The following is a 144,179-nucleotide window of genomic DNA, read 5'->3' as shown; positions in this document are numbered from 1 at the left end:
TGAGGATTAATATTTGCGCAGAGCTGAAACCCAAATCCTTATGTAACCGGGCACAGCGCTGGCGAGGGCACAAAGTGGAACTTCTTATTCATTAGCTAAATATTAGTACGGCGGCAAAGGGGCAGCTGAGGCTAAACTCTGCGCTGGTTGTTATGGCAGTCACCCAAGCAGTCAGGTCAACTTCTTTCAGGCACAGAACAATCACAGACTATAGATTACTCTTACATGATTTGTGTTTCATGAGCTGGCACCATTAAGGGTAGTGTAAAAAAAAAAAAAAGGTATAATAAATCAGACCTAATAGGTCTAAATACAGGACGGTGCAAAAATTTTAGAAAGATATGGAAAAATGCTGCAGAGTAAGAATTCTTCCAAAAATAGAAGTGTTAAAAGTTTATTTTTTATCAATTAGCAAACTGCAAAGTGAATGAACAAAAGAGAAATATAAAATCAAATTTACACCATCAATTCTTCTAGGCACATTTGTACAAAGTCTGGAATTTTGTAGGATTATAGTCTGAAGAATCAGTAACCAATTGACGTATACCAAACAGGTGATAATGATCATTTTCATAGAAACAGGAGTGTAGGATGCTTACAACTTGGTTAGGAACAGCCAAACTCTACCACAAAGGTGAGGTTGTGGAAGACAGTTATCAAGAAACGGGTCAAACACCACAGCTGACTGAGCACCTCGAGACAACAGAAGGTAGTTATACTGCATCAGCTAGGTCTCTCCAAGGCACAGACTTCAAAGCAAACTGGGGGCATCAAGATGTGCTGTTCAAACTCTTTTGAAAAAGCACCAAGAAAGGGGCAACGGAGAGGACCATAGACGCAGTGATCGGCCAAAGAAACTTAGTGCAGCAAATGAAAGACACATCATGCTTTCTTCCCTTCAATATTGGAAGATGTCCAGCAGTGCCATCAGCTCAGAACTGGCAGCAACCAGTGGGAACCAGCTACACTCATCTACTGTTCGGAGAAGTGGGTCCAGAAATGGTCACCATGGATGAATTACAGCCAAAAAAGCCATACCCTCAACTTGGACACAAGGTCAAGAGTCTCAACCATGCACGAAAAGTAGGAAACGATCTGCAGCTCAATGGCGGGAGACTCTCTGGACTGATGTGTCAAAATATGAAATATTTGACTGTAACAGAAGGCAGTTTGAAGTTGAAAAGCTAGACCACGGCACAATAATGAGGGGTCTACAGGAACAGTGAAGCACAGTGGAGGGTCCTGCATGTTTTGAACTGTATTTATGGAAATGGATTTTGGGATTTTGCCAAGATTAATGGTATTTGATGAAAATACAGGCAGATAATTATCCATCATGTCATACCATAAGGGAGGCATTTGATTGGCTCCAAGTTAATTCTGCAATGATAAATCAATCCCAAACACAAAGGTAACGTCATGGAGATCTATCTACAGAGTAGAGAAGAATGAGGAGTCATGAAAGTGATGATCCGGCCCCCGCAGAGCCCTGATCTCACATCATCTGGGATTCCATGGAGACAAAGATGTACACCAGCGACATCTACAGAAGATCTGTGGTTAGTTCTCCAAGATATTTGGGACATCTTCCTTGCTGACCTCCTTCAAAAATGGATAAAGGCAAAGGACAGTCAGGTCACATCTAATCTTGATGTGATTTACCGTAGATTTATTTTTTGTTCATTCACTTTACATTTCGGTAATTGATAAAAACAAACAATTAACATTTCTATTTGTGAAATGGTTCTTACATTAAACCTTTTCTTCCACGCCTGCTTAAAACTTTTGCACAGCCCTGTATATCATATTATCCCCTGACAGCATTAGTCAGATAGAAAAAAAGACTGGCATTATGTGTGACCCCCACCCCATTCAGAAATAAGACACTGCTAGGGGGCAGCTTGTTCCCCTCTCCCCATCCAACCACGCTTTAATTCTTCCAATCCATAATTTAATCCCAAATCTGGAGCCAAATTAAATTTAGAACTTGGATCTTTCCAGACCGACCTGTCCAGCTACGGAAGATTAAGATAATTTCTTCCATTATACTAAAAACTGCTAAATTGTGTCATCCTGGAGGAAACTGATTGAGGAAACTATTGCATGTAGAGCAGGGAGGTGGGAGCCAGAGTTCTCTACAGTTATGCGTTGGTGGCATTATAAAAAAAAAAAAGTCTTTCCAAGCTGTCAGTGTTCTATTAACACTTAAATTTTAGGCTCCATGAGACGTTCCTGGATGTGATTCAGTCCTTGGACTCCTGTGTAATAAATCATACAGAATCAAGTATGTAAGTTTCCAAAAGTAGAAAATCATGGCTGCTTTTTCACACACCTATTAATGGATTGGGTCTGGAATCGAAGAACAGCGCCATTGAAGCGTATAGGGTTGCCTGCAATACCACAAACAACCAGTGGACAGGTATGGCGCTGTCTTTGGAAGAAAGCAAATATAGAGATATAATACTGAAGGATTATGGATCCGAAGGTAATTGGGAGCTACAAATGTGATATACGTGAAGTAAAATAATGCCGTAGCAAAATAGACTGTAAACGCGCCCTCATGTTTCCGAACTCCTACCACTATATATATATATATATATATATATATATATATATATTTGTATAAATATATTATATATTCAAACAAATATTGTACAATATACATATATATATATATATATATATATATACTATATAATTGTCTAAGGGTCACTTCCGTCTGTCTGTCCTTCTGTCTGTCACGGATATTCACTGGTCGCGGCCTCTGTCTGTCATGGAATCCAAGTCCCTGATTGGTCTCTCCAGCTGCCTGTCATGGCTGCCGCGACCAATCAGCGACGGGCACAGTCCGATTAGTCCCTCCCTACTCCCCGCAGTCAGTGCCCGCTCCATACTCCCCTCCGGTCACCGCTCACACAGGGTTAATAAGTATATATATACACACTAGATGGTAGCCCGATGTATGTAGTTTATTTATGAAGATTTTAGAATAAAACATTGAATACACAGGATTCGGCCGGCCACGACCAATTAGCGAAGCGTGGTTCAAATGCCGCTGATTGTTCATGGCCAGCCTCGTAGTATATAGCACAGCCACGTAGTATATAACAGCCCACGTAGTATATTGCACAGCCACGCAGTATATTGCACAGCCCACGTAGTATATTTCCCAGCCCACGTAGTATATTGCACAGCCCACGTAGTATATTGCCCAGTCATGTAGTATATTGCACAGCCACGTAGTATATTGCCCAGCCACGTAGTATATTGCACAGCCACGTAGTATATTGCCCAGTCACGTAGTATATTGCCCAGACACGTAGTATATTGCCCAGCCACGTAGTATATTGCCCAGCCACGTAGTATATTGCCCAGTCACGTAGTATATTGCCCAGTCACGTAGTATATTGCCCAAACACGTAGTATATTGCCCAGTCACGTAGTATATTGCCCAGCTACGTAGTATATTGCCCAGTCACGTAGTATATTGCCCAGTCACGTAGTATATTGCCCAGTCACGTAGTATATTGCCCAGTCACGTAGTATATTGCCCAGACACGTAGTATATTGCAGTCACGTAGTATATTCCCCAGTCACGTAGTATATTCCCCAGTCACGTAGTATATTGCCCAGTCACGTAGTATATTGCCCAGTCACGTAGTATATTGCCCAGTCACGTAGTATATTGCCCAGACACGTAGTATATTGCCCAGTCACGTAGTATATTGCCCAGACACGTAGTATATTGCCCAGTCACGTAGTATATTGCCCAGACACGTAGTATATTCCCCAGACACGTAGTATATTGCCCAGACACGTAGTATATTGCCCAGTCACGTAGTATATTGCCCAGTCACGTAGTATATTCCCCAGTCACGTAGTATATTGCCCAGTCACGTAGTATATTGCCCAGTCACGTAGTATATTGCCCAGACACGTAGTATATTGCCCAGTCACGTAGTATATTGCCCAGACACGTAGTATATTGCCCAGTCACGTAGTATATTGCCCAGTCACGTAGTATATTCCCCAGTCACGTAGTATATTGCCCAGTCACGTAGTATATTGCCCAGTCACGTAGTATATTGCCCAGTCACGTAGTATATTGCCCAGACACGTAGTATATTGCCCAGTCACGTAGTATATTGCCCAGACACGTAGTATATTGCCCAGTCACGTAGTATATTGCCCAGTCACGTAGTATATTCCCCAGACACGTAGTATATTGCCCAGCCACGTAGTATATTGCCCAGTCACGTAGTATATTCCCCAGTCACGTAGTATATTGCCCAGTCACGTAGTATATTGCCCAGTCACGTAGTATATTGCCCAGTCACGTAGTATATTGCCCAGACACGTAGTATATTCCCCAGACACGTAGTATATTGCCCAGTCACGTAGTATATTCCCCAGACACGTAGTATATTGCCCAGTCACGTAGTATATTGCCCAGTCACGTAGTATATTGCCCAGACACGTAGTATATTCCCCAGACACGTAGTATATTGCCCAGTCACGTAGTATATTCCCCAGACACGTAGTATATTGCCCAGTCACGTAGTATATCCCCCAGTCACGTAGTATATCGCCCAGTCACGTAGTATATTGCCCAGTCACGTAGTATATTGCCCAGTCACGTAGTATATTCCCCAGACACGTAGTATATTGCCCAGCCACGTAGTATATTGCCCAGTCACGTAGTATATTCCCCAGTCACGTAGTATATTGCCCAGTCACGTAGTATATTGCCCAGTCACGTAGTATATTGCCCAGTCACGTAGTATATTGCCCAGACACGTAGTATATTGCCCAGTCACGTAGTATATTGCCCAGTCACGTAGTATATTCCCCAGTCACGTAGTATATTGCCCAGTCACGTAGTATATTGCCCAGTCACGTAGTATATTGCCCAGTCACGTAGTATATTGCCCAGACACGTAGTATATTGCCCAGTCACGTAGTATATTGCCCAGACACGTAGTATATTGCCCAGTCACGTAGTATATTGCCCAGTCACGTAGTATATTGCCCAGTCACGTAGTATATTCCCCAGACACGTAGTATATTGCCCAGACACGTAGTATATTGCCCAGTCACGTAGTATATTGCCCAGACACGTAGTATATTGCCCAGTCACGTAGTATATTGCCCAGCCACGTAGTATATTCCCCAGTCACGTAGTATATTGCCCAGACACGTAGTATATTGCAGTCACGAAGTATATTGCCCAGTCAAGTAGTATATTGCCCAGCCACATAGTATATTGCCCAGTGACGTAGTATATTGCCCAGACACGTAGTATATTGCCCAGTCACGTAGTATATTGCCCAGCCACATAGTATATTGCCCAGTGACGTAGTATATTGCCCAGACACGTAGTATATTGCAGTCACAAAGTATATTGCCCAGTCAAGTAGTATATTGCCCAGCCACATAGTATATTGCCCAGTGACGTAGTATATTGCGCAGCCACGTAATATATTGCGCAGCCACGTAGTATATTGCAGTCACGTAGTATATTGCGCAGCCACGTAGTATATTGCCCAGTCACGTAGTATATTGCGCAGCCACGTAGCATATTGCGCAGCCACGTAGTATATTGCCCAGTGACGTAGTATATTGCGCAGCCACGTAGTATATTGCCCAGTCACGTAGTATATTGCCCAGCCACGTAGTATATTGCACAGCCACGTAGTATATTGCCCAGTTATGTAGTATATTGCCCAGTGACGTAGTATATTGCCCAGTGACTTAGTATATTGCCCAGTGACATAGTATACAGCACAGAGCCACGTAGTATATTGCACAGCGACGTACAGTAGTATACAGCACAGAGCCACGTAGTATATTGCCCGGCTACGTAGTATATTACCCAGCCAGGTTTGTCACAGGTTGAAAAATTAAAAATAAACATATACTCACCTTTCCGAAGGCCCCTTGTAGTCCACGGCAGCTTCTGGTCCCAGGGTGGGTATGAGCGCAGGACCTGTGATGACGCCACAGTCACATGACCATGACGTCATGGCAGGTCCTTCTCCCATACCATCTTTGCCACCGGGACCTACAACGGAAGATGGCGGCTGGCGCGAGTCGCTCAGCGGACTACAGAGGGTGAGTATAGCAGGTTTTTTTTTATTATTATTATTATTATTTTTAACATTTATTTTTTTTACTATTGATGCCGCATAGGCAGCGTCAATAGTAAAAAGTTAGGGACACACAGGGTTAATAGCGGCGGTAACGGAGTGCGTTACCCGTGGCATAACACGGTCCGTTACCGCCGGCATTAACCCTGTGTTAGCGGTGACCGGAGGGGAGTATGCGGGCGACAGGCACCGACTGCGGGGAGTAAGGAGCGGCCATTTTCTTCCGGACTGTGCCCGTCGCTGATTGGTCGTGGTAGCCATGACAGGCAGCTGGCGAGACAAATCAGCGAATGAATAACCATGACAGAAAGACAGATGGAAGTGACCCTTAGACAATTATATAGTAGATAGATATATATATATCAAAGATGCAAAACATTCTTAGAGAAACTAAATGCAATATATGGACAATATCTGTGAACATTTTACCTATTATTCATCAAAATAGTATCAGTACTCAATAGTAACTAAATAAAAAGGGGAGAGAAAGGTGAACTCCCCTATCACTTATTATTGGTCAACATAAAAAAAGGTGATGTTCTGGGCGACATGTTGGTTACACATTTTGTCTCGTGGTCAAGAATAAATCGTGAGATGTAGACAAGAAAGCAAAGAATCAAGAACGTTTGATTCTAAAAATGGAAAGAATCTGTTACGAGTTTTGATTGCCGCATTGATGTAGTAATTGGTGACAAAGGAGCCCCGACCAAGCATTGAGTGCATTTACTGAACATACTTTTCAGTAGGCCAACAATTCAGATTTTAAAATCATTTAATAAAGTATTCTAATTTACTGAGATAATGACTTTTGGGTTTTCATTGGCTGCAAGCCATAATCATCAACATTAACAAAAATAAACACTTGAAATAGATCACTCTGTAATGACTCTATATATGAGTTTCACTTTTTGTATTGAAGAACTGAAATAAATTAACTTTTTGATGATATTCCAATTTTGTGAGAAGCACCTGTGTATATATAGTGGGTGTAGGTGTTGCAGTTGCACCCCGACCCCGAAGCCTAGGGGGGCTATAAGGTACTCTACATAAGACGACCAATACAATTATAATCCTGTGATACTTAGGGGCCCTGGTGTCTAGGGGGCCCATAGGCTCCTCTGGTGCATGAGAATTACCCTGTCTGATCACTAAGCACATGGTGTGTGCGGTCTTATTACAGATTGTGCATTGGTGCCCAGGCGTTTCTAATGGCCTTTACTGATGTTTTTTTATTTCCCGTATGTTATTTAATATTAACTAAATATATTAATACTTTTTTAATTGTTTTGCCCTCGGACCCTTATAGTGGGAGAGGAGTCTTCTGCTCATCAATTCTCCAGACAGAAGGAAGTAACTCTAGTGAGCTTTCTTTTTTTTTTTTTTTTTCAGCCGCTGCAGTGTCAGTTACCAGAATAAACAAAGCCAGTGAGGTAATAAAATGGAAGTGGAAGGTTTGGCACACAGACCGGCCCGCTGTATCTATAAAAAAAGAATTGAGTGTAATGAATAGACAGTGCTTCCTATGTATCAGGAAATCCTCTGTGCCGGCCGCTACTGTACCATGAACAAGCCCCTGTTCTTACGTTCATTCTTTATCTGGTACAATGCTACCTCCTATTCTGTTGGCTTGTGTTCCCATGTATGATCTGTGACCCCTGTATATGAGCCTCGCTATACAAAATCTGGAGTTATGTGATTTTTTATTTTTAAGCAGACCATAAAACTGGTGGATATGCTTAAATTAGGCTCAGTTCTCAATGTCTCCCCATGCCCGGAACCACTAACAAGGCTATATTAGGGGCCATGGAAGCAGGCACAACCTTTCTCTGGTGCCTTAGACAGTGTAAAAGCTTTCATATAAAAAGAAAATACACAATTATCATAGATATGAATGGCCCATGGTGGGTGGGCACTCGATTTCAGAGTATTTAGTGAGGGTGAGAGCTTTGGGTTACGTATCTGCCCATGGCAGTACCAAAGTGCCCAAATCTTAGTTCCTAGTTCCAGGCACTTTGATAAAATTTTATGAATCTTCATGCAAGTCAATTATTGGTAAGCAAAAAAAGAGTGACAATTGTTATGATGCGGTGGTCTAGGAGCAACATGGAACGAGCTCAGAAGGAAGTGGTAACTGTACTGACCACAGTCCCTAAGCTCAACACAACACTAGAAGTAGCCGTGGAATGCTCCTAACTCTCCCTAGGCATCTCGTCACAGCCTAAGAGCTAACTACCCCTAAAGACCGAAGCAGGAAAACTATCTTGCCTCAGAGAAAATCCCCAAAGGATAGATTAGCCCCCCACAAATAATGACTGAGTGGAGAGGAAAAAGACATACACAGAATGAAACCAGGATGAGCACAGGAGGCTAGTCTAGCTTGATAGATAGGACAGGATGGAATACTGTGCGGTCAGTATAAAACACTACAAAAATCCACGCAGAGTTTAGAAAAAAATCTCCACACCTGACTAAAGGTGTGGAGGGTAAATCTGCTTCCCAGAGCTTCCAGCAAGACAGAATTAATTCATACTGATAACGCTGGACAAACATAGAAAGCAATGAACGGATAAGTCCACATACTGTGAACAGAAAGCGCAAGCAAAAACTTAGCTTTGCTGAACTGGTCAGGATAACAGGGAAATCCAAAGAGATGTTAATCCAACCAGGAACCATTTACAAGTGGCACTGGCTGAAGGAACAGCCAGGCCTAAATAGCCGAGCAGAAGAGACGATAAGTGGAGGCAGCTGATGACAGCTAACTCCAAGGAGCAGCCATACCACTTGAAACCACAAGAGGGAGCCCAAGAGCAGAACTCACAAAAGTGCCACTTACAACCACCGGAGGGAGCCCAAGAGCGGAATTCACAACAGACAATACCTTTAAATTAATTAATTAGATGCCACCTTAGTTTGCTGGTTCCCAGAAAACCTCATGCACGTTTTCATGAATACAAGACTCTTGTCTTATGTCCCTAAAGTGACTGTCCTCCATTCAACATCCTATTTCTTTTTTTTTTTTAAGGTCTACACACTTCATAAAGTAATATTTTAATATAATTACCGTAAATAGCGCTCGCAGTATGATAGTGCTGCAGATCTCCTGCATAGCTTTGGTGTATTTTGGGTTCATATTAATGAAAGAAAGGGTTTGTGCAGCTTTATTCTCCTGCACTTGGGTAAACAATCGTGTCAGGGGATCACTACCAGAGGTAAATCCAGAAGCACATGAAGAAAAGGACAGCACCACAGCAATTGTGAAAAGACAGCTCCAAAGTTTATTCTGCCATCTGCAACGTTTCGGTCCGTGGACCTTTTTCAACCACGGACCGAAACGTTGCAGATGGCAGAATAAACTTTGTAGCTGTCTTTTCACAATTGCTGTGGTGCTGTCCTTTTCTTCATGTGCTTCTGGATTTACCTACTGGGATGGATCCCCTGGTGAGGACGTGCACTCTGCTGTCCATAGAGACATTGCCATTATAGGGTGCGGCTTTACTATTTATATTTGACACTACCAGAGGTAGTCTTCTGCATAACGTACCTGATAAACAATTAATTGGATCCACTGACCCTCTTTAAAGGGAACCTGTCCTGCATTCTGACAAGGTGGCTCTTTTAGTTCGGGTTCCTGGCACTGCTGAAAGAATAGTTTTTTTAAATTTGTCTCTCATACCGTGAAATTGCCACGGGGGCAGATCTTTCCCCCCAAATCCAGACTCTCCACGGCCGTCAATCATGGCCTCTGCGTGCCAGGCGCCGCCGCCTCCTTCCTTCATTAGCGTCCCTGGTGCATGCGCAGGTTTTTTTTTTTCGGGAATGCGCAGTTGCGCTGCCCTTCGAACTTACAGCGCAGGCGCCGGGGACAATAATGAAAGAAGAGGAGGCGGCGCCCGGCGCGCAGAGGCCACGATCGACGGCTGTGGAGAGTCTGGATTAGGGGGGAAAGACCTGCCCCCGTGGCGATTTCACGGTATGAGGGACAAATTTAAAAAACGATTCTTTCAGCAGTGCCAGGGACCCGAACTAAAAGAGCCACCTTGCACAAGGTGGCTCTTTTAGTTACAAAGGCCTGGGGGGGGGTGACAGATTCCCTTTAATCAACCAATCTTAGAGCAGCTGAGAGTCTGATCCTCCCCCTCCCCCAATGTAATATTGTTGAATGACAGCCTATACTTAAAGAGGAAGGATTCGATTCAATGAGAATTTAGTTGAATTTTCGGAGATTCGCTGAACAATTTGTGTGATTTGCCCTAAATCCTGCCGCCATTTTACTCCAATGCAGAAAGAATGCATAAGTCAGAGAAGGCTCACATGACAAAGGGCGCAATCCGTAGGTTACCCATAACGCCTTGCAGTTATCACATCAGATGCTATAGCACAGAAAATCAGGAAAAACTGTCATAGCCTGTATAAAAGCCAAGGTAGGGAATGAAGCAGCATTTTTGTTTTGAATCTGGATAGGAAGAGGATGCCATAGCTCAGCCATAGAGACAGATAGAAAAAGCCATAAACCATTGGAAAAATACTACAAAACAGTATTGTGTTTTACAACGGCAGCAATGAAGATAAATAGTGTAGTAGTCTGAGACTATGAGAATCAATAAATAGAGGGAGAGAGAGGAGAGCTGTGATTGATCACAAAGTGATCTAGTATAGCTGGCAGCTGTTCTGATGCATCTCAATTACACATTTTTTCCTTATTCTTAATGCAGAAGTAAGCCAACAATATTTCTTCAAGAAAAAAGAAAACAATTAAACTCAGTGTCTGCTAGAGAAAGTGTGCGTGTCACAGGCTTCTACGGAGTTTTTGCATTTCTTGTTCTGTCCTCTTTGGGCAATAAGGAATAATTGTGTTAAAAATACAAAAGATAGTAAGGCTGTGCTAACATTAAAAAGCATGAAAACGGGTTGGATACAGTCCTAGGTGACTTCAGAGTGTTACACGCGCAGGTTTGTAGGCAAATGGAAGCTTTTCAATATTTAATAAACAAGCCGTGGAAAAGTGATGCAATAGCTGTGCAGCAAAAAGTGGGGCAAAATGTCTACCAAAAACCACACTCTCAAAAAAAACACGTATGCAAGGTAGAATAAAAAGTCAGAGTTTCATCAGTGTTTTGCTCAGTGTCCATTTCTACCATCAGAGTTCCAGCAGTTTTTCTCAGATGATAAAAAAAAAATGTGATGGAGGTTTCTCCTATCAAATAGTCCTTAAACAACGAAGAGCACATAGATGTCATCCAAGTGATGTCCAATTTTTTCACGGATCCATATACACTTGCATTGGCGAGTTTTATCCGACACTTGGATCAATATCGGTCAAGTCTTCACACTTTTGTGAACAGCCCCATAGATTATCATAGGTGCGTGAGCGCCAGCCATGAAAAACAGGGAGAGTACTCATACGAGAAGAACTGACGTCTGAACGAACCCTTAGCATTTATTCACACACTGCATGTTTGCCGTGGATTTTCCTGCTACATTTCCAGCGTAAAATTCACCACCAGACCAACAGATGAGAGTTGAATAAATCTAACCTACTTGTTGCCGTAAAGCTCTGCTAAAAAAAATCCTCAATATGTCAGTTTATATGGAAAATTCATTGCAGATTTCACCCTTTTGAATAAAATCACATGTGGCTTTTGCTGCTGATAAGCTGTGAAAAAAATCTGCAGCAAACCTCTGTGTGAACAGACCCTTACACTTAGCGCCCATTGCTGGGGTTTAGGAGGGGACCGCTAATCAGTTCTGGTTTCATTGATATAGAAACATCTTTCTTTACCTGTACTGCCTTTATATACATGGATTAGGGAAAGTTTTCAAAATCACCTATTAGGCCATATCTATGGCCTAAAACTTTCCTAAAACTCAATGTAGACAAAACCGAACTCATCATCTTTCCTCCATCTCGCGTATCCCCCCTACCCGATCTATCTATTGTAGTAAACGGCATCACACTCTCTCCCGCACCTAAAATCCGCTGCCTCGGGGTAACTCGCGACTCTGCCCTGTCCATCAAACCGCACATCCAAACTCTTGCCACCTCCTGTCGCCTCCAACTCAAAAATATTGCCAGAATCCGTCCTTTCCTCAGCCCTCAATCTACTAAAACTCTAGTGCATGCCCTCATCATCTCCCGCCTCAACTACTGCAACATCCTCCTCTGTGGCCTCCCCGCTAACTCCCTTGCACCGCTCCAGTCCATCCTCAACTCTGCTGCTCGGCTAATCCACCTCTCTCCTCCCCTGCTTCCCCCCTCTGCAAATCCCTCCACTGGCTCCCAATTCCCCAACTAATCCAGTTCAAACTACTAAGGCTGCCGTCACACGCTCAGTATTTGGTCAGTATTTTACATCAGTATTTGTAAGCCAAAACCAGGAGTGGAACAAATAGAGGAAAAGTATAATAGAAACATATGCATCACTTCTGTATTTATCACCCAATCCTCCTGGTTTTGGCTTACAAATACTGATGTAAAATACTGACCAAATACTGATAGTGCGACGACAGCCTTATACTGATCTACAAAGCCATCCACAACCTGCCCCCTCCCTATATCTCTGAACTAATCTCCCAATATCTTCCCTCACATAATCTTCCATCCTCCTACTCTCCTCCACACTTATTTGTTCCTCACACAACCGCCTCCAAGATTTCTCCCGAATATCCCCCATCCTCTGGAATTCCATGCCTCAACACGTCCGACTATCGACCACCCTCAGATCCTTCAGACGGAACCTGAAAACCCATCTCTTCAGGAAAGCCTAAAGCCTGCAATAACCATTCTGCCGCCTCACCAACCACCCGAGCCGCTGCCGCCCCACCAACCACCCGAGCTGCCACATCGCCACCGCCAGAGCTGCCGCCTCACCAACCACCTGAGCTGCCGCCTCACCACCACCAGAGCTGCCGCCACACCACCACCAGAGCTGCCGCCACACCGTCCTCCTGTCTCTTCCCCATTATTCCATAGAATGTAAGTCCGCAAGGACAGGGTCCTCTCCCCTCTGGACCGGTCTGTCATTGTAAATTTGTTTACTGCTAACGATATCTATAACCCTGTATGCAACCCCTTTTCACATGTACAGCACCATGGAATTAATGGTGCTATATAATTAATAATACTGTAGTAATAATAATAACAACTAATGGTGATCACTCCTAACTGAGGGTTGAGGGTGTTAAAGAGTATTTATCATTCATAATCAGTAGTACACATGAAAATATGCAACTTTGCAATATGTCTTATCAGAGAAATCTGCCTGTTTCTCCTCCGGGACTCTGCCCGTCTCTCCTCTGGGGCTCTGACCGTCTCTCCTCCGGGGCTCTGCCCGTTTCTCCTCCGGGGCTCTGCCCGTTTCTGCTCCGGGGCTCTGCCCGTCTCTCCTCCGGGACTCTCTGCCCGTTTCTCCTCCGGGACTCTCTGCCCGTTTCTCCTCCGGGACTCTCTGCCCGTTTCTCCTCCGGGACTCTCTGCCTGTTTCTCCTCCGGGACTCTCTGCCTGTTTCTCCTCCAGGGCACTGCCTGATTCTCCTCCAGGACTGATCATTCATTCTAAATTAATGGGAAAACTTTGTATTCAATAAACAGATTTTTCCATTACGAACATAGAATATGACAGTTGGTGCTTATGATATTCTATGGAGGGAAGAGCTGTAGGACAGATACAGACATTTTGCTGAAAGTTCTCCTGATAGGACAGTTACACTTTAAGGGCTTGTTCACACTCGGACCAATGCTATTTTGTGGATTTGTGCACATCATTAATTTTTTTTCAGACTGAAGAAAAAAAAAATTGCAGCATGCACAATTTGCCTCTGATAATCAGATGGCACTCGCCCATTCATGTCTATGGGGTCCGTGGAAAACATCATACCGCACTCAGATGTCATCCGGGCGCTGTCCGATTTTCACAGACTGAATGGAGAATTTGGAGAAACTTTTCTTTTTTTTTCCCCACAGTCCGATAATTGGCGGATGATAAAAGAACAGTTGCGTGACCCTAGACTTAACGGCTCCATGGTTCTGTGCCACTATTAGCAATCAATAATCCATTTCTGATTAATTACGGTAGAACGAGGCTGCGAATTTTACAAGATGAGCTGTTAGTAGTCGCATCTCGGACATACGAGCCCCAAATCTAAGGATGGACAGCGCCACTCATACGCTGGTTGCATTGCACCTGCCTTGGATTTTATGGGCCCCAGACCTTGTGATAGAGCCATATTGTCACTGCCGGTGCCAGCCCTCGCTATGTGTAAGGGAGAAGATAGCTCGGCACTAGGATCTGGTGAGTATTTTTTTTTTTTTGGGAGGGATGGGAAGGTGGCATTATTACTTTTGAAGGAGGCATCATTTGCTTTAAGGGGGTATTTAAGGGCAATATTTGGATTAGCAGGGGGCATTATTACACTTGTAGGGGGTGCGATACTTGTCATGCCCTGGGCGCTGGCAGCCCACTCTACTGCTAATCTTATTTTTATGAAATCTTGGCGCGGTTTCATCTTATATCTCTCAGGGACCTGGAGCACCTTTCCTTCCAGCAGACCGTCAGCCCTAATGACATACGCTCTATATGGAGACGCTGTTCCAGCTGGCGGGGAATGTGGAATATTTGACACAAACTGTTCCAAAATAAGATAAATTCAACTTACTCCCATTTGTGAGCCAGAGAATGGGAGGGCTGCAGTCCGAGAACTGGGTCAGTGACTTAGGGTGAGTTTCCATTGACTCAAGCGGCAGCTTTCTGGTCTTGTACAAATCCCGTCTTTTCCTTCAGCCGCTCACGTTCACGGAGGAGGCTGAGGCAGAATGTATATTTTTATTAATGAGCCGCACGGTTTCCTCCCCCCAGTTCTATATCCAGTGTCAACACTGGTGACGTTCATGATGTATTTCTTGTCAGTTTTGGAATTTTCGGGACTGATGGACCAGCGCTGCCACCCGTTACGGAGAATGCGGTAATAACTGTAAATATATTACTACATGGCTAAATGTAGCAAATCGAGACTCGAAAACATTAGGAAAATGGACTATTCATTATTATCGCTCATTTTGACCTATTTAGGGACTGAGTGAGTAATGCTTGTTTCTACAATGTAACGTATGTATATGTAATGTAGCAGTGCTGAGCTTGTCATCTCACAGGATGTGTGGTGGTATCATGACGCAGGGGTACAACAAGTAATCATGGAGCACCACAGCAAAATCTGTAATAAAGCTCCATTAAAACCATGACCAAACTCAGCAGCAAGTTCAGAATGTGAAAAGAGCATGACTTTACTGCTCTCCCTCCTGCAAAGGAATAATGCACACAGTGATGTCACAGTACAGGGATGATAGACACAGTGATGTCACAGTACAGGGATAATACACACAGTGATGTCACAGTACAGGGATAATACACACCGTGATGTCACAGTACAGAGATAATACACAGTGATGTCACAGTACAGGGATAATACACACCGTGATGTCACAGTACAGAGATAATACACAGTGATGTCACAGTACAGGGATAATACACACAGTGATGTCACAGTACAGGGATAATACACACAGTGATGTCACAGTACAGGGATAATACACACAGTGATGTCACAGTACAGGGATAATACACACAGTGATGTCACAGTACAGGGATAATACACACAGTGATGTCACAGTACAGGGATAATACACACAGTGACGTCACAGTACAGGGATAATACACACAGTGACGTCACAGTACAGGGATAATACACACCGTGACGTCACAGTACAGGGATAATACACACAGTGACGTCACAGTACAGGGATAATACACACAGTGACGTCACAGTACAGGGATAATACACACAGTGATGTCACAGTACAGGGATAATACACAGTGATGTCACAGTACAGGGATAATACACAGTGATGTCACAGTACAGGGATAATACACAGTGATGTCACAGTACAGGGATAATACACACAGTGATGTCACAGTACAGGGATAATACACACCGTGATGTCACAGTACAGGGATAATACACACAGTGATGTCACAGTACAGGGATAATACACACAGTGATGTCACAGTACAGGGATAATACACAGTGACGTCACAGTACAGGGATAATACACACAGTGACGTCACAGTACAGGGATAATACACACAGTGACGTCACAGTACAGGGATAATACACACAGTGACGTCACAGTACAGGGATAATACACACAGTGACGTCACAGTACAGGGATAATACACAGTGACGTCACAGTACAGGGATAATACACAGTGACGTCACAGTACAGGGATAATACACACAGTGATGTCACAGTACAGGGATAATGCACACAGTGATGTCACAGTACAGGGATAATACACCCAGTGATGTCACAGTACAGGGATAATACACACAGTGATGTCACAGTACAGAGATAATACACACAGTGATGTCACAGTACAGGGATAATACACACAGTGATGTCACAGTACAGGGATGATACACACAGTGATGTCACAGTACAGGGATAATACACACAGTGATGTCACAGTACAGAGATAATACACAGTGATGTCACAGTACAGGGATAATACACACAGTGACGTCACAGTACAGGGATAATACACACCGTGACGTCACAGTACAGGGATAATACACACAGTGATGTCACAGTACAGGGATAATACACACAGTGACGTCACAGTACAGGGATAATACACACCGTGACGTCACAGTACAGGGATAATACACACAGTGATGTCACAGTACAGGGATAATACACACAGTGATGTCACAGTACAGGGATAATACACACAGTGATGTCACAGTACAGGGATAATACACAGTGATGTCACAGTACAGGGATAATACACAGTGATGTCACAGTACAGGGATAATACACAGTGATGTCACAGTACAGGGATAATACACACAGTGATGTCACAGTACAGGGATAATACACACCGTGATGTCACAGTACAGGGATAATACACACAGTGACGTCACAGTACAGGGATAATACACACAGTGATGTCACAGTACAGGGATAATACACAGTGACGTCACAGTACAGGGATAATACACACAGTGACGTCACAGTACAGGGATAATACACACAGTGACGTCACAGTACAGGGATAATACACACCGTGATGTCACAGTACAGGGATAATACACAGTGACGTCACAGTACAGGGATAATACACACAGTGACGTCACAGTACAGGGATAATACACACAGTGACGTCACAGTACAGGGATAATACACACAGTGACGTCACAGTACAGGGATAATACACAGTGACGTCACAGTACAGGGATAATACACAGTGACGTCACAGTACAGGGATAATACACACAGTGACGTCACAGTACAGGGATAATACACACAGTGATGTCACAGTACAGGGATAATGCACACAGTGATGTCACAGTACAGGGATAATACACCCAGTGATGTCACAGTACAGGGATAATACACACAGTGATGTCACAGTACAGAGATAATACACACAGTGATGTCACAGTACAGGGATAATACACACAGTGATGTCACAGTACAGGGATGATACACACAGTGATGTCACAGTACAGGGATAATACACACAGTGATGTCACAGTACAGAGATAATACACAGTGATGTCACAGTACAGGGATAATACACACAGTGATGTCACAGTACAGGGATAATACACACAGTGGTGTCACAGTACAGGGATAATACACACAGTGATGTCACAGTACAGGGATAATGCACACAGTGATGTCACAGTACAGGGATAATACACCCAGTGATGTCACAGTACAGGGATAATACACAGTGATGTCACAGTACAGGAATACTAAACACAGGGATATTAAATGTTCAACTAATCGCTGTAACCTGTGGACATTATGATTTTCTTTACAACCATTTTGTAATAGGACCTTGTAGTGGTCTTGGTTCAGTTCTGTAAATCCACATGGTGTCCTGCTAACATGGACCCTGAATGATAAGTTCTTACATATTTTGCAGATAGGGTTAACTCCATCGTGCAGAAGGCAGGACCAATATTTTGAGGTTTGTGGATAAAATTCCTCAGCTACTTTCCTTCAGATAAGGGATCCAACAACATTCTTCTAGTGAAGGGCTGGGATGTGGGAGCTTGTCCGGGTCCTCTTACACTGTGCCTACAGTAATTATGGTGAGAAACCGAGAAATGGCCGAGCACCGCTGTACAAGGACAATAAAGAGGACCTATGCCGTATTTACATCACTCAACTTTATAAATGTTTGTTGTCAAGTCTTCTTTCAGGGTCAGATAGGGTTAATGATGTCCACAACTGTAATGGGACTGCCTCAGACAGAGGTAGAGGTCATATATACGGAGCTCAGCATAAATGAGTACACCCCCTTTAAAAAGTAAGATTTGAATCACTATCAAAATGAACGGAAGATACATTTCCAAATTTTTGACAACGCTGAATTCCATTAATAGGTAGAACTACCAATAATAATTGTCGCATACCTATAAAATGGAGACACGACTAAAGTACGTGTAAATATTTATTAACATAATTAAAATCAGACAACGATGAGACAGATCTCTGAACAGAAAAATGGGCGGTGGGCGGGATCTAGTAAAATGCTTAAGTATAGTACATGATAATAATACACATAAAAGGGGGATATAGGGCCAGAATTTACAAGTACATTTCACAATAAAGATCACGTAAATACATAGTAATACTGGATAAACTGACCGATGCTTGGCGACAATGGCACCTATGTCCCTGCTGTAAACAAAGTGTATGTTTTATTATGCATACCCCTCCTCACATGTAAAGCGCCATGGAATAAATGGCGCTATAATAATAATAATAATAATATACAAAAGGTATGGAATATAAAACTTAGTTGCAGAAGGACACATAGAAACCAGGCTGGTTCTACAGTAAAGGAGTTAAAGTGACTAGTGCACATTATAAGAAATGAACGACGTCAGATTGTGGTAAAGGCTGCTTACCAGCTTAGACCGCCGTGCCCAACGCGCGTTTCGCCGCAGCTTTCACAAGGGACCCAAAACTGAAATCCAGGTTACATTTTTTAACCTATAACATGAAAGTAAGGTTTATAATATAACTTTAATTACAAAATGTTCAGATTTACCCAAATTTGTTGATGCAAAAATGAATAAACCCCACATAATTTTTAAGGACAGCAACAAGTCTTCTAAGGCCTGGAATGAACGCGATACATTACAATATTTATATTTTTCTATTCTTTTAGAATAAGCTCTTTTAGAGCGGATGCTGGATGGAGAGTGATGGCAACTTGTCTCTTCAGAATTCCACATACAGTGGGAAAAATAAGTATTTGATACACTGCTGATTTTGCAAGTTTTCCCACCTACAAATAATGGAGAGGTCTGTAATTTTTATAGTAGGTGCACTTCACCTCTGATAGACAGAAGCTTTAAAAAATTCCAGAAAATCACATTGTATGATTTTTACATAATTAAAATGCATTTTATTGCATGAAAGTAGTTGCTCACCTACCAACCAGCAAGAATTCTGTCTGTCACAGACCTGTTAGTTTTACTTTAACCCCTTAGTGACAGAGCCAATTTGGTACTTAATGATGAAGTCAATTTTTACAATTCTGGCCACTGTCACTTTATGAGGTTATAACTCTGGAACGCTTCAGTGGATCCCACTGATTCAGAGATTGTTTTTTCGTTACATATTGTACTTCATGTTAGTGGTAAAATGTCTTCGATATAACGTGTGTTCATTTATGAAAAAAATGGAAATTTGGCAAAAATTTTGAAAAATGTTTTAATTTTTGTACCCTGGGTATGTGCACACATCAGGATTTCTTGCAGAAAATTCCTGAAGAAAACCGGACATTTTCTGCAAGAAATCCGCATGCGTTTTTTCCCAGAGTTTCCGGCTGTGTGCACACGTTGCATTTTTTTCGCGATAAAAACGTATACATATGCATCCCATCAATTATAATGCATTCTGCAATTTTCCTGCACATGATGCCTTTCTTTTCCGCAAAAAAAAACGCATCGCGGTAAAAAACGCATCATGTTCATTAATTTTGCAGATTTTTCATGTTTTTTTCCGCTATTTAATGCATTGGGAAGCTCTGGAAAAAAACGCACAAAAAACGCATCAAAAACAAGAGAAATCGCTAAAAAAATGTAAGCTGATTTCTTGCAGAAAATGTCCGGTTTTCTTCAGGAATTTTCTGCAAGAAATCCTGACATGTGCACATACCCTCCAATGCATTAAATAGCGGGAAAAACGCAAAAAATCCGCAAATTAATGAACATGATGAGTTTTTTACTGCGATGCGTTTTTTTGCGTGAAAATACGCATCATGTGCACAAAAATTGCAGAATGCATTATAATTGATGGGATGCATATGTATGCGTTTTTTGTGTGTTTTTATAGCGAAAATGTGCACATAGCCTTAATCACAGAGTGGTGTCACACAAAATAGTTAATAAATAACATTTCCCACATGTCTACTTTACATCAGCACAATTTTGGAATCATATTTTTTTTTGTTAGGACATAAGGGTTAACAGTTTGCCAGCAATTTCTCATTTTTCCAACAAAATTTACACAACCATTTTTTATTTTTTTTTTTAGAGACCACGTCACATCTGAAGTGAGTTTGGGGGTCAATATAACAGAAAATACCCCAAAATGACCCCATTCTAAAAACTACACAACTCAAGGTGTGCAAAAACACATTTAAGAAGTTTATTAACCCTTCAGGTGCTTCACGAGAACTAAAGCAATATGGAATGAAAAAAATGAACATTTTACTTTTTTCACAAAAAGTTTACTTTGGAACCAATTTTTTTTTTATTTTGACAAGGGTATCAGGAGAAAATGGACAACAATATTTGTTGTTCAATTTATCCTGAGCACGCAGATACCCCGTATGTGGGGGAAAGCCACTGTTTGAGCAAAGTTTGACTTTTTGAATGCAAAATTGGCTGGAATCAATGGTGGCGCTATGTCGCGTTTGGAGACCCCTTGATGTACCTAAGCAGTTGGAACCCCCTCAATTCTAACTCCAACCCTATCCACAGCACACCCTTAACTACAACCCTAACCCTAGACCCAACCCTAACCTTAGCCCAACCCTAACCTTAGCCCAACCCTAACCTTAGCCCCAACCCTAACCTTAGCCCCAACCCTAACCTTAGCCCCAACCCTAACCTTAGCCCAACCCTAACCTTAGCCCCAACCCTAATCTTAGCCTCAACCCTAACCTTAGCCCCAACCCTAACCTTAGCCCCAACCCTAACCTTAGCCCCAACCCTAACCTTAGCCCCAACCCTAACTTTAGCCCCAACCCTAACCTTAGCCCCAACCCTAACTTTAGCCCCAACCCTAACCTTAGCCCCAACCCTAACCTTAGCCCAACCCTAACCTTAGCCCCAACCCTAACCTTAGCCCCAACCCTAACTTTAGCCCCAACCCTAACCTTAGCCCCAACCCTAACTTTAGCCCCAACCCTAACTTTAGCCCAATCCTAACTTTAGCCCAACCCTAAATGAAAAATGGAAATAAATAGGTAAAAACAATAAAATAATTTTTTTTTAAGGGGGTGACAAAAGGGCTGTTTGATTTAGTTTTTTTTTTTATTTTGATCAATGTGATAGGGTCTATCACAGTGATCAAAACGAACCAATAGGAAAAATTTCCTATTGTTGCCGGCTGGCAGATCTAGGCGGGCGCGCTGTGCATGAGCCCACCATTTTCTTCACAGAAAAAGACACCGGCGGCCAGGTGACAGGACCGAGGGATGCAGGAGGGTCCAGGGACACCGAAGGTAACGAGGAGGAATCGGGGGACCCCATTTCTCTCTCCTCTGATGTGTGATCACATCAGAGGGGAGAGAAATTAAATGGGAAATCAGACTTTTTATTTTTTTTCCCGTCCCAGTTATTCCGTTAATAATGGCGATCGCAACACTGGGATCGGTAAAAACTGACTTGAGTCATGTTCTCTGGGGTCTCGCTACCCCAGGGGGCGCTATACACTTATTTCTCAGCGCCACTAAAAAGCAGCACTGAGGATTAAGTACCCTTACTGCCGATGATAAAAGGCGTATTAGCGGTCGTTATGAGGTTAAGAAGCCCTCCTACTCTGCACTCATTACCTGTATTTGCACCTGAAGAAACACAAGATGACTGTCAGTCTCCATGCAAGATCTCGCCTTGTGGGGTAAGGATGATTCTGAGAAAGGTCAGGAATCAGCCCAGAACTACATGGGATTACCTGGTCAATTACAGGAAGAGAGCTGGAACCACAGTTTTAAAACATTACTGTTAATAACACATTAAAATCCTGCAGGGCATGCAAGGTCCCCCTGCTCATGCCTAGGCCCGTTTGAAGTTCAGCAATGACAATCTGGATGATCTAGAGGAGGCATGGGAGAAGGTCATGTGGTCAGATGAGCCCAAAATATAACTTTTTGGTATCAACTTCACTTGCCGTGGTTGGAGGAAGAAGGATGAGTACAACCCCAAGAACACCGTCCCAACCGAGAAGCATGGTGGGGGAAACATCATACTTTGGAGGTGATTTTCTGCAAAGGGGACAGGACAACTGCACCGTATTGAAGGAAGGATGGATGGGGTCATGTATTGCAAGATTTTGGCCAACAACCTCCTCCCCACAGTAAGAGCATTGAAGATGAGTCGTAGCTGGGTCTTCCAGCATGACAATGACCCGAAACACAGCCAGGGCAACTAAGGATGGCTCCGTAAGAAGCATTTCAAGGTCCTGTAGTGGCCTAGCCAGTCTCTGGACTTGAACCCAATAGAAAATCTTTGGAGTGAGCTGAAAGTCAATGTTGCCCAGTGACAGCCCCGAAACCTCAAAAATCTGGAGAACTGTATGGAGGAGTGGGCCAAAATCCCTGCTGCAGTGTGTGCAAACTTGGCCAATAGCTACAGAAAACATCTGACCTCTGTAAATGCAAACAAATGTTTCTGTACCAAATATTAAGTTGTTTTTCTATTGTAACAAATACTTATTTCATGTAATAAAATGCAATTTAATTATGAAAAAAATCATACAATGTGATTTTTTTTTTTTTTTTTTTTTTAGATTCTGCCTCTCACAGTTGAAGTGCACCTACGATACAAAATTACTGACCTCTCCAACCTTTGTGGGTGTGAAAACTTGCAAATTCGGCAGTGCATCAAATACTTATTTTCCCCACTGTAGGTGTTCGGTTGGGGTCAGATCAGGAGGCATTTGGACACTGAATCACTGTCACCCTGTTCTTCTTCAGAAATGCAACAAATGTGTGTTTTGGATCATTGTCATAATGGAAAAGTGCACTTCTACCAAGAGCATGGAGTAATGACATCAGCATCTTCTCTTTCAGTATTGAGAACATCTGTGATTTCATGATAAAATCAATGAAATGTAGCCCGGACTGGGCCCCACATAAGGACACTGCCACCACCATGCTTCACTGTGGGCACTATGCAGTTTTCTAAATTCATTTTTACAAGTTTTTTTAAAACTTGCCATTTGTTTCTAAAATTCTTTTTCTGATGCAGATTAATTTAATTATTAGATCAGGAATTTGATATATTTTTTGTTTTACCTCCTTTCACCTAGAACATGTTGGATTGTTAGAAGGTCTTTCTATTCCTGGTACATTTTACTTTGTAACATAGTACATGTACACACGTGACCTGTAATGAAGCTCACTCTGCCAACCATCTGTATTTTTTGTGTTTTCGCTTTGTTGTTCCTGGCTTGTTCTTTTGGTCTCTTGTCAGGGAGGTTAAGCTATTAAAGAAAAAAGTCCTGAAAAAATAACACATGTAAAGCAGCTGGTTCAATACAAGCAAACAAATCTATCAACGCTGACTTAATGAATGCAAGCAAAAAAAATGACAGTCTTAACGTGTGAGGTCCTCCAGGTCCCGAGGTCCTCAGTGTACGAACTGGACGCATGGATCTGAAAAGTACAGGGTGAAATGCTTGACTTTAGTACTGACTACAAGAACCTAATGCATAATGATATAGTCCAACATTTTAAGTTATGTCATCATATAATGGAGTCACGTGGTTTCTGCAGTGGTGCCACCATGTAAGATGTCCATGTGTCCTGATCGTCATACAATAGGGTCACCTGAGTTTCACAGTCGTGACCCCCATCTAAGCATCTAAGATGCTCATGTATCCTGATCATCGTGTAATGGGGTCATATGGCTTCTGCAGTGGTGACCCTAAATTTTCCATATGTCATGATACTCATGTAATGGGGTCATGTGGGTTCCACAGTGGTGACCCTAAGTTGTCCATATGTCCTGATCCTCATGTAATGGGGTCATGTGGGTTCCGCAGTGATGACCCCTAGTTGTCCATATGTCCTGATCCTCATGTAATGGGGTCATGTGGGTTCCGCAGTGGTGACCCTAAGTTGTCCATATGTCCTGATCCTCATGTAATGGGGTCATGTGGGTTCCGCAGTGGTGACCCTATCTAACATGTTCATGAGTCCTGATTATTCTGTAATAGCTTCATATGGGTTGTGCATGTAAGATATCCATATGTCCTGATCATCATACAATAGGATTATGTGGATTACACAGCCGTGACCCTAAGATGTCCATGTGTCCTGATCATCATACAATAGGATTATGTGGATTACACAGCCGTGACCCTAAAATGTCCATGTGTCCTGATCATCATACAATAGGATTATGTGGATTACACAGCCGTGACCCTAAGATGTCCATTGTGTCCTGATAGTCATACAGTCGAGTGATGTGGGATCTGCAATGATGACCCCATGTAAGATGTCTATGTGTCATGATCATCATACAATAGGGTTACATGTATGCCACAGTTGTGACCCCATCTGTCCTGATCATCATGTGCAGGGGGCACATGGGTTCCACAGTGATGACCCCACGTAAGATGTCCATACGGGGTCATTCTGGGTTCCATAGTCATCACACTATCCAAGATGTCGTTGTGTCCTGATCACGATACAATAGGGTCGCATACAAACCAGAGACAACACTTTAAGGGTATGTGCACGTTAAGTGTTTGCAGCAGACATTTCTACACCAAAACGTGTCTCTTAGAAAGAGAAAAAGGTGCGAAAAATACATGGGTTTTCCTGTGCGTTTTTGATGCGTTTTCCCCCCATGCATTAGAATGAGAGAAAAATGCTTCAATAACGCTGAAAGAATTGACACGGAAAAAGAGAAAATAAGCAGCATGTGTATGAGATTTCAGAAATCTCACTTTTCCAATACAGTAAAATGCAATTTTTTTTTATTTTTTTTGCAGGAAAACCGCTTGGACAAAAATCATCAAAATTGCTATTTGTGAACAAGCCCTTAGAAGGCAATTAGGTCAATAATAATAATAATGCATCAGCATTCTAAGTTACCTACAAAAGAGGAGAAACATTCAGCGCTTATGGTCCTTGTGTGTTTTTGCAAGTGTCATTATGTAATTTTCCAATTTCTCACACCATTTATCCATCATTACTCCGCACGGTGCCGAGATGGTACTTAGCACCTGGCGCTGGGCAGCAGCAGTGATGGGTAAATTTAGAATGTTGTTCTACATGCTCCGCAGCCAACATTAATAGAGCGTTTAATTGTGCTGTGTGACCATTTTGGACGGTTTCTGTGTTTGGAGTAAATGCTCAGCGAAGTGGACGGTTTTCTGGAGAGAGTCCAGAGGTTGGTGTGTAATCTTCTATCAGAGCTTAGGGCGAATCTGAATAGTTACACGCGTCTGATAATAGTTTACAGTATAATACGCTTTCTAGCTTGGCTTCTTCGAGCATCAAATGGGCATTTTATATCTGAATTTGGACCAAAGTTGGGTCTGGTCAACTAGTTAGATGATTTACAGTTGGGGAAGAGTTTATAGATGTCTGCAATGTCATTCACAGCCTGTAAATCTCATTTTATAATGACACACGCTGAGGAGCCATAACATGAATGGTGCCAGTACACGTAGCGGTGTTTACTGCTCCAAGGTCAAGAAACATGCGGCAGAATAACAGATGGAGTTAATGCTGGTTCTTACCATTTTATGCCATGTACTGATAAAGCATATGGAGGCCAATACACAAGAGCAGTGGTGTACCGCTAATAGTGGTAGGCCACTAGACTGCTATGGGGCCAGTGAGCCGGGGCAGCACAAGAACCGGGTCCTAGCGCACCCGTAATTGCAAGTTAAACTGTATCGGCAGCTGCGCTGAGATGTGTAGGTGCTTCAGAACGCTTGCTGCAGGGACCGAATGAGCAAAGAGGTATTGTTATTTTTTTAAATCAATAAGTACATTGTGGTGGCCATAATATTGTGTAGAGGACTATGAGGAGTGCATTATACTATATGGAGGACTATGAGGAGTACATTATACTATATGGAGGACTATGAGGAGTACATTATACTATATGGAGGACTATGGGGAGTGCATTATACTATATGGAGGACTATGAGGAGTACATTATACTATATGGAGGACTATGGGGAGTGCATCATACTATATGGAGGACTATGGGGAGTGCATCATAGTATATGGAGGACTATGGGGAGTGCATTATACTATATGGAGGACTATGGGGAGCGCATCATAGTATATGGAGGACTATGGGGAGTGCATTATACTATATGGAGGACTATGGGGAGTGCATTATACTGCATGGAGGACTATGGGGAGTGCATTATAATATATGGAGGACTATGGGGAGCGCATCATACTATATGGAGGACTATGGGGAGTGCATTATACTATATGGAGGACTATGGGGAGTGCATTATAGTATATGGAGGGCTATGGGGAGCACATCCTATATAGTAATCGCCAGTTGGGACTTCCGGCCGCTGTCCCCGAATCCCATAAGGCACCACGGCAGTGTCACTTGCGCCTGCAGATGCTGGCCGATGCTGCGGGGGTCTCCGGTGCCCAGTGGTGCTGCGTGGGTGTCCGACGCTGCCCGAGGCTCTGCTGACATTTTGCGACAGGCCAGAGCCCCGGCACTTCCACGGTTCCATGTGCGGTGGTCTCAGGGAATATGGCCGCCGCTGGGGGCGGCACATGTGCAGATGGTGATCTCGGGACCAAGATCTCGAGAGATGACATTTCAGCGCTGAGATCTCATCTCTTGAGATCTTGGTCCTGAAATCGCCATCTGCGCATGCGCCACCCATAATCCCGGAGACCACCGCACATGGAACCGTGGAAGTGCCGGGGCTCTGGCCTGTCACAAAATGTCGGCAGAGCCCTGGGCAGCGCCGGACACCCACGCAGCACTGCTGGGCACCGGACATACCCGCAGCACCGGCCACCAACCGCCGTAGACACCCGGCAGCACAACACCCCCGCAGCGCGCCATACATTGGAGGCCCCCTCATCCCTGCCGGCGCCCTGCAGCATCACCCCACTCCTGCCTCCTCCAGCAGCGACCCTGGTACCCCGCTTCACCGCAGCCACCACCCCCGGTAAGCAATAAGATGCAAGGATTATAAGAAGCACCACCATTTTATTAACAAAAAACAATGTTATTATTTTTCTCCTCAAAATTTGGGGTGCGTTTTATAATCCGGAGCGTCTTATAATCTGAAAAACACGGTATGTTGGAAAATGCAAATGGTGTGAAACATTTCTGCTGAGCATACACAGATGTTATTTTCACCGCACTCTCGATGCGATAGCATCGGGCCTATTTCTAGTTTTACTATATGGAGGACTATGGGGGACTGCATTATACTATATGGAGGACTATGGGGAGCACTTTATACTATATGGATGACTATGATGAGTGTATTATACTGTATGGAGGACTATGGGGAGCACATTATACTATATGGATGACTATGGGGAGCACATTATACTACATGGATGACTATGAGGAGTGTATTATACTGTATGGAGGACTATGGGGAGCACATTATACTATATTGAGGACTACAGGGTGTGCAAAATACTATATAGAGGACTATGGGGAGCACATTATACTTGTTGGCATCATACCTTATGGGTGCAATGAAAGGGGAATCTAGGGCTTCAGTAGGAAGAAAATTACTTTCTAAAGGCTTCAAAGTTGTAAGATATGCTCTTCAGTGACCCCCACCAAATATTTTTTTTATTTTGTTGAAAGGGGGGGGCAATTAGAACTTCAGCCTTTGGGCCCCATTATATCCATGTACGCCACTGAGTCTGGCATTTGATACTCCAGGTATAATGAATAGTCTTCTTGTGTAAGATACGCCTCTTAATGAACATGGCGCGTAGATGCAGTAGTAGAAAAAAAAATGGTCTGGAGTAATTTTCACTACTTTCGTAGTCTACATTATGATGAATTTGTCAGTTTGGGTTCTGCCTTGCTCCCTCCCGCTAAGCTGCGCCAACTTTTCAAAAAGTTAGCAGAGCTGGCATAAAAGCACCAAATGCAAAAAAAAAAAAAAAACCTTTTGCACGACTGATTTGCTCAAAAACTGGGAGATATTTTAAACAGTTTAACAAATGGTGATGGAAACTGTTGAATCGACCCTATGGCTTTAATGTTTTTCAACTGTGTTTGCCATAAAAGTATGACAATTAACAATTGTATGACAATTAACCAAAAATGTACAAACTAACGCTAAGTGTATGGACCACCCAACACTACTGCTGATGGAGTAAATAACACCAGTTACCGATATGGCATCTGTGAAGGGAGGGAAATATTCGGCAACAAGTGAACAATCTGAATTGCATGGAAATAAGCAAATCTTTCAAAGGAAAAATAACTTTCTGTATTGACAACTATTGGACTAATGATGAAAAAAAATTATTTTACTGCAGGAGATTCTGGATTGACGGATATCCTTAGACATATTACAAAGCTGGGTCAAAAGGTAGTTGGTCCAATAGTTGGTGAAGAAGGAAAGAGGCTAATAGGCGTGAATCTGGTAATATTAACAAGCCTGATTTTATTTCGTTAATATACACATTTCATACATTGTACACAAAAATGAGCAAACGTCAATTTGCTAATTCACTCAGTCAACTGAAATGGAAGATGTGGAATTGAGGAGAACGGATCCTTAAGAAAATGACATATCCTTTCCCCACCTTTACCTTCCTCAAGTCTCATATCATTACCTCTATGTCTGAACCAGTCGGCCCCCCATCTAAGACCAGACATACTCCTGATGGGAACCAGTATCTTCTAATCACAGATGTATTCCAATCAACCAGCAGATTTTGTTTTCTTTAGATGGACCCATTGACTTCCTTGACCTACAAGCCTACACTTCCCGGGCGAATCATGGGTTATTCGCCTAATATATTGCTTTTTTTTTTTTTTTTTTTTACATGTCTCATGATCATGTATGAAATAAAAGAAATGCAGCATTGTTGTATTGGAAGGCCGTGTTTTTTTTTTTAACAAACAAAAAACAATGATAACTCCTACATAGACAACATGTCAAGAATGGGCAGTGATGACACTTTTATAAATAGGATGAGTGATCGGAATTGGCCTTTTCTGTCCCTCTGAAAAACAGAATTTCTCAGGAAGACTGCGCTATAGAATAGCCCTTCCAGTGTGGATATACATATATATATATTATATATTATTAGTGTTTACAAAAACACACAGCAGCCACACTTCTTCATAAGCAAAGTTGGTGGTCTCTCTTCCCAGGACCCTTGCGCAGGGGAAGGGTCTGCACAACCATGCTTAGATCAGGCAAGTTTTCCGTCCTTTTGCTCTACGTGTTGACCCCCACTATGGAGCGACGCTCACACCCACGTATCAGACGAATAATTGTATTCTCTCCCGAATGCCCTGCCTACAGATGGGGCAGGAGGTGAGCGACGTGCTGCATTCTGCGCAGGAGCCATGCCCGCACTGGAACACCAGCTTGATGTGACTGTCGATGCAGATCGGGCAGGTCATCCTTTCCTCCATTTGGCGATATCGGTTTTGAAGCTCTTCCATCACCTTGCGTTGATCTGACGCTTCTAAGCTGGGAACACCGTCTACTTCTGTACTATCTACAAAGAAATACAGAAAAAAAAATAACACAATGATCCATTCCTAACAGCCAAAATCAAGTTTAGTTCTTGGGACCCTCAAAATTTTCCCCAAAGTGTTGTCTAAAGTGCTCAAACTCTTTGCACTACAAACTGCTATAAAAAGGGGGATAAAACTATAAAAGGGGCAGGTATGGGACCCTTGTTTCTTAGCCAAATAAGAGACCAGTTGCCAAGATGGCATCTTGTTCTGGAGGTCTCAGCGTATCCATTGGGAGGCAGTGACTGGTGTCATATGCAAGGGTCGACATGCATCCCCCAGGAGGCAGACGGAGTTCTGTTAGACCCGCTGAAGTGCCTTGTGGTCACAGCAGGATGCCTGCGAGTCACAGGGCAAAATAAAAGTAAGTCCCTAAGTCCATGCTAAAAAAAAAGGTGGTCGCCAAGGACGGGAGGGATTGGGACATGCTACTGCCCCATCTAATGTTCGCTATCTGCGAGGTACGCATGCGTCCACGGGTTTTCACCATTTGAGCTATTGTATGGCAGGCATCTGAGGGGACTGCTCGATGTAGCCAAGGAGACATGGGAACAGGAGCCCACTCCACGTAAGAGTGTCATTGAACATGTGGCAAGCAACAGTACGGCCCATAGTAAAGGAGCATTTGATGGATGCTCAAGCCACACAGAGCCGCGGGTATAATAAAAGAGCCACGGTCAGGACCTTTAAAGAGGGGGACCGGGTGTTGGTACTAGTGCTCACCCCAGAGAGCAAGCTTATGGCCAAGTGGCAAGGGCCATATGAGATACGAGGGAAAGTGGGAGAAGTGAATTATAGAGTGTACCAACCTGGGAAAATGAATCCCGAGCAACTATACTATGTCAACCTGCTAAAAGCCTGGAAGGACTGGGAATGTTTGGTCACGGAGGCAACTCCGGTCGTACTAACGGGGATCCCTCTGGCACTGGCCAAGGACACAGCAGGGGGTCAGGATAAAATAAATTATGCTCTCACCAAACAGCAGCGGCAGGAGCCACGGGCCCTGGTGCAGCAGAATACAGATGTATTCTCAGAGCTGCCAGGGCGGACCTCTATGATATGACATTGTCACTGAGCCCCGGGTAAGGGTACGGATGAAACAGTACCGAGTGCCAGAAGCTCAAAGGCAAGCCATCGCGGCAGAGGTGAAGCAAATGCTCCAGTTCGGAGTCATTGAGGAGTCTCAAAGTGAGTGGGCCAGCCCCACTGTCCTAATTCCAAAACCAGACGGGTCATTACTAGAGATGAGCGAATATACTCGTTACTCGAGATTTCCCGAGCATGCTCGGGTGTCCTCCGAGTATTTTTTAGTGCTCAGAGATTTAGTTTTCTTCGCCGCAGCTGAATGATTTACAGCTATTAGCCAGCTTAATTACATGTGGGGATTCCCTAGCAACCAGGCAACCCCCACATGTACTTATGCTGGCTAACAGATGTAAATCATTCAGCTGAGGCGATGAAACCGAAATCTCTGAGCACTAAAAAATACTCGGAGGACCCCCAAGCGTGCTCGGGAAAACTCGAGTAACAAGTATATTCGCTCATCACTAGTCATTACGCTTTTGTAATGACTTCAGAAAGTTAAATGAGGTGTCAAAATGTGACCTCTATCCCATGACACGGGTGGACGAGCTAATTTAGAGACTAGGGGAGGTGCAATACTTCACCACGCTGGATTACAAAAGGTTACTGGCAGGTCTCATTAACAGTCAGCAAAAGAAGAGACCGCTTTTATAACACCAGGAGGTCTCTATCAATATGTTGTCTTGCCTTTTGGGTTACATGTGGCTCCGGCCACATTCCAAAGGCTGATGGACAGTGTGTTAGCGAGTCATCGGGATTACGCGTCGGCCTATTTCGATGACAGTAATCTTTAGTAGACTGGGATACACACCTGTCCCAGGTACAAGCAGTGCTGGAGTCTCTCAGAATTGCGCAGTTAACAGCAAACCCAAAGAAATGCGCAATAGGACTCACGGATGCCCGATATTTAGGTTACCACCTGGTATAACAGCTCCTGGTGGATAGCCATGCGGGGAAAACGGTCTCGGCACCAGGTTGCTGAGGTTATCAAGCTCCAAGTAAACAAGATTGAGGCCAATCACACCTGGCCCAAGCCCTTAAGTACCAAGCAGGTGAGGGATTTCCTTGGCATCATTGGGTACTACCGCCGGTTTATACCCACTTTTGCTGGGAGAACAGCACCCCTAATGGACCTGTTAAAAGGTAAGATGGTGCTGGTCCGGTGGAATCCTCAAGCAGAAGAAGTATTCAAGTCCTTGAAGTCGGCGTTGTGTGGACAGCCGGTCTTCGGTTTACTAAATTAACAAATACTCCAAGGGAAAATAGCAACGTTTAACAACTAGAAAAAAAACCCCATAAAAAGATATATACTTTATTAAATAACCAAAAAATAGAAAAAGTAAGTATAAAAACCTACAAAAAGCCCCTATCAAATATATATAGTCCTAAAAAGCGAGGACAAAGATCCCCTACAGATAACCTTAATACACACTAGTAGAAAACAGATAGACTAATAAATGTGTAATGCAATCTGTGATATATTTAAAGCATCTACCAGGGTGACTGATATAGGTGAAAAATATCCCTACAAACTACACAGGATATAATAAATACCTACACGCTGATCCTGCCTAGATGCGGAGGTTGGCACCCTAAGAAACAACGAGAATGGCGCCCCCGCTCGTACGATGACTCACCCTGAACTCCTATCTACTCCCTATAAGGGATAGGAATAGAAACAGAAGGCCAGATGGCTGTAGTTAACTTGTATAGATATGTGATCAAAAAAATATACAGACCCTCCCCTCAAATGTGATGTGAGGTCAAGGGATAGAGCTATATATATATATCAAGCGCACATACTATATACAAAAAACCAAATAAATCTACCAGTGGTTATGATACACAATACATAGCAAATGCTACAATATCAGATATACATTGAATATTCAGGACTGATAGAAACAATACATATAAACCATATAGATACATAAAACCGCGCTACCACATACATCCAGATACATAGCACCCAGATATTTCCAACAGTGTGAACAATGCGGCTGATGCACAACACAGCAATGAAAAAAATGATATACTCATCTGCTGCACTAAATAGTCCACAACTGAAGATCAGTCCAGATGTAGTGGCCAGCCAAATGATAACCGCGCAGATAACATCTCCAAAACACCTCTCGACGCGTTTCCCCCAAACAGAACTGGGTTCATCAGGAGAGACCAGATATGTACATGGCAGTGATGAATTGAAAAGATAGGGCTGCAATAAATTACCTGTGGGTCCCGCTTTTAAACAACCACTCTCGCATGATGGTTTCCTGTTTCATGGTTTACCAAGATAGTAATACCACAAACAGTCAAGAAGGCCCCAAGCGCATGAGAACCTACATAGTGCCTCCATAAAAAAGGAGGACAGGGAGGTCCCCATATACCAGAGGACTAACTCACACGCTCTAGCCGCCGAATAAAGCGGAAGCTACGACAGGAGAACCGCCAGAAGCGGCGCATGCGCCGTGGGCTGAATAGTCAATGGAGCGGCAAAATACGCAAGCGTACAAGGTGAGGTAGAACACACCCCCATCTGACTCTGCGCACGCGCCGAAAGCCAATGGCTATAGAGACCGATAAGGAGCTAGTGCGCAGGTGCATACCATATGATAATGCTAACAAGCGGAGAACAAGTACGTACGCGCCGGCAAACATCAAGAGAGCAATGTGCGCAGGCGCAAAACCTCAATGAACGCTATAGCGCCACAATATAGCCCAGATACAGCCGCTACAATAAACAAGCGCACAAGCTAATATGCCATATATAGATAGCCAAGCTCAAATAATGTGGCTCACATACGACAGCATATAACTAATAAAGCCCACATAGAGACCCACCCAGGTACCACAGAAAAAATATATCAAAAACAGATTAATAAAGATAATGATAAATAGTGAATAAACATATTCACATACAAAGACTGGCTAGTGATAATGGATCACTACATCATAGAAAGCAACAATAATTCTGCTGCTCATTTAGACCATCCGGTACAAGAGTACGCAGTTTGAATATCCATTGGCACTCCTTTTGAAGGAGCAATTTATCAATATTACCACCACGAGGGTTACGACGCACAACCTCAAGGACACAGAACGAAATTGCCCTACTATCATTCGAATGGGCTAATCTGACATGTTTAGCTATTGGTGTATCCCGTCCATGCTTGATGTCACCAAGGTGCTCACCAATGCGTCTGCGCAGCTCTCTCCTGGTTTTCCCGATGTAATTAAGTGGACACAAGCAAGTGGCCATATATACCACTCCCTCAGATTTACAATTTGCAAAATCCCTCATATAATAAATTCTGGCTGATGTAGTACTTTTAAAGACTTTATCCTTCCTGACCCATGGGCAGAATTTACAATCCCCACACTTAAATGTACCGCAAGGCTTGCGATCCAACCAAGTGCCAGTTGGTTTGGGTCGATCATAAAAACTATGAACTAAACGATCCTTGATGGATCTGCCCTTCTTAAACGTAATTTGAGGGAAAGGTGGAACAAAGTCTTTCAGTTCAGGATCCGCTCTTAGGATCCCCCAATGTTTCCTTAGAATGTTCTGTACCACACTAGATTTATTATCAAACATGCCAATAATTCTCGGGATTTCGGGTGTGTCCACTTTGGGTGATGGATACAGTAGGTCATGACGAGCACAGCCCGCTGCATGCCTCCAAGCTCCGTCGAGCACATTCCCAGGGTAACCCCGCTGACCAAATCTACACCTCAGATCAAAAGCCTGTGTAGTAAAGTCATAGTTGTCAGAACAATTCCTCCTGATACGCAAGAATTGGCCCTTGGGGATACCTTTACGTAGAGCTCCAGGATGAAAACTATCCCACCTGAGGAGACTGTTAGTGGATGTAGGTTTCCGAAACGTCCTGGTGGAAAGCCCACCTCTATGGTTCTTTACTATGCTGAGGTCAAGAAAATTGATAGACTCAACCTGTATCTCCGATGTGAACCTCATATTGATTGTATTATTATTAATGCACAACATAAACTGGTTGAACTCATCAATTGTGCCAGTCCACAACACAAACACATCGTCGATAAATCTCGACCAAAACAAAATCTTGGGAAACCACCAGGCCTCTTCCAAAAAAATATAAGTCTCCTCCCACCAGCCCAGGAAGAGGTTTGCATACGATGGGGCACAGGGACTCCCCATCGCCGTCCCCCTGAGCTGGTGGTAGGTACCCCCAAAGAAAAGGAAGCAATTGTGGTTAAGAATGAACGACATAAGTTCCACCACAAAATTATTGTGTGGAACACATTGTGTAGACCGGGTATTAAGAAAAAATTCCATCCCCCTGATGCCTGCCTCATGCGGGATGTTACTGTATAATGCTTCAACATCAATAGATGCTAGGTAAGTATTGCTCCCAATATCAATATCCTCAAGTTTCGTAAGAAGATCCATAGTATCCCTCAAATACGAGGGTAATGCGATGACAAAAGGACGAAGAATCTTATCTACGTATATCCCCACATTCTGACACAGAGAATCAACACCAGACACTATGGGGCGACCTTTGAGGGGAGTTAATCCCTTGTGTATCTTAGGGAGACAATAAAAGGCAGGCACCAGAGGAAAGGAAGGGCAAAGAAAATCAAATTCATCCTTAGTAATCAATCTAAGGTCCAGACCTCTGACTAAGATATCCATCAAGGTGTTACTGTATTGAGGGGTAGGGTCCTTCTTTAATATTTCATACGTCTCTTTGTCATCAAGTAAAAGTTGGCACATAGACATGTATTGATTATGGCTCATTATAACCATATTGCCCCCCTTATCGGAGGGCTTGATAACAATTTCTTTATTACTTTCCAGTCCAGTAAGAGCCAACATTTCAGATCTAGAAAGGTTAGAATGAACATCATTCCCCTTATCATTAGGATTTATTCTCACCAACTCTTCCTCAACAACCTTCAAAAAGATATCCACGGAATCCAGTCCCCCCACCGGGGGTGCTCTAGTACTCTTCCGTTTAAGAGACGTAAAGGGACCCAAACCATCAGTACGTTCGTTATCCACCAATAAATTTGTCAGGATATCAACGGCTTCGAGGTCATCCGCTGTTATACCCAGACTCTCACATCTTTCTCTATCCTTGCCAAGGTAAAATTTGTGCCACTTAAGTTTACGCGCAAACAAATTAATATCTTTAACCCAGCCAAATGCATCGAACCTAGTTGTGGGGACAAAATTAAGACCTTTAAGTAACACATTATATTCATCATAGGATAGTCTGTAATCACTCAGGTTGACAATTTGATTCGACCCCACAAGGCCTATACCATCCTGTTTCTCAATGGGTAACCAAGTGGGGCCCTCTGTTCCAAAAAAGACGAGGAAGGGACAGCCGGTCCTCATCAGCTCTGACTTCAAGAAAACTTTTATCTTGCAAACCGATGCCTCAGAGGTAGGCCTAGGAGCGGTGAACGGGGATGAGAATGCAGTCACCTACTTGAGCAGGAAACTGACCCCGGCAGAGCAAAATTATAGCATAGTGGAGCAGGAGTGCTTGGCGATTAAGTGGGCCTTGGAGTCCCTACTATTTGCTCGAGCATCAGTTTCGTTTGGTAACGGACCATTCACCCCTCGTCTAAATGAGAAATGCAAAAGAGGAATTCCCAAGTCACCAGATGGTACCAGTCCCTACAAAACGTTAGTTTCTCAGTAGAACATCGGGAGGAAAAATCACAAGGAAATGCAGATGCCCCGTCATGGGTCCCCTGTATGGTGGCAAATGTTCAGCCCCACAAGTGTGAACGAGGGTGTGGTTCGGAGTATGTGAGGCAGTGACTGGTGTCATATGCGAGGGTCGATATGTATCCCCCAGAATGCGGACGGAGTGCAGGACGCCTGTGAGTCACAGCAGGACGCCTGTGAGTCACAGGCTTAAAAGTAAGCGTGGAACTGGTCAAGCTATTTGGCCACGGCATTGTTCAGGAAAAGCCGGAATGGGCTTTTATTTATTTATTTTTTTTTAAACGGACTGCAGGAAGGAAGTGGGGCCGGTCCGTTCCCTCCAGGCCGGTCTTGCAAGTGGCCTATGGCCACAGATTCCAGTTGGAGAGAAAAACCCTGCAGGAAGGATTTGGGTGTGTCAGTTTGGTCTTGCAAGCAAGCAGAGCAGACAGCCCTGCAGAGCATTACCTATGTGAGGCAACACAGGGCCAAGCGGAGCCAAGAAGCCTGGCAGCCTCAGCGTATACGGCGGTGCCATAGCCCACAGTAATCAGTTACGGACTGTCTTTGTTTTCCCGGCTGCATTCCAGAGGATCCGTTTTACTTTTCTGTTTGTGAGTATGCTGTACATTAAACAAGACTTTATTTTGAACTTTTGCCACGTCACTGCCTTCTCACTGCACAGCGAGGACACCGCTGCACTTCACCATATACTGACATAGTGTAATGCTTTATACCACCTGTGGGGGGGCTGCAGGAAACATTAACCTTGCTGCCAGTTTCCCTGACAGATCACTTCTGATCAATGTGAATCCCTGCAGCAAGACCCCAACTGATCACCCTATCATTCCGAAACCCTTTAGAGGGAACGTGTCATCACATCATTATTGTTAAAATAATTTACAGGAACAATATATGATTTGGATGGTTTACTAAACCTATATGTTTTTGTCTTGTCTCATGTCTTGTCTCATGTATGTAAGCAAAACAAATACAAAATGATCATATTAAAAAAAAAAAGCTTTTTTTAATTTTACATTTTTACATTTTCCATATGACCCTTTATGTTAAAAAAAAATTCTGAACTCTTGCAATTTTTACACTGATCACCACCAAGCTTAATAATAATAAGCTCATATTTCTAGTTCTGTACAGAAGACTTTTCAGCAGCCACATGGACATAGGCTACAATAGACACTGGCTAGGACTCATTCACTTCTATAGCAGAGTTTTCCAGGCATGCTCTGATCTGTGCAGGGGTCTTTGGGCAGAGAGGGTGAAGAGGTGATCTGCAAGATCAACTATTGTGAATAAAAGGATTTTTTCTTCTACTGTATATAGAGGTGTTACTTTTCACTGTAATCTTGCCTTTGATGATAATGAAACGGTTGAAAAGTGATCTGTACAGAACAGAAAGTGTGGGATGATTTGTCAAAGCCGGTTTGGCACCCATTTCTTATTCTGTACAGATCACTTCTCCTACAGTTTCATCATCATCAGAGGAAATAGAGGAAAAAAGAGACGGAAGAAAAGGGATGGAAAAAAAGGGAGGGAAAAAAAGGATGGAAAAAAAGGGAGGGAAAAAAGGAAGGGGAAAAAAGGGAGGGAAATGAGAGGAAAAAAAAGGGAAGAAAAAAGGGGCAGGAAAAAAAGTGGAAGGAAAAAAGGGGGAAAAAAAATAGGAAGGAAAAAAAGGGGAGGAAAAAGGGAGGAAAAAAGGGGAGGAAAAAATGGGAGGAAAAAAGGGGAGGAAAAAAGGGGAGAAAAAAAGGGGAGGAAAAAAGGGGAGGAAAAAAGGGGAGGAAAAAAGGGGAGGAAAAAAGGGGAGGAAAAAAGGGGAGGAAAAAAGGGGAGGAAAAAAGGGGAGAAAAAAGGGGAGAAAAAAAGGGGAGAAAAAAAGGGGAGGAAAAAATGAGGAGGAAAAAATGGGGAGGAAAAAAAAGGAGAGGAAAAAAGGGGAGGAAAAAAAGTTTTATCTACATTCCTGCATATAATAGCAGGAATGTAGATAAAACTTTTTTTCTCCCTTTTTTTCCTCCCATTTTTATAAGGTAAAAAGTTGTGAAAGTCGACTTTAACATAGAAACCTGATTTAAATAATAGATCATTTTCTCTTTACATGGAGCACATTTTAAAAGCAGGACATTAGGTTGCACCACATAGAAGATTCACAGTGTGGGTTGATTCTTACATGTTTAAAATGAACAGCGAATTGAGGAAAAAGTAGTTCAGTGCCCAAATCCAACACCAAACGCTGGATACTGTAATAACAAACAGGCCACACGCTAAGAAGCGGCCTCATGAACCTGGGCTATGTAAGAAATACTTCACATGTGCACACGGAGACTGGATCGTGTTTGTTTTCCCTCCTCACGTGAAAGCCTGAATCAAAATTGACCTTGTTACACATTTCTGGCAGAAGTATCCAAAATTCTGCACTGCATTTTCCACAATTTAGGCCTCCGAGACATTTTGGTAATATGTATCGTAGTAAGGATTTATTGGAAATACTTTACCTCTAGTATTTTTAAAACCTATATTCAGAGAATACATGTAACTTTCTTTTTTTTTTTCTTTAGTCTTGTTTTTATTTTTCAGATTGTAGATTTTTTTTCATTCTTTTTTTTTTCTATACATAATAATGGGTGCGGCTGTCTTGTTTGAACTGCTGTTAACAGTATTTAGATCTTGGACCATGCACAGAAACCATCAGGAGCTGACTTTTAGAGGATAGTTCTCTGAGCATGCTCTGTGACCTTGTGCAGGGGTCATTGCGCAGGGAGGAGGAGGAGCTGTGACCATAACCTATTTTGAATGGTGTGCTGTGTAGTATTTGTATATAGAGGGACTACCTGATGAAGCATATAACAGCTACAATCTTATTCTGCAGAGGTACTGTGTTGAGCAGGCAGTATATGGGTGCTGTGGTAATGTTTAGAATTTGTTAATGTGTGCAGCCAATGCTGTACTCTATGACCTCTATGTTGTGAGGATGCAGATAATGTTCCCTACTAAATCAGTTCTTTCTCCCACAATGCCTAAGTGCAGTATAATTCTGCTGAAAGAGGAAATCTGCAACATTTGCTTCATTGTAATCCTGCCTGTCATTATAACGAGACAACTATGAATAAAGTATCAGTCTATAGTCTAGTGGCCAGCATGAAAATAGCAAGATATGTGTTTTTTTTTTATAATAAAATGTAAAAAAAAAATAACTGAACTTAAGAAAGGAGTGGCTGCAGGGAGAATATAACTTCATTTTCGCCCTGCAGCCAAAAATCTAATTAGACACCCATATATGATGTGAACACTATAAACCTGCAGATTCGCCCTATGGCTAGAGGTAAAGGCAACGTGAACGCAGAGGTCTTTTTTTTTTTTTTTGAGAGGTGTTTGAAGCAGAAAAGGAGCGGAATTTTTCCAAATCTTCCTCAAAAATGCAAAACTCCTCAAAAACTTGGAGGTTCTGTTTAGTTTCTGCTCTGAAAACCCTGCCAAAAGGTTCAATTTTTTTCAGGTTCCGTTTTTAGAGGAAGGAAATTTTTCTGAAACCCATCGTTGGCAAGACGTCTTGCCGGTCTTGAGGCGAAAAGGCAACACTGCTAATTATACCTCACCTTGCCTAATCTTCTTGGTGATTGACACTTGACACTTTATACATTTCTTCATTCTCCGGGAGCATTCTGCAACAGAAAATTAAATGTCGACTAGTAATGGAGTTTCCACTAAGGTCGCCAGCGGTAGAACAATCCGTCAATAGCAAAGTGAGACAATTCTAATAAAGGGATGATCAAGATGTGCCGTAAATGTACGACAGGTTCCGACTTCATCAATCTCAACAACGGGCTCTGGGGACAGCCTTACTGAATGCCAGTTTGGACAGATTTGAGACCGTCTGGGCTCCCTGGGACTATTTTAGGGCCCAAAACAACAGTTAGGAGCATGTTGGTTTTTGAACAGGTTTCTTCCCTTTCCTTGCCTATGTGTATGTCTCTTTTTATTTAGTATTTTGGTTTTATAAGAATTGTAATATGGCTATGGGGATGGAGTCATCTTAACTTGGCATCATTTAGAACTGATGTTGGACTTTGTCTTTGTCTGTTCTATTGCACAATGTTTTGATGCCACTGGGGGAAACATCTTCCAAGAGTTCATTCTAATTGTACTCCATTCTTTCTGATCCTCTAATTTGTAAGCCAAATTGTGATTGTTTTGTCTCACTTCTGATTGTAAAATTTTATAAAATGTAATAAAAATTAGTGTTATTAAAAAAAAAAAAAAAGAACGGCCACTGTTGTGCGCTGCACGGAGCGAAGAGTTGGCCAAGAAGGCGCAGTTCTCAATATTCTCTTCTATGGGAACTCCAAAAATTGCTGTTTCTACTACACGGCCATCGCACAAACACACAAAGAATGATGGCGGCCCTCTCTTCTTACCTTCACACACTATGCTATGCTGACACGGAAAGAAGCTGATGAGCATGGCCAGTTCTGAACACACAAGGCATTCGGAAGGCGTAGCAGCACTTGATAAGCTGAGGTTGGTCATTGTGTTTGGGGTGGTGTGAACCCTGCGGAGGGTGCAGTTGATGGTGGAGGAGTCCGTTTCTGCCAGTTCCCTAAAATTTATATAAAGAGCATGATAAAAGGCGGCTGTTACTCTGTTACTACATCCTGTACATGAAACGTCTTATGGTCTACTTGTCTACTTTTTTGGTCATATGACATCCCTCCCCCCCAAAAAAAAAATTGGAATAAAAAGTGATCAGAGCTTTGAATGCTATAAAAAAAAGGGTAACAATAAGGGTATGTGCACACGCTGCGGATTTTGCTGCAGATCCGCAGCGGATTGGCTGCTGCAGATTCGCAGCAGTTTTCCATGAGTTTACAGTACCATGTAAACCTATGAAAAACAAAATCCGCAGTGCACATGCTGCGGAAAAAAACGTGCGGAAACGCTGTGTTGTTTATTCCGCAGCATGTCAATTCTTTCTGCTCCATAATAGGAATCCGCAGGTGTAAAACCGCAGGTGAAATCCGCACAAAAAAGCGGTAAATCCGCAGGAAATCAAAAATAATCATTAAAAATTCTTTTTTTAATCACTAAAAATTTACAAAAACTATACAAAGATCGGGTTCGTTGGAATAAATACATTGGATTTTTTTTCCTTTTTTCACGACACTATATGTTACAGTGAATGGGTTAATTCAAAACTACAACTCATCTTGCAAAAAAACATACGGCTATGTCAATTTAAAAAAATAAAAAATGTTGGCTCTTGGAAAAAGGGGAGGTTAAAAAAAAAAGGGCAAAAACAAAAAAATTGCCAGTTTGGGAATGGGTTAAAGATCCTTCTCAGTAAGATGGATCTTTCTCAGTCTTACACGGAGATCCACCTAGCAGATGCACTTCTGTGCGATGTACCTGAATTTCTGAGAGAAGCTCTTCACAAGATGTGCTATCCTTCCATCAATGATCAGGTCCAGCGGTGACTTTCCGCGATGATTGGCATAGTTAATGTCTGCACCTGACAGCGCCAAAAAGCAGGCGATTGCTGAGCTGACATTTAGTTCTGTGTTTCCGAGCAAACCAGTAGCCTCAAGCTGAAAAGGAAACATAAAAAAAAGATAAAATGATGTTTTATTGTTATCCAATGTTTACATCAAAATTGGAAAATCACCCCGGAAATGTCGCTTTTTTTTCTATTGTAGACATTTTTTGGCTATAGCTCATAAGTCAGGTCAGCTTCACCTCACTGCGCACACATCCAACCTATATTACAGGGAGAGACACTCCTGCAAGGGAAACATCTAAAAATGGGCTCAGGTGCAACTTGCATATCAGAGAGTCCGAAAGTGAATTAACGGACCACTAAAATATAGAGAAATCACAACAGAAGTGTCACTTTTTTTATTGTAGACATTTTTGGGCTATAGCTCATAAAGTCAGTGCCGCTTTACCCTGGAAACACACAGTGCTCACATCCAGCCTATATTACAGGGAGAGACACTCCCACAAGGCAAAAATCTAAAACTGGGCTCAGACTGCAACCTGCATATCAGAGTCTGAAAGTGAATTAACTGACTACTACAATTTGTAAAAATCATATAAAAAAAGTGTCCACAGCCTTAGTCCTTTTTTTTAATATAATGTATAAAACAAAATATTTAGAGGAACATGTGGAGAAAATTAACCAATGTGTTTTCTCCTAGACTTTGGCCAAAAATGTGTTGCATCAGGAGTTACAGCTATTTATAATGTCTTTTAGACACTTTTTTTTTTTTAGCTTTAATGGAAAAGGAGGGAAAGTCTTAACAGAAAAAGTAGACACTAGGAGGAAATAAGGGTTTGACAACAAGTGCCAAACTGTGGCAAAATTTAGGGGCAAAAAGTAGGTCCAAATAATAACGGATGTAACGTTAGACAAAAGTGTCCAAAGACGCACCAAATTTATCATCCAGATTGAGCTAGTGCGATAAATTTGGCAAAGGTTTACACTGCCTTAAATGGACAAAATAGTAAATCAGACCCATTATCTCATGCTTTATAAACCAGTAGTGGCCATCTAGTGGGGTATAAGGTCATGTATGGTGCCCATTAAACCAGTAATAGCACCGATTTTGGCCTTGAAGATTTATAAAATGATTCGCCCCTCTGAATTGGATTAGATATTTTTTCATGAATGTATCTATATGAGATATTTCGACAAATCATAGAATTGTTGGAATTTTTGCAAGTGTCAAGTCCCTGCAATTTTTCCTTATCAAAGGTGTCTTGCAAGTACATTTTTTATTAATATTTTACCTTGGCCAGAGTAGCTGAGCCATTGCCCTCTGGATCCAGGCAGGAGAGATGCTGCTGGACAACCACTATGTGCATTGATGTGTCGCCGTCCTCATCCTCCGCATTCACGTCGGCCCCTTCTGTTACCAGCAGCTGCACCAGGTTGATATGACCGTGTGTCACTGCCAGATGTAGGGGCGTTTGGTTTCTGTTGTTCCTGAGATTGACATCGCAGCGACCCTGACGAGTGAAGCAGCAAATACATAAAACACCCTCCAGCAGGAAATTTCAGGATACTAATAAAAGTTGCAGCACCGAATTTGGGCCCATGGGTACAGATGATGGATACATCAGGCGCTTTCTTGGTGCATATGAACCCTACAGTAGGAATGCACTTGAAACCAACATGCCAGAGAAGAAATGAGTCTACGCAAACCATACTATGAACCAAAGGGTCACAAATGGCCACGAACAAGGTGTTTTACCTCTTTAACTAAGATGTCCACAACTTCTTGGTGGTTGTTGAGTGTGGCCAGATGCAGCGCAGTGAATCCATCTTCCTTCTTGGAATCCACTAACTGTCGGGCCCGATGCAGAATTTTTCTTACGGCTCTAATGGAGAGACAGCAACAATAGGTTAGTGCTGGTTTTCACGATGCTCATGGTAACTGATAACCAAGATTCAGCAACAGAATACCAGAGCCACAGAGAAGACATAGGGCATGGGTAGACAACATTTTTTGGTCCAAGGGCCACAGCACTGCTATACTGAACCAATCCCAAGAGCTGCAAAAAAATATAAAGTGGTACTTACATAAATACATCACTAGAACCACCATCAGTACATTAATAATACAATCACCAAAAACAATTAAGTATTTGAGGAGGATTTGAGGAGTTCCAGCTCCCCCCCAAAAAAATCTATATGAATACACACTAACCCAAGTTGAGGTTTTACAGAAGAAACTCACCAAATCCTCCTCATAATTTCAAATCTCTAAAGTTTGAGGATTTTTAAATGTTAACATAGCCATGAAGCACAATATGGATAGTTACGTGTACAAGATTATCAACACTGTCAGGACATGTATATGGTGCCAGAACCACCATCAGTACATGAATACAGCATCAGAACCAACATCAGTACATGAATACAGCATCAGAACCATCATCAGTACATGAATACGGCATCAGAACCAACATCAGTACATGAATATACGGCCAGAATCAAAGTCAGTAAATGTATACAGCACCAAGGTTAGTACATCGATTAACTATAATGTCAGGTCAACCCCATACATAATCGTATTGCTTGAACCTACAATTCCTAGTAAGCATTAGGGTAGGTTTCCACAGAGGCATGCATGTTGCATATTATAGTAGCCGCATTGTGGAGGAGATTTCACCGTATAAAAATAGGCAGTAGATTTTGCCATAGTGGACTTGCACGTGGAAACCAAGCAGTTACGTCCTGTGGGAGCATACCTATAGGGTTTGTTCTTGGGGTAAGGATATCCAACACTTCAAGACAATTTACATCTGATGCTCAAAGTTCTGACGTTTAATTGCTGCATTGAAATTCAGTGAATAACGAGCATGCTGCGGCTCATAAAATCCATGTCGCAGTCATTAAATGTGCTGAATAACAATAGTGAAAAACTTCAGCAAGGGAACAAGTCAGATGGACTTTCTGTAATATTTGCATAAAAATTAGCAATTAAAATGGAACTGGATCAGTCGAGCGTCTGTTACTCATTGTGATAAAGCATTAAATCGGGAAAATAAGATCAGCTAAAGGCGCGTGTTCAATACAAAACTATTTTGAGGTCTATGCCGCATTTCCTCTATTGATTGGCGGCAGCTGCAGCCGTGGCTTGTGAGCAGGATTGCATAATGTGTTGACGAGAAAAAAAAAAGAACAAAAAAAAACAAGATTTCACAACTAAGCCATGGACTAGGAATCTAAGCTGCCTCCGTCATATTACTAATATTGCCCATAAGTCATTATGGCCTTTGCTGACTCCTTCGGCTCTATGACACGATGCGGGATTTTGGACAGCATTTTCAAGGTGCAGGTTTACTTTTAAAGGATTAGGTTTACTTTTCTAAGCAAAAATCTTATCTAGAGACCTGATGAAAAAGAAAACATAGATGCAATTTTCATATGTAAAAGAGTTCCCTGGAAATGCAAAAGTTTTGGCCAATTCTTAAGATAGGTCGTCAATATATCACCAGTAGGTGTCCAACTACTAATGTTATATTCTCCTTCATTATTTTCTACCCATTGAATCAATAAGTCATTGTGTTTCTGTATTAACCCCCTTTGCTTCATAATCTTCCTAACATAAAAGGAGCAGAAAGGTCAGTACAATATGACTTATTACCTTTCATCTGTAGGATGTGAATGGCTTGCTTGTGCTTTCCAGGGCATTTTCGTGCACAGCACATTCTCTCCTTGGAATCGGCTGGGTATTTTACTGGCCCGGCTGTGGCAGCTTTTATGCCCCATGCAAACACAAACGTGTAAATCCCACTCACAACCTGGCCGTCATCCTGTGTGGAAACATTGTGCTTGGACTGGCCCTTGTAATACGGACTCCTCATTTCTGGCCATTCATGTTTACAGAGGGATTCAGTCCAAATTCGAGTGTTTTTCTTTCATTTTATTAGATGAGAGCGCGGGTTATTTATAATCTGGGTGACGTTTTAGAAAAATAACTATAAAGAGTAAAGTTATTGGTCATTTGAGTTTCTAAAAGAATAAGAGACTGGGACAATTGGAAGTGAACAAAGATGTAGTTATGGGGACTGCTGTTGCCCCCAGATCCTGTTGTCCACTGGGGGTCTGAAGGCCCCTCTACCATTTCAGAAGACATTATTATAAATCTTACATGTGGGCGAGTGGCCTAGGTAGAGATTTTGCATTGGTGCCACGAGACCTAGGTTTTTGGCATGATTCTACTGAACGCTTATGGCACTTACAGCAGCATTAGAATATGTACAAGTCTTACATCGCCAAGCACAATGCTGAGCGTCGGATGGAGTGGTGTAAAACAGTCACCACTAAACTCCGGAGGAAATGTGTTCTGTGAAGTGACGGATCACACATCTCTATCTGGCGTCTGACAGACGAGTCTGGGTTTGGTGGTTTCCAGGAGAACGTTATCTGCCTGACTGCAACGGTAAGGTTTGGTGGAGTTGGGATGATGCTATGGGGTTGTTACCAGGAGTCGGTGTTTGACTCTTCATTCCAGTGAAGGGAAATCTTAATGCCTCACCCCAAGACATTTTGGACAATTTTCCAGCCTTGTGGGAACAGTTTGTGGAAGGTCCATGACAGTGCCCAGTCCACAAGATCCATAAAGACATGGTTGGGGGAGTTTGGAGGGAAGACCATGACCAACCAACCGCACAGAGCCCGGACCTCAACCTTTAGGATGACCTAGAATGGAGACGGAGCCCGACCTCTCCCCAACCTCAGTGTCTGACCTTACAAATGTTCTTCTGTATGAAGGGGTCTAAATTCCCACAGATGCACTTGCTACACCGCCACCATTGCTTGCAGCAATATTAACACACCAGACTTTCGTCTTTCCTTTCAGCTCGTGGTAAGTACCAGGCTGCCAGACATTGCAATCTGGCTTAAAAATAACATGCGGTGTAAAAGGAAAGATGATATTACTGTGTTGGACAAGATGAAATACTGGAGATAAATCAAAGAACCGTCATGATCCTGGATCTCTGAAAAGTCATCTCTACTATTATTCCATTTAATAAATCCCTCTGCGCCCATGTACATGAACGAAATCTCGCAAGTTTTGAGTTTATACAATTGGCCCTTCTTATTGCTTGTGAACCCCCAGAAGACACGTAGGAGGGAGAAATTTTATAACGGAACATTTAATGTCACTTTCCTTGTGGCTGACTTGATGTTATTTGTGTCAAGTATATCAACAGGCGATGATACATTTCTATCCAGAAATGGGACTCTGCTTTTTATGCCAGCCCCTTACAGGAGTGAGTTTTTCTGGCTTATTTTTTTTTGCAACTTCTTTTTTTAATCTGATAAACACGTCAACTTTAGTGAAGTGTTGAGAGCAGTGTAAATCAGAAAAAAAGGTGTAAAAAAAAATAATGTAAGAGTTTGTGAATTTTTGAGAGCAGAAAACTGGCACAAAAGTCTTAAAATGTTTTCAAGTGAAACCCATCTGAATTTATCTTCTGACATAGCAGAAATTATCATCTGCGAGGGTCCACGAGCAGAGGCTAAGTGCAGAAATGAAGACGCTGGGGGTCTCTATAAATTGCCCAACACCCTGTGAAGTCCTGAGGTTCCAGTTGGACTTATTATGAAGATCCTTTTACACGGGTCGGTAATCGGCCTTACGAGTGGCCATGGGAACACTTATCCCTGATCACTGACCTCTGTAAACTTTGGCGGTGGTGAGATAATACTGATTGTATCCCTTATAGGCAGCACATCTACCAAGGAATGTGCTGCCGACAAAATGAAAAATGTACGGGGGCCAAATGATCGAATAACTATTGTCCACCTCAAGCAGTTGGCATCCGTCCATGTAAAAAGGAGTTTAAACCCGTTAATTTGTCGATTTGCACCCGGTATGGGCAGAAATCTAAGTGTGTAAATGCAGCCTCAAAGATTGGGGTCTTTGTAGTGGCAACCCCCAATTTCTTAAAGGCTTTGCCCGCTTTGAACAATCCCTTTTTCTTCGAAGGGTCCTCTAACTTTAAGATAATCACAAGATGACCTGTTGCAATGACGATCAATTGTGATCTACAGGTCAACTTGTCAGTAAAAGTTCAATTTCCCAGCAGCGCCTCCACAGGAGATAGGATGCAATGCAAAACTCGGTCTAAAATCAATGGTCTCTCCTTATAAAACACAGACATGCATCCAAAAATAGAAGGAAACACTCTGCACATCCCTTAGCTAATTGATGAAGGCCCCAAATAAGAGACCCCACTGTGTACATCTTTAAAAGCATCGAAAACGACAATCAAACAGTCTGATCTGTAGCTAATTGTGATGCACACTGCATCCCGTCATATTAGTGGGAGGAATGATCTACATTGTTAAACATAAAGTGCTAAGATCTTGCGAGCAGACGCTTCGGATAATCTGTCTTGTTGACGTAAGACCCAAATGGTTTCCTTAGATCAGCTTGATGAGCTCTAATGTCAGAAGATGAAGAGGATCAGAAGGAAAAAAAAACAAAAGAAAACTTACAAGACATTTCCTTTCAGAGCGGAGTGATGTAGAAGATTAAAGCCTTGCTGATTCTGGATGGTGAAATCAATGTTCGGTACATCAGTAAGGATCTCGATGATGTTTCTATAATCCGCAGTGATGGCATAGTGAAGAGGGGTATCCCCATGTAAGTCCTAGAGACAGACAGCAAGTTACACACTACAGTTCAACATGGTGTCATTAATGCATCATATACAGGATATGTGCACCAGTATGTGGGCTGAGAGGGTCAGTATAAAGTGGGCGCATTAAACAATGTGCAGCTAATTAACAATTAATGATAGTCAATATGGTGGCAAATAATAATAGTGAATGTGGTTGACACTAATGCAAAATTTCAACGGAACCACGTTCAGTACCATTACTTGCTATTTCATCAGCGTTGGCCTCGCCGTGTACCCTTGGCCTCGCCGTGTAGCCTTGGCCTCACCGTGTACCCTTGGCCTCACCGTGTACCCTTGGCCTCACAGTGTACCCTTGGCCTCGCCATGTAGCCTTGGCCTCGCCGTATAGCCTTGGCCTCACCGTGTAGCCTTGGCCTCGCTGTGTAGCTTTAGCTTTGTCATGTAGCCTTGGCTTCGCCATGTAGCCTTGGTCTCGCCATGTAGCTTTAGCTTTGTCATGTAGCCTTGGCCTCCCCAATGTAGCCTTGGCCTCACCATGTAGCATGTAGCTTCAGCTTTGTCATGTAGCCTTGGCCTCGCCATGTAGCCTTGGCCTAGCCATGTAGCCTTGGCCTAGCCATGTAGCCTTGGCCTCGCCATGTAGCCTTGGCCTCGCCATGTAGCATGTAGCTTTAGCTTTGTCATATAGCCTTGGCCCCGCCGTGCAAGCTTGGCCTCGCCGTGCAGCCTTAGCTTTGTCATGTAGACTTGGCCTCGCCATGTAGCTTTAGATTTGTCATGTAGCCTTGGCCTCGATATGTAACCTTGGCCTCGCCATGTAGCTTTAGCTTTGTCATGTAGCCTTGGCCTCGCCATGTAACCTTGGCCTCGCCATGTAACCTTGGCCTCGCCATGTAACCTTGGCCTCGCCATGTAACCTTGGCCTCGCCATGTAACCTTGGCCTCGCCATGTAACCTTGGCCTCGCCATGTAACTTGGCCTCGCCATGTAGCATGTAGCTTTAGCTTTGTCATGTAGCCTTGGCCCCGCCGTGCAAGCTTGGCCTCGCCGTGCAGCCTTAGCTTTGTCATGTAGACTTGGCCTCGTCATGGAGCCTAGGCATCGCCATGGAGCCTCTGCCTCTCCATGTAGCCTTAACTTCGTTATGTAGCCTTGGCCGTATAACTTTCTGTGAAGGCCATTGGCTTTCCAGGGTGCATGTCTGCTTCCTGTTTATTTTTACGGTCAAACCCCTTTAAAAATGTGAATATTGCATTTTCCTAAAGAAGCAAGAGATGGCCAGACGCTACTTAGTGATATGTTAAATGGGTTTTCAAGCAACTGACATTTATCAACCATCCACAGAATAGGTGTTACATATCTGGTTGTGGGACACCACCAATTACTAGAACAGGTGTCCAGAGTCCCCCGACTCATTCTCACTGCCTGGTTGTCAGGTAAGTGCTTGCTGCAACATGCAAAGTCTATGGGTTTGATGGATATATCTGATGGTTAAGTGATAAATGTGACTAGTGAAAACCACATGAAATATTATAGTGCCAACATTATAGTTCACCTCCAACAGGGCTGCTGACTCCTATGCTAGTCAAGAGGGCAAAGGCCAGTGAAAGATTTTACGTCTACATCTAGGTTACAGCACCTTTAAAGGGGGTTGGTGATTTTACACCAAAGCTTGCCATACAAGTTAGATGGCTGTCGGCCGAACAAATCCATCTTTCCCATACACAGGAGCGCTCCTGTGTTCCCTATGAGATAGCCGTCACCAGACAAGGCTCATCTCCAGAAGAATACAATGATAGGCAGTCTGAAGTCAGACATGATCAATATTTCCCGCCCATGCATTGTGGTACATGTGTGGCCTTGGAAAAATGGATGTGTAGGGCAACCCCGTGGCTCAGTGGTTAGCAATACAGCCTTGCATCAATGGGTTAAAATCCCAGTAAGGACAACGTCTGTATGTTCTCTCCGTGTTTGCCTGGGTTTCCCCCAGGTTCTCCGTTTTCCTCCCACACTCCAAAGACATACTGATAGGAAATCTAGATTGTGAGCCCCAATGGGGACAGCGATGATAATGTCTGTAAAACGCTGCAGAATATGAGCAAATAAAATAAGTAAGATGTGTGAAACCAGGCTAAGTCATCCAAAAACCTGAAACAAAAATACTGTTCACATCTACCCCCTCACCTGCATATTAATGGCAGAATTGGGAATACAAAGGATTTGCACCACTTCTGTGAAGCCTTTATTGACAGCGATGTACAGAGCAGAGCACTTGGCATTGTTGAGGAGTTCAGCGTTGGCTCCCTTGGCCAATAAGACTCTGGTGACAGCGGCCTGGTTACTGGGAAGAAATGGCAAAATGTTAAAATAGCAAAAAATGATCGTTTTATCCTGACAGAATTTTAAAGGGCTTGTCCGTTACTGTGATGCTGATGACCATTCCTAAGGATAGGTCATCAATATCAGATGGGTGACCCGTCCCCATCCCATCAGCTGTTTTCACCTCTGTCCGTATGTAAAACGTGAAAAAAGCTGGAACCGCACAGATCCAGTCACTGTTTTGTGGGTGCTGCTGTTCACCTCTTATTCCTTTGCTGATCGTGGGGGTGCCAGGTATTGCACCACCACTAACCAATTACCTTTATTGGTGACCTACTAAGGGTAGGTCATCGATATTAAAGTAGTGGACAACTCCTTTTATTATTAAATGTTCGGCTATTGAAGAAAAGGGTCAAGTAGTTGGAACATGTATTCAATATTTTACACTTCAACTGAGTCTACGGCAGTATCTGAGGCCCCCTATAATAAAGTGGGATGCCCACCCTATCTAAACAGAGTTTGCATAATTCTTTCCCATGGGTTCAACTTCATCGGTCAGTTCAATATATTGGTTGGCTATCCAATTTGTAGACCTTCTTCTAAATCACAGTTTATTTTCCTTATATGCCACTGGTATATTATAAAAATGATGGAGAATATCAATAAATGCATTCATCTCTCTTGCCTTTCTGAACACATCTTACCCATAAGCAGCATAATGTAAAGCAGAATCCCCCTCGTCATCCTTAAGGTCAATGTTTGCGTTGGCTTGAAGCAAGACCTTCACCACCTCCAAGTGTCCCAAGTGGGAGGCCACCTGAAGGGCTGTCCGGCCTTCATTCCTTATATCCACCTATGATGGAAAAAAAGAGGCAATCATGAACCTTATGAGTATTTTTTTTTTTTAGAGAAGAGAGGTGAGAGTCGGGTCTCTTTTATCCCTTGCCAGGTGTTGTCCTTTCTTGGAAGTATGAAACCAGTGTCCAACTTCTGCTGAATATAAGCTGGAGGAGGACTCTGGCCAAGGGTGACACAGTCATTTTTTTCTCGTTTTGATGTGGGTTATAGAGTAATATACTTGAAACTTCATTTTAATCACCCAGAATGACAGTGATTTTGAGCAGGCCGAGTTCTGGCTTGCCTCATTTTAAGGGGTGGAATCTTGTTTGGAGGGCGGCCAAATTCATCACGCCAAGCCCGCGGTCATCGTGTAAAAAGGGCCATTCTACGAGGAGGAACCCACTGGGTATACAGACTTAATCCAATGATTGCAGGGATAATGCTGACAATTATAGGATAGCATAATAAGCCTATATTATGAGGGGTACCTTGTCTGGGTGTTTCAGGAGCGTTTCCCTCACTCGGCCTGTGTTTCCCTGAGCCGCTTCAATAACCAAAGAGTTTGGGCTTTCACAGTCCGTCTTCTGAGCAAGTATCTTCTCCAAAATGGAAACCAACGTTCCTGGGAAAAAAAACAAAAAAGAAGATATAGCAATACTGCTAGAATAAGCCATTAATACTCACCCAATACATCCCTGCTGTTCCAGCGCTGCATCCCCAAATTTTACAACAGCGGCCATCACCCAGCGGCGTAGCTGGTAGCTCATGGGCACCAATGCAGGATTGCCAACAGAGCCCCCAACTTCTTTAGGTCTTTTAATAGCATTCTACTTCTTCTCATATGGGCCAAAAGGTCCTTTAGGGACCCCGAGGTTCCAAGATTCAGGCGTGACACCGGCCACTGAACCCACTATACTCAAGCCTTCGCATTTACCCCACTTGACCACTGCAGCCAATCATTGACCAGTGATTGGTTGCAGCAGCCATGTAAGGGGATATGGGCAGTGACAGGTGAAGTTAATGATCCAAAAAAGACCTGCAAAGAGATTTGGGGACGCGGCGTGGAACGACGGAGGTGCTAGGAGTAGAACCCCCACCAATCTGATAGGTCTTCTGTGAAGACAGCATTTTTTTGCATATCTGCAAGCGCTGACTTTTGTGGGGTTCAGGCAGGGTTACTCACCATCAGGTGGGTGCTCAGAGCGTTTATTTATTAGGGAGTGATTAATTACAAGGGTATCAATTTTCAGGACATTTCCCCGTATTTATAAGACTCGTCTCAGTACTTACGTTTCGGTTCCTTAGCGTTTTCTGTGGTCATCAGGTTTGCTTCGTCATCTCTCTGATAAGAAGTCAGGCAGGCCGGATTAAAGGTCCAAGACTGGCCGCCGACAGACACTCTCATGTCTCCGTCCTCAAACACTTTGATGACTTTGCCAATCTGGCCTAGTGCCTAATGCAACAAAATGAGGATTGTAAAATAGCGATGCATTTCAGTAGCTGCTGTGAGATTTTTTTTCCCAGTTTCCTCGCACAGAAGTTAATGTAAAATATGCAATTAATCAATTGCATGTCATTTATATCAAGAGGAATAAGATGGGGTTTTTTCAAAAGCTATGGCAGCCATGGCTAAACGGGAATAATTGAGGGGTTGTGGAAAACAATGTTAATAATACAATATGTCTGTAATAAAGAAGATCTTCTCGTGGAGGGGGGGGGGGGGGAAAGTTGGGGTTGGTTATCAGAGGGAGGGGGGGGGGAAGGGGTATATTTTCTTTTTTTAAATAAAACACAAATGCAACTTGTTGTATATATAGATAACATTTATTATGCTCAATAAAAATGTATCTGACTAAAAAAAATCAATTGCATGTCGTTACCGATGAAGACAAGAGGACAAATTAATTAAACCGAGAAGACAGCGGTGTTGTCTCTAGCGGCCAATCAATATAAAGCCTACAAACACCACACTGCGGCTTACATGGATATCTACAATGGACTTCTTGGCCGTTACCAGTAAGACCGATGGAATTAGAGAAAATAAGATAAAAGGTAATAAAGAGGATTTATCACTTTTTGAGAAAAACACAAAAAAGTGACAGTAGATGAAATTATAAAACTTTTCTCAAATCCATGTCAACAGTAAATCAGGAGATTTTCAGCAATATTACAGGGATTCAGGTTTTATTTTCATTTTACAGGATCTCTTTCTGGCAGATAACACATGTATGTGGTGGTGGGGGGACTGATTCTATACAGCATCTCAATGCTAGATAGATATTTGTTCTTAGATCCAGCAGGAATGATGGAGAACTTATAAATTCACCTGTTGTGTGGTTTTGTAGAGTCATTGGTTCAGACAATATTATTTGACTTCTTACCGTGCAATGTTCTTCTCAGTGCACAGTGGCAGTGCGCTCCCTCGCCAGCTCTAATGAGAAGTGACGAGCCAACAACAGAGTGCACTGGCAGTGCGTAACGTATGGAGACAAAGAGGTGAGAGGACCAGCCCTTCTCCTTACAATGCGCACTGACAGTTGATCTGTTAACAGCTCGTCATTTCTCATTATAAGGGAGCGCACTGACACTGGGCACCTAGAAGAAAATTGCATGGTAAGAAGTCAAATAACATTGTCTGAACCAATGACTCCAGAAAACCACACAACCGGTGAATTTAAAAATTCTCCATCATTCCTAGCTCAGCCCCTGAAATGGATGTCACTGACAGCGCCTCATATCAGTGAGGCTGTGACAGTGACTGAAGCCTCTGCCCCCTGGTGACGTCGCATTTGAGTATCCCAGCATGCACTGGGGATTCTCACAACGCAAACAGGTAAAAAATAAAATAAAATAAAGCAGCTGGATTCGAGAGGCAAGAGTAGGGACTATTTAATGAAACCATATTAAAAAAAACTATTATACTATGGAAATAGAGCGACATTTAGGATGAAAATCAATATTAGTTTTAAATACAGTATATTGTTATTTATCAGCCATGTAATAAGATGCCTCTGAATATTATATAACCTACATAAAAAGAGGACAAAGCAGCTTCTTAAGGGTAAATCTACCAGAAGACAACATTGCTGCTTGTAAAGGCAGAGCCCTCGGCAGCTACAATGAAGAGTGAACTGAAAAGATTTATTTTTATGGCTGCGTTTTTTTTAACCCTCTTCCTCTTAATATTTCGTATTATATAGAACTCCATTTTACATTCCCACAAATACAACTAAATCCACCAGGAAGTGCATAAAGTCAGAGGGCAGCACATTCATATATCCCCATATGTTTACAAGATGCCCACAGCCTCCCCAACATATCCACCCCACACATACTGTGGTGTCTCTCATCTCAGAAGCGGGAAGTCTCAAACATCTGTAACAATAGTGAGATAGCAGAGAGCCCGACTTCACGTTCCATCTATTAAAGCGGAAAAAGTTTTAATTCCAATTTAGAGAGGAAATATTATACTTTTCCTAATAAAATATATCTGAGAAATGTTTTATATTTTTGGTCACTTTTTACATCTTGAAGATTCATTGGAGTTGAGAAGTCCTCTTTAAGAAATATATATCGTAATAATTCTATCAACCATTTTGAACAAATTTCATCCATCCAATTACTATATTATAATGCACCGCAATTCACACTGAGGAGGTTCCATATCTGTACAAATAGTTTTCTTTAAAAGAAACGGAGCTCAATAGAGGAGTCTATGATGCTACTAGCTATCAATTAATGAAACAACCCGCCTAAAATTCATACATTGTAATGAGCACGGCCCGAGTCTGATACAGGGGCTCTCTTCTTTTTCATGCTCTCTAAATACTAATGTCAAGTCAAATCCCCATAGTACCTTCACTCAGCATGGATTATTAATCTGGAGTATTCCTTTATGACTGGTAAATACTATACATATGGTATTACATATGCTGATGGTGACTGCCAACGAAATTAGCATTCAAAGGTGTAACTCCAGTACAAAATGAAGCCAATCTGACATTCATTTTCAACCTAAGTACACCAGCATCATCCGGTCTAATACAGCTATTCAGTGATGTATGCAGCTCGCATAGTAAAATCTTCTGAAAATCTGTGATCCGGTGCAAAAAACAACCAGTCTGACAGATTTTCAAAGTAAGTACACCAGCCTCATCCAGTCTAATACAGCTATTCAGTGATGTATGAAGCTCGTATTGTGAAATCTGCTGAAAATCAGTGATCCGGTGCCAAATATAACCTATCTGATATTAATTTTCAAAGTAAGTACACCAGCCTCATCCAGTCTAATACAACTATTCAGTGATGTATGAAGCTCGTATTGTGAAATCAGCTGAAAATCAGTGACCCGGTGCCAAATACAACCTATCTGATATTAATTTTCAAAGTAAGTACACCAGCCTCATCCAGTCTTATACATATATTCAGTGATGAATGGCAGCTCGTATTGTGAAATCTTCTGAAAATCAGTGACCCGGTGCCAAATACAACCTATCTGATATTAATTTTCAAAGTAAGTACACCAGCCTCATCCAGTCTTATACATATATTCAGTGATGAATGGCAGCTCGTATTGTGAAATCTTCTGAAAATCAGTGATCCGATACAAAATACAACCAGTCTGACATCACTTTTTAAAGTAAGTACACCAGCCTTATCCAGTCTAAGTTCTATTTAGTGATGTATGCAGTTTTTATTGTGAAATATGTTAAAAAAAATTTGTTCAAAATGGGCGAGTGATCTGAGAGCAAAGAAGAGACAGATGAGGAACTGACAAATTTGCACAGAGTTAGATGATACTGGTAAGAAGCACTGTGTGGTTTTAGTGCTGGCTATTTAACGTCACTCACAGGGGCCATATCATCTGTCCATTCCCCATGACCAACTTGTAGCTTCTTGACTGTATCCATGTCATCCATCACACGCACAACATCACCAACCCAAATACTGTTGTGCTATAAAAAGGAAAGAAAAATAATAAAACAAGCAAAATGGAAAGGGAGCAACTTATAGCATATACAAGGCGTCTAGGAGAAGGTAAAGCGTGATAACGTCATACTGGGACACTGGGAGAGGACCAAGTCATGAACACACGTATCACACCACCAAGAACAAGTAGCCTGGACAAATGTGATGGGATGCACAAGTCATTCTTTACAGCCATCATCTCCAGCAGCAGCACCGTGGGCACAAAATGCCCAGGGGCAACCACCAGTACACTCATGGATAAGTCAAGGAGTCAACAGATGCAATGTTCTCTTTGCATGAAGAACAAGTGTGATGTCCTGATTTTGACAATGTTTCTGGATCTGCTGTAGAATGAACCTCTGTGGCCTCAACGTCATTTATTTATATCAATCTAAGTATTTCTATCTCTCGATCCATCTATATACCCACCGCCCACTTATCTAGCCATCTAAAAGGAAAATAAATTCAGCAGAACCAGGTCATCGACATAATGGGGTGTAAGGCCTCCAAGGTACGTACTGAACCGCTTCAAGAAATCCACAAAAATGGAAGAAGCGCTCCAGCGGTACAGTGCAAATTCTAGACTTCTACTGGCCCATGTTGGAACTCTTAGGTTCAAGATAACGAACTTGGGCTTGAGAAAGGCTAAGTGTCCTGAACAAAAACATTGCCACACAGGCCAATAAAAGTCTAGTATTTATTAGTACTATGTCGGTGTAGTGCTGCTTCCATTTTTGTGGAATTATCTAGTATTGTATTTAGCAAATAATGCCTCTATCTATCCATTGACACATAAAACCATCCATTAACCCCCTCAAGGACATATCCACTTACCTATCCATCCACACGTCAGTCCATTGAACCACAGATCAATCAACCCCTTTATCAAATCATCAAAATACCCATCAGTCCATTGAGCCATTCATCTATACAACTATATACCGGTCCATCCATCTATTTATCGACATACCTCTCCATCCACTGACCATCCAATCAACCCATCCCCTATCTAAGTGACCCACCCATCAGTCCACCTATCCAACCATTGACCCATCCACCCATCCATAAATCAACCCACCCTTTCATCCATCGACCCATCCATCAACCCACCAATTGTTGTCCCTTTCATTGACCTGTCCATCCATCTATTCATTCATGTATCTATTCATCCATCGACCATCCAATCAACTCACCCACGACCTAAGTGACCCAACCATCCAGCTATCCATAAATCCACCCTTTCATTCATTCACTGACCCATCCATCCATTCATTGACCAGTCCATCCATCGACTTATCTATCCATCCACACACCATCCAATCAACCCACCCATCCACGACCTAAGTGACCCAACCACCCATTCATCCACCCATTAACCTATAAATCCATCGACTCATCCATCCATTGATCTATTCCTCTGTTACTACAAAATGCAGCACTTCAGCACCTCAGTAAATCACAAGAGGAAAGAAAAGACTTAAGAAAATATGGAAAATCCTGAATATCACTGGACATATTGTAAAATATTAAATCACAAAGTGTAAGTCATCTAATAGTGAATATCAAAAATTCAATGACAACCAAGGTGTGAACGTGATCATCCAGGCTGTACCTCCCTAGCAGACAAAGTGACTAAAGAGCACCGTATATACTCTACATAGACAGAAATGATATCAGGGGAGAAGTTTACACCTCACGTGTCTCTACTTAACATTACTAATCGTTCATAATGTTGTCATACATGTACAATTGTATCCTGGTCTCCAGATACCTTGGTGAGAGCTCCAGGATGGAAGGTCCAGCGCGTTTCACTGTTGTACTGAACTCTGACGTCTCCTCGCTCTGTAATCCGGTGAACAGTTCCGGTCTGACCTATAAACTGCAAAACCAATCAAACTTATAGTCAGAAAATAATGTAAAAGGTTAAGGGTGGACAATAAAAATACAAAACATCCGGCATCGTACAACGTTTCATTATTCTACGGATTCTAAAAGGAAGAATCCGGAGGAGCCTGTGTGATCCACTCAGCCTATCAGATGCACCAAAAAGGTATCTGTCACGACTCAGGTGTCGGGTGACCCGGGACCAGGAGCTCCTTCCCTGTCTCTAACACTAGGGGGCGCCCTAGCTCGCCCTATTCCCCAGGAGTCTTCTGAAGGTGAAGATGCCGGGGCCACCACTCTTGCCTTATCTCCTGAGTTAGATCTCCGTCAGTTCTCTTCCCCCACCCAGGGAAGAGGGGCGCTACTGTGCACCGCAGTACACCAACCCGACGAACAAGGCTACACAAACAAGGGTAAACTGAAAACACCAGGTATACAAATATTCACTCACATATAACAGGAGAATGCACCGGGGAGTGGAGAACGGGGAAAATAAACAAAGAAGAGAAGGGAAGGGAATTACCACACTTATAAACCAAGCAACAGTTACAGATAACCCCTCCAAAACTCCTCATATGAACACCTCTCCTCCTCAGCCAAGCAGCAAATGCTAGCTCTGACATGGATTTGAATCAGGACTTAGATTATAGAAGGGATGGGAGTGGCTAACTGAGCTTAGCTGACAGCTCAGAGTTTCCAACATGGCCGATTAACCCCTGTTCTGCCAAAAGTAATAAACACAATTAAAAAGAAGGAGAAGTGCTTCTTCTCAGCGCAGGAGTAGGAGGAATCAGACGCTACGGTCTTCTGGCTCCTCTCTGTTGTGGTAACCCCGTGACAGTATCAGTAAATACTTCATCAAGAATTCTTAATTTTTAGAGAGTGATTGTTTATTGTCAGACTATGTATTAACACGATTTTTTAACACTTCGAATGGTAACACCCAATTGGATATTTATTTTAAAGAGAACGAACGTGTGTGAGAGAGAAAGAGACTAATGCCATTTCCCTCCCTCCACTTTAATCAGACAGGTACCATTTTGCCAATTACCTCGGCCATTTTTGGGTTCCATCCTCCATGACCCTCTTGCATTTCTCGCAAGATTTCTACATCCAGTAGACATTTGACTTTGTCGCCATGCTGGAAGGGATGCCGCTCTGAGCTCTCCTTGCGCTGTATTTCTGCAGGCTTACCTATATTGGCGATAATGACAAACAATGTTTAGATATCGATAGTTCCAGGCGTGAATTCGGCCGTGAGGATAAGTGCAATAATATAACATCATACCAAGCTTGGGCAAGTGGTCTTTGTAATAATGTCCTCCTGGAGCATCGGCAATGCACTTCAGATCTACTTTGCCCTTATGACCAACTCTGTAAACATTGGTGGTTCCATCGGCCCAGGTAACGCTTGCCACACTGCGTCCTGTTTCCACGTCCCAGCCGCGAATATCTACAACACGTCCGACTTTAGATTCTCCACCTGGGCGAAAGTATGAGGACGTTACTACACCCTGCACTATATAGTGATCTGTACTGATCAGCTCACTGGTCTATTTAAAGGGTATTTCAAAAGTTTTGTAAAACTTTATCTACGATTCTGTTGATGGGTTGACATGGTTGAAAAAATATTTCTTGAAGATACGACCCTTCTTCATCTTCAGCTTTTTAGCAGAAGTCTATAGGTTTTATTTACAAAATTGATAAAAATTTGGAACTGTTCATGATTCCATCCACCTTGACTAAAGCCAGTTCCAGTTGCCAAAAAAACAGCTCCAAAGCATAATGCTGACTTCACCATGCTTTCCTGTGGGTATGGTGTTCTTTTGACTATGCTCAATGTTGGCTTTGTGCCAAACATAACTTTTAGAATAATGGCCAAAAAGTCCAACATTGGATTCACCAGACCACAAGAGTATGTGCACACATACAGTAATTGGCAGCGCTTTGGACGCAGCCCATTGTACGAGAGAAATTGATCTTGCGGAGACTCGCGTCTCGACAAGATAAATAGACATGCTGCGGTCAGAAAAGACGCGCCACATGTCCGTCTCTGTGGGTGGACACGGGATTTCTTGAAATTCCATCTACTATGCTGTAACATCTGGACGCTGTGGGTTGGACCCTGCGTAAGTAAGCAGCGTCCAACCCACAGCGTTTACTGACTGTGGGAACATATCCTAACTTTTTTTACATGCTTTAGGCAGACTTTATGTGGGTTTTGACAAAACATAGCCTGGCTTGGATGTTTTTCTTTGTAAAAAAAAAAGGCTTCCCTTTTGCAACGCTACTCTACAGGTGAGAAATATGAAGAATACTGGAGATTGCTGTGACACACAGAACACAACCAGCAGTTGCTAAAAATTTCTGCAACTCCTTTGATATGGCAATAGGCCTCTTGTTTTTTCATCATTTGAGGGACGTCCAGTTCTAGGTTATGTCACTGTTTTGCCACAGTAAAGTCGCTTCTTGATGACCATCTTCAGCGTTCTAATGATTTGGAATTTTTTTTGCACCTTTCTCCTGACTGATAACTTGCAACAATGAGATCCCTTTGCTGTGTTGTAAGCCGTTTATAGCTTCTGCTGTAAAATACAACTAAACTGTCAAGAAAATGCTACTGGAACACCTAAACTTTCTATGGGGTTAAACCAATCAGAATCACTGTAAATAATGGAAGCTGTGTAACAGAACAGTAAATGTGATTGGCCATTTCTGAACAACATGTCCAATTATAAGAGGGTGTCTGCACTTATACGACTGCATTATTTTAGCTTTGTTATTTTTAATTTCCTCCTCAAAATGATTTTCCCCATGGCCTAACGGGCGACATTAAAAGTGGAAAAAGTTCTGAAACAATTCTTCTCGTTACGATTTATTTACATGACAAAAACGTGAAATTTTAAGAGTGGGGTGTAGACTTTTTACATCCACTGTAGATAATGAATACAATGCTGCTAGTGGAGATCCAACTGCTCGGACTATCAATAATCAGGGTCTCGCCGCTCCATACAGCAGATGGCTACCGATGCTCAGTTCTGGATGGGGCTGTGCTGAAGATTCTGTCTGCTCCGGACCTTGCTCGATCAGTAATGGACGACATATTGTATTCATTTGCTATCACTTGTTGAATTCTGTAAACAGCTCAACACAACAGACATCTTGACATATGGTGGAAGTAGCCAAACCTTTCTGAAATCCCTTTTCGATATCTCATCCCTTTCGTTTTTCTTACCATCCTGGTTTCCCCATTCCCAATCAGGTCCACGCACAACTTTGGCTCCTTGGAAGATCCCTTTGAGGACTACACGTGGCAAGCCTTGGCGAGGAGTAAGAATGACTCTACGGAAAAAAAAAATAAATAAATCACTCTACATTTATGACACTTTAACTATGTCACGAAGCATAACCATAAGGTGGCATGCTTCTAGGATACCCCCTGATCCTTCAGTTGAAGGGGCAGCATCCCAAGTTTTCTGCCTACCTTTCTGATGTATTTGTTTTCTCATTTTATGACAAAGTTTTGCTTTTATATGTCACGATCAGTATAAAAAATGTGGAATCTGCCAATCTTTAAACTGGCCACTGGGACTATTTTCAGACTCATACTTCCTATTCTATAACCAAACCTTTTCAGCAGCCTCATTATCATCAGAGACAGAATGACAATGACCGGTAACACCTAGTTACACAGCTAGTAACACAGGATGCACCAATCACAATAAACAATTTCCCCCTCTTTTCACAGTGACCTTTGCACACGCTCATTAGGTGCTTCGCTACAGAAGATAGGGGCGGGAGTCGGTTCATTGTGGTTAATGTACATGTGAATTTCTTAAAACAACGGAAAGTGTGAGTCTAGAATAAACCCAGTGGCCAATATAAAGGCTGCAAGATTTATACCAAGACTGGCAACATTCATTCATTACTTCTTTTCTGGATGGTTTGGTCTTTATCAGGAAGGCTCTACGCCCACCTTACCCTGGAGCTGCTGCTGCTTTTCTATTATATTTATGCATCCCTTTAAATGTATAAATTATCTGAACCTCCAGCGTCGATTACAGACCTCCTACATGCAGAACGTCTTCCTGCCTCGTTCCTTTGCTCTGCGGGGATGATGACTATTCTCCAGCACATACGAGATGCTCCCGGTCATTCCAGCAGCCGCTCTATGGCAGTTTTTACAGAAGATTATGTTTCAGCAAGGCATGCTAATTTCTCGGGAGATTGTCTCAGATGACTTTGATGTTAACTGCAGAATTTGCCAATTAGCTGAGAACACGATGTCATTTTTTTTCTTCTTTTTTTTTTTAAACAACCACAACAATTATTCTATCGCCAAAAGCAGAAGTGCTTAACGAGGAAAGAAATATATATATACATCTTCAGACAACACGACAAATCGGATAATTAAAGGTTTTAATTTACGTGTTTTATATTTATGAAGCCTGGTGTAAATGTAATTGTAGTAAGACCGTGATTTCTGCAGCAGGGATGATTGCTGCATATTTGCCCATTACAAGGAGGCTGTCTCCCTCTATGGGTGGAGTGCAGAACTGCAATTTTGGAACAGGAGATCCATTCCCTGTGAGGTTTGTATTTTCCCCTATCTTCTCATCCCCCCCAAAAAAAAGAAAATCCATATGACAAGGGTCTTACTTAGCAAATACATTTATTTTCTATACAACATTGATTTTGGAGTACCTTTTCCTATAACTTTACATTGTGCCGTTCTTCTGTTAGTCATCCAGGAAATTTATGAATAAAATGACAAATGGGTATGATCATGTCCCAGTCATATGTATACACCCCTACAATCAAATCTGACCAGCGCTGATTGGACTGTGTCACAGTGTCGGACTATGCTGTAGAGTCAGTGCAACCTCTGTACATAGCTGGCTGTGCTGCTGCTTTTGGCATCTCCGGGATGCTGCCAGCTCAGACCTAAGAGCCTCCTGTCCCTGCTTATTGCCTCCCTCCTCCTCCCAAAGTTTGCAAGGTCAGAATGAGAAAGAAGAAGAGGTCACGGGATCACGAGATCGTGTCACGGTTTGGGTAATGGGGCGATAGAGGCGGTCACCCCCTCCATCTAAGCACCATAGATGAGAAGGTTGTGATTGACCGCAGCATCTAGGCGATTAAGCCTCTACGAAGTTCAAATGTAAAGTTCTAGCTACCGAAGAAAATATTGAAAATATCACCCAGGTTGTATCAAGAGTGTAAAGAATCAAGAGTCTGTAGGAGAAAAGAAGATTACATTGAGAGGATGTATTTTCAACGCAGCTAACCGTAACAGCAGCTGTTTATTTGTCTGCAGTAGGGGAAATCATACAGGAATTAAGGCTGTGCTAGTGCATCACAGCTTGTGAAGATCTCACATCCAGCATGTATTACCAGGAGGGCAATCCTCACAAGCTGGAAATCATTGGCGCAGTACGTGCTGGCTATACTGCATCTTTTGCTTCAGTACTTTAGTCCCAAAACTGATATTAAAAAAAATAATCTCCCTATCGGTCAAGTAGAAGCTTACACCATGAAGATCATTAAAAGCTTCTCATGCTGCCCAGTAAATGGAAATAGCATATTGTGCAATAAGTCCCCACCAGGGGGAGATGATCCCCTTCAATTAATTCACTTTTTCTGCCCTGCTTGTTGGCTTTTCATTAACTCCTCTTATGGCAGCATCGTCTGATGAGCGGCCAAGATCCCTCCGTCCTACGGTAAATCCTGACATCAGTAATCTTCCATGCAGGTGGATGCTGAGCTAATGATCCTGAGCTAATGATCCCACTCCTCCTCAATCCCAGACAATGGAAGAATCAGTAACATGCGGCATGTGTCTGTATTAACCTCAGCTGGGCCAGCTGCAGAGCGATGATCCATTAGGATTAGATTGTATCAAGGCTGGAAAGTGATGGATCTCCTCCAGGATATCCTGCTGCTTGTAGGGAGTCAATATACCCCCGGGAAAACAAGCAAATTAGCTAATGCCAGACCCATTGTTGGATATATCAGCCAAACTAGAGATGTCCCGGATATCGGTAATTATGTTTCATGACATTCCAAAGGGGTTACCCTAAAATCAAAAAGTGTTTTAGATAAGTTTTTAATCACTGGGAGTCAGATCACAGGTATCCCCGGCAATCATTAGTGAATAAAGAGGAAGTGGCAAATGTTCCCTGAGAATCATCTCCTAAAAATATCTTTAAAGGGAATCAGTCAGCAGGTTTTTGCGATGTAATGTGACAGCAGCGTAATGTAGGGGCAGATACCCTGATTCCAGCGATGTATCACTGAGTTTACTGGGTGCAGCAGTGCTGATATAATCACAGTTTTCTCTGCTGCTGATCTAGCAGAGCTCTGAACGCTGAGCTGTGTACTACGCCGCCCACACCACTGATTGGCTGCTTTCTGTGTACAATGTATATTTACATGAAGCTGCCAATCAGTGGTGGGGGTGCGGTTGGACCAGGAAGCGTGAGATGTATAGTCCTGTAGTGATAATCTCCTGCTAATAAAACACTGATTGTATTGAAACAGCAAAACACAGTAGGAATCAGAACCTAAAACATGATGCTCTCGGATTACGTAACAAACCCATGCTGACAGATTCCCTTTAAATGATGGCGCCAGAACCAGGGTCGGTCTGAGACGTTCTCGCTCTCTGTTTACAGCGGTTCTAGTTCCCTCACTCCATACTTACGGCCGTGAATGGGCAGTCTCGTATCTCTCGAACGCGTGGGACAGGTCATGCTTGTTGTTCATGTAGCACTGGGTGCATAGGTCATAGTCGAAGCAGACTTTACACTTCCAGCGCATTCCGCGAATCCCGTGCTTCTTGCAACAGTCACAAATGATGTTCGGATGACGGACACCTGAGGAACAGGACAACCTTGTGTGACCAGGTCATGGCAACAGAACATTTCTAACAATGACATATTGGACTGTGCATATGAGAGACTAAATCCCCAAGGCTGGACAAATCCCAGGAAACACGAGTTGAGAACTTTCCCAATGATGCCTTCAGGATGTCTTCTGGTGTCTGTAAAAGTTCTTATTGTGTGATCAAAAACAAAAAAAAGACTAATAAGTCCAACATTCTATATGATCATACCCCTATCCTTATGGCTAAGGGTTCTTTTTTAGACTATTTTTTATCTTTTTAATGCTCCTAAATGGAAAACTAAGCAACTTTTTACATAGTCTTTATTAAAAATTCCCTACCATTTTCCTGCTACAGTCTGTCCCCTAGCGAGCTAGCCTTCATAATCTGGCGGAAATCTGTCAGAGCCCTACTCCTGGCTCTGGCTGCTCTTTGGCCCATCTTCTCACCTTCTAGATAACAGCGGACAATGGGACAATCATGGAGGAAAGGGAGTTATTAGGGAGGGCAGAGCATTCAGGCTGTAGACAGGGAGGAAAGTACATGATCTCAGCGGTAGAGGAGGAAATCACTCCAGAAATGAAGCTGTGCTGATACATGAGAATTAGTGAAGGCAGCAGCATACTGGACACATAGGCCTCACATCCAACATGTATTACTTAGAGGGACAATCCCACAACAGAAAATCATGAAACTAGGAGCAGGCTGTAAACCGCATGCGAGTGGGATTAAAAATTAATGCAAGAAAGAAGATTGTAACTTTTTCTTAAAGGGGTATTCCCATCTTGTACATTTATACCAAATCCATGGATACACCATAACGCAATAATAGTTGCAGGTTCCACCACTGGAATGCTTATCTGCAGTATCTCGGGAACCGGGCTCCATCATGTACTTCTCTCTGATTAAAGGTGCTCGCTATTTCCGCTATTCGGCAACTGCATAAAAATAGAAGCATGTCCCATGGTGGGATAAGCATCTACTATATATACTATATATTTATTACATATCCTGCAAATTTCTCATAAATGTTTGGGATGGAAATTTTTTTTTTTTAAAAAGGAATCTGTCAGCAGGTTTTTGCCATGTCATCGTGTTCAATAATGTGGGGGAAGAGAACCTGATTTCAGAGATGTGTCACTTATTAGGCTGTGTGCTTTAGTTTCAGTACAAGCAATGTTTTATCAGCAGGAGATTATCACTGCAGGACTAGATGTCACATGCAACCAAGTCCAGCTAATCTGTAACACTGCCCACACCACTGATTGGCAGTTTGCTGACAATGCACAGTATACATAAGAAGCTGACAATCAGTGGTGAGGACGGCGTTTATACACCGCTCAGCATTCTGAGCACTGCTACATCTATAAAAGAGAAAACAGGGATTCTATCAAGACTGCACCAAGCAGCCCAGAAAGAGACACATCGCTGGAATCAGGGTCTCAGCCCCTACATTATGCAGCTCTCAGATTACATAGCAAAAACCTGCTGACAGATTCCCTTTAACCCCTTAATCCCATATGACGTACTATCCCGTCGAGGTGACCTGGGACTTAATTCCCAGTGACGGGCTTGCAACCCTGCATGTCAGATCATTGATCTGACACAGTGCTCTGCAAAGTGTCAGATCAGCGATCTGACCCTATAACAAGATGCCCCCCCTGGGGGAATGTTATAAAGTAAAAAAAATAAATATTCACATGTGTAAAAAAAAAAAAAATTCCTAAATAAAGAAAAATATATATATTGTTACCATAAATACATTTCTTTATCGAAATAATAATTTAAAACAAACAATAAAAGTACACTTATTTAGTATTGCCGCGTCCGTAATGACCCGACCTATAAAACTGTCCCGCTAGTTAACCCCTTCAGTGAACGTGGTAAAAAAAACGAGGCAAAAAACAACGCTTTATCATACCGCCGAACAAAAAGTGGAATAACAAGCGATCAAAAAGACGGATATAAATAACCATGGTACCGATGAAAACGTCATTTTGTCCCGCAAAAAACGAGCCGCCATACAGCATCATCAGCGAAAAAATAAAAAAGTTATAGTCCTCAGAATAAAGCAATGCAAAAATTATTATTTTTTCTATAAAATAGTTTTTATCGTATAAAAAGCGCCAAAACATAAAAAAAGATATGAATGAGGTATCGCTGAAATCGTACTGACCCAAAAAGAAATTCATGAATAGCTGGTTTTTGGTCATTCTGCCTCACAAAAATCAGAATAAAAAGCGATCAAAAAGTGTCACGTGCCCGAAAATGTTACCAATAAAAACGTCAATTCGTCCCGCAAAAAACAAGACCTCACATGACTCTGTGGACCAAAATATGGAAAAAATTATAGCTCTAAAAACGTGGTAACGCAAAAAATATTTTTTGCAATAAAAAGCATCTTTCAGTGTGTGACGGCTGCCAATCATAAAAATCCGCTAAAAAAACAGCTATAAAAGTAAATCAAACCCCCCTTCATCACCCCCTTAGTTAGGGGAAAATAAAAAAATTAAAAATAGGTATTTATTTCCATTTTCCTATTAGGGTTAGGGCTAGGGTTAGGAGTAGGGTTATGGGTTAGGATTAGGGTTATGGGTTAGGATTAGGGTTAGGGCTAGGGTTAGGGCTAGGGTTAGGATTAGGGTTAGGGTTGGGGCTCGGGTTGGGGTTTCAGTTATAATTGGGGGGGTTTCCACTGTTTAGGCACATCAGGGGCTCTCCATATGCGACATGGCGTCCGATCTCAATTCCATCCAATTCTGCGTTGAAAAAGTAAAACAGTGCTCCTTCTCTTCCGAGCTCTCCCGTGCGCCCAAACAGTGGTTTACCCCCACATATGGGGTATCGGCGTGCTCAGGACAAATTGGACAACAACTTTTGGGATCCATTTTCTCCTGTTACCCTTGGTAAAATAAAACAAATTGGAGCTGAAGTAAATTTTGTGTGAAAAAAAGTTAAATGTTCATTATTATTTAAACACCTGAAGGGTTAATAATCTGCTTGAATGTGGTTTTGAGCACCTTGAGGGGTGTAGTTTTTAGACTGGTGTCACACTTCATTATTTTCTATCATATAGACCCCTCAAAATGACTTCAAATGTGATGTGGTCTCTAAAAAAAAAATGGTGTTGTAAAAACGAGAAATTGCTGGTCAACTTTTAACCCTTACAACTCCCTAACAAAAAAACAAATTTTGTTTCCAAAATTGTGCTGATGTAAAGTAAACATGTGGGAAATGTTATTTATTAAGTATTTTGTGTGACATATCTCTGTGATTTAAGGGCATAAAAATTCAAAGTTGAAAAATTGCGAAATTTTTGCCAAATTTCCGTGTTTTTTTTTTTTTCACAAATAAACGCAAGTCTTATCGAAGAAATGTTACCACAATCATGAAGTACAATATGTCACGAGAAAACAATGTCAGAATCAGCGGGATCCGTTGAAGCGTTCCAGAGTTATAACCTCATAAATGAAAAGTGGTCAGAATTGTAAAAATTGGCGCGGTCATTAACGTGCAAACCACCCTCGGGGCTTAAGGGGTTAACTACAGGTCACCACTAACATGTAAGCAATGTCACAGATGTCCACAGCCTTTCATGACGATGGAAGCACCTAATTAATCTGAAATATTCTGAAGTACTGAACGAGTCCCATAAACAGTTTCTGGCATTTCACTATCCAGCAAAACAGGAAAAAAATTTAAAAAAAATTCTGTCCTGAAATTTTTTTTATTAACTGCTTTGTCTTCTTTTTTATTCCTCCTGGAAATGTATGAAGAAACTGACAACTGCGCGTTACCGTCCCTTACACAATGTGACATTGTCAGTTCTGATTGGTTGGTGAAAAGCAATGAGACATGCCTCAAGGGGAATAGCAACAGGTAATTGTCAAGTTATACATTTCCAGGAGGAATAAAACAAGAATGCTGTAACCCAAAGAGTGAGGAGACTTACAAGCCATGCATGCTCTTCTGGGAAATTACATATTTAAATATACCTCCTTGTGGAGAGTGACAAGACAAGCCATGCATGTCAGAGTGAGGAGACTTAAAAGCCATGCATGCTCCTCTGGGAAATTAAATATTTAATTCCTCAGAAGAGCATGCATAGCTTCTAAGTCTCCTTACTCTGACATACCCGGCTTGTCTCGTCTGTCCACAAGGAAAAATGTTACCACCTAGACCATTAACAATATGCTGTAACTTTTTAGGACAGGAGTAACACTTTAAGAGAAAACTTTAATTTAACACAGGTGGCTCAGTGGATAGCACAGCAGCCTTGCAGCGCTGGGGTCCTGGGTTCTAAGCCCACCCGGGACAATATCTGCAAAGAGTTTGTATGTTCTCCCCGTGTTTCCGTGGGTTTCCTCCGGGTTCTCTGGTTTCCTCCCACATTCCAAAGACATACTGACAGGGATTCTACATTGTGAGCCCCATCGGGGACAGTGATGATAATGTGTGTAAAGCGCTGTTGCATATGTTAGCGCTATATAAAAATGAATATTATTATTATTATTTAATATAGAATATTCCATATTACAGTCATGGACAAAAATTTTGAGAATGAGACAAATATTAATTTTTCCAAAGTCTACTGCTTCATTTTTTCTAATGGCAATTTGCATATACTCCTGAATGTCAGAGTGATCAGCTTAACAGCAATTACTGTACTTGCAAAGTCAATATTTGCCCAGAAAATGAACTTTAACCCCCAAAACACATTTCAACATCATTGCAGTCCTGCCTTAAAAGGAGCAGCTGTAACAACCCTGCCGGCATCACTGCATGGCCTTCCATTCCCCACCTGCCTGTTACATCTACTCACTCACCCAGTGCCATGCTGTGAGATCTGTCTGCTGCTGGTTCCATGACATGTGCTTCATGGCGGCCTGCTCTGTGTACACTTCCTGGCTGTGTGCATAGGGGGGCGGCGCCAGCCACTCCGGATTCTTATTGAGACTGTGTGCACCTCCCTAAGGTGCTTCTGGCCAATTGCCAAGAGGCCTCCTGTATATAGTGCAGCTCCACCCTGTGGTCTGGGCCTGTGCAATGTGTTAGCTCAGTTAGTGTTTAGCTGCTGAGTTTGCCTGGCCTTGCTCTGAGATTCTCTCTGAGCTTTTCTCTGTGCTTTTGCCTTGTTATTGTAGTCCGCCCTCCAGGAGGCAGAAAATCCTGGTCCCTGTGTCTTTGTCCCGGTGTCTTGTTCTATTGCCTTGTCTGTACTTTGTCCTTTCTCGGTCTCCTTGTCTGTGGCTTTCTTCCCTGCTTTCTTTCCTTGTGTTTTCTGTCTGCTTACTCTCCGCACTCTTGCGGCTCTGCACTCAGATCTTGCTTTGCACTCTCTGGCTTTGCTCTGTGGCTCCGCTCCTTGCGGTTCTATCTGGCTCCGCTCTTTGCGGTACTATCTGACTCTGCCTCTTGTGTTTCTGCACTTTGCTCCGTCTCCGCTCTTGGCTCCACCTCCAGCGTCTCCGCTCTTGGCTCCGCCTCCAGCGTCTCCGCTCTTGGCTCCGCCTCCAGCGTCTCCGCTCTTGGCTCCGCCTCCAGCGTCTCCGCTCTTGGCTCCGCCTCCAGCGTCTCCGCTCTTGGCTCCGCCTCCAGCGGCTCCGCTCTTGGCTCCGCTTCCAGCGGCTCCGCTCTTGGCTCCGCTCTTGGCTCCGCCTCCAGCGGCTCCGCTCTTGGCTCCGCCTCCAGCGGCTCCGCTCTTGGCTCCGCCTCCAGCGGCTCCGCTCTTGGCTCCGCCTCCAGCGGCTCCGCTCTTGGCTCCGCCTCCAGCGTCTCTGCTCTTGGCTCCGCCTTCAGCGTCTCTGTCCTTGGCTCTGCCTTCTTCTCCTCTTCTCTTAGTCCTCCTGTGTGACTAGGTCCCTACCTGTTCCTTCTTTCTCTTTTCCTTCTGGCTTGTTTCCGTACCTGCATCTTCTGTGTGTACAGGTCCCTACCTGTTCCTTCATCACACTCACAATAGGACTGCACTCGGGTGTCATCAGAGTGCAGCCTGATTCATACATCATATCAACCCCTCCTGTGTATCCTGTGTTCCTGCCAGTCCTGCCGTTCCTGCCCTGCCTTCCTGCCCTGTGTTCTCTGCTAGCCCTGTGTTCCAAACCACATACCTGCCTGCAGACTGGTCCCTACCGGTTCTTCCTATGTTCCAGCTGTACCTGCCTGCCTACCAGAGAGCCAGCCGTGTCCGCCTGCCCGCCAGTGTCTCTGTTGTACCCGTCTGCCTGTCTGTGTCCCAGCCGTGCCCGCCTGTCAGCCAGAGTGCCAGCCGTGCCCGCTCCGTTCCTTAGTGGGATCAGCAGCCAGACATCACCCTGGAGTGGCACCTATTGCACAAGTCTGACCTCACCATCAGAGGCTCCAGCGAACACCTAGGAAGCTACTTAGTCACGCCCCTTCCAGGGTAGTCTGGTTTGTGGCACAGTGGGGCCACAAAACCCCCGAGCTCACGCCCACCAGTCAGAGCGTGACAGCAGCTAACATCGTTTTAGAGATTGATCCATGAACACAGGTGTGGGTGTTGATGAGGACAGGGCTGGCGATCAATCAATCATGATTAAGTAAGATTGACATCGCTGGACACTTTAAAAGGAGGCTGGTGCTTGGTATCATTGTTTCTCTTCAGTTAACCATGGTTATCTCTAAAGAAACACGTGCAGCCATCATTGCACTGCACAAAAATGGCCTAACGGAAGAGTATCGCAGCTACAACAGTCAACAATCTATCGCATCATCAAGAACTTCAAGGAGAGAGCTTCCATTGTTGTCAAAAAGGCTCCAGGGCGCCCAAGAAAGACCAGCAAGCGCCAGGACCGTATCTTAAAACTGTTTCAGCTGCGGGATCGGACTACCAGCAGTGCCGAGCTTGCTCAGGAATGGCAGCAGGCTGGTGTGAGTGCTTCTGCACGCACTGTGAGGCGGAGACTCTTTGAGCAAGGCCTGGTTTCAAGGAGGGCAGCAAAGAAGCCACTTCTCTCCAGAAAAAAGATCAGGGACCGGCTTATATTCTGTAAAAGGTACAGGGAGTGGACTGCTGAGGACTGGGGCAAAGTCATTTTCTCTGATGAATCCCCTTTTCGATTGTTTGGGACATCTGGAAAACAGCTTATTCGGAGAAGAAGAGGTGAGCGATACCACCAGTCTTGTCTCATGCCAACTGTAAAGCATCCTGAAACCATTCATGTGTGGGGTTGCTTCTCAGCCAAGGGAATCGGCTCACTCACAGCCTTGCCTAAAAACACAGCCATGAATAAAGAATGGTACCAGAATGTCCTCCAAGAGCAACTTCTCCCAACCGTCCAAGAGCAGTTTGGCGCCCAACAATGCCTTTTCCAGCATGATGGAGCACCTTGCCATAAAGCAAAGGTGATCACTAAATGGCTCATGGAACAAAACATATTGGGTCCATGGCCTGGAAACTCCCCAGATCTTAATCCCAGAGAACTTGTGGTCAATCATCAAGAGGCGGGTGGACAAACAAAAACCAACAAATTCTGGCAAAATGCAAGCATTGATTATGCAAGAATGGACTGCTATCAGTCAGGATTTGGTCCAGAAGTTGATTGAGAGCATGCCAGGGAGAATTGCAGAGGTCTTGAAGAAGAAGGGTCTACACTGCAAATATTGACTTGCTGCATTATCTCATTCTAACTGTCAATATCACCTATTGGTACTCATAATATGATTGCAATTATATTTCTGTATGTGATATAAACATCAGACAAACACTAATAAAAACCAGAGGGCAGCAGATCATGTGAAAATAGAATTTTGGTGTCATTCTCAAAAATTTTGGCCATGACTGTATGTACAAAAAAATATAAAAAACTTTTGCAATAAAATGTGCCTAACTCAATGAGTAGAAATAGAAAAAAAATGTGTTTTAATGAAACATCCTTTAAAAGAAAAAAAAAAGGAGTATAAATATATAAATACACACAATGACAGACACAAAGAATCAGCTGAGTGAGCAAAAGCCTCCCATAAGTATACTGTATATACCACTTCATGTAGTAAAGGTAAGAACAACAATAAGTACCGTCACACAAAACAGGTATTGTAATGATAATTACAAACATTTGGCGAGATGAAATATTAGGAGCAACTATTAACCAATGCAGTCTCTGAGCATTAGAGATGGGAACTCAGAAATGTACAAAAGTCCAAAGTTTTTAGTATATAGGAAGATATACTGAGTGTAGTAGGATAGAGAGTGATGAAAAAGTAGGAAATCTAAACAGAATGCACAGTGGTAACCATGCTCACCTAGAAAAAAAAAAACATTGTTTCGCCTAAAGCTTTGTCAGGGGAAATTACATGAACTATGAGTTATACTTATGGGAGACTTCTGTTCATTTAGTTTATTCTTTGTGTCAAACACTGAATTTTTATACTCTTCTTTTGCTGATGTATCAATAAAAAGTGATTTTTTATATATATATTATTTCTATTTCTTGACTTCTAAGAATTTTTTTTGCTAAGAAAACTATGCAAAGAAAAGTTTACTCTACTTTCTTTTAGTGCATTGTGGCGGAGCACAAATAAACCACTACAGTAGCTGGTAAGTTTTTTTTACTTTAGATGTGAATGGAGAAGGAAAATCCATAAAACGCAAAATCGGTACAAGATGAGTAACGTAAAGTATATACAAAGGACTCACCACTTGATATAGACATTTTGTGGACTCGCAACTTGATATAGACATTTTGTGGACTCGCCATTTGATATAGACATTTTGTGGACTCGCCATTTGATATAGACATTTTGTGGACTCGCCATTTGATATAGACATTTTGTGGACTCGCCATTTGATATAGACATTTTGTGGACTCGCCATTTGATATAGACATTTTGTGGACTCGCCATTTGATATAGACATTTTGTGGACTCGCCATTTGATATAGACATTTTGTGGACTCGCCACTTGATATAGACATTTTGTGGACTCGCCATTTGATATAGACATTTTGTGGACTCGCCATTTGATATAGACATTTTGTGGACTCGCCATTTGATATAGACATTTTGTGGACTCGCCATTTGATATAGACATTTTGTGGACTCGCCATCTGATATAGACATTTTGTGGACTCGCCATTTGATATAGACATTTTGTGTGTCAGTAAAAGACTTGGCACATACCTGTCTGGGCATTATCATACAGCAGCAGGTCGTAAGCTCCTTGGAATCCAGTGCGATAGTTTGTCCTGGTGCCATGATCCCACTGAACCACTACGGTTTTATCGGGGGTGGTAGGGCTTCCTTGCCGTCCAATTTCCACCACGGTGCCTACGCTGCCCTCGCCATTATCCTGGTTCGCCCATTTCCAGTCAACTCCTCGCACAACACGCATTCCCACTTGCATGGCTGCAGAGGGGTCCCAGTCCATCTCAAGCCTCCAGTGGAATTATGGGGTCCATTAGGAAGGATTCCCAAAAAACAGCAGGTAAGGTTCTAGGACAGGTTCCAGCTGTGTGTCATCTACTTAGCACTGATGAAAAAAATAAAGAAAAATAGCTAAATTAAAATGGAAAAAAGAAAAAAAAAAAAACACACCTTTCCCTCGCCCACCTCTTCCCCCCACAAAATTACTCTGGTTGGGAGGAATCACATAATGCAGTAGTGTGCTAAGCGGTGAAACCAGCAGTTTGCTGTAAATACAACCCCTGGCAAAAATTATGGAATCACCGGCCTTGGAGGATGTTCATTCAGTTGTTTAATTTTGTAGAAAAAGAGCAAATCACAGAAATGGCACAAAACTAAAGTCATTTCAAATGGCAACTTTCTGGCCTTAATAAACACTAAAAGAAATCAAGAACAAAAAATATGGTAGTCAGTAATGGTTACTTTTTTTAACCAAGCATAGGGAAAAAATTATGGAATCACCCTGTAAATTTTCATACCCAAAAATAACATCTGCATCAAATTAGATCTGCTCGTTAGTCTGCATCTAAAAAGGAGTGATCACACCTTGGAGAGCTGTTGCACCAAGTGGATTGACATGAATCATGGCTCCAACACGAGAGATGTCAATTGAAACAAAGGAGAGGATTATCAAACTCTTAAAAGAGGGTAAATCATCACGCAATGTTGCAAAAGATGTTGGTTGTTCACAGTCAGCTGTGTCTAAAATCTGGACCAAATACAAACAACATGGGAAGGTTGTTAAAGGCAAACATACTGGTAGACCGAGAAAGACATCAAAGCGTCAAGACCGGAAACTTAAAGCAATATGTCTCCAAAACAGGAAATGCACAACATAACAAATGAGGAACGAATGGGTGGAAACTGGAGTCAACGTCTGTGACCGAACTGTAAGAAACTGCCTAAAGGAAATAGGATTTACATACAGAAAAGCTAAACGAAAGCCATCATTAACACCTACCGTATATACTCGAGAATAAGCCCACCCCCTAATTTTGCCACAAAAACACTGGGAAAACTTAATGACTCTAGTATAAGCCTAGGGTGGAAAATGCACCAGCTACTGATAAATTTCAAAAATAAAAATAGATACCAATAAAAGTAAAATTAATTGAGACATCAGTAGGTTAAGTGTTTTTGAATATCCATATTGAATCAGGAGCCCCATATAATGCTCCATACAGTTCATGATGGGCCCCATAAGATGCTCCATATTAAAATAGGCCCCATATAATGCTGCACAAATGTTGATTATGGCCCCATAAGATGCTCCATATACACATTTGCCCTGTATAATGCTCCACAAATGCGGATTATGGCCCCATAAGATGCTCCATAGAGAGATATTTGCCCCATATAATGCTGCACATAGCCCCATACAGATAATTGCCCCATATCATGCTGCATATGGCCCCATACGATGCTCCTTACAGATATTTGCCCTATACGCTGTTCCTGTGATTAAAAAAATTAAAAAAAAAATCACATACTCACCTCCCAGGCCCCTGGCACTTGCTATACTCACCTTTCCCGTTCCACCGACGGCCGCCGCTGTGTCTTCACTGTCTTCTGCACTGACTGTTCAGGCAGAGGGCAGCGCGCACCAATTGCGTCATCGCGCCCTCTGACCTGAGTGTCAGTGGAGAGGACGCAGAAGACACAGCGGCTCCGACGGTGGAACGGGGAGCAGGCGAATATCGCGCACTGGGTTATACTCAGGTGAAACAATTGTAGTACACATATTACACACATAAATCACATACAAAAATGTCGGATAATTAATATCTATAAAAAAGTGTAATGTGATACGTGTGCATGTAAGGACCAAAATACTTGGGACAACTGTAAGACAGGAATCCTAATACATCACAAGAAGAACACAGCCACTATGTCCCCTAAAATATAAACCTTTATTCAATAAATATAAAACACAGAACATCAGAACAAGTTCATTCAGTAAAAAATGGGGTTGGTAAGACCAACTAGATAACACCACTGTACACAGAAAAGGGCTACATGGTGTCCCCCGTAGCAATGGCGCACAGAAAATATAATGCAAATAATGCAGTAATTATTAATCCATAATCTATATGGGAATATAGGCCAGAATAGTAATGTTGTCTCGTAGATATAGCCCAACAAGGGATCAACTATGCACATGAGTAACAAATATACTGCTAATGCAGATGGGCACAAACGCCCATTATGTCCATAGCTAATCCCATGTAATCACCAGTACATGAAAAAATGGCCACAAATAGAACCCAGATAATTACCTACAGGTGCGCCAGCATGGGGGGATCCAGAGCCCACCCCGACGCGCGTTTCGGAGCGCTACAACGGCTCCTTCCTCAGGGGGTGTAAGCGGTAGATGTCCGCAGTGGTTTTATGCGCCATGACGCCGGGATTTCAGCCCATTTTTTTAGGCTGAAATTGCCTCTCTCGGCTTATACTCAAGTCATACCCAGGGGTCGGCAGGGGAGGGGGAGCAGAGCTGTCTAATAATACTCACCTGCTCCTGGCGCGGTCCCTGCACGTCTGTTCCCCGGCAGTTTCTTCCTGTAGTGAGCGGTCACATGGTACCGCTCATTACAGTAATGAATATGCGGCTCTACCCTTATGGGAGTGAAGTCGGGTCCATATTCATTACTGTAATGAGCAGTACCATGTGACCGCTCACTACAGGAAGAAGCTGCCGGCGCCCGGAGAACGAGGGATGCCCAGGGACCGCGCCAGGAGCAGGTGAGTATTATTAGACAGCTCTGCTCCCCCTCCCCTGCCGACCCCTGGGTATGACTCGAGTATAAGCCGAGAGGGGCAATTTCAGCCTAAAAAAATGGGCTGAAATTCTCAGCTTATACTCGCGTATATACAGTAAATAGAAAAAAATAAGGTTACAATGGGCTAAGGAAAAGCAATCGTTGACTGTGGATGACAGGATGAAAGTCATATTCAGTGATGAATCGCGAACCTGCATTGGGCAAGGGGATGATGCTGGAACTTTTGTTTGGTGCCGTTCTAATGAGATTTATAAAGATGACTGCCTGAGGAGAACATGCAAATTTCCACAGTCATTGATGATATGGGGCTGCATGTCAGGTAAAGACACTGGGGAGATGGCTGTCATTACATCTTCAATAAATGCACAAGTTTATGTTGATATATTGGACACTTTTCTTATCCCATCAATTGAAAGGATGTTTGGGGATGATGAAATCATTTTTCAAGATGATAATGCATTCTGCCATAGAGCAAAAACTGTGAAAACATTCCTTGAAAAAAAGACACATAAGGTCAATGTCATGGCTGCAAATAGTCCGGATCTCAATCCAATTGAAAATCTTTGGTGGAAGTTGAAGAAAATGGTCCATGACAAGAATCCAACCTGCAAAGCTGATCTGGCAACAGCAATCAGAGAAAGTTGGAGCCAGATTGATGAAGAGTCATGTGTGACCCTCATTAAGTCCAGGCCTCAGAGACTGCAAGCTGTTATAAAAGCCAGAGGTGGTGCAACAAAATACTAGGGATGTTTTGGGGGCGTGGCCAGCTGCCAAAGAAGCAAGACGTGCTTCCCTGAGCTCCCTGATCTACCAGGGTAATCTACTCGCTTTAACACTAATCGGACACCCATCCAGAGAAAATAAGGGCAGCATCATATTGCCCCCGGGCCACGGACGCAATATCTGGCCGCGGATGAGGGAAAAAGCGGTCTAGAACCACAGCGCCAGTCCGAGGCCTACAGTCAGGCCTGAGGCCTGTAAGACGCTAGCGAGGCCGGATTCCGGCCGGAGAGCTTCCGGCACCTCCCTGCACTAGCGGGACGACCTGGACGTCAACGGGCAGTGAAGTCCGTCCACCCCCACCACCCCGGAACCGGAGGATCCTTGCTGCCGGGGTCGGGACGTCGCCGAGTGAGAGCGGAGGCCGCCAGGCGGTGAGTTGCAGCGGACGCCGCGGGCCCACAAGTTGTCCTGCCTCCCCCTGGGCCATAAAGGTGCCGGTGTGCGTCCCGATCTGCGCCGCTGAAGAGACAGACCGGCGGTACTCACCCGAGCGCTGGACGCCCCGGAACTGCCGCCGCGTTGTGCTGTGTGCTGCCTGCTGGTCCTCTGGGCTTCTCCCAACGCCTGGGCCTCGCGGCGGAGGCTGTGGCCTCTAGGGGGCGCGCGGCCCATGCTGTGTGCCGGCTGCTTGAAAGAAGAGTGAGGGACGCGCCGCCATTAATTGTGGCCCCATAGACGCTGTGCACTGTCCCCTGAAGCTGCACGCCGAGCACAATCGCTCCACCGCTCTGCTGCGGGAACCCCGAAGCCCTCCGGTGGACAGAGGACCTCCCGACGCCAGCATGAAGAGGTGAGAGGTCACCTCATGTTATATGCCCCCACCTGGGCCATCAGCGAGGGGTCCAAGCCTTGAACACAGGGGGGCTGCTGTCCTCCTCGGCTAGATACGCACGGGCAGCGACGGACTGTCACCATCGTGGTTCCCTTCCCGGCCCCTGCGGACAGCTTCTGGCTCTTCCGGCCTCCAGATCCGCTACTATTACCCCGAGCCAACCTCCACTGGCACAATCTAATCAGACTTAGTATACGAAATAACATAAAGATTGTTATAATGCCGTAACCGAACCCTCGCTCACCTGCTAGGGGTCACTGCGCAATATGTCCTGTTTTAGATCTTAGCTTTCTTAATACGGGGGAAAAACATCACAGGGTCTTACTCCCACCTATACTCTAATTGACCTCATGCCTAAAGCGCGCAGAACCACTTCAAAACAACCCAGCAACAGGTTTGCCGCATTAACGGACCTGGAAGCTGAAATGTCTTCCGGTCCGTTTTCACAGTCAGAGTCCTCTAACTCTTCTATACCTGACAGAGCAGAATCTGAGATGATCCCGGCCTCAACAACCAAGACCCCTAACACCCCTACAATCTGCTCTACTGTCGCAGTTCCAATCTATTTTACATTCTGAACTGCTCAAGATGTCGGATAAATTGACTAAGGACCTAACCAAAGAAATCAGAGAACTCGGTTCCCGCACCTCTGACCTTGAAGACAAAATGGACTCGACCATTGCAAACTTAGCAACTCACGAAAAAGACATCGAGATGCTACATGACGAGATCCACACCCTCAACAGCAAGCTAGAGGACTTTGAGAACTGAGACCGTAGAAGCAATATCAGGATCAGTGGTATACCAGAAACGGTCACTGATCTACAATCCACCGCAACTGCCCTGTTTCAAGAACTCCTACCAGGAATCTCCATTGAGCGCCTAGAAATGGACCGCATCCATAGAGCCCTGAGCAGGCACAAGCCAGATGGCCCACCGAGAGACATCATTCTTAAAATGCACTTTTACAAAACTAAAGAGCAGCTCCTGCAGGCGGCTAGAAAATCTGCACCGCTAACATTCCAAAGCCATTCGTACGAGCTGTTCTCAGATTTGGCTCCCACCACTATCTTTATTTTCTTTTTTATCTTTATTTTTTTTTATATAGCGCTAACATATTCCGCAGCGCTTTACATTTTGCACACATTATCATCACTGTCCCCGATGGGGCTCACAATCTAAATTCCTTATCAGTATGTCTTTGGAATGTGGGAGGAAACCGGAGTACCCGGAGGAAACCCACGCAAACACGGAGAGAACATACAAACTCTTTGCAGATGTTGTCCTGAGTGGGATTAGAACCCAGGACCCCAGCGCTGCAAGGCTGCAGTGCTATCCACTGCGCCACCGTGCTGCCCACTATCGCCAAGCGTCGAGCCATGAAGCCGTACTTGGAGGTACTGCGATCCAACAATATCAAATATCGTTGGGGATTCCCCTTTAAATTGATATTCTCTCATCATGATATGATCCACACAGTTCTCTCCCCCGAGGGAGCGAGCTGTTGCTTGGCCAAATTACAGCTCATGGATTTAGCTTCATCTCCTCCGCTTGCCCCCTCTCAGCCTCGGCCTGAGAGCCGCCGATCCCGCCCGCGAGCTCCGCTTGAAAACCCCCCCCCCCCCCCCGTGACAAGCTTAACAACCGCTGACTCTACTCTGGGCCCCTGATGCCCTACTGGCTATCCTGCCAGATACTCCACAGGTCTAGGATAATTTAGTTATATGTGCTTTCTTAGTTTATCTCCATAGACGCTAATGAACTTCAACATTCCCCGGCCGGAAACTACTGCTTCCTTCACCCCGGCTGGGACATTGGACTGGATTGAACCTATCGCCGGACCTGATCTTCACTATAGACAAGTGAATATGCTCAATCCACTAGTTAATACAATGTTGTTTCTTCTTCTTTTTATCTGTTAACTGTTACGCTTTAGCGACAGGTTACACATATCCTACCTCGATGTAATGTTTAAACTGTATTTAAATTTACACCATGGCCTTAGCTAGCTATATTTTTAGGCATAGTTGTTATGTTTTGTTATTAGATCTATGCCCTTCGTTTACTAGCAGCTATAATAAGTTGACAAGATAGGCCATCATTGAATATCCCTAGGATAGCAGAAGCAGACCCCCAGCTCGTCGTTATTACCCATTTACTCCAGTACCCCGTTACGACCGTATACAATTTTCTTCCATGCGCTGCCCCTAGCAGACCCCAATGACCCCACAGTGTCCTCGCACACTGCTGCTCAGCACATAGTGCTTAGCCAATATTACAGTTCCCCCTTTCCCATTAACAAGCCTTTTTACCCCACCTACATCGCAGGCACTTTCAAACCTATCCCACCCCCTAACCCAACTACCTGCCCGAGCTTATATTACCCATCAAGTCTATTCTGTAAGACGTCCTCCACCCCCATCGATATACCGCAAGTAACAATTACCACAAGCCTACCTCCCAACCTCTCACAATGCCACTCACAATCTTATCGCACAACGTGAGGGGACTCAACTCCCCACACAAACGCACTAAGGCTTTTCGCTATTATAGATCCCAGCAGGCAGATGTAGTATGTCTCCAGGAGACACACTTCTCAACCAAATCCTGTCCTAGATTCTTGTCCGCCTCTTACCCGCTCTTTTACTCCGCTAATGCCCCAAACAAAACCAAAGGCGTAGCTATCTGTTTTAAGAAATCTGTCCCGTTTGTTTTTAAGTCTTCAGTAATTGACAAGGAAGGCCGTTATATTATGGTGACGGGCACTATAACGGACGAATTGGTGACCTTTGTCTCCTATTATGCCCCTAATACTCATCAGGCTGCCTTTTTCTCTCAACTATTGGAACTAATTTCAGAACATGCACAGGGCACCAAAATTCTATGTAGAGACTCCAATTGCATACTTAAAGCTAACCTAGACAAATCCTTAAGCCCCCATTCTCCTACTCCTCCGCCCCCATACCCTTCAGCTGACTCGACTGTCCTCAACAAACTTCTCTCCCAATATCACTGGATAGACCTATGGAGGGAACTTCACCCCACCGAAAGGGACTATACCTTTTTCTCCGCACGCCACCTAGTATACACCAGAATTGATCATGTCCTAGTCCATCCTTCCTTTATTCCCAACATATCAAACATCTCAATCCAATCTACCCCTTGGTCAGACCATTCCCCATACCTGGTCACATGCTCAACACTCCACCCGCGGCCCCGCTCGTTCAACTGGACCCTAAATGACTCACTGCTCTCCTATCCGGACATCGCCCAAAAACTGAAAAACCACATTGATGAATATTTTTCTTTGAATAAGGAATCAGCTTCTTCGCCAGTTTCCCTATGGGAGGCACACAAAGCAGTACTCAGCGGCTTCTGTATCCAAGAGGCCTCTCGTAAAAAAAAAAGATAGAAACGCGAAGATAGCGGAATTGGAGAGCAGGGTGTCAACTTTGGAGTCCCAGATGAAAACTGTACCCCTACCTGCTACGTATCGAGATCTTCTCCATGCACGGACGGAATTAGATCTACACCTCTCTGAGAATGCTGACCGAACTATACGCTGGTCACAGCAACGCTTTTATGCCCTTAACAATAAAAATATCTCCAACCTCGCTCGCCGCTTGAAATGCCAACCTTTACCTAGACCCCCCATACGTCTCCGCACCTCCACAGGTGTCACAACCAACCCGCAACAAATTGTCTGTTTGTTTCAACAGAAACTTAGACAGTTGTACAGTGCCCCAACTGCCCCGACGGGTTCACGGCCCTCTACTGTAAGAAATATGCCCCGGTACTGATCCCCCACCTCGTCAACTACTTCAATTCATTGAGAGACGGAAACAAACCAGGTGCGGCCTCATTAACGGCCGCAATTTCTATGATACCTAAGCCCAATACAGATCACTTACTCTGGTCTAATTATAGACCGATATCTCTAGTTAATATAGACCTTAAAATATTGACTAAAATCCTATCCCAAAGATTGAACTCAGGCTTAGGTGCATTAATCCATAAAGACCAAGTAGGCTTTGTTCCGCGTCGACAGGCCTCTGACAACATACGGAGGGTTTCTCACCTGCTACATCTCTGCAAGCACCGTAGTATATCAAGTATGCTACTGTCATTAGACATTAAAAAAGCCTTCGATTCTGTATCGTGGCCCTATATGTTTGCGGTGCTGGAGAGATGGAAGTTTCCTGACCATTTTCTCTCCTGGATTCACGCACTCTATAGTTCCCCTTCCGCCTATGTGCGCTATAGTGGCTTTTCCTCTACGCTTTTTCCAATCAGCAGAGGCACCCGACAAGGTTGCCCTCTCTCACCTCTACTATTTCTTCTAGCGTTCGAACCACTAGCCATCCAACTACGCCTCAACACCAACATACAAGGGGTAGAGGTAGCGGCGGTCCCACACAAACTACTCATGTTTGCAGACGACATCCTGCTCCTTTTATCGTCCCCCCAGAAGTCTCTATCGGCCCTTCTCCAAACCTTACAAAACTTTGGAAAATAATCCGGCCTGCAAATAAATACCACCAAATCCTACGCTATGAATATATCCCTCCCACAATCAACTATAAGGGTATGTGTCCACGTTCAGGATTGCATCAGGATTTGGTCAGGATTTTCCATCAGTTTTTGTAAGCCAAAACCAGGAGTGAATGATAAATACAGAAGTTGTGCATATGTTTCTATTATACTTTTCCGCTAATTGTTCCACTCCTGGTTTTGGCTCACAAATACTGATGAAAAATCCTGACCAAATCCTGATGCAATCCTGAACGTGGACACATACCCTAACAAATCTCCAAAACGACTTTCCTTTCCAGTGGGTCACTAAGCACTTGGACTACTTGGGAGTGAAACTGACAGCTAACCTAGATTCTCTCTATAAGGCCAACTATCCCCCCATGTTTCGAAAACTTCGCCTTTTGCTACAGTCTTGGGAGAAATTGCATCTTTCATGGTTAGATGGTGTGCGAGCCCTTAAAATGTCTATCCTCCCCAAGCTACTTTACCTATTTCGTGTCCTACCAATCCCCATTCCATCGCACTTCCTTAAAATGGCCCAAAGAGCAATAGATGCCTTTGTCTGGAGGGGAGGTCTCCCCAGGGTTAACAAAGCTACTCTCTACCGACATCGCCTAAAAGGAGGTCTGGGAGTTCCCAACCTCTCTAAATACTATCGAGCAGCTCAATTAGGCCAACTGACCCTGTATCATGCCTACACCGAACCCCCACTATGGCTTTCTCTAGAAGCCGCAGAGCTACAGCCCGACACTCTAGACACAATACTATGGATTCTCCCAACCCAACGCAAACATATTTCAAACCCCATAATAAAACACTCTCTTGCAATCTGGGACTCCCACAAATACTCTTCACAATTAATCTCACCCTTTCTGCCCCTCGCCCCAATTTGGGGCAATGTTCTATTTCCCCCAGGTATGGGTCCCCTAAGATACTTCTATAAGTGGGTTGAAGTGGGGATAACTAGAGTTCACCAACTCTTTAACGTGGACGGGATTATCCCATTCCCAACTCTCAGAGAAAAATATGGTTTCCCCCCTGGAGAGGTATTTCGATACCTGCAACTTAAGAACTTTATCAGCTCTTTACTGAAGAACTCTGATCCCCCATACTCTTTCACTTCATTTGAACAAAGATGCCGCCAAAACCCCCATGCCTCAGGTACTATATCTCTCCTCTATTCGCAAATCAACTCCCCCTCACATAGAAATTGTCTAAAATATACATCTCGATGGGAGTCCGACATTGGATCTACCCTGACTGACACTGAATGGTCCCAAATTTGGTCCTCCTCAACTGGAGGAATCTTAAACACCCTTACGTTAGAAACTAATTATAAAGTATTAACCCGTTGGTACCTGACTCCAGCGAGAGTAGCTAAGGCAGTGGCCAACTACCCCCCAAACTGCTTTAGTGGATGCAACTCTACCGGAGACATGTTCCATATCTGGTGGCTATGCCCGACTGTTAGGAGACTGTGGATCAGAGTTTACCATTTAGTTTTCTCGGTCACAAATATAAACCTCAGAAAGAACCCTTGGGAGGCCCTGCTTAATAAACGCATCCCCAACATTCCCAAACACACCCAGGCTCTTATATCATTTATATTTCTAGCAACCAAGCAAACAATAGCTTTGGCCTGGAAAAAAACAGCTATAGATTTTTCCGCAGTCAAGTCTCGCCTCTCCTGGTATATGATAAATGAGAAACTGTCGGCTATTCTCACGGACAAAGTTGGTAAATTCGAAAGAGTATGGCTTCCCTGGGCGGAATACACCAACCACACTCCCTTTGCGGTACCTGCACTTTACCTAACCAACCCTGAACTGTCTGATTCAGAATAACTCTTCATAACTGCTGTACACAACGCAATCTCATCCTCGGGCCTCCCCCTCCCTTTTCCTCTTTCCCCCTTATGTGCCTTACTCTATCTCCCCCCTACCCCTTGTAGTTGTTTCATCTAAGAACTACGTGTTACTCACTTACACGCTTTTTATGCACATGCTGAAATTACAGTTTGTAATGATACTTTTGTTATTGCATCATTTCTAAACTTGAAAATGTTTCAATAAAAATTTATTGTTGGAAAAAAAATACTAGGGATGTTTTTTTGTCTGTTTATTTTTCATGATTCCATAATTTTTTCCTCAGAATTGAGTGATTCCATAATTTTCCCCTATGCTTGGTTATAAAAAGTAACCATTACTGACTACCACATTTTTTGTTCTTTATTTCTTTTAGTGTTTCTTAAAGCCAGAAAGTTGCCACTTGAAATGACTTTAGCTTTGTACCATGTCTGTGATTTGCTTTTATTTCTACAAAATTAAACAACTGAATGAACATCCTCCAAGGCCGGTGATTCCATAATTTTTGCCAGGGGTTGTAGTTGCGAGCACAGGTGAAGCACGCGCGAAACGCCAAGTTGGGGAGATCACATGTAGTTTTCCTTTTTGATTCACTGCCATGAAGAGCTCTGAAGTGGGGTGTGACCGCAGACTGTACATCCCCTGTAAAATGTCACTATTTAGGAGTCTGGCAAAGCTGACAATCCCATGAGGTACATAACTACCAAAGCGGACCTTGGGAGGAAGCCAGCAGCAGCTCTCACTTCTTACGGGTGTCAGCTTCATCAGAAGGAAGTGAGAGTGAAGCGATGGCTGACTGGCTGCAGGGCTCCCGTGACAAAGTCATGCAAGCCCCGGGAAACCAGGCGCCAAGTTTGCTGGAATGACGCCGATACCAGAGGCGATTATTGGCTGTTATTTTACACGGATGAATATCAACCCTTTTAAATGATGAACTTATTGTTCAGGAGCACACAGCTCCCCTCCCTACCACCTTCCTGCTTGCTCCTGATTGATTGACAGTTCGAAGAAGTAGCATTGTCACACTGTTGGCTCGAACTGTGCGCTCTCGGATGCTGCAAGCAGAAGCCACTTTCTGTCTGCAACATCGGAGGAGCACAACGGCGCTGAAGCTGGCCGGAACCAGAGATCTGGTCAGCTTCCGAGCAGCATTACAAGCTCTATTGTAAAGAGCTTGTAAGCATTGCTCTGGAGAGCTCTGAAGTGGCCAGCAATGTGTTCCAAAATTCTAGATGAGAGGTGTAAGAAGCTTGTTGGTGGTTATAGGAAGTGATCGATTGCAGGCATTTATTCCAAAGGGTGTGCAACCAAATATTAAGTTGAGGGTGTCACCAATTTTCTGGAACAACTTCAAGGGTGCCAACTGTTATGATCTGGTGGCCTAGGAGCAGCATGAGACGTACTCTGGAGAAGGTGGTCCCTGTACTGACCGCAAACCCTGAACCTAGCAGCGCAACTAGAAGTAGCCGTGGGGGGTACCTAACACTCCCTAGACCCCTCGGCACAGCCTAAGATCTAACTACCCCTAAAGACAGAAACAGGAAACCTATCTTGCCTCAGAGAAAATCCCCAAAGGATAGACAGCCCCCCACAAATATTGACTGTGAGAGGAGAGGGAAATAACATACGCAGAGATGAAATCAGATTTTAGCATAGGAGGCCATACTAGCTAAAAAGAAAGAATAGAACAGAGTACTATGCGGTCAGTACAAAAACACTAGAAAATATCCACCGCAGAAAATACGGATCACCACATCTGACTAAAGACATGGGGGGTATATCTGCATCTCCAGAGAAATAGCTAGGCTGCAAAAAATCCTTCACAGACTAAGCTGGACAAGACAAAAACATGAAAATGCACAGAACTATAAGGTCCACCGCAGGTGGACAGCAAAAACAAAGCAAGGACTTATCTTTGTAGAAAAGCACAGCAAACTGGAGAGACCAGCAGGGAAGTGAATCCTTCCAGAACAATGGACAACTGGCACTGACTAAAGGATCCTGCAAAGCTATATACTCCAGTCAGTTTTGCAATTAGTAGATACACCTGTCCACTACTGCAGTCCAGGCACAACTGCATTACCCTCTACAACCACCGGAGGGAGCCCAAAAGCTGAATTCACAACAGCCAACACTTTCGGCCACGACTGTATGCTAATATCAAATGTTTCTATATCTCACACGTTCAGTCGCAGCGCGGCTTCCCTCTGCCACATGCAGACAATCCATCCGGCCTATTAAAAGAACTTTGCTCAGGAGATTGCAATGACCTCCGATGACTGCTAGACTGTGAAATGGGACTAGGAATAATTGTCCGCCTTCCTCTAAATATAACCTTTATAAAAACAATGAAGAATACTATCGAAAATAGAAGCGCGGTCCGGCTGTGCCCAAGAGACTTTCTACAAAAAATGCAAAAACTCGTTTTGCTTTTAATCTAGAAAATCAATAATAAAAAAAAAGAAACACAAACAATAAAAGGAAATTAGGTTGAATCCGATCCAGAGAGGAATGTCTTAACTGTAACCAAAACGGAAATCTGAACTACAGGTATTGTCTAGGCATTCGGATGATTGTTGCTGACTGCCAACATAAAGCCCTGTTCACATGGCGGTATTATTTTTTTTTTTTTGTACCATAAACTAACAATAATACATAAGTATTCTCAAACACCACTATGTCAGGGTTGGGTTATAATAAAAATCCCAATCTCCGATGATTCCCCCGAAGCACCATCAAATCCATTATCATCAAATGGAAAGAACATGGTACCACCACAAACCTGCCAAGAGAGGGCGCCCACCAAAACTCTCAGCCCGGGCAAGGAGGGCATTAGTCAGAGAAGAAGGTAACACTGAAGGAGCTGCAGAGTTCCCAAGCACAGACTGGAGTATCTGTCCATACGACCACAATAAGCCGTACACTCCATAGAGGTGCCCTTTATGGAAGAGTGGGCAGAAAAAAAGCCTTTACTTGCATACAAAAATTGTTTTGCATTTGCCAAAAGATATGTGGGACAATCCCCAAATGTATGGAGGAAGGTGCTATGGTCAGATAAGGCCAAAATTAAACGTTTTGGCCACCAAGTTAAAGGATATGTCTGGCGCCAAACCAAAACAGCCCATCACCACAAGAACACCATCCTCACAGTGAAACATGGTGGTGTCAGCATCATGCTGTAGGGATGTTTTTCGACAGCAGGTCCAGGGAAAATGGTCAGACTCGAGGGATAGATGGATGGTGCAAAATACAGGGATATTCTTTCAGTCTTTGACTGGAGTTTTTTCTATAACATGTCACCGATGAAGTCGACCCCCTAATAGACATCTTTGCTACATCTGTAAATTCCAGAATAATAGTTACAGCAGTTTGCTGTCATTTTAGACCACAGATTAGAACCAGAGAAAACTATAAAGATGAAGGGTTGGTGTTGGGGGCATCCAAAGGAAATGACCTTACAATTGTCAATAGCTGGCGGTAATGAACTGTGGATTCACAAGGCTTGGCCATGTGCTGACCAGTCACATCGCAGCAAACCCTACAGATCCGCAGCGGAGCACATGTATGGAGACCTTTAATCCTTGCTTACAAATGACAAAGCAAAACAAGCATTAAAGGGATTCGCCGGATAATGCGGCTTTGCTGACACAGGTCGTGAACGGGAACAGGGCCGGCTATCGAGACTTGATATAAATAAATTCATGCATGCATTAATACCCTGCGCCTGAGCGCTAGTGGGGCTGTCTGGCTATCAGACGTCTATCTGCTCTGTTAGATGAGGCAAAACAGAACACATGGTCAACTGGGAACAAATAATGAAAAAAATTCTCGTGTGTGTAGATATAGCAGCTACATACTTGTTATGACGCCCCCGGCTGTTCATCGGATTCCCTCTCAGAATGTCCACCTAATCTGTCGTGTCCTGGTGGTCGCACATGCTCAGTATGGCCAACCTGATCTTGTAGGTGGACGATGTAAGTCCCAGCGCATTCGAGGCGGCATCATCTCACTGGATGTATTAGGTGATTGTTCTGAGACCACTAGGGGGCACCATAAAAGTACAATATTTTAATTTAAAAACAGAAATGTAATATTTAAAGGGATTGTGCAGATAAAATAATGTGCTTTATATGTATGTAAGATTGTAATTAATACATCTCACTAATATACTTCCATTATGAAGGCATGACGGACAGACAGCAGTCAGTGCTGGTTACAGCAGCTCTGCTTCCGCATTTGCTTGACATGGTTGAGAGCATAATCCTCCTCCTTCCAGTGTCAGCCATGTGCAGGGGCTGGCTGTCAGACTCCAGTCACTAGCTAAGCCAGCCCCATTTCTCTGCCACTGTACCAGACATGACAGCAAAAGGGGCTAGCTGAGCTAGTGAACAGAGCGTGACAGCAAAAGGGGCTGGCTGAACTAGTGAACAGAGCGTGACAGCAAAAGGGGCTGGCTGAGCTAGTGAACAGAGCGTGACAGCAAAAGGGGCTGGCTGAGCTAGTGAACAGAGGGTGACAGCAAAAGGGGCTGGCTGAGCTAGTGAACAGAGTGTGACAGCAAAAAGGGCTGGCTGAGCTAGTGAACAGAGCGTGACAGCAAAAAGGGCTGGCTGAACTAGTGAACAGAGCGTGACAGCAAAAGGGACTGGCTGAGCTAGTGAACAGAGGGTGACAGCAAAAGGGGCTGGCTGAGCTAGTGAACAGAGCGTGACAGCAAAAGGGGCTGGCTGAGCTAGTGAACAGAGCGTGACAGCAAAAGGGGCTGGCTGAGCTAGTGAACAGAGGGTGACAGCAAAAGGGGCTGGCTGAGCTAGTGAACAGAGTGTGACAGCAAAAAGGGCTGGCTGAGCTAGTGAACAGAGCGTGACAGCAAAAAGGGCTGGCTGAACTAGTGAACAGAGCGTGACAGCAAAAGGGACTGGCTGAGCTAGTGAACAGAGGGTGACAGCAAAAGGGGCTGGCTCAGCTAGTGAACAGAGCATGACAGCAAAAGGGGCTGGCTGAGCTAGTGAACAGAGCGTGACAGCAAAAGGGGCTGGCTGAGCTAGTGAACAGAGCGTGACAGCAAAAGGGGCTGGCTGAGCTAGTGAACAGAGCGTGACAGCAAAAGGAGCTGGCTGAACTAGTGAACAGAGCGTGACAGCAAAAGGGGCTGGCTGAACTAGTGAACAGAGGGTGACAGCAAAAAGGGCTGGCTGAGCTAGTGAACAGAGCGTGACAGCAAAAAGGGCTGGCTGGACTAGTGAACAGATTGCAATGGCCAGCCCCCTTCAAAAATATGAAATCTTGAGCAGAACAAGGTAAAAGGCCTTAGGAAGCTATTTGCTCGTGTTGGAGCATCAGTAGAGCCTCCTGGACTTCAGCTTAATAATAATATTATATAATGTTGCAAACCAACCAAAGAACTTTTCATGTCCTTTTCCCGGCCTTTTATACATTCATCTCTACAGTGGCTTTGTCCTGCTTAAAGGGGTTGTCTGAGATACTGATGACCTTTCCAAAGGATAGCTAAACAATATTAAATAGTTTGGGGTCCACCACCTTGCATCCCCACAATCAGCTGATAAGTGGTGCAGCTCCATACACTGCATAGTGGCCGTTCTCGGGTACTGCAGCTCAGCTCCTATGCAACTTAATAGGGGCTGAGCTGCAGTATCTGAGAACGGCCACTATGTGGTGTTTGAGCCTCGCACACCGTGTACTTCCGGCAAAAGCGAGACCTAGTAACAGATTATCGTGGAGTGCCTAAGGGTAGGGCTGTGAGACCTCAGTCCTGGACAGCCCCTCTAATTGAAGGAGTCCAATACATAGGCCGACATATTCCGTAGTGCTGTACAAATTGCCATCATACACATCATTTATCTACTGTGGGTATATATTGGTCCATCTACCGTATATACACACAGAGATGTATATTGTCTATACGGCTTAATTTATGCTTGTACCCCTCCAGTCGGGGGTCTCCAACATCAGAACCAAAAGTGACTACTGACCCGTCAGATATCACAACATACACACAAATGGCCAACGTAAAAAAAGAAAACACATAAAGCAAATATAACAACAGAAGTAACCCGGCGAATATGCCACAATGGCGTTAACCCTATAATCCCTCCAGACGCCCTGGTAGCCCCCAGATACTACCTCCGGCCTCCTCTTACGGTGGTCTCTTACCGTTCAGCCATGGAAGCCCTTTATTGGAAATGTGGAGTTGTGATTAGTGAAGAGCGGATATTAATACGCTGCTGTTGTCAGGTTCCCTCCACAGGCGCAGGTGTCACCCCCGGGTCACAGCGCAGGAGACGCTCAGGTGAACGGTCCCCCGGTCAGGTCAGGTGAACGGTCCCCCGGTCAGGTCAGGTGAACGGTCCCCCGGTCAGGTCAGGTGAACGGTCCCCCGGTCAGGTGAACGGTCCCCCGGTCAGGTGAACGGTCCCCCGGTCAGGTGAACGGTCCCCCGGTCAGGTGAACGGTCCCCCGGTCAGGTGAACGGTCCCCCGGTCAGGTGAACGGTCCCCCGGTCAGGTGAACGGCCCCCGGTCAGCTCAGGTGAACGGCCCCCCGGTCAGCTCAGGTGAACGGCCCTCCGGTCAGCTCAGGTGAACGGCCCCCCGGTCAGCTCAGGTGAACGGCCCCCCGGTCAGCTCAGGTGAACGGCCCCCCGGTCAGCTCAGGTGAACGGCCCCCCGGTCAGCTCAGGTGAACGGCCCCCCGGTCAGCTCAGGTGAACGGCCCCCCGGTCAGCTCAGGTGAACGGCCCCCCGGTCAGCTCAGGTGAACGGCCCCCCGGTCAGCTCAGGTGAACGGCCCCCCGGTCAGCTCAGGTGAACGGCCCCCCGGTCAGCTCAGGTGAACGGCCCCCCGGTCAGCTCAGGTGAACGGCCCCCCGGTCAGCTCAGGTGAACGGCCCCCCGGTCAGCTCAGGTGAACGGCCCCCCGGTCAGCTCAGGTGAACGGCCCCCCCGGTCAGCTCAGGTGAACGGCCCCCCCGGTCAGCTCAGGTGAACGGCCCCCCGGTCAGCTCAGGTGAACGGCCCCCCGGTCAGCTCAGGTGAACGGCCCCCCGGTCAGCTCAGGTGAACGGCCCCCCGGTCAGCTCAGGTGAACGGTCCCCCGGTCAGGTTATGGGACTCCACACCGCCAGCCGATTGTGGAAGCCAAACACAGGGATGATCACAGGAGAGGAGCCGCAGCAGCTGCAGCAGCGACCCTGAATATGGCTCTGCCTGCCAACGGCAAGGCAGCGAGGAGACGAGAGCGCCCGCCTCAGGGCATCGCATCCTATTGTCCCGGAGCTGGAGGCTGCAGACGGGCAGCACACTGGGATGTACGCGGCTGCCCCTGGGTGAGCGCGGGGCCCGGTGCACAGAAGTCACAGCATGACCGACTTACAGCTACCCCTCCTCATCACCATGCAAATCCGGTACGGCAGGCGGAGCGCAGAGGACGCTGCAACTAACGACCGGCGGAGGTAGTGACGGTGCAATACTCTGCAGCACCACTGTCACTATATGTACATACACTGCTAGATCTGCATCATACACATTACTGCCCTCTACAGTCACTACGTACACTAATACCGCCATATACAATACACCTACAGCATATACCCTACACATGTCATCTCACACCGTATGTGCTACCATACTCCATACCTCATCACACTACATACACTAATACCGCCATATACATGAATACACCTATATACCCTTCACACGTCATCTCATACCGTATGTGCTACCATACTCCATACCTTATCACACTACATACACTAATACCGCCCTATTCAATACACCTATGTACCCTGCACATGTCATCTCACACTGTATGTGCTACCATACTCCATACCTCACCACACTACATACACTAATACCGCCATACACATGAATACTCCTATACACTCCTATATACCCTGCACACGTCATCTCACACTGTATGTGCTTCCATACTCCATACCTCACCACACTACATACACTAATATCGCCATACACATGAATACTCCTATACACTCCTATATACCCTGCACACGTCATCTCACACTGTATGTGCTTCCATACTCCATACCTCACCAAACTACATACACTAATACCGCCATATACATGAATACACCTATATACATTGCCCACATTATCTCACACTGTATGTGCTACCATACTCCATACCTCACCACACTACATACACTAATACCGCCATACACATGAATACTCCTATATACCCTGCATACGTCATCTCACACTGTATGTGCTACCTTACTCCATACCTCACCACACTGCATACACTAATACCGCCATATACATGAATACACCTATGTACCCTGCACATGTCATCTCATACCGTATGTGCTACCATACTCCATACCTTACCACACTACATACACTAATACCGCCATATACAATACACCTATGTACCCAGCACACCTCATCTCACACCGTATGTGCTACCATACTCCATACCTTATCACACTACATACACTAATACCGCCCTATTCAATACACCTATGTACCCTGCACATGTCATCTCACACTGTATGTGCTACCATACTCCATACCTCACCACACTACATACACTAATACCGCCATACACATGAATACTCCTATACACTCCTATATACCCTGCACACGTCATCTCACACTGTATGTGCTTCCATACTCCATACCTCACCAAACTACATACACTAATACCGCCATATACATGAATACACCTATATACATTGCCCACATTATCTCACACTGTATGTGCTACCATACTCCATACCTCACCACACTACATACACTAATACCGCCATACACATGAATATTCCTATATACCCTGCACACGTCATCTCACACTGTATGTGCTACCTTACTCCATACCTCACCACACTGCATACACTAATACCGCCATATACATGAATACACCTATATACATTGCCCACATTATCTCACACTGTATGTGCTACCATACTCCATACCTTACCACACTACATACACTAATACCGTCATATACATGAATACACCTATATACCCTGCACACGTCATCTCAATACCTTACCACACTACATACACTAATACCGTCATATACATGAATACACCTATATACCCTGCACACGTTATCTCACACTGTATGTACTACCATACTCCATACCTCACCACACTACATACACTAATACCGCCATACACATGAATACACCTATATACATTGCCCACATTATCTCATACCGTATGTGCTACCATACTCCATACCTTGCCACACTACATACACTAATACCGCCATATACAATACACCTATGTACCCAGCACACCTCATCTCACACCGTATGTGCTACCATACTCCATACCTTATCACACTACATACACTAATACCGCCCTATTCAATACACCTATGTACCCTGCACATGTCATCTCACACTGTATGTGCTACCATACTCCATACCTCACCACACTACATACACTAATACCGCCATACACATGAATACTCCTATACACTCCTATATACCCTGCACACGTCATCTCACACTGTATGTGCTTCCATACTCCATACCTCACCACACTGCATACACTAATACCGCCATATACATGAATACACCTATATACATTGCCCACATTATCTCACACTGTATGTGCTACCATACTCCATACCTTACCACACTACATACACTAATACCGTCATATACATGAATACACCTATATACCCTGCACACGTCATCTCAATACCTTACCACACTACATACACTAATACCGTCATATACATGAATACACCTATATACCCTGCACACATTATCTCACACTGTATGTACTACCATACTCCATACCTTACCACACTACATACACTAATACCGCCATACACAGGAATACTCCTATACACTCCTATATACCCTGCTCACGTCATCTCACACTGTATGTGCTTCCATACTCCATACCTCACCACACTGCATACACTAATACCGCCATATACATGAATACTGCTATATACGCTGCACATGTCATCTCACACCGTATGTGCTACCATACTCCATACCTTACCACACTACATACACTAATACCGCCCTATAAACATGAATACTCCTATATACGCTGCACATCACTTTCAAGTTTCCTAAAGTAAAACCTGTGGCATAATTCAGATGCCAACGCTCTGTGCCGCCCTGCACGGTCATGGCCCCTGGAAGATAAAACTCCCACGTGTGATCTGTAGGGGTGGGCTACTACATAGTCCCAACCGACCTCCATTCGTGAAGTCAGACCACTGAAGGTCAGTCATTCACATGACATGAATAGCTCTGTGCAGAAACCACTAATGGATGGTATACGTGGCCGCCATTCCTGGTGGCACCGATAGCTGCTCACGGCACTGGGTTATGTTGGGTTCTCGCCTCCAGCATCATTCTCACTAGGGAGTTATACAGATACTGAACAAAGGAATAGGACCGCACTTGTCCGCTTACAACACTACTATAACCCCCATCATTGAGGCCCATTAATGTCAGTATATAGAGGCGTCAGAGATCGCACGGCTTCAGTGTAGATGACACCGGCACCTAAGGAGTCAATGTCACCCTGGGTCATACCCCACGCCACTATCACTAGCACAAATAATGGCAGGTGGAGTACACGAGGGGGTCCCCCGGGTCTAAGTGTCGTATTCTACACGTGGTAAGCAATGGGCGCCCTGGTTAGAGGTTCGGCTGAACACACAAATACCTGCAGCTGTATAGAACGCCTGTGACTCTGTCCGATCAGGTCCGTAACTCCCCACCATCCCTGAACTATCTGCAGCACCAAATTTACTGTAAAAAGCAATATCCATACAGGACAGTAGATTTTAAGCCCCTAACACCTCTCCTATTAACCCAGGGTTCTCATATCTCCTGTTTTATGTAGCACAGATACAAAAGCAGCCACATTGAGGATAATGTTGAGCGGTACTGAGCAGTGTAGCTGTGAATCCAGCAGTAGGGGAGATAAACTTACTAGAAAGAAGCAGCACAGACTGTCTCTCTCTGCTCCTCCGCATGTGCTCTCTATAGACTCTGACCTCTCAGCATCTGCGTTGTACGAAATGGATTATAGCAATTTTTCGGAATGAATGCATTTAGAAGGGACTGAGGTGAGTAAGAAGTGGCTCATAAGAGGATAAAGGAGCCTAATTCACCTGTATTATTGATTTATGCAAAGACTGTTGACCCTTTAGATCTCCCCGCTGGAGATCATCTTTGATATCCCTTTTAGTGTAGTAATCTTTAACCAGCCACATGCTGTGCTGGGACTTGTAGTTCTACGAGCTGTAGGTGACACAGGTTGCAGACAATATATCGTGTATCTCTGAATTCGGCGATGATCAGAAGGAGAAAATGTATTAATGCAATCTCAGCAACTCATGTGTCCGCCAGCCGAACACAACCCACTCTCCTCCCAACGTGAACACTAATCATCACGTCCCCGAGCCTCGGGACACGCATTAATATTTATGTGTCCCCATCTGCTAGCAAGGAAATGAAAGGGGGGGGGGGTAGAAAATGTAACAAAGAAAACGATTAACTCCTTCTCCAGCCACGTGTTTCGCTCCTAACGGATTCGATCATTTGTATTGACAGAGGTTAGAAAAAGTAATGACGCAACGATGAGAAGATGACGTGCGGGCAGATCTCCCCATTGTGAGACCCGTAAATGTCAGCAATGGTTCTAGGGGGAGATAGCGACCCATAGCTGACGTACGTCTTTCCCCTACATGCACTTATAGTACACCGTGGACCGAGACACCTCCGGGGCTAATTTCAGCTGATGACGTGGGCGGCCAGTGCTCATGAATATATTCTGATGCGCCCATATGCCATCACAACTGCTCCTCTGTGCAGCCATACTGGCGATGCCCACACACAGACGACAGACACAGAAAAGATCCTCAGCCCAAGACAGGAGAGGAGGAAATCTGACGGAGACAGCAAACGTGCCCAATGTCAATAGCTCGGTGTCTTATTATTAAATTGACCTGTGTTATACACACTAGATGTATAAATAAAAGGATTATTATTATTATGTGGGCATGCAGAAGTAATAACAGGGGTCTGGTAGGGCTCTGGAGACCCCTGTTGAAACTCGGTCCATTTCCCGTATGGGAAAAAAAACAGACGTGTGGATATCCCATCAGTATCAAAGTCCTTGGACATCCCCTTTAAACTGGCTCCGACCCGCAGTTACGGCTCTACGGTGATTTAACTGCAGCTCGCACTGAAGACGCGCAGCTATGTTACAGCGCAATTTGGCTGCACGTTGCAAGCACGTTTACTATTTGCAACACCGATTACACAAAAACGAAAATGGCTGATATTGTGAGCCCAGAATTGATTTCTATGATGAAAAGTCATTTGTGATTTGCAATCAGATAAAGAAAATTTGTATTTTTTCTTTAGTAAATCGCTGCGCCACATTACGTCGCATGCAGTAATGCAACTGCAGAGCATGCATGGCTTATAAGTCTCCTCACTCTGACCTGCCAGGCTTGGCTTGTCACACCAGGCTGCTATCATTCACTCCACTTCCTAAATCTCGAATTGGCAAACAATAAACAAAGAGCAAACAATTCCAACAACGGGTTATATACACAGGCCAGATGAGGGACCATGGCAAGCATTGGTCAGGGCGTGTGTATACAGCACCGCTTCTGCGGCTTTATGTGTTTGTGTTTGTTGCTACTCTTAATTACTAAGAGTAACAACAAACACAAACCAAATTTGTGAGGAATGACTCCATCCGGATGTGAAGTCGTGTCCTGAGGTCACCTATTGGAAGTAACAATCCTAAGGTTATAGTTCACCAGTTGCGTTTTTGCAATTTCTTTTTTATGCAAATTTTCAGCTGCATTTTACAGCACCAGCAAAGGCTATGACATTTCAAAAATCTCATGCACACACATTGTTGTTGTTTTTTTTATTCCTGTCTGATCTGGAAAACTGCTGCGTTTTTGCAAACTTCAACATGTCACTTGTTTCAGCATTTTTACAGTTTTTTCACCCATAGGAAAACAATGGGTAAGGGCAAAAACGCAGCAGAAAAGGCAGGTATCAGTTTTTGCTGTGTTTTTGGTGCAAAAACCTAAGGAAGTTGAAGCATGGGTTTTTGTTTTCTTTTGAGGGGGGGGGGGGGGGCACTAAACTTAATCACCATGCACAAGAGACAACAAAAGTGCAGCAAAAAAAAACAAAAAAACATAAAAACGCAACATGTGAACATAGCCTAGCCTAACAGACAACATCGACCTGTCATGAGCCTTGCCATGCTACTTAGGATAAAAGCCAACCCGGAATCTCAATTTGCAGACACGGTCCAGAGGAGCATGCATGGTGTATAAGCCTCCTCACTGTAACATGCCAGGCTTGGCTCCTCACTCTCCACAAGTTGAAACCTTACCCCTTAGATCCCAGTCTTAAGCCTCTCACCTAACCACATCAGATCTCATACTTTGCACTGACGAGGGGCAACATCCAGAAATACGGTGTCTACAAATTGAGATTCTGGTTTGGCTTTTATCCTAAGTCATTTGGCAAGGCTCAATTTTGACTTTTAAGATTGCTACTTCCTTTAGGTGGTATTATGGGTGTAGTCCTCTTCTTCTCTGAAGAGACAATTAGCATATAGAAAAGGGGTTGTCGTGTTAGGGAAACTGCTCCTTTAAGAGCAGACATATCCTCAGAGACCCTTCACCCTCTATCCCTTATTCCAGTTATCCCTTTGAGCATTACTGTAGGTTGGATACATTGTATACAGTAATAAATACATTGTGACACACTGTATACAGTAATAAATGGAGAACTGGCCCTGGTCCATGTCTTGTATTAGGTGTACGTGCTCGGGCTATGCTCCGTGTGTACAGATCACAGGCTGACTATTGCTACCTTCATGTTACGTTTACAGGACATTCTGTTTACACCAAACATTTGTGTTGTGTGAACATTGACTCAGAAATAACATAAGATCCGCTCCCAGAGCTTGTAATGTAGGGAAATAGATCCGGGTTCTCCATGAATTGGCTGGATGTTATCACTTCTGGTCCGGAGGAAGACCGCCAGAGTGGAGGTGCTGGAGCAGAGGGATTCAGAGTAACACACATTTTGTAAGCTTTCCTTTTCCTCTAGTAGGTTTACGAAAAAAAAGTGGTGGAAAGCTCCTTTAACATCTATGTAAGGCTAGTGGTCAGTATAAACAATATGTCAAAAGGGTGGGCATATTATTTTGGTGCGATGATCCAAATTATACAGGGAATATACCAGGACCACGGTCTACAAGGCAATACACATACGGAGCCTTGTAAAGGGTTGTCCAAACCTAGGTAGACTTTCAGCAAGCGGTACAGCTTGCAGAATCCAAATAAGTGATATACACACCTTGGAAAATTATCTATATCTATCTCTGGCAAAAATTGAGAGACCACCACATCAAAACCTTGTCATGGGCAGCCCAATCTCCAGACCTGGACCCCATTGAAAACCTCTGGAATGTAATCAAGAGGATGATTGATCGTCACGAGCCATCAAACAAAGAAGAACTGCTGACATTTTTGCCCCAGAAGCCGTGTGAAAGCCTGGTGGAAAGCTGCCAAGACGCATGAAAGCATGAATGTCATGAATGTGAAAATGCAGACGCATGGATGAAAATCTGATGAAAATTATACAAAAATGTCTGAGTTTTTGGATGAAACGCGGATGACTTTTCATACGCTTGTCTGCAGGCGCCATTAGTGGTGGCTTATCTAATGGGAAAATAAAGGATTGGGCATGTTGGAATCTAGCAGGCACTACCCTGTTATTCCCCATCATCTGCTATTGGTGAGGAGGACTGAGGGTCTGCAGCATGCAGCCATGTGAGGAGATTACCGAGGTGTGTGGGGATTGGAGGGATAATGATGAGGGGCTGTGTAGTGGATGATGAGAGGCTGTGGGGAATGGAGGGATAATGATGAGGGGCTGTGTAGTGGATGATGAGACGCTGTGGGGAATGGAGGGATAATGATGAGGGGCTGTGTAGTGGATGATGAGAGGCTGTGGGGAATGGAGGGATAATGATGAGGGGCTGTGTAGTGGATGATGAGAGGCTGTGGGGAATGGAGGGATAATGATGAGGGGCTGTGTAGTGGATGATGAGAGGCTGTGGGGAATGGAGGGATAATGATGAGGGGCTGTGTAGTGGATGATGAGAGGCTGTGGGGAATGGAGGGATAATGATGAGGGGCTGTGTAGTGGATGATGAGAGGCTGTGGGGAATGGAGGGATAATGATGAGGGGCTGTGTAGTGGATGATGAGAAGCTGTGTGGGGAATGATGATGGGCTGTGTAGTGGATGATGAGGGGCTGTGTGGGGAATGGAGCATGATGAGGGGCAGTGTGGAAAAAGAAGGAATGATGAGGGGCTGTGTGGGAGAAGGGGGGTGATGAGGGGCTTTGGGGGAGAAGGGGGGTGATGAGGGGCTGTATGGGGGTGATGGGCTGTGTGGGGAATGGGGGGATGAGAGGCTGTGTGGGTGATAATGGGGGGCTGTGTGGGGAATGGGGGATGAGAGGCTGTGTGGGTGATAATGAGGGCCTGTGGGGAATGGGGGGATGATGAGGGGCTCTGTGGAGAAGCGGGGTGATGAGGGCCTTTTTGGGGAATGATGAGGGCCTGTGGGGAATGGGAGGATGATGAGGGACTGTGTAGGGGTGATGAGGGGGAGATGGGGTTGATGAGGGGCTGTGTGGGGGATCAGGAGATGGGGGTGATGAGGGGCTGTGTGGGTAATGGGGGGATTTATTGTGTGGGGTTGAATTGGAGTGGAGATGGGAGATTTGAGGACACAAAATGAACAGCAAAGGGGGTGATGGGGCACAGAATAGAAACTGAGTAGTGGGTTCGTAGCATGGGGGCAGTGTAAGGGCACAGCCAGGAGGGGACAGTATACCAAGGAGGGGGAGTGTGATGAGAGAGTACAGTATAAATACTGGGCCCTATATGGGGGACACAGTGTGGGGTCATATTTTGTGAAGACAATATAGTGAGGGGCAATTTTTCATTCAGGAGCATTATAATGACACTTGTATCTTTAAGGGCATCGTGAAGATGAAGAAAAGAAGAACGACTCCAGAGACGACATCATCTATAAGGTACCTGGATGTAAATGTTAATTGTGATACTGACTAACTCTCATGTTTTTATTTATGTTAGGAGCATTAAAGGGGATGTCCAGGTTTGTAATGAGTCTGCAGTCATTCTTCGTGACTGCAGACTTCTGAGTTCTCACAGTGCTCATTGCACGCTGTCAGGATTTTCTCGTGCTGGTAATTTACATACATGTGGTCACGTGCTGACTAGACATGTGTGGCCTCCGTCAATGAAAATGAACTGAGCGAGGCCGGGCACGTCTAGTCGGAATGTGTTCAGAATTATACAAATCACATGCTTGTACTGACATGACCGTCCACCGGCAAGGGAGAATCCTAAAAGTGTCCAGTGCATTCGTTGTGAGAATTCAGAAGCTGCGATGTCAGGATTCAGCTCTGCAGGTTCCAGTAGTCGTCACATGGACACGTCACTCATATGTGACTTTCACACTTATGGTCTGGTGACAACGAGCTTTTCTTCTGCTTCTCAGTTTTTCACTGAACATTGAGAGCATTAGGGAGAGGAGCTTGTGGGTACATGACTAAGTGCGCAAATCGCATATGTGCTGGGGGGGGGGGGGGAGAGGGGAGAGGGAGGGGGGGGCGCCAAAATGAATTCTTGCCCCGGGTGCCAGAAACCCTAGATACGCCTCTGCATTCATTTACTATTATTTATTTTCTGGACGGCTCAGTTCCCCAAAAAAAACGGGGACGTGTGAAGTTTCCCATAGACTACAGTAGGTATGTGTTTGTAAAAAAAAAATAAATAAAGTGACAAAAAGAAAAGAAGTGGGATTTTGTGTTAGTAGTTCACTGTAACAGAAGGAGTTAAAGTGATTCTCTTCTGCTCTACTTTCCAAGTGCTCTGATTTCTTCAGGAGTGATGCGATGTGACCTAATAATTATGTTTTTGAGTAATTGTTCTCCCGCAACCCAATTCTTATTTAATTCGGTCCCGCCCTGCACTGACTGCAGCGCAGAACAGGGGACATACACAACCCGGCACATGGACCCCTGTGTAGACACGGCTCTGAACGGCCAGGAGAAAAGGCTGACTTCTCGCTGGGCATTGTACCCAATTATAGGGGGGTCCAGGTCCGATCAGTGGGAGGTGGAGGGGATTCTGCTACTATGCATTTATAGCAGAGGAATCAGTAGGGTATAGGCTTCTTTTCCCCATAGCTGGCCCTAGTGCAGAGACGTCAGCATGTCTCAGCCATTTACCTGCCAAATGGGCATGCTATATACCGAAACCGATGGGAATCTTAATTGTACCCCCAATCCGGCTTTTCCCTAATATCTTTTTGGCTGCTCCTATAAACATAAGATCACTGTCCCTCGCCATATTAATAAGTGACATTGGCAGCCGCGTGTCTCAGGCCTGTTATATCGGTTTAACCCCACCCAAAAAAGGCCTATCTTCTCTTACCCCTTATATTAAGCAATCTGCCATCTTTATGACTTTGTCTCATTCGGACATTTATTCTTTGCATGCAAGAAAAAAAGCATTTTTCGGCAGTGTGCTGTGTGCGATTTTCAGCCAATTTTTGGTCCATGCGATGTGACCATTTTTATCAGTGTGGCATCCGGTTTACTCGTATGCAAAATGAATCCCAAAATATTTCCAATCTTCTACATATTAAACAGTAAAAAAAAGAGCATAGAGTGCTGGCTATCCTTTGGACTGTTAGTAAGAAAAAAAAAAAAAAAAGGACAGCACTCAAATGCCCCTAGCATTGATGTGAGGCCCATTTTTTTTTTTTCAATTTGACCCATAGGCACATACCCTTAAGTAGTGTTACTTTCCTTTCCTACGATTCAGTCTATAAAATGATCAGAGTTGTCAGCTTTGTATTCATGAACCAGAGAGCTCTGGATGAACAATAAAACATAAATGAACTTGCGTATACTTGTGTCGCCCAACCCCCCCCCCCCCCCCACCAAGTGATTGACAGGCGTCCGTATCTCTGATACTTGGCCAGGATTAAGTAGCTTTGAACTTTTAACATCAAGCATATTTGACCGGGGCACGGGTCTGCTGAGGCAGGTATTTTCTAGACGGAGGATGGCGGCAATCCCTTACTGAGATTAATAAATCCCTCTATAGGATTAAACAGGATTGTAAAGTCTGCACGCCGGTGATTGGCTAAATCAGGATTCAAGTGTCCAAAACCGAATTAAGGATGACTGCAAGCAAATGTCTGGGTGAAATGATTAAGAAGACCCGTCCTATAAATAGCCGGGGACAATAATCCTGGATAAGTATATTATCCAAGTCTCGGTACCTGCCGGATGACGAGATGCTGTAAAAACGTGTGTGACGCCGAGGATACTAACAGAGGAACACGAAAACATCCGTCAGAGTGATCCATGTGGAATAAAGCTACATGACCACCTGTGACCGTGCAACATTAAAGTGGTTACCCCAAAGTGGAACACTAAGTGATAACTTGCTGACCGAACTTTTAGAATCTCGAGCAGGGCGGTCCAGTGCCCCCCTATTGAATGTAGCAAGGGAGGACTATGTGCACTTCCGATCCCGGACCGACCGAGATAGCTCAGTGCAATACTCAACTACCGTATTTTTGTCAATCCCATAGAAGTGAACGGACGCAGTCTCGAATGTGCGACTACCTCTCCATTCACGGAGAAGTGATCATCAGTTGTTTATGACATATGGATGAGTTAATCTCATAGTAGGGCTTTTTGTGACGTAGCAACGATCTTGTTATGTGTGACAGCGACCAACGATCAGGCCACTGCTGGGAGATCGTTGGTCGTTGGGGAATGATCAGGACCTTTTTTTGGTCGCTGATCACCCGCTGTCATCGCTGGATCGGCGTATGTGACGCCGATCCAACCATGTGTTCACTTGTAACCAGGGTAAATATCGGGTTACTAAATGCAGGGCCGCGCTTAGTAACCCGATATTTACCCTGGTTACCATTGTAAAAGTAAAAAAAAAAAACACTACATACTCACATTCTGATGTCTGTCACATCCCCCGCCGTCAGCTTCCCATACTGACTGTCAGCGCCGGCTGTAAAGCACAGCGGTGACGTCACCGCTGTGCTCTGCTTTACGGCCGGCGCTGACAGTCAGTGCGGGAAGCTGACGCCGGGGGACGTGTCAGACATCGGAATGTGAGTATGTAGTGTTTTTTTTTTTTTTTTTTTTACTTTTACAATGGTAACCAGGGTAAATATCGGTTTACTAAGCGCGGCCCTGCGCTTAGTAACCCGATGTTTACCCTGGTTACCCGGGGACTTCGGCATCGTTGAAGACAGTTTCAAAGATGCCGAAGTCGTTCCCCTGATCGTTGGTCACTGGAGAGAGCTGTCTGTGTGACAGCTCCCCAGCGACCACACAACGACTTACCAACGAGCACGGCCAGGTCGTATCACTGGTCGTGATCGTTGGTAAAGTCGTTTAGTGTAACGGTACCTTTACTAAGACCCTTAATGACACCAAATAAAAGGATGAATGCTTGTCGGCACTTGTAGTTGCTGTTTAGCATCAGCCTCCTACACAATTCTCCTATTTCCTCAGATTTTAAGATCAAAGTCTTACTTACTATGCTCCAGGTCTATGTGCCCCGGCGGCGTTGAAATACATAAATGCTTCATCCCTGAAGCACCAACCAATTAAAAGAGCAGGTTTATGAAAAATGACTAAAAAGAATAACGGTTTCTGTTGCCCATAGCAACCAATCACAGCACGGCTGTTATTTTATCAGAGCTGTTTAAAAAATGAAATTTTGAACTTCTAATCAAAGCAATCTGTTTCCATGGCTACAGACTACAATTAAACCCTGAATGTAGTCTGATCCTGCAGTCGCCTATTACTCCATTACATCTGACCCTGCTTGTTGCTAGCCTACAAGCACAGGTAAAAAAAAGTAAATCATGACCACAAAATGGGACTACGCTGGATCATTTATGGATAGTAGCTAAATTAAGGGGAATTCTTGTATATGCAATTTCCTTCTCCCCTTTAACCCTACCAAGAATTTTTTTTTTCCCAGTCCGGAAGAGCTATTGTACACAGGCTATTAGCTTTCTATAAATGGATTATTAGACTGTTAACTATGGATGGATGAGCACAATGGCTCCAAGCATAGGAAGTTCATTAATGAAAATGTCCTCTGTTTGCCATTACTGCCAATTTCTGAGTATTATTAGAAATAGATGACTAAGTGATGCCTGCATCTTACTTCTCGCTTCGTTTTCTTGTGGTCTGTCGAGATGTAAAACAGTCCGACAACAATTATGACGCAAAGCTACAGAGAGAAGACGAAGGCCCAATTCATGGTTGAAGAAACAGTTATTCCTAATAGGCAGAAGCACGAGATCAATAGTCCTGGACTGCTACAATAATGTCGTTTCCTGGAAGGTACGAAAAACCGCAGGAGATACTGAAGGAGATCTAGATGGGTGAAGTAAATTCAGAAGATGTTTCGCCAGACCAGGCGTTAGAGCTTGTTCACACGTTGTGCTTCTGCCAAGTAAAAAAAATAACATTTTACAGCACCAGCAAAGTAAGGCTATGTGCACACGTTGCGAATTTGGCTGCGGATTTGTAGCAGTTTTCCATGCGTTGTACAGTACCATGTAAACCTGTGGAAAACCAAATCTACAGTGCCCATGCTGCGGAAAATACCGCGCGGAAACGCTGCGGTTTATTTTCCGCAGCATGTCAATTCTTTGTGCAGATTCCGCAGCGTTTTACACCTGCTCCATAATTGGAATCCGCAGGTGTAAAAACTGCACAAAAACTGCGGTAAATCCGCAGGTAATCCGCAGGACGTTTTACTTGCGGATTCTTCAGAATCTGCGCGGAAAAATCCGCACATGAATCCGCAACGTGGGCACATACCCTAAATGTGGTACAGAAGGAGATCTAGGTTGGTCAAGAATTTGAAAAGAGGTCTGCCCAGACAAGACTTTAGGGGGCTCGTTCAAATGTAGCATTTTTTTACATGGATTTTATGAGCGTTTTTTGCCGAGGAAAAAATACAGCTTTTTACAACACTAGCAAAGTGAATGAAATTTCACTGCTTATTTTGTCTTTCCAGATTTGAACCATCAAAGCGTTTTATTAAATCAGTGAAATGTCAACCCTTTCAGCATTTTTGCAGTATTTTCATAAATTCATAGGAATGTGAAAAGATGAAAAAACTCACTAAGAAAAGCACACAAAAAAAAATACATAACACATGCATGTATTATATGCAGCGGTTCACCTGTTTACGCTCCGGGTTCTTCTTTCTTCCCTCCCCGACATTTGCCGAGGCAAGAACATTGGGAACGCTGCCATTCTCAATAGATGGTTAGCCGGTACTGCCGAAATCAGTAAGTTCAGCCAATATTCACCTAATGTGAACGTGCACCTTATTTCTGAGGCATGGGCTGTTATAACTCATCAGAGCCTCAATATAAATATTCTAATGGAAACATCCAAGATGGTAGATGATGGGTGTAGATGAGTACCCATAGCAATGGTCTCCAACGTGTCATTGTCCGGACATGCTGGTAGTTGTAGTTTCACAATAGTAGGACAGTTATAAAGATACAGTAAATTTAATGTTTAAAAAATTAAAGCAGAAATGTACCCCATCTCATAGTTGGAGTGACATATTGTGGAGTGCAGTCAGCCCAAAAGAGGCGTTCAACTCCTAATAAATTCAGTATATCTTACCCAAGGGTAAGGAAACTCCGGTCTTAATGAATTCCCCCAAAAAATGGATACTGCAAAATCTTTAAAAGGTTAACTAAAGGAGATAGTGGTGGGGATAGAGAGACAAACTGCCTCTCAAAGGTGTATTTTGAGGATACCGAAACTACCCAAGTTATCATATATCACATATCAGATTTTGGATCTGAAGTATAAAGGTTGACACTTGGCAGGGTTTCCGGATTCTATAAAAAAAAAAAAAAACACACAGAGGCCATATGTTCTCCACTAAGGCGGTTTGGGAAACATTTCCTTGAGCTGGTCCTTAAAGCGATATTCCCATGCCATAAAGTGATTGCATAATGCTAGGATATGCCATCATGTTTGGAGGAAGCCCGACCTTTAAGATCCTGAGTGTGAAGGGCAAGCAACGATAATGAAATACTGCAACCCTTTCACTGTGGTTCTCCTGCATAGTGAAGTCCTAGCAAGGTGGTTCTGTGCACACTGGAAAGCCGGGAGATATGTAAAAAAATATTAGCGGGAAATGCCATACTACCCTTGCATTGTGTCCCCTCCACTGTCGGAATAGGTGGAAGTCTCAGGTGAGGGACGACAGCCGCAACACCTCTGTGCATAGACTAACAAGCCTTTCACCCTCCTCGATGATTCTGAAGGTACAGATCATGGTAAAGGGCACCCATGTATCCACTTTTCGTTGACAGATTTAGCCTAGGCTACTTTCACACTTCCGTCTTTTCAGATCCGCCACAATCCGTTGATTTTTGAGAATGCAGGATCCTGCATTTCCCCATACACTTGTATTAGCGACGGATTGTGACGGATGGCCATCCGTTTCATCCGTCGTGCACTGGATCCGTCGTAAGATAGCGGTCCGTCGTGCGGAGAAAACGTTCATTGTAATGTTTTTTGTGCACGTCGGAAAAGCGGTCAGCGACGCATCCTGCGCTGCCCGTTGTCGGCTCCAATGGATGCCTATGGGCGCAGGATCCGTCGCTGACTGTCACACGCAGGAATCCAGGGACGGATCCAGTTTATCCCTTCTGAGCATGCCCGGAAGGATTTTTTTTTCCTCTCTCTCTCTCTCGTCCCCGGACATTTAATTCCCGGAATTTCTCTACGACGGATCCGTGATTACACTGGATCCATCGCACATGTTTTTCCCTATTTTACGTCTATACGTCATTTTGCTGCACCACGACGGACTCCAGAAAACGGAAGTGTGAAAGTAGCCTTAGGTGGACGCCAAACTAATTCTCTTACGGACAATAGGATCTTATCTCTCAATAATGTTAGCTAACATGGAAGTGGTAATTGTACTGGACTGAAAGGGGATATTAACTATACATGGGTACTTCTCTAATGGGTCGGGGGTGACAAAATAATTTGGGATGGAACAGGGAAACCTTTTTTTATGTTTTCGCTGACACACCCAACCAGCTAATAATTGTCACATAATTGCCCAGTGGACCTTGGATAATCCAGTGGTAGATATCTACCATAAGAGCTTGATCATGGTGCCGTCATACATACCATACCAGAATGCCATTGTGGCAGCCAACTGCTCTGAGGCCTATGAATGGGTAGAACATTGTTTGGCACATCTCACTTTTCCCTGGTATTTGGGACCAACACAAGGCTCTGTCCACACAATAATCTTCACAGTAGCAAAAAAGGAGAAATCAGGCCGAGGGCCATAAGTCTCTATAGCTCAGAAAGTCACAGATCGTTCTTCTTTGAAGATGGAAGCTGCTAGCACTTGGAAATTGTATCCTTTACTCTTGGTTTTAGGACGGCTTTCCTCCATGACAGCACAGTATTTCATGCTGTGATAGGATAGTTCATGTTATACCATGGTAGCACACAACCTTGACTGCTCCACAGTTGGTCTACACAGCCCTCCCTCGTGTGACACTGGAACATCTGAACTTTTGTACTGTTTGCTCTCTATCACTACACTCTGTGCTGTAATGTCTTTGTTCATCTCTATTGGTCACAGATCTGACCGTTCACAGAAAAACTTTAATCCAGAATGAGCCATATAAACAGTACATGTCTATGACAAAATAGCAATGGTGGTCATATACAATCTATCGTATTCATCCAGACACGGGGTGACGTCCAATCATCTAATGACCAAGGGGCAGAAGCGCTCAGCTGAGCTCTGATTTTCTCCAAAATTTAAAATGGGCCGATTAGAAAATCTTTCGGTGGAGGGGCTCAGTACCTGGACTTCCTGGATAAAACCTCAGAAACGTCCAAAGTTCTCTGACAATTTGTTCTGATAATGATGAGAAGTTCTTGATATTGTTCAAAATGTACCGTATATCAATCATGCCGGAAATTCTCTCTAATTAGGTTGGGACCTTCCATGGGACACATTGGAGATCAAAAGAGCTGATGATGCCTTAGGCTACGTTCACATTTGCGTTGTGCGCCGCTGCGTCGGCGACGCAACGCACAACGCAAATAAAAACGCATCAAAACGCACGCAAAAACGCTGCGTTTTGCGACGCATGCGTCGTTTTTTGCCGAAAATCAGACGCCAGAAAAATGCAACTTGTTGCGTTTTCTGCGCCCGACGCTTGCGGCAAAAAAAAAACGCTTGCGTCGCACAACCCAGCACAACGCATGTCCATGCGTCCCCCATGTTAAATATAGGGGCGCATGACGCATGCGTCGCCCGACGCAAACGGGCACAACGCAAATGTGAACGTAGCCTTACTGAGTGTCAGAGTTTTTGCTAACGCGCTCTTGTTTCGACTAGTACACTTAAAAGGAAAAGTCCATCCAAAGTCATCTAAATAAAATACCAGACAGCCGTCAGGACAAATACAAATTTGCACATCTTGTGAGAAAAAATAATAATATGAAAAATTTGGGGACATCCTCCGTTCTGAAACCATGAAAAATGGATTCAATGGATAGTCTGACAAACGGTTATAGGATGTTTCGCCCCCAGCAGTTCGCCCCCGGTACATCCTGTTCGTGACGCCAAGTTGAGTCGCCCGCCAGGGCAGTGGGGTACTCGGTCCGGTACTTGAAGGGGACGTCACGGTGGTCCCGGACATAACCGAGAACGCCCCTGGGTGAGTGTAATATAACCTCTTTTTCTCATCTTTCAGGATATATCGGGGGCTTATCTACAGCATTCCAGAATGCATTACAGAATGCTGGAGATAAGCCCCTGATTCCGGTGGCCTTAGGGTACCGTCACACAGTGGCATTTTGATTGCTACGACGGCACGATTCGTGACGTTCCAGCGATATAGTTACGATCTCGCAGTGTCTGACACGCTCCTGCGTTCAGGGACCCCGCTGAGAATCGTACGTCGTAGCAGATCGTTTGAAACTTTCTTTCGTCGTCTAGTGTCCCGCTGTGGCGGCATGATCGCATGGTGTAACATATATCGTATACGATGTGCGCATAGTAACCAACGGCTTCTACATCGCAAATACGTCGTGAAGTTATCGCTCCAGCGTCGTACATTGCGAAGCGTGACAGCAGTCTACGATGCTGGAGCGTCACGGATCGTGCCGTCGTAGCGATCAAAATGCCACTGTGTGACGGTACCTTTAGCTCACCTGTGATTTTGGGGGTGACAGGTTCCCTTTGAACCTCATAGACATTGTAGCGATCGTATCCTGCAAGAGACCCCATCCCTCTGTGTGTCAGAACTGAGAGCTAATCTATACACGAGTCAGATCTTATGGATGCTGATGTAAAATTAGTTTCATTTTTTTCCAAACAGAAATGAAACGTCTTGCAATGAAAAGGTTAAGTAAATCCTCCAAAATGATTACTAAACCTAATCTGCTCTTGGCAAGAGTTTAGGAACCTGTTACAGAGGTCCCCAGAGCTTTGACCTGATAACTGCGATTCACATGGGGGCCTCAGCGGCCGCCCCTCTAACACAAAAATAAGAATGTGTTCATGAACCATGGCGATATATTCTCCGTCATCAAATCCTTTACGATTACCCTTCAGCAGAAGACAATGAAAGTGCTGATCACTACAATCTGTTGGTATCTATAAAAATCACAGTAAAAATGTTTATTTAGCCATAAACGAGACCTGATAATTGTTAAGATTATGTAACAGACATAAAATTTATATAACAAACTAGTGATAATGGAGAACCTCCGAACAGAAAGCAAGAATTTAAAGGGGTTCTCCGGGACTACAAGATTGGCGGCCTATACTTAAATGGTCGGTGTATTTTTGCAAACTTGACATAAAATAATTGTACAAGTGAATATAAAAAACATTGTTCTATATCTTATCAGATAAATCTGCTTCTTTGTCAAGTTAGGAGCCACTTCTCCCCCCCCCCCCCCCCGATGCCTCCTGAACTCAACACCCATTTTGATAAACCTCTAAAATCCATCGTGGTGAAAACGCTGAGGTTGTCCGATCACAGCTGCCTATTGAGCTCTATGGAGAAGGAATAGCAGAGAGAAGCACAGGCACGTGGTGCTGCAGATTCCTAGTAAATGTTTACCTCACTGGATTCACAGCCGCACTGCTCAGTACTACTACATAATTTACCACTGTCTCCATGCTGCATAGAAACAGGAGAGCAGATAGCATAGAAACAGGGATACATCATAGCAGCTAGTCTCCACTCACTAGCTCACAGACAACCAAAAGTTATAAATAGAGCCTTCAGAGGGGAAAACTGGTGAACACGCAGGGATAAAAATCATATAATGGCTGGCCAGATATAATGTTATTCCCATATACACGCACAAAATCATATCCTGAAAAATCATCTAAAAGGACAGGTACGCTTTCAGTTGGCTAGACATATCAGATTAATGCAATAAAACTTTCTTGATTTCAGTGGAACTGACCCATCATCTAATTTGACTCTTGCCGTTGAGCACCGTATATATCCATTAGATTCTAATGGGTCTGTGTGGTGCTCAATGGCAAGAGTCGGGGAAAGAAAGGGTTAGACTTCCATTCTTAGAATATTCTATAACTATCTAATCAGTGGGGGTTTGACAGCAGAGGGAGATTAATGTGTTGATGTTGTTGGAGGCAGTGACCGGAGGAGGTCTGACCCTGGTAGCTCTGCTGCACTCCCCATAGTGAGCCCCACAGCCCAGGCACAGCAGCTCCTACTGTATATCCAGCAGCTCAGAGACATTCAGACATGGGCAGCCTCATTCAGCTGATTGTTTGGGATCAGGCGCTACTGATCAGAGTAAACAGATTAGCCTCCTGTGTGCGATAGCAGATGTGTGGGGATAGAAAACCACAGTTCATCAGATCACATGGATGCAAGGGATGAGCTGTAAAGTAGAAAGAAGTAGGAATCAGATCATAGACCGCGCTGACAAGCAGAAGATTAATGTGTTGATCTTGGGGAAGGCAGTGACCTGCCCTCTTGTAGATTAGTCAGATTATGTCTATATAAATATGGGCGGCGTGACACAGGTGGAAAGGTGGAGGAGATATAACACATTGCAGTGGACGAGTATGTAGTATTCGTAGCCCAGTGACTGGCCCTACCGACATGGCAGCTACAGATCCAGCGAGAATGACGTGCATATTATATATAGGAGGTTATTGAAAATTGTCAGCTAGTTCTCACAGCAAACTATACATTTTTAATATTAATTTACCAAAAAATACACATTGATGGCCTATGTTTAGTGATGGACCGACACCACCCACTACCACCTAACTAGATTGCTGAAAGGTGATGTTCCCAGGGGTCGCCACCACCATCGATCCATGAACGCCTACTTCCAAACTACCCCTTTAACACCTCCCTGATATATCTACAGGCTGACTGCCAGTGGTGTAACTTGAAGCTTGTGGCCCCCAATGCGAAATCCCCAACAGGGCCCCCCAACTATCACTGGTCTTTAATAGTAGTCTTTGTCTATGGGGCAAAAAGATCTTTGGGGCCCTCTGGTCTCCGGGGCCCAGGTGTGATTGCTCCCCCTGCACCTGTTATTGTTAGGTCCCTACATACTGTATAAACATTATATGACATTGAATGACATTTACTTTTTACAATGTATTTTTAGTACTGGCAAAAGACAAACAAAAACGCTATGTGTCCACGTCAGCCCAGATTGCCTTTCTGGATACATATTATCCTTTTTCTTTGATACATGTGCACCGAGGACACAACAAAGCAATACACAGAACAGAATGTGAAATGTGACATGCAGGTGTCATATTCTAGAAAGCTTCACCCAGCGTGCTCCGCTATGCTTAAAGGGGCATGTATGGCCATCAATATCGGCTCATCAGTGGGGGAAGGGATCGATTTCGGTAGAACCAAGGGGATGTGGTGCCCCAGCAGTGCCCATTCATTGCAAATCCTGGCTCTGCAGCTTGACCACATAGGAGGCACCACAATCCTTTCATTCTGCTACTTGATAAGAATCCCAGGAGAAAGAAGCCGCTGACCACGCTTAGAATCTGTCAGCCGGTCTTTGCTGGGCAATCTGAGAACAGCATGATATAGGGGCAGAGAGCCTGACTCCAGTGATGTCACTTACACTGTTTTGCTGTCACAATAAAATCAGTGGTTTATTAGCAGGAGATTATCAATACAGGAGTAGGTATCCCTTGCTTCCTGGTCCAATCACACACACGCCCCCATCACTGATTGGAAACTTTCTGCCTATGCACAGTGTACACAGAAAGTTGCCACTCAGTGATGTGGGAGGGGTTATAAACAGCTCCGCATTTGAGCTCTGCTACATCTGCAGCAGAGAAAACTGTGATTCTAGCACAACTGCTACACCCAGTAAACTAAGTAATGGAATCAGGGTCTCTGCCCCTACGTCATGCTGTTGTCAGATTCCCTTTAAAACTACACACCAGTCATGATCAGATACCAAACCATTCTTGTGGTGTCACTGATCATCAGAGAAACACTGAAAAGAACCTCCCGGGACATCCTTTTCAGTGGACAGATAGAGGGGCTTTCATATCTCCAAACTATGATTCATGGGGGGTCTGCACAGTGGCCTACTATTCTAATTACTTTTAGGCATCTTATAGGTTAATGTGACATTTTAGCTCAAGGAACTACAAAGCCGTCCCTGAACAGAGTTTGGGGGTCCAGTTTGCCTCTTCGAAAGGAGGCGACCGCTGGACCCCCAGTGATTACTAGGACCGGGGTTCCAAACTCCTTGTGCTGAGAATTGTGACTAGTGCGTCAGTCACACATACTGTCTATGGGACTGATGCTGACCCCTCCACCTGTCTTGCACACGTTAGCGGCGCACACACGTGACCAACGCTGCATTCACAGTCTGAGTTTGGGACCACCGTCCAGTGATCAGGTTCCAGAGGTGGGACTCCCAGATATCATACATGTTTTTGGCTGCTATACAAGTGTGAAAAACATCTTTTACAATCTTATTTTGAGGACTTTTTGATGTTACAGGCCTCAATCCCGAGGCTGTACTACTGAGAGATTCTGATGACAACATCTTTCTGAATTCTTTCAGGTGCAATGTTGTCCCCCCCAAACCCATCGACGTCCCCAACTTTACACATCACTGCCAAGTACGATGCAGATTTAGTGATTTGGGTGACAACACAGCAGCCAGGCGCGGGCTGGGCCGGGTGGAAAAGGGGCATGTGCCCCCTGGGCCGGTCACCCAGCAGCTGATTCGGGCTGCTGGTGGCCGGCGCTGTGTTCTCTATGTCCTGGCAGCTGCCTCACAGTGGAGCTGCAGACACGCCCCCTGCTCCCTGTGTGCGCCGGCTGCTGAGGTAGAGAGGGGACACTGCTGCATGTAACTGCTGGAGATCTGCATGTGGATGGCCCAGACATCAGTGAGTACCTTCAGCAATCTGTGTGGTGAGGATGTGAACGCTGCTGCTCACCTCCCGATAAGTCCAGGGCCGGTCTCTATAGTATCAGTGGCCGCTCTGCTGATGCTCACAGATTTATTGCAGGAGTCTGAACTGTCACCCTGTCAGTGCCAGGTCATCGGCTCCAGGGTCACCAGACTGCAGGAAAGTTCAGCCTCCTGCAATAAATCTCCCTATACCGAGAGTGAGCACAGACTGTCTACAGAATCCAGCACTGGGGTGATCAAGCCTGAACCTGGTGACCAGACATCACATGCTATATACATGGCCCTGTATATATACAGTGCATGTATGTCCTGGGCCAAGTGCAGGATTGATCCATCCAGTGTATATAATATTGCATATCTGTGCCTATGGTATACCACTATCAGGGGCGTAACTACAGAGGTTGCAGCAGGGCCCAGAGTGTTAAGGGACCCCTAAGCACGCCGAGCTACAAAATGGGCCACCGGCCCTCTAAATCCTCTGCACAGGCCCTGGTGCGTGCTCTTTTGGTGAATGCGCTGACCAAGGCCGTGGCGGCCCACATGAGCACAGCCCTCGTTCGTGCTTGCGTACACGGCTGCAGCTTTTGTCAGTGAAGGCAAACAGGAGAGCGCACGCACCAGGGCCTGTGCAAAGGTTTGAAAAGGCCATCACCGCACGCAGAGATACCTGAGCCTCACCGTGTCTGACGCTGGCCAGAACCAGCATCAGAGAACAGTGCTCTCCTCACCAATCCCTGTCCGGCATCCGCCCCACATCCTCAGCACCTCCGATGCTGGCTGGACAGTGGACCCTCCTCATCCTCCACTATCTCAGGTGAGAACCAAGATGAAACCTTTTGTAAGTATATGCAGCATTTGCAGTTTGACCTGTCTTAATGTATATTGTATACTGTTGTATATACATTATATAGGTGAAACTGCGGTACGTACATTATATAGGTGATACCACTGTGTGTAATATACTGCGACCGCTGTGTATAGGCCATATAGGTCAGCCGCAGTGTTTATGTGTGTGTGTGTGTATGTATAATGTATATATATATATATATATATATATATATATATATATATATATACACATACACAGACACACACACATTTGTACACACATAGCGTCTGGCCTTTATGGGCTATACATAGCGGTCGCAGTATATTACACACAGTGGTATCACCTATATAATGTACATACCGCAGTCGCGGTTTCACCTATATAATGTGTGTGTGTCTATGTGTGTGTGTGTGTGTGTGCGCACATGTATGTATGTATGTATATATATATATGTGTGTGTGGGTCTATGTATGTGTGTGTGTGCGTGCGTGCATGTATGTATGTGTGTCTATGTATGTGTATATGTGTGTGTCTGTGTGTGCATGTATGTATGTGTGTGTGTGTGTGTGTCTATGTGTGTGTGTGCGTGCATGTATGTATGTGTGTGTGTATGTATGTGTATATATATATATATATATATATATATATATATATATATATATATATATATATATACATACACGTAATTGTTGGATTATAACACGCTCTGGATTATAAGACGCACCCCAAATTTTGAGGAGAAAAATAAGAAAAAAATATTTTTTAATAAAATGGTGGTGCTTCTTATAATCCATGCGTCTTATTGCTTACTGGGTGCAATGAAGGGGGGTCTCAGGGTCGTTGCTGGAGGAGGCAGGAGTGGGGTGATGCTGCAGGCCAGGATGAGGGGGGCACTGATGTGCGGCGTGATGGTGTGGAGGTCTTGTGCTGGTGCATTTCTGGTGCTGCTGCTGGGTGTCTCTGGGTGCCTGGCGGTTGCTGGCCGATGCTGCGGGTGTCTCCGGTGCCCAGCAGTGCTGCGTGGGTGTCCGGCGCTGCCATTTTGTGACAGGCCAGAGCCCCGGTAATTCCACAGTTCCCTGTGTGTGTGCGGTGGACTCCGAGAATATGGCCGAGAATATGGGCTAATAAAGAGTCCACTGCTTAAAGGGATTGTCTCCCACTAGGACAACCTTGTCTTAAACTAAATGTTCGGCCCCGATAAATTAATAAAACCTATACTCACCTGCCGTGCCAGCGCCGTTCCCACAGAGGCTGTGATGTGGTGTTATGACACGTGATGCCCGGAACCAATCAGTGCTGGTGTCACTGTCTTCGCCTTCAGACAAACTGAACATGAAGAGGACGTGCAGGGTGAGCTGCTTGATCCCGGACGTCCTCTTCATGTTCAGATTGTGCGAAGATTGAGACAGTGACACCAGCACTGATTGGTGCCGGGCATCACGTGTCACAACACCACATCACAGCCTCTGTGGGAACGGCGCTGGCACGGCAGGTGAGTATAGGCTTTATTAATTTATCGGGGCCGAACATTTAGGGGTTGTCCTAGTAGTGGACAAGCCCTTAAATATTTGGTGCTGCTCAGTTATGATATATATTGCCTGCATGGTGTAAATCTAAGTCTGTATATATACACTGCACATACCACTCCTCCTATCCTGTATATATACACTGCACATACCACTCCTCCTGTCCTGTATATATATATATATATATATATATACACACTGCACAGTACCACTCCTCCTGTCCTGTATATATACACTGCACAGTACCACTCCTGTCCTGTATATATACACTGCACAGTACCACTCCTCCTGTATATATACACTGCACAGTACCACTCCTCCTGTCCTGTATATATATATATATACACTGCACAGTACCACTCCTCCTGTCCTGTATATATACACTGCACAGTACCACTCCTCCTGTCCTGTATATATACACTGCACAGTACCACTCCTCCTGTATATATACACTGCACAGTACCACTCCTCCTGTCCTGTATATATATATATACACTGCACAGTACCACTCCTCCTGTCCTGTATATATACACTGCACAGTACCACTCCTCCTGTCCTGTATATATACACTGCACAGTACCACTTCTCCTGTATATATATATATATATATATATATATATATATATATATACTCTGCATCGTACCACTCCTCCTGTCCTGTATATATACACTGCACAGTACCGCTCCTCCTGTCCTGTATATATACACTGACTGCACAGTACCGCTCCTCCTGTCCTGTATATATACACTGCACAGTACCACTCCTCCTGTCCTTTATATATACACTGCACAGTACCACTCCTCCTGTCCTGTATATATACACTGCACAGTACCTCTCCTCCTGTCCTGTATATATACACTGCACAGTACCACTCCTCCTGTCCTGTACATATACACTGCACAGTACCACTCCTCCTGTCCTGTATATATATACTGCACAGTACCACTCCTCCTGTCCTGTATATATACACTGCACAGTACCTCTCCTCCTGTCCTGTATATATACACTGCACAGTACCACTCCTCCTGTCCTGTACATATACACTGCACAGTACCACTCCTCCTGTCCTGTATATATACACTGCACAGTACCACTCCTCCTGTCCTGTATATATATACTGCACAGTACCATTTATCCTGTCCTGTATATATACACTGCACAGTACCACTCCTTCTGTCCTGTATATATACACTGCACAGTACCACTCCTCCTGTCCTGTATATATACACTGCACAGTACCACTCCTCCTGTCCTGTATATATATACTGCACAGTACCATTTATCCTGTCCTGTATATATACTCTGCATCGTACCACTCCTCCTGTCCTGTATATATACAATGCACAGTACCACTCCTCCTGTCCTGTATATATATACTGCACAGTACCATTTATCCTGTCCTGTATATATACTCTGCATCGTACCACTCCTCCTGTCCTGTATATATACACTGCACAGTACCACTCCTCCTGTCCTGTATATATACACTGCACAGTACCACTCCTTCTGTCCTGTATATATACACTGCACAGTACCACTCCTCCTGTCCTGTATATATACACTGCACAGTACCACTCCTCCTGTCCTGTATATATATACTGTACAGTACCATTTATCCTGTCCTGTATATATACTCTGCATCCTACCACTCCTCCTGTCCTGTATATATACAATGCACAGTACCACTCCTCCTGTCCTGTATATATATATATATACATATATATATATATATATATATATATATATATATATACTCTGCATCGTACCACTCCTCCTGTCCTGTGTATATATATATGTATATATATATATATACACTGCACAGTACCACTCCTCCTGTCCTGTATATATACAATGCACAGTACCACTCCTCCTGTCCTGTATATATACACTGCACAGTACCACTTCTACTGTCCTGTATATATACACTGCACAGTACCACTTCTACTGTCCTGTATATATATATATATATATATATACTGTATATATACTCTGCATCGTACCACTCCTGCTGTCCTGTATATATACAATGCACAGTACCACTTCTCCTGTCCTGTTCTCGGATAGGCGACATTGGTCTTTGGGAGGGTTAATATTGGTTTATTATTTTCAGGAATACTATGGGAAAATAAAAAATAGAAATATATTGGAAAACACATTTAAATGGATTATACCAAGTAATCCCCTTTCCCGAGAACTTTGTAGTTGCTGGGGTCCGAACGCTGGGACCCCCATGATTTCGAGAACCGGCGCTCTAAAGAAGCGATCAATCGTGCGCACTGCGACGGCATTCAAACATAGCTCTTCCAATAACGCCTTTAAGAGGAGCGTTGAAGAACACAACACAGTATAGGAAAATCCACTGATCGGGTGTCGGGGGAGTGTTATAGTCTGTGGGCTGGTGGGGTTTGTGTGGCATTGCTCCTTTTTTGTTCCAGTACGGCCCTGGACAGCTCTGCAGGGAGGCTGCCATACTTTGTACTGGTTTTATTCCCTGCACATAGTAGGGCAGCTGAAGGGTTCAGGTAGCAGTGTCATCGCCCTGTGTTGTTCTGTAGCCCACATTCCCACCCTGACTATATACAGTGGCAACTAAGGGGTAGACAGCAGTTCCTTATGAATAGTAGGGTCAGTGGGTAAATGTGTCTACCTGTTTTACAATGGTATGGCCCAAATGTGAGCTGAGGTAAAACATTGCCAGAAGCTAAGAGGCACTAACATGTCCATACACAGGCACTAATGCCCTCACACTTCTGCCAGTATGTACTGCTGTGTGTGTGGCAGTAGTTTTTCTAATAGTCTTATCACATCTGTCTGCCATACTTCCTTGAGGCGGGATGGGAACTAAAGTTGACGTGTTCTAATATTGAGCTCCCATTTCCCAGCTCTGGAAATTCACCACTTACGGTTGGAGGATTGGCAGTGATTACATGGTTTAGAGGAGCACACTTCCATTTATAAGGGGTTGACCCCGTCAGGCTGGGTTTACAGGAGGGATACCCTCCGCGAGGCTGGAGGTTGTGGTGTGTATACAGAATGTAAACTTCACTCTTGTGAACCCAGCCTACAACTAATTATGTAATGGTGCATGTATTACTAATGCAGATGACAATTGCGTGTGTCGCCATTTCTAATTCATCTATATATTTTGGCATGGGGGGACCCCGTTTGACAGTTCGCAGCGGGGCCCATAACTTTAGTAGTTACGCCACTGATCTGTAGTAAGCTCTGTTCTGTTCCCATATGTCTGTAGTAAGCTCCGTTCTGCTCCCATATCTCTGTAGTAAGCTCTGTTCTGCTCCCTTATCTCTGCAGTAAGATCAGTTCTGCTCCCATATCTCATAGTAATCTCTGTTCTGCTCCCATATCTCTGTAGTAAGCTCTGTTCTGCTCCCATATGTCTGTAGTAAGCTCCGTTCTGCTCCCATATCTCTGTAGTAAGCTCTGTTCTGCTCACTTATCTCTGGAGTAAGATCAGTTCTGCTCCCATATCTCATAGTAAGCTCCGTTCTGCTCCCATATCTCTGTAGTAAGCTCCGTTCTGCTCCCATATCTCTGTAGTAAGCTCTGTTCTGCTCCCATATGTCTAGTAAGCTCCGTTCTGCTCCCATATGTCTGTAGTAAGCTCCGTTCTGCTCCCATATCTCTGTAGTAAGCTCTGTTCTGCTCCCATATCTCTGTAGTAAGCTCTGTTCTGCTCCCATATGTCTGTAGTAAGCTCTGTTCTGCTCCCATATCTCTGTAGTAAGCTCCGTTCTGCTCCCATATGTCTGTAGTAAACTCCGTTCTGCTCCCATATCTCTGTAGGAAGCTCTGTTCTGCTCCCTTATCTCTGGAGTAAGATCAGTTCTGCTCCCATATCTCATAGTAAGCTCTGTTCTGCTCCCTTATCTCTGGAGAAAGCTCAGTTCAGCTCCCATATCTCTGTAGTAAGCTCGGTTCTGCTCCCATATCTATGCAGCAAGCTCAGTTCTGTTTCCATATCTCTGTACCAGCATGTTTTTAAAGCCTGTTATGTCTGCTGCTTTAATGCAATGGCCAGAGGTAAGCAGGGAAAAGGAGGGCCACCGCAACTGAAGGGCCACTGCCTTGTGATTGCCCCCCAGGCTGAAAAGTGCCAGCCAGCCCCTGACAGCAGCCGACAAAAAAAAAAAAAATCAGAAAGCGGGGGCATGTTGTCGCAGTTGTCTCAGTGGTGCAGCCTCGTGCTTTATATCTATGGAGGAGAAGTAATGCACAGGGGTCTGTATAGAAGCGGCTCTCATGGACTCCAGTGATGCTGACAGTGAGGTTTGGAGCCATTATTTAATGTTTAACCCTATAACAGCTGATACAACATAATCCACCATACTCCTCATGTACCACACTTAACCCCTCAGTAACCAGGTCCGCCTCTTCATAGACCATTCACCAAATTAAAATGACTCCCCAAAATAATACACGTGTACTAGATCCATAGATAATGCCCCAGGACAGGGGTCTCCCTTCTAGTTTCACATCCATCTCCCACCCATAGGGAGTAGCATCCCTGGCCGTGATACCACATTTATAAAAGCTCCCCCAGAAGTTGTCACCCAGCTTTCCCTGACTCTTGATAGAAGCAGATGAATCAATTAAGTAGATTCGCTATGCAGTGGTCTGGAAAAGCAGGGTGACAACCCATTACAGAGCTGTAATCAGTTGTCACCCTGCTTTCCCTGAATGTTAGACTGACTTAGTTATGGAAACATGGCTGTATAACAAAGTAGCTTCCTAATACAATGTTCTAGGAAAGATGGGTGACATGCCATCCAAGTGCTATAAATCAGTAGTCATCCAGCTTTCTCTAACTCCTGAATGGCAGACTGGCCAAAAACATAGGCATGGGTGATAACAAGGCAGCTTCTTTATCCAGGAAAGATGGGCAACGTCCCATCTAAGAGCAACAACATCACTTGTCACCCTGCTTTCCCAGATTCCTGAAAGACAGACTAGTGTCTTTAGGCATTGATATAAGAGCTGCTGAGTTAAGGCTGTATAAGAAAACAGATTCCTCACAAAGGAGTCTGAGAAAAGCTGGGTGACAGCCCATCTGAGAATTCTAAATCAGTTGTCACCCAACTTTCACTGACTTCTGAAGGGTATACCGTCTTAGTTATGCAATAATAAGGGGAATAGATGAGACGTGACTACATTGCTGGACAAATACCTTATGCAGTAGTCTAGGAAAGCTGGTAGAAAAGACCTTTGGGAGCTACAGATCACCCAGCTTTCACAGACTCCTGAATGGTAAATATGTCTAGCTATGCACAGATATAGGAGCAGGTGAAACACGGCTGTACAACTGGGCAGACTCCTTTGGCAATAATCTTACAAAAAGAGGTTGTCTGACAACCCGTGCAGGTGCAGGTGTAGTAACTATCAGTTGTCACCCAGCTTTCCCCGACTCCTGAAAGGTACATTTGTTTACATCTGTAATGATATAAGCTTCAGGTGAATTACAGCAGATTCCTAAGGAAAGTTGGGTGAGGACCCGTCCCGCGGCTGTAAATCCGTCCCGCGGCTGTAAATCCGGCCTCACCCAGCTTTCCCAGGATCTGACAGGACAAGACGACTCGAGCAATGGATTTTGCTTACGCCGATAACATCAGGAGGCATTAATGGATGAATACGATATACGTAAATGGTAACATGGCGCCCGTCCGCCGCCATAGGTCGCAAAACAACAATTATTTTCAGCCGTTTCTCATGTTGACGATTAATGTCGCCACCGATAACGCGTTTAACCCTTTCATTTCCAAATTAAGCCAGGGATGGGGGGGGGGGGGGGCATAAACTTGTGCAGTGAATCATCACCCTACACACCAAGAACCCTATTTTTTTGGGGGTGCCAATATTTATCTTAAAGGGGCAATGGTGGTAGCACGGCCACCCACTGAGAGTTGGAACAGGAATGCAAAAAAGTGTCTCTGTCATCTGGTGCCATCGATGCCAACCTATGCCAGGGGGCAGTACAGAGCTGCGGGCACTCACCAGCTGCAGGCAGAGCCGTGTCCCCGCTTCCCGGAGTCCGTGTCTTCTCACAGCCGCATTTCCCTTTCCACTTACATCGTTCTCTCTGACAGAAGAGACGGCAGAATCCCGGTCGCGCAGGGTCTGACGGGAGTTGTAGTTCACACACTCGCTAAGGCTTATTCTGCCGGAGGAGTGAACGACTACAATTCCCGGCGTGCTTTGCAGTGAAGCCGTCTGTAAGGTTTGGGGCTCCCCTAGTGCTCTCTGCAGTGCTTACATAGGAAAGCCCTGAGTGGATGGTGACTCAGTATAGTGTGTGAGCACTGGCCTCCTGACAGGGCTACTGTTCCACCCGTCCTGTAGTGCTAAAATGAGCTGCAATGGCTTATAGGACTGTATAAGAGGGTGCTAATATATATGCACAAGCCCCTCCTGGCCATATACAAAGCCTGGAGGTCTGACACTGTAATATATATATATATATATATATATATATATATATATATATATATATATATATATATACATACATAATTGTCTAAGGGGTACTTCCGTCTGTCCTTCTGTCACGGATATTCATTGGTCGTGGCCTAGGTCTATCATGGAAATCCAAGTTGCTGATTGGTCACCGCTAAACAGCCACGACCAATCAGCGACGGGCACAGTCCGGAAGAAAATGGCCGCTCCTTACTCCCCACAGTCAGGGTCCCCGGCACTCCGCTCCCCGCAGTCAGTGTCCCCGACGCTCCACTCCCCGCAGTCAGTGTCCACGACGCTCCGCTCCCTGCAGTCAGTGTCCCCGGCGCTCCTCTCCCCGCAGTCAGTGTCCCCGACGCTCCTCTCCCCGCAGTCAGTGTCCACGACGCTCCGCTCCCTGCAGTCAGTGTCCCCGACGCTCCACTCCCCGCAGTCAGTGTCCACGACGCTCCGCTCCCTGCAGTCAGTGTCCCCGGCGCTCCTCTCCCCGCAGTCAGTGTCCCCGGCGCTCCTCTCCCCGCAGTCAGTGTCCCCGGCGCTCCGCTCTCCGCAGTCAGTGTCCCCGATCCCCGACGCTCCACTCCCCGCAGTCAGTGTCCCCGGCGCTCCGCTCCCCGCAGTCAGTGTCCCCAACGCTCCACTCCCCGCAGTCAGTGTCCACGACGCTCCACTCCCCGCAGTCAGTGTCCCCGGCGCTCCTCTCCCCGCAGTCAGTGTCCCCGACGCTCCACTCCCCGCAGTCAGTGTCCACGACGCTCCACTCCCCGCAGTCAGTGTCCCCGGCGCTCCTCTCCCCGCAGTCAGTGTCCCCGGCGCTCCGCTCTCCGCAGTCAGTGTCCCCGGCGCTCCTCTCCCCGCAGTCAGTGTCCCCGGCGCTCCGCTCTCCGCAGTCAGTGTCCCCGATCCCCGACGCTCCACTCCCCGCAGTCAGTGTCCCCGGCGCTCCGCTCCCCGCAGTCAGTGTCCCCGACGCTCCACTCCCCGCAGTCAGTGTCCACGACGCTCCACTCCCCGCAGTCAGTGTCCCCGGCGCTCCTCTCCCCGCAGTCAGTGTCCCCGACGCTCCACTCCCCGCAGTCAGTGTCCACGACGCTCCACTCCCCGCAGTCAGTGTCCCCGGCGCTCCTCTCCCCGCAGTCAGTGTCCCCGGCGCTCCGCTCTCCGCAGTCAGTGTCCCCGATCCCCGACGCTCCACTCCCCGCAGTCAGTGTCCCCGGCGCTCCGCTCCCCGCAGTCAGTGTCCCCGGCGCTCCGCTCCCCGCAGTCAGTGTCCTCAGCGCTCCGCTCCCCGCAGTCAGTGTCCACGGCGCTCCACTCCCCGCAGTCAGTGTCCCCGGCGCTCCACTCCCCGCAGTCAGTGTCCCCAGCGCTCCGCTCCCCGCAGTCAGTGTACCCGCCGCTCCGCTCCCCGCAGTCAGTGTCCCCGATCCCCGGCGCTCCGCTCCCCGCAGTCAGTGTCCCCAGCGCTCCGCTCCCCGTAGTCAGTGTCCCCAGCGCTCCGCTCCCTGCATTCAGTGTCCCCGGCGCTCCGTTCCCCGCAGTCAGTGTCCCCAGCGCTCCGCTCCCCGCAGTCAGTGTCCACGGCGCTCCACTCCCCGTAGTCAGTGTCCCCAGCGCTCCGCTCCCTGCATTCAGTGTCCCCGGTGCTCCGCTCCCCGCAGTCAGTGTCCCCAGCGCTCCGCTCCCCGCAGTCAGTGTCCCCGGTCCCCAGCGCTCCACTCCCCGCAGTCAGTGTCCCCGGCGCTCTGCTCCCCGCAGTCAGTGTCCACGGCGCTCCGCTCCCCGCAGTCAGTGTCCCCGGTGCTCCGCTCCCCGCAGTCAGTGTCCCCGGCGCTCCGCTCCCCGCAGTCAGTGTCCACGGCGCTCCGCTCCCCGCAGTCAGTGTCCACGGCGCTCCGCTCCATACTCCCCTCCAGTCACCGCTAACACAGGGTTAATGCCGGCGGTAACGCATTCCGTCACCGCCGCTATTAACCCTGTGTGTCCCCAACCTTTTACTATTGATGCTGCCTATGCGGCATCAATAGTAAAAGAAAGTAATGTTAAAAATAGTAAAAAAAACAAAAAACCTGATATACTCACCCTCCGTTGTCCGCAGAGCCGCTCGCGGCTGCCGCCATCTTCCTTTCCCAGCGATGCTTTGCGAAATTACCCAGAAGACCTAGTGGTCTCGCGAGACCGCTAAGTCATATGGGTAATTTCGAATAGCATCCTGGGAACGCAAGATGGCGGCAGCCGCGCGCCCATCTGCACAGCGTCGTTGGATCCCAGGAAGCGCAGAGACGGGACGCTGAGGAGCAGCGACCAGAATGGTGAGTATGTTCAGCTACAAAGGGCCCTCGGATCGTTAGGTGAGTATGTTTAGTTTTTATTTTTTTAACCTGTGACATACGTGGCTGGGTAATATACTACGTCACTGGGCAATATACTACGTGGCTCTGTGCTGTATACTACAAGGCTGGGCAATATACTACGTCGCTGTGCAATATACTACGTGGCTCTGTGCTGTATACTATGTGGCTGGACAATATACTACGTGGCTGGGCAATATACTACGTAACTGCGCAATATACTACGTGGCTGGGCAATATACTACGTCGCTGGCCAATATAGTAAGTGGCTGGGCAATATACTACGTGGCTGGGCAATATACTACGTGGCTGGGCAATATACTACGTAACTGCGCAATATACTACGTGGCTGGGCAATATACTACGTAAATGGGCAATATACCACGTAACTGCGCAATATACTACGTGGCTGGGCAATATACTATGTGGCTGGGCAATATACTACGTGGCTGGGCAATATACTACGTGGCTGGGCAATATACTACGTGGCTGGGCAATATACTACGTGGCTGGGCAATATAGTACGTGACTGGGCAATACACTACATGGCTGGCCAATATAGTACGTGACTGGGCAATATACTACGTGGCTGGCCAATATAGTACGTGGCTGGCCAATATAGTACGTGGCTGGCCAATATACTACGTGGCTGGTCAATATACTACGTGGCTGGGCAATATACTATGTGGCTGGGCAATATACTATGTGGCTGGCCAATATAGTACGTGACTGGGAAATATACTACGTGGCTGGCCAATATAGTACGTGGCTGGGCAATATACTATGTGGCTGGGCAATATACTATGTGGCTGGCCAATATAGTACGTGGCTGGGCAATATACTATGTGGCTGGGCAATATAGTACGTGACTGGGCAATATACTATGTGGCTGGTCAATATACTAAGTGGCTGGGCAATATACTACGTGGCTGGGCAATATACTACGTGGCTGGCCAATATAGTACGTGACTGGGCAATATACTACGTGGCTGGCCAATATAGTACGTGACTGGGCAATATACTACGTGGCTGGGCAATATAGTACGTGGCTGGGCAATATACTATGTGGCTGGGCAATATTCTACGTGGCTGGGCAATATACTACGTGGACAAGCATATTCTAGAATACCCAATGCGTTAGAATCGGGCCACCATCTAGTATATATATATATACACGCAATACGGCAGAAAACAGGAATTATCTGCCCTCAAAAAATGAGGTTGATTTGTCAAAACTGATTAGTTGCCGATAGCAACCAAACACAGTGCAGCTTTCATTTTACCAGAGCGGTTTACAAAATTAAAGATGAGCTCTGATTGGCGGACCTGCCTGAAAAAAATGTTGCGTGCACACATCCTAAGGCCACATTCACACGTTCAGTATTTGGTCCGTTTTTTACCTCAGTATTTGTAAGTGACGTGTTTCTATTATACTTTTCCTCTGATTGTTCCACTCCTGGTTTTGGCTTACAAATACTGAGGTAAAATACTGAATACTCAGCTATCTAGAGAACATGTCACTTCTTTTAATCTCTACACAATTTCCAAACCCTGAAGAGGTTAAAATAGGTTACAAAAGGCCGAACATGTGCGCAAAGATGTAGTTTTTAATTTTCTTGCAGCCTCTTTACAGTTGAAAACAACGTCGCGTGCACATAGCCTTTGATGGCAACCAAAACAAAGGAACCACTCTATAGTAATGCACACCACTAAATACATACCGTATATAGACAAAGGCAAACTTTTATTGAAACAGTGAATATGTAAGAGGGTGGTGCTGTTATAGACAGTAAGGAACACGCTGTCACTTTAAGAGGCTGCACCCCCTTGTCTGGCATGATGGAATGTTCTGCTTCTCCCCTGCAATAATCCTTGTAATGAGCTAGTCTGTGCAGAGTGCAGGTGTGGAGCTGGAGCAGCGTGTGTGAGCTGAGGCTGCTGCAGAGAGGACTTTTTGTGCTGATAGCTGAAAGAGAGAACTGTGTCCTGTTATAGCTGCAAGAGAGCCACGAAGATACAGAGAAAGGGATTTACAGTTTCCAGGAGCATCTCTAGGATCCAGAAGCAAGGAGAAGACCACGTTTCACAGAGCTGACAGAAAGCCGTGCGCACCACCATATTGGACTGCTGGGGGCCCCCCTGGGACTGGACCTGATTCTCCAACATCACCGTGAGTTTGTTCCTGTTTAGTGCACCTGTTAGGGCCTAGTGTAGGCTTCAATAGTCAGTACACGGGAGCCGTGTGGCCTGCTTAGTAAAGGCCAGGGAGGTTATACGTAGAGTAGCATCATCACTTGTTTATTGTTTACATTTGCTTGATAGACATATTTTGAGTCTGTTATAGCTGGAGCACCGTGCTATTTTACGGAAAAGATAAAGTTTATTACTCTTGTAAATTTTCTTTTGCCATTGTAAACCCGTTTGCATCTTCCTCATTCCCTTCCTTCCTTGCCTTCCAATAAATCTACCCTTTGTTGTTTGCACCTCATCTTGTGTACAGTAGTCATCCTGCACCATGGTGGTCCCCCGGAATCGGCGGTGCGAGCCATCTGTCAAGACTTCATCTGGGTGTATGGGTGCCCAAAGCGCATCCTTTCCAACCAAGGTGCATGTTTCCAAGGCAAGGTGATGGAAGAATTGTATCGTATGTATGGCATCGAGCGGTCTCGGACCACCCCTTACCACCCTCAAGGCAACAGAGCTTGTGAACGCTTCAACCGAACCTTATTTCAAATGCTGAGAACGTTGGAGGAGGATAAGAAGGCGTGTTGGCCAGACTATCTGCCGGAATTGGTCTGGACCTACAACAATCGGGTCCACTCCACCACGGGTTATACCCCCTATCTACTGTTGTTTGGAAGAGCTGGACGAGAGATCATTGAGCTGAATTTGGAACAGCCAGAGGAGCTGATGGAGCGAACTGTCACCTCATGGGTGAAAGAGCATCGGCAACGATTGCAAACAATACAGCGGTTGGTGGGTCAGCAGCTGCAAGAAAAAGAACATATGGGCCGCAAACCGACTCAAGAGTTACCGCTCCAACCTGGAGACCGAGTATTAGTCAGAGAGAAATGCCCCAAGGGAAAACTAAGTGAGAGATGGGAAGTACAGCCGTACAAGGTTATCGAGCGAGTGTATGCTAATGGCCCTGTCTACAAGGTACAGATTGAACACCAAAAACAGGCAAAGATGCTTACCTGTCTAAACAGGCCTCAATACAAATGCACAAGCAGGGTGCAGCGGACCCAAACAAAATAGCAAATGCACAGGTGCGATACCTAATGAAACAGCCAGCCTTCAATAAGGGTTTGGCCGTGTGGTACACCAATGCACTAAGATAAAATACTCTGTATGTGGCGTGTTCACACAAGGAATACAAAGCGTCTGGCTGCAGCCTATTAATGACGCCATATGGCGGGCTGCCCAGTGCTAAAATGCATCCTGTGTGAACAGAGGCCACAGTGTACAGAACAATTCGGGCCCAGCTGCACCCTGCAAAAAATATACGTGCAAAAAAACATATAAATATATGTAAGGTCTTAGTTGATATTAGGGCCATAATATGGAAGCTGGCAACCCACGCCAAGGGTCCTTACGTATTGCCAGTCCTACTCTAACATGAAAAACACCAAAAAAGGACACATTCAAGAAAAAACACCAAAAACAGGCAAAGATGCTTACCTGTCTAAACAGGCCTCAATACAAATGCACAAGCAGGGTGCAGCGGACCCAAACAAAATAGCAAATGCACAGGTGCGATACCTAATGAAACAGCCAGCCTTCAATAAGGGTTTGGCCGTGTGGTACACCAATGCACTAAGATAAAATACTCTGTATGTGGCGTGTTCACACAAGGAATGCAAAGCGTCTGGCTGCAGCCTATTAATGACGCCATATGGCGGGCTGCCCAGTGCTAAAATGCATCCTGTGTGAACAGAGGCCACAGTGTACAGAACAATTCGGGCCCAGCTGCACCCTGCAAAAAATATACGTGCAAAAAAACATATAAATATATGTAAGGTCTTAGTTGATATTAGGGCCATAATATGGAAGCTGGCAACCCACGCCAAGGGTCCTTACGTATTGCCAGTCCTACTCTAACATGAAAAACACCAAAAAAGGACACATTCAAGAAAAAACACCAAAAACAGGCAAAGATGCTTACCTGTCTAAACAGGCCTCAATACAAATGCACAAGCAGGGTGCAGCGGACCCAAACAAAATAGCAAATGCACAGGTGCGATACCTAATGAAACAGCCAGCCTTCAATAAGGGTTTGGCCGTGTGGTACACCAATGCACTAAGATAAAATACTCTGTACTATACTTTTTTGCAGGGTGCAGCTGGGCCCGAATTGTTCTGTACACTGTGGCCTCTGTTCACACAGGATGCATTTTAGCACTGGGCAGCCCGCCATATGGCGTCATTAATAGGCTGCAGCCAGACGCTTTGTATTCCTTGTGTGAACACGCCACATACAGAGTATTTTATCTTAGTGCATTGGTGTACCACACGGCCAAACCCTTATTGAAGGCTGGCTGTTTCATTAGGTATCGCACCTGTGCATTTGCTATTTTGTTTGGGTCCGCTGCACCCTGCTTGTGCATTTGTATTGAGGCCTGTTTAGACAGGTAAGCATCTTTGCCTGTTTTTGGTGTTTTTTCTTGAATGTGTCCTTTTTTGGTGTTTTTCATGTTAGAGTAGGACTGGCAATACGTAAGGACCCTTGGCGTGGGTTGCCAGCTTCCATATTATGGCCCTAATATCAACTAAGACCTTACATATATTTATATGTTTTTTTGCACGTATATTTTTTGCAGGGTGCAGCTGGGCCCGAATTGTTCTGTACACTGTGGCCTCTGTTCACACAGGATGCATTTTAGCACTGGGCAGCCCGCCATATGGCGTCATTAATAGGCTGCAGCCAGACGCTTTGTATTCCTTGTGTGAACACGCCACATACAGAGTATTTTATCTTAGTGCATTGGTGTACCACACGGCCAAACCCTTATTGAAGGCTGGCTGTTTCATTAGGTATCGCACCTGTGCATTTGCTATTTTGTTTGGGTCCGCTGCACCCTGCTTGTGCATTTGTATTGAGGCCTGTTTAGACAGGTAAGCATCTTTGCCTGTTTTTGGTGTTTTTTCTTGAATGTGTCCTTTTTTGGTGTTTTTCAAGGTACAGATTGAGACTGGGGCATCCGCCCCTAGAGTACTTCACAGAAATATGCTGCGGCCTTGCCGGTCTGAGGTCTGTTCTATGCCATTGTCACCTGAAGGCGCTACTTCACTTCCTGAATCTGTCATGCTTGATGGTGAAATTGATGATGAGTGGTGGACCGTCCCTGACACAGTAGGGGGTCCTCAGCCACACAGAGACGGTAATCCCATGGATGTACCAGTACCACCACATGAGGACGAGACCAGACAAGAGCCCACGATTACTCCTGCAGCAAGTGTTCCTCTGGAAGATAGTCAAGCCTTGCCTGACAGTCAAGAGCTTCGGAGATCCCAGAGGTCTAATGCAGGGGTTCCACCAGTCCGATATGTAGAACAGTGTGCTCTGTCTGTTTTTACACCTTTGTTGCCTCCTCTATAGGTGCTGTTTCCACATTGCACGTTCCTCCATTACATTTTGACCCTGATGCTGTGATGGCCGAGGACGACCATCATTAAGAAGGGAGGCATGTAAGAGGGTGGTGCTGTTATAGACAGTAAGGAACACGCTGTCACTTTAAGAGGCTGCACCCCCTTGTCTGGCGTGATGGAATGTTCTGTTTCTCCCCTGCAATAATCGTTGTAATGAGCTAGTCTGTGCAGAGTGCAGGTGTGGAGCTGGAGCAGCGTGTGTGAGCGGAGGCTGCTGCAGAGAGGGCTTTTTGTGCTGATAGCTGAAAGAGAGAACTGTGTCCTGTTATAGCGGTAAGAGAGCCATGAAGATACAGAGAAAGGGATTAACAGTTTCCAGGAGCATCCCTAGGATCCAGAAGCAAGGAGAAGACCACGTTTCACAGAGCTGACAGAAAGCCGTGCGCACCACCGTATTCGACTGCTGGGGGCCCCCCTGGGACTGGACCTGATTCTCCAACATCACCGTGAGTCTGTTCCTGTTTGGTGCACTTATTAGGGCCTAGTGTAGGCTTCAATAGTCAGTACACGGGAGCCGTGTGGCCAGCTTAGTAAAGGCCAGGGAGGTTATACATAGAGTAGCATCATCACTCGTTTATTGTTTACATTTGCTTGTTAGACATATTTTGAGTCTGTTATAGCTGGAGCACCGTGCTATTTTACAGAAAAGATAAAGTTTATTACTCTTGTAAATTGTCTTTTGCCATTGTAAACCCCTGTTTGCATCTTCCTCATTCACTTCCTTCCTTGCCTTCCAATAAATCTACCCTTTGTTGTTTGCACCTCATCTTGTGTACAGTTGTCATCCTGCACCGTGTTGGTCCCCCGGCCATCGCTTCAAATATAAAAACATTTAAAAAATATATAACAGAGATCCCACAGGAGATCCCGCCAGAATAATAGAGGTCAAAAACACGTGCATGTAATACATAAATATTGCACAATAAGCAGAATATAACATCGATAAATCAAATGTTATTTTCATTTTTTTATGTTTATCGCTTATTTTTCACATATTTCATACCTTGCCATGCTATACATAGTTTTGCTTTTTCTTGTTTCCCTTTGATCTATTGTTCAATTTGATCCTCCCTCCTCTAACTTAGTGCACGATACGCTGCGCTGAATGATTTTGGCGCATGCGCATTGCGCACTACTGGCAGAGATGTCTGCCTGCACTTTTTGCCCTTTTTATGTCACTTCCGCTTCCGGTTTCGTTCGCGTACCTCGCTCGCTGATCTGCTTACAGCATAAGGTATTTAAACTGGTATTGATCGCTTAGCCAACATCTTTGGGTTCTGTCCCACGCTGATCCCTGCCTATTTGCCTCTCTCCCCCGGCTGCAGCACTTTTTACCTTCGCTGTGTCACATATGGACTCCTGTATGAGATTGCCTTTATAAGGGCTGCGGTAACCTATTATGATACTATGCGTATCTAGGCTTCTGTGTACCATTCTCTTGGTGGTGGTCACATATTTTGGCACAATATTTATTTAAGCCTTACACCATAGATATATGATCATTGTTTTGGCATACAGGTACACATTTCATTTGAGTTTTCATGTGCTCAGATATTGTTGTCAATGCATTTTGTGTATCTTTAACCCCTTTCTGACCTTGGACGGGATAGTGCGTCCAAGGTCAGATCCCCTGCTTTGATGCAGGGCTCCGCGGTGAGCCTGCACCAAAGCCGGGACATGTCAGCTGTTTTGAACAGCTGACATGTGCCCGTAATAGGCGCGGGCAGAATCGCGATCTGCCCGCACATATTAACTAGTTAAATGCCGCTGTCAAACGCAGACAGCGGCATTTAACTACCGCTTCCGGCCGGGCGGCCGGAAATGACGTCATAGCCGACCCCCGTCACATGATCGGGGTCAGCGATGCGTCTCCATTGTAACCATAGAGGTCCTTGAGACCTCTATGGTTACTGATCGCTGGTGGCTGTGAGCGCCACCCTGTGGTCGGCGCTCACAGCACACCTGCAGATCGCTGCTATGTAGCAGAGGCGATCGCGTTGTGCCTGCTTCTAACCTCCCATGGAGGCTATTGAAGCATGGCAAAAGTAAAAAAAAAAAGTTGAAAAAAATGTTAAAAAAATAAAAAAATATATAAAAGTTTAAATCACCCCCCTTTCGCCCCAATCAAAATAAATCAATAAAAAAAATATCAAATCTACACATATTTGGTATCGCCGCGCTCAGAATCGCCCGATCTATCAATTAAAAAAAAGCATTAACCTGATCGCTAAACAGCGTAGCGGGAAAAAAAATTCAAAACACCAGAATTAAGTTTTTTTGGTCGCCGCGACATTGCATTAAAATGCAATAACGGGCGATCAAAAGAACGTATCTGCACCGAAATGCTATCATTAAAAACGTCATCTCGGCACGCCAAAAATAAGCCCTCAACCGACCCCAGATCACGAAAAATGGAGACGCTACGAGTATCGGAAAATGGCGCAATTTTTTTTTTTTTTTTTTTTTTTTAGCAAAGTTTGGAACTTTTTTTCACCACTTAGATAAAAAAATAACCTAGTCATGCTAGGTGTCTACGAACTCGTACTGACCTGGAGAATCATAATGTCAAGTCAGTTTTAGCATTTAGTGAACCTAGCAAAAAAGCCAATCAAAAAACAAGTGTGGGACTGCACTTTTTTTGCAATTTCACCGCACTTGGAATTTTTTTCCCGTTTTCTACTACACGACATGCTAAAACCAATGATGTCGATCAAAAGTACAACTCGTCCCGCAAAAAATAAGCCCTCAGATGGCCAAATTGGCGGAAAAATAAAAAAGTTATGGCTCTGGGAAGGAGGGGAGTGAAAAACGAACACGGAAAAACGAAAAATCCCATGGTCATGAAGGGGTTAATCATCTATTTGGTTTTGCCTCTACTCTTGTCATATATAGTGACTGCTCATTCTTTCAGTTCCAGGTGTTTTGGGTGGCAAATTATGCATTTATGCATACGGTCATTTGATTTATCGATGTTATATTCTGCATATTGTGCAATATTTATGTTTTACATGTGCAGCGCCCCCGCGTAGGGCAATGGGGTACTCGGATCCGGGCCCTTCTTCTGTACTCAGTGGGGATGTCACGGTGGCTGACCCGGTCCGTGGCCCTAGGGGAACGTCCGCTGTAGATTGGGGAAAGGTCTTTAAAAGGATAATGTTTGTGACGCCACCTGTGGTATTCGGTCAGGGTGACCGACGCTGCTTAGGGGTCTGCTGGGGAGATGTTATGGCAGCTAGATGGTATAACTTCCCACAGGTGAAGTGTGTCCCCAGGGCTTCCCAGTAGTGTAGATGGTGGATGATGTAAGGCGCAGTTAATAACGAGGACACAAGGTTGCAGTCTCTTTACCTTTACTGAAGGCTTCAGCATCCACAGTCCAGGGTGGGGAGCACAGGGTAGGCAGAGTCCGGCCAGTCTGAAGGAAAATCCAGAGTCCCCTTATCCAGGTGGAATTCAATAGCCTTACTCTAGCGCCTGGGCGTTGTAGTCCCTCCCTGCTGAGCAAATCGGTAAGGTCCTCACAACTATTGTAGATGTTAAGTCTCTTTCTCTCTGTCCCCCTGACGGATAGGACAAACACATATGACTGGTGGCCTGAGGCTTTTTATAGGGACCCTAGAGACGCCCCGGCCCCCACAAGTTGCCAAACTGCCTCCTGGGTATATGGTCGGGCAGCCAACGTGGAATCAACTGTCCTGCCAGTCTCTGAAGTAACGGCATAGAGATCCTTACTCCCTCGGTGTTCTGGCTACCGGTAGTGCGCTTCAGAAGGAGGCAGCCTGCTTCTAGCTGGTCTCCCTCTGATGTTCCTCTCCTGTTGCTATGACTTCGAATCTCACTCACTGCAACACAATTACTTTCAATGTCTCTTTCTTGGGATGCTGCCGCATGGGATGCAGGCGCAGCTCCGTGTACCCTCGCCTTCCGCAGGCCGCAGTCTGGAGCTGGCTGAAACCCACTCCAACCAGCCTCTGCCAAACTCGGTTGGGACTCACTGACTCTCTCCTACTCCCTCCAGTCAGCTTCTGTCTCACTTTCTAACCAACCCACCAGTTCTACCTAAGTGTGAGGAGTGCCCTAATAGAAGCATGGCTCCCCCTGGCGGACTGGAGTGTGAAGTGTGTTTTGTGGTTATGATACCTGGACAGAAGATCTCCTTCATTGCCTTCAGACGTAACATTACTCCCCCTGGTGGAAGAATAACATTACTGCAACGACCAGGACTCTGGGGCGCTGCACATGCACGTGTTTTTGACCTCTATTATTCTGGCGGGATCACCTGTGGGATCTCTGTTCTATATTTTTTAAATGTTTTTATATTCACTGTTTCAATAAAAGTTTGCCTTTTTCTATATATTTATTTAGTTGTGTGCATTACTATAGAGTGGTTCCTTTTGTTTTCTTTGTTTTGGTTGCCATGATATGCCACCACTCTTTTGCACCCCTCCGCTTTGGATCTGTGCAATAGTCGTGCACCAGTGTTTCATCTATACATCACACATAGCCTTTGATTGGACAGTGTCTACATTGGAGTGGATTTAATCAGGATCCACTTCACATAAGCGACACGCTATTTTTTTCACCAGGCTTTTTTCAAAACTTCTGGAAAAATAAAAATAAAAGACTTCCCATATGAACAGGAAAATTGGATTTGCCATAAAAATAAATGCAAAGAGTTTTCCCAAGTATTTTTATTTTTTTTTAATGTTTTATAGAGGAGGATTTTGGAGCGGGTCGGCTCCAAAAAACTTGGCGTGAACGCATTATTAGGGTTCGTTCAGATGAGCATAGTTTTGAGGCTTTCACTACAGAAAAACACCACAAAAATGGTTGAAAAAGGCTTCTTATTATTTTCTATCATGAATACATTTTGCTCTCCATATGAGGTTTTCAAAAAGACCTGATCTAGGAGGTCATAAAGGATCTTGGAACTTGAATCCGAGGAGTATCTGCCGGCCAGCGCAGCGAGAATGGGGCAAGGATGGTCAAACAAGCCGGGTCAGTGACAGGAAGGACTAATCATGGACAGTATTCTGTGACAAAACCGTAAACATTGGAATAACAGATTAGATACCAGAAAGAGAAAAAAAAACAAGGTCAGACAAGTCAGGTGAAAGTCAGAAAAGATTACAGATAAGAAGAGGTCAACATAAAGCCGGCCATAGCAGGATATGAGCAGGAATAGCACCAGAGGTGTCAGAGGTAAAGTACTGATTTGGCTCTCATGCAGCTAAATCAGATGTCTTGCTTTACACTGATGAGAGGCAACATCCCAAAACATGTGTCTGCAAATTGAGATTCTGGATTGTTTTTTTATCAGTGCGGTTTACCTGCGGATTTACAAATACAGGTGCGGAAATATCCGCAGATATCCCACCTACGTGTGCACATACCCTTATACTCCAAGGGCATGGCAATCCACATTAGTCCTCAAGTGGTAAAGTATTGGTACACACATCGTGGAGACACGGGGGGTCAGCGGGTGCTCTAGTCCACCAGCTCAAGACCCCATGGACCAGGAATCATCCCATTGAACGCCAGCTCTCCATGATATTACTCAGACAAAACAGGGTGAGGGTAAAATAAATTAAATTATATATTCACTGCTTCTCCTGTGTTCACTCTCACCGAGTTTGCATGTCTCCATGTTTGCGAGTTGCAGCTGTACCAATGAGCCACAGCTTATAATGATGTAGATAGTAGAATTTGGTAATCTTGACCTCTGTTGCAAGCAGTGAACCCAGGAGCAGAATATACATGTCCATGGAGATACATTAAATATATAATGTATTTCTATGGTCCCTGTATACTGAGGTGAAGAAAAATATTTTTTTTTGTTCCTATAAAAGTAGTAAAAATTATAAGCAGCAATTACAAAAATGTCATTTTTCTCTGTTATTGAGGGTCATCCCAGTTCTTAACCCACAAACTCAACATTACAGGCAGGAACCTAGGCTACTGATCCACAAGCTCTGGTGAGAATTCTGTGTACTTGATCTGTATTGCAGACTCTGACTCCGCAGGCAGATTATACTGATACGTTGTGCACAGCAACAGGTTTTTTTCATGCTTTTTTTTTTCAGAAGAAGCCTATAGAGAAAAATTGCACCAACACCGCAGAGTTCAGCAGGGGTGGAGATTTAATGGAATCACATTTTGCTTAACAATTTAGACCTTGTTCACATGTAGGGTAAATGCTGCGTATTTTTGTTGCACAGAAATTCTGCTATCTAAGGCTGTGTGCACACGATGCTAAATTAGTGCGTATCCGCAGCGGATTTTTCAGCGCAGAAACGCTGCAGTTCCGCAAAGTGATTTACAGTACAATGTAAGTCAATAGAAAAAAAAAAATGCTGTGCTAATGGTGCGGAAAAATCTGCATGAAAACCGCTGCGGATCAAAAGAAGTAGCATGCTACTTCTTTTGTGCAGAACTGCAGCGTTTCTGACCCCTTCCATTCTAGAAATTCGCAGGGGTAAAAAACACAGAAAATCCGCACAAAATCCGCATCAATTCCGCAACAAAAACGCACAAAATCCGCATAAAATCCGCGGCAAAACTGCACCTGCGTTTTCTGCCAGAAGATGCAGATTTTGTGCGGAAAATTCTGCACCCCATTCCGCAATGTGTGCACATAGCCTAACTGTCCAAGCAAAGTGGATGTGATTTCATGGATGTGGTCTAAAGATGCGGCTGAACTGTGCAGTTTTGGGGCTTTTTTTTCTCTCTCGTCTTCTGTGTGGAGCCTAAAAAAACGCATGCAAAAAAACAAAACTGCAGTTACTTTATTAAGTGCGGAATCAAAGCTTCTGTACCAGAAAAAGCACATTAAAAACGCGGCTTCACATCTGCACCAAAAACGCATCAAATAAGGGGGAGAAGATTTTTATTGTGTATTTTGGTGCGGAATCTGCAGAAAACAAAAAAAAAGAGTATTTCTGCAACGTGTGAACACGGCCTTACAGATGCACAAAAAAGGTGGATATCATATAGTGAAGCTACGTAAAGATGAGAACGTTCTGGCGGCTCCGACTGTGACTGAAGGAAAAAAAAAATCCACAGGTCCCAACTAGAGATGAGCAGGACGCACAGATGATGTCATGCCGGTCCTGGCTAATGAAATGCCGCCCTGGGGACACCGGAAGGTAAGAGATTCTGGTCCGGAGACCGTTTGATATAGCAGACAGTCCAAGCTTTAGGTCTACACCCCGCAGTCCCAGGCGTCTTTTGTTACAGGGGCACCAAGGACAAATCTATAGGGGACTTAGAGGTAGCACTCCCCTAAAGGGGCCACTCTGCTCAACCATTTCAAGATGTCTTTGCTGGAGCAGTACTCTTGAACGTTAGCTCCGCTATGGGCCATTTCTACAGGCTGTCTCTGTTACAGACTACTACTGGCACTGTAGTCGTTGCAATGTGACACAGAAAAAAACTGTCAAAACATCAGTTTCACATAGATTTACCCCTTAATTTTGTCTCCAAACTTTTACAAGATACACAGTCACTCATCTATGTCTCTCCAGCTGTTGAGAAACAACAACTCCCAGCATGGTTAGAAAGTAACCGCTAATGTTTTAGTCTATTCGTGGAGTTCTCCTTTAAGCTCCTTTTGCCAGTACAGCTCAGTATAACCCAGCCTTAGTCGTATAACAATCACGGATCCTCACTAATGTTACATTCTAATAGACACGCTTCATTTCCAGGAAATATAGGATTTTATTATAACATAATGTTTGTTTAAATGAGGCAGTATGTCACTCTGACAGTGTTAGAAAATGCAGTGAAATCTCCGTTTTGGCATTGGGTATTTTATTATTTACGTCAAGTGCAAATACAATCCTCTTTTCTGGTTTTATGACATTCACAATCGGTTAAGTTATGCCTAGAATTAATGCACATGGTAACTGTCATTGCTTCTCCACTAGAGGGCACTATCTCTGTGCATCATATGCTATACAGGATAAAACCCCAGCCTTATTTACACCATCAGCGCCCATCACATTGTATGAGGAATGTGCTCACAGCAACACCCCTGTTTTTTTATATATAGAATTGGTAACAGTGGCTGCAAAGCAGATGTGACCATAGAGATGCAATTGTCTTTACAATTCCTAAAAAGCGTGCAAATAATAGCAATAATTTTAGCTAAACACATCATAGTTCACCTTTTAGAAGGCCACTGCACGAATCTCCTTAAATCGTATATTGTTTTTTCTCTAATTGCTCATTTTTCAAACTGAAATCTGAGTGTTGGATCTCTACTGATCTGATATCGAGGACCAATCCTAAGGATAAATGCTAGGACACCGCCGGCACCCTTGCACGCGTCCTCACCTCCTCCTCTGCAGGGACGCCGGCGTGTGTACTTTCCCGTCCATGCTCCCTCGGCGTCCGTCTGCTGCCAGGGCATGTGCGAGGCGCACAGTTCTCCTGAGAGTGGCTTGGGGCGCATCTCCCTGACTCTTAGGGGGCCAGTGAGCACGCTGCTAAAGATGTCCCCAGCAAATAGCTGCGAGACATTTTTTATATAAGGCACCCTCCCCTATTGGTAGGTGCCTAAGCAACTTAGTTAGTCTATGTGTTTCTGCTGGTTAGTTGTAAGGTCCCCATGCTCTTGACCCGTTCCGCTCTTTCTGTTCCTGTCCCAGTCCATCCTGCTATTCCCATACCCAAATCCATCCTGTCTGTGCCTAGTCCCGATCCTGTCCAGTCTGACCTGTACCTGTGCCGCTTACCTACCAAGTCTGAACTTGCACCTGAGAACCTGCATTTCTTATCCCATATTGTGGGCATCCTGTGTTCCAGTTCCAGTCCTGCTTGTACCGCACCATCCCACTAACCAATTACGGTCCTGCCTCCCTGTCCCCTGTGGGGGTCAGCTGTCACGGCTTCGTGGGTCCGTCCTGGAATGGCACCTGTCATGCACCTGGAGCCAAGTCTAACTCCACCATCAGGGCCTCTAGGGAAGAGTCAGGTGCTCGCTTAGTTATGCCCCTCCTGGCTTTGATTTATCAAAACTGCAGCAAGCACCCTAGCAAGTGACACATCGCTGGAATCAGGGTCTCTGCCCCTACATCATGCTGCTCTTGGATGCTGTGGCAAAAACCTGGTGACGAATTCCATTTAAGGCAACTCATCAAGGTGCTAAACTTGAATGGGGCGCAGAACTAACTGGTCAGCTACAGCCTCCATTAAAGAGCAGGTCTTGCACAAAATAATAAAAGATAATGATACTTCGCCCTATGGCCGGTGCCCAGATCGCTCCCAGCTGCCACTTTGTGTAATGTAGGTTTATAACTTAATGATAAAATGAGATTAATCGCGCGTGGTGCAGTGTAGAAAATACGCAGTGTGTGGAGAAATCTCCCTCCTGGGCCGGGGTCCAGAAGGGTAAATAACATCAATATTAATCTTCCTCCTGACCAGAAACTAACTTTGACATAAGTGGCGACAACTGGGAAAATTCAATGATAACCTTCAAGGCAGAAGGGCAGAAGAATGCAGCATCATGTCACCGTAATTTGCTGCCTGACACCTTGCTGACCGGCCAACTCTATATCAATTACACTTCCTCAGCAGTTTCTTAAGATGCGGCTGTATTAGAGCGGAAGGTAGGAAGAGTTAAAATGGTAAGAACGGCCTGCACTGTAATGACCTTGCCATTCTCAATGTCAGACTAGTGGGTTTACCTATCGCAGCCCCTGATAGTCCAGCACTGCCTCTCTGCCGCCTCCTACTGGTCTGTGTTGACAGGTCCCCAGTAGTGACATCCTGTCTACACCATGTGACCACTGCAGCCAATCACAGGCCGCTGAGGCCAGTAATTGGCTGCAGCGCACAGGACATCACCGCTGCAGCCCAGCCAACAAAGACCTGATGGGGAACCAGGGGCGGACATTCCATTGGTACAACCTATTCAGCTGCAGAGGGGCCTAAGAGATAAGGGGGCCGCTACCACCTCAAAAGCAGCTTTTCTCACGTACACATTATTGGACCACAAAGGGCCCTCATGCTGTTCATGCACAGGGGCCCTCTTCTGTACGTGTCCACCCCTGCGGGGTGTAGTCTATAACAGTATCCATATCCTGACACAGAGCACATAAGGAGCCACTGACCCCGGGAGGAGGGTAATGCAATGTGTGACCAGGGATTCTTACATTTCCCTTCACTCTCAGTGACTGCAGACTTGTGAATCTTCACATCATGCTCAAAACTGGTTCTGGTGACAAAACTGAGCTGTTGGAGCGCCCCCACGTCAGGGCAATGGGGCACTCGGTACCAGGTCCTCCGGTTCTCGTCGGGGATGTCACGGTGGCCTGACCCGGTCCGTGGCCCTTTGAGTGGCGTCCAATAAAAGGACAAATGTTTATAGGATAATGTTCGTGACGGCACCTGTGGTATTTGGTCAGGTCGACCGACGCTGCTTAGGGGTCCGCTGGGGTGATGTTATGGCAGCTAGATGGTATACCTTCCCACAGGTCAAGTGTATCCCCTGGGCTTCCCAGAGTGTAGATAGTGGATGATGTAAGGCGCAGATAATAACGAGGACACAATGGGTGCAGTCTCTTTACCTTTACTGAAGGCTTCAGTGTCCACAGTCCAGAGCACAGACCACAAAGAAGGCAGAGTCCGACTGGTCTGAAGGCAAATCCAGAGTCCCCTTATCCAGGTGGAAATCAGTAGCCTTCCTCTAGCGCCTGAGTGTTGTAGTCTCTCGCTGCTGAGCTTCTCGGTGAGGTCCTCACAACTGTTGTTGATGTTCTAGATGTTATTTCTCTTTCTCTCTGTCCCCCTCATGGTAAGGATAGGACAAACCCGTATGACTGATGGCCTGAGGATTTTTACAGGGACCCTACGACTCCCCAGCCCCCACAAGTTGCCACCGTGCCTCCTGGGTATGGGTCGGGCAACTAATATGGAACTAGATGTCCTGCCAGTCTCTGAAGCAAGGCTTGGAGACGATTGCTCCCTCAGTATTCTGGCTACCGGCTTCTGCGCCTCAGAAGGAGGCAGCCTTTTACAGGGCAGAACTCCTTCTGGTTTCCTCTCCTTTCGCTATGACTTTGTTTCTCACTCTCAGCAACGCAATTCCCTTTGTGTCCTTTCTTAGGATGCTGCCGCACGTGGGGCAGGCGCGGCTCCGTAACCCTCTGGCTAGGCCTCTGACAGGATCCCACCCCTGTCAGGGACCTCTCTGTCTGCAGCTGTTTGATATTCCTCCTTTCCCCTGTCTGCCTGACAGGTGCTGCCTGGGTGAAGCCCAGGCAGCATCTGCCTAGATCAATGCCCAGTCAGCTTCTGCCTAACTTCCTGTCCAAGCCACCAGTTTTACCTAATTGTGAGGAGTGCCCTAATAGATAGGAGCATAGCTCCCCCTGGTGGACCGGAGTGTGAAGTGTATTGTGTGGTTTGTGATACCTGGTAAGGTGATCTCCTTTAGTGCCTCCAGACATAACATCAC

The 144,179-nt window shown here is 44.7% G+C and overlaps 1 protein-coding gene across 4 annotated transcripts; it reads right to left on the bottom strand.

The window, feature by feature from the left end:
* Window positions 1-29,068: 29,068 nt before the first annotated feature.
* Window positions 29,069-124,372, bottom strand: MIB2 (MIB E3 ubiquitin protein ligase 2). Of its 4 annotated transcripts, XM_069742457.1 has the most exons (20): window positions 124,260-124,371; window positions 90,108-90,290; window positions 75,176-75,524; window positions 65,855-66,026; window positions 62,387-62,493; window positions 60,440-60,634; window positions 60,203-60,345; window positions 59,039-59,146; window positions 57,150-57,254; window positions 53,590-53,752; window positions 52,788-52,921; window positions 52,164-52,312; window positions 51,325-51,481; window positions 48,995-49,149; window positions 44,232-44,358; window positions 43,768-43,986; window positions 42,388-42,566; window positions 41,400-41,581; window positions 40,581-40,646; window positions 29,069-30,160 (listed from the first exon to the last, which is right to left on the bottom strand). In XM_069742457.1, the coding sequence occupies exons 3-20, from the start codon at window positions 75,420-75,422 to the stop codon at window positions 29,919-29,921; spliced, it is 2,850 nt and encodes a 949-aa protein (XP_069598558.1). In that variant the 5' UTR covers window positions 75,423-75,524; window positions 90,108-90,290; window positions 124,260-124,371; the 3' UTR covers window positions 29,069-29,918. The 4 variants fall into 4 exon arrangements, with proteins under 4 accessions (XP_069598558.1, XP_069598557.1, XP_069598561.1 ...); XM_069742456.1 differs by lacking the exon at window positions 90,108-90,290 and having other exon boundaries at window positions 124,260-124,372; XM_069742460.1 differs by lacking the exon at window positions 57,150-57,254.
* Window positions 124,373-144,179: the final 19,807 nt, after the last annotated feature.

Source organism: Ranitomeya imitator, chromosome 10 (assembly GCF_032444005.1).
Source record: "Ranitomeya imitator isolate aRanImi1 chromosome 10, aRanImi1.pri, whole genome shotgun sequence".
NCBI classification, from domain to species: domain Eukaryota; kingdom Metazoa; phylum Chordata; class Amphibia; order Anura; family Dendrobatidae; genus Ranitomeya; species Ranitomeya imitator.
This window is presented reverse-complemented; position numbering and strand designations above follow the sequence as displayed.

Bases quoted from the DNA above. Each gene is read 5' to 3' on its own strand.
- MIB2 (XM_069742456.1), bottom strand. From the start codon at position 75,422: ATGGACTGGGACCCCTCTGCAGCCATGCAAGTGGGAATGCGTGTTGTG. The intron at 52,313-52,787 runs GTACCCCTCATA...TTTCCATCATAG, and splicing joins TCCTGAAACACCCAGACAAG to GTGGATATAAGGAATGAAGG. The intron at 49,150-51,324 runs GTGAGGGGGTAG...GTCTGTCTCTAG, and splicing joins ATTCTGCCATTAATATGCAG to GACTTACATGGGGATACCCC.